The 142,749-nt window shown below is 45.2% G+C and overlaps 4 protein-coding genes across 8 annotated transcripts; 2 read left to right on the forward strand and 2 right to left on the reverse strand.

The window, feature by feature from the left end:
- Window positions 1-11,279: 11,279 nt before the first annotated feature.
- KRCC1 (lysine rich coiled-coil 1) lies at window positions 11,280-29,319 on the reverse strand. Of its 2 annotated transcripts, XM_080813034.1 has the most exons (4): window positions 29,166-29,319; window positions 17,157-17,262; window positions 16,621-16,733; window positions 11,280-12,677 (listed from the first exon to the last, which is right to left on the reverse strand). In XM_080813034.1, exon 4 carries the CDS (start codon window positions 12,653-12,655, stop codon window positions 11,879-11,881), a length of 777 nt encoding a protein of 258 aa, XP_080669160.1. In that variant the 5' UTR covers window positions 12,656-12,677; window positions 16,621-16,733; window positions 17,157-17,262; window positions 29,166-29,319; the 3' UTR covers window positions 11,280-11,878. The 2 variants fall into 2 exon arrangements, with proteins under 2 accessions (XP_080669160.1, XP_080669161.1); XM_080813035.1 differs by lacking the exons at window positions 17,157-17,262; window positions 29,166-29,319 and having other exon boundaries at window positions 11,280-12,752; window positions 16,621-16,729.
- An 8,379-nt stretch (window positions 29,320-37,698) lies between these two features.
- On the forward strand, window positions 37,699-80,278 carry SMYD1 (SET and MYND domain containing 1). 2 transcript variants are annotated; one of them, XM_080813255.1, is made up of 10 exons: window positions 37,724-37,919; window positions 55,497-55,676; window positions 59,639-59,852; window positions 60,803-60,933; window positions 62,970-63,008; window positions 64,878-65,067; window positions 71,740-71,832; window positions 74,131-74,294; window positions 75,329-75,497; window positions 76,806-80,278. In XM_080813255.1, exons 1-10 carry the CDS (start codon window positions 37,783-37,785, stop codon window positions 76,962-76,964), a joined length of 1,476 nt encoding a protein of 491 aa, XP_080669381.1. In that variant the 5' UTR covers window positions 37,724-37,782; the 3' UTR covers window positions 76,965-80,278. The 2 variants fall into 2 exon arrangements, with proteins under 2 accessions (XP_080669382.1, XP_080669381.1); XM_080813256.1 differs by lacking the exon at window positions 62,970-63,008 and having other exon boundaries at window positions 37,699-37,919.
- A 7,996-nt stretch (window positions 80,279-88,274) lies between these two features.
- Window positions 88,275-93,498, reverse strand: FABP1 (fatty acid binding protein 1). The gene is made up of 4 exons (XM_080814308.1): window positions 93,031-93,498; window positions 91,252-91,424; window positions 89,853-89,945; window positions 88,275-88,401 (listed from the first exon to the last, which is right to left on the reverse strand). Exons 1-4 carry the CDS (start codon window positions 93,095-93,097, stop codon window positions 88,351-88,353), a joined length of 384 nt encoding a protein of 127 aa, XP_080670434.1. The 5' UTR covers window positions 93,098-93,498; the 3' UTR covers window positions 88,275-88,350.
- A 28,784-nt stretch (window positions 93,499-122,282) lies between these two features.
- Window positions 122,283-136,297, forward strand: THNSL2 (threonine synthase like 2). 3 transcript variants are annotated; one of them, XM_080814233.1, is made up of 10 exons: window positions 122,300-122,499; window positions 124,413-124,647; window positions 125,956-126,150; window positions 126,574-126,726; window positions 129,574-129,804; window positions 132,649-132,797; window positions 132,900-133,025; window positions 133,852-133,905; window positions 135,402-135,553; window positions 135,958-136,297. In XM_080814233.1, the coding sequence occupies exons 2-10, from the start codon at window positions 124,425-124,427 to the stop codon at window positions 136,166-136,168; spliced, it is 1,494 nt and encodes a 497-aa protein (XP_080670359.1). In that variant the 5' UTR covers window positions 122,300-122,499; window positions 124,413-124,424; the 3' UTR covers window positions 136,169-136,297. The 3 variants fall into 3 exon arrangements, with proteins under 3 accessions (XP_080670361.1, XP_080670359.1, XP_080670360.1); XM_080814234.1 differs by lacking the exon at window positions 122,300-122,499 and adding an exon at window positions 123,206-123,287; XM_080814235.1 differs by lacking the exon at window positions 133,852-133,905 and having other exon boundaries at window positions 122,283-122,499.
- The last annotated feature ends 6,452 nt before the right edge of the window (window positions 136,298-142,749 follow it).

Raw genomic sequence — 142,749 nt, forward strand, 5'->3', positions numbered from 1 at the left:
AGCCTCCAGGCCTTGATTTCCTCATCTGATAAATGGGGTTAAGATACCAGCCTTTCCTGCATAACTGGGTTGTCATCAGGGACAAAGGAAATCAGGGCTCTGATTTTTAAACTGTCAGTTGAACTTCCAGAAGCTAAGTTAGGCTTTCTCTGAGTGAGTAGGAACCTCTGGGAGGGGGTACATTTTGTAAATTTATGGGAGCCTATGTTGATTGTCTCAACACGTAGGTGAGGCAAAACAGCTACTGGCATTTTGTAGGTGGGATTAGGGATGCCAGATGTTCAATAACTGTGGGATGGTACCAGTCAGCAGACAACGAATACTCCCACAACCTTCAAGATTCTCAAAGTCTTTCCAGACCTACATCAAGGTGAGTTACCTGCTCATCATGACTCAAGCCCAGAAATGAGCTCCATTTTATACATCAAAAAAGCCTTCCTTTCTTCTTTCTGTCTTTGTATCTTATTTGTATTTCACTCTCCATTTTATCCTTAGTACCTGGAACAATGACTGGAATTTAATATTTGTTAACTGAATGTATAGGTAAATGCCTATTTTCCTGTTAAGTTGTTTATATTTTCTTATTAATTGGTAGATACTATTTGTCTATTAGGGCTCTATCAGTTAGGGCTCAATCAGAACACAAACCATTCTAGTAATTTAAAGAGAGAAAATTAAATATAAATAAAATTAAACTAATAAAATGTTGTTAACTACTAAAACTGGTACAAGAAAAGTCTGAAACAGGGATTGACAAACTTTTTCTGTAAAAGGCCAGGTAGTAAATATCTTAGGCTTTGTGGAATATTTATGTATAACAATACAGAATATAAACCTCCATGACTTTTGTATTGATAAAATTTAAAATATAATAGTAGGGACGCCTGAGTGGCTCAGTCAGTTAAGCAACTGACTCTGGATTTCAGCTCAGGTCATGATCTCAGGATTGTGAGATAGAGCCCTGAGTGAGGTTCTGGGTTTGGGGTGGAGTCTGCTTAAGATTCTCTCCCTCAGCCCCTCGCCCATTTGCACTTGCACTCACACTTTTTCTCAAATAAATAAATAAAATCTTCAAAAAATAATAAAAAATATAATAGTACAAGCTTTGGAATAAAGTTCTTTAATGAGAAGAATGGGATCCATTCTATTCTAAGAATAGATCCATTAAGAACTATTCTTAGATGGGGGGCAGTATAAAAACAGGCAGGGGGCTGGCTTTGGACTGCAGGCTGCAGTTTGCCTTCCCTTGACCCTTGAGGGAGGTGAACATGGAAGAAAGAGAGAAACCTGGAAGAGAGGCTCCCCACATGACTGAGATCTGGACCGCTGTGGAGAGAATATGGAACACACAGATCACACAGGTCACCAGGGACAAAAAAAATTGTCACATGGCGTGGACTGCTGCTACGTCCCACATACAAAGGCAAGGACTTGCTGCTAGGGGAAACCAGCAACCTCAGGAAAAGGAAGAAAAGTCCCTCCTGCTTCCAGTTTACAATGTCCCTCTAGCGCCCTCTACTGGCAGAGAATAACCCCAAGCCAGCGTGCAAAGGAGACAAATTTCAATTGTCCAGTTTCACAAAGACTGGCAAAGAAGCTGTTTGGAGATAAGAAGCAATAATTTCATAACTGACAAAGGAGATATTAATACAGAGTGTTGCAAATATTTTTGCCAGTGTGTTGCTTGCCTGTAAAAAATATTTATTTAAAAGGTAATTATCTTGGGGTACTTGGTTGGCTCAGTGGGTAGAGTGGGCAACCCTGAGATCAAGGGCTGTGAGTTCAAGGTTGGATGTAGAGTTTACTTAAAATTTTTAAAAATCTTTTTTTTAAATACATAAAATACATTTTATTTTTCAAAATAGAAAAAAACGAACACTTCAAAAAGCTAGTCTACCCGCCACCTCTGTCCCCCACCTACTTGGTTTTTGCCCCCAAAGCCAAGAGTTCAGTGTATCTTCCTGGAGGTGTTCTATGCCTATATACAATACTTATCTTTTAATATGTTTTTAAAAAATTTACAAAAAGATGTTCTGTTATACAGATTTTAAATGTTTCTGCAATTACACTTATTATTTTTTCATCTTTATGGATTCTGAATAATGTATCTCGTTCAAGAAGGCCATTCACACTCCAAAACTAATTTTCCTATATTTTCTCCTAATAGTTTTATACTTTAGTTTTTACACTGACATCATTAAGCCAACTGTGTTTTATATTCGAATATAAATCTGAGGTGGGGGTCAAGTTTTATTTTCTTCCAAGTGGTGGTCACAGAATTGCTTTAGCCTTTCCAACATATCCAAATCATTTACTATCAGGGGCCCCAAATCCCCACCATCAGTAACAACTGCCGAGGATGGCTTCATCCCACAAGTCCCTCTCCTGCGTGCTTTCTTTGCGAGGTTGCTTCTTCTCTCTCTGGGACCTTTTCCCCTCCTTTGGGGTATCTTGGTGGCTCTTCTTTCTGTGTTTGGGCTTTTCCGCGCTGATTGGCTGCACCTTGGCCTTTTTCTTGTTCTCTTCATGGGAATCTCCATCCTCACAATGCTTTGTCTTCCCCTCTCCCTGCTCCTCCTTGTCGCATTCCCCTCTTCCCTCCTCCCTGAACCTTCTGCCCTGGCCTTGATCTTGATCTCCAGCCTGATGGGCTCTGGTGGGATCCTCCTCCCAGAGGCCGCTGATATCTTTCCTGCGTTGTGCAGCATGGAGGTCAGGGGTCTTTCCTTGCACGGGTGGGCTTGGAAGCCACAGATTCTTGGAGAAATGGTCCTGTGTTTTCTGACAGTGGTTTAGAGATTCCAGTCTTTGTCTGGAGTGATGAAGTTTGGACCACGGGGGTAACTGGTTTTCTGCGGTTCTCTGCCTTGGGTGGGAACTGGAGAATGTGTGGGTCCTCGTGAAGGAGGGTCCCTGCTCCAGCATTAGAGGTCTGGGTGCAGTGTGGCCTCTGTCTTTGTACTCAGAATCTTCTGTCACCTTTCTAAAGCAAACCTCTGGTTGTAATCCTCTGGCTTTCTGCTTTCTAACATAATCCTCAAGTTCATGTTGAAAAGAGTCATAAATCTTAGAATTTTCCATTATGTTGACTGTGGATGAACCTCTGCTACGGAAGATGGAGGAAGAAATTTCTGTTAAATATGTCATTTTGCTATAGATGTTTTCTTTGTCATTGAAAAGATAGGCTCTCATGCTGAGCAGTGTGAAGCAGGCCCTGCCTAGAAAGGTCTCAGGTGCTGGCAGAAAATGTCTGTATCGTGAGATCTGTCAAGTCAGGCCTATTTTACCTCCGAAAGGCCCCTGGAATTTACCCCCTGCCTTCCATCCTCGCTGCTCCCTCCCCAGTCTGAACCCCATCTTCTCTCACCTGTGCTACATGTGCTACACCTCAGCCTTCCTTGTCGCTTTAACACCCTTGAGTCACGCTCCAGGAAGCAGCCAGAGGAATTATGTATTTTTTTCAGAGTCAGTCTTCCTTCCTTCCTTCCTTCCTCTCTCTCTCCCTCTTTTTCTTTCTTTCTTTCTCTTTCTTTCTGTCAGTCTGATTCTTCTTCCTACAGCCAAACCCCTTGTGTTCCCTATTGTTTTAAAATAGTCCTTATTAAGTCCCTGAGGCCACCCCCGGCTGGCCTGGACCTATCCTCAGTCTCCAAGTACCAGCCACAACTGCTGTCCCCCATTTTTTCCAGCCCCTCTGTAACAGCCACGCTCCCTCAGGCCCTGAAACCTCTGCTCAGGCCCTTCCTGAGTCCTTACCTCAACTGCTACTTTTCTCCACAGTCTGCTAGCTTGTCATGGCCCTGCCTACTTCTGTGCCTCATCTCTGCTTTGTTTTTCCCTCTGGCTTTGTTTTCTTGGTTGGGGTGCTGTCTGTTAAGACAAACTGTTAAGACAGGCTGCGGCAGAACAAGCAGGTACACCCTGACCTCAGGGCCTTTGCCCTTCTCTGTCTGAAGCCTACAAAGCCCTTTATCTATTTAATCAGGAATGTCACCTCTCACAGTTTCAACTGACCCCCTCAACCCCTGGGGCAACCCCTAGGCCCCTTCCCTACTCTGTTTTTCTCCAGGGCACTTTCTATGACCTAATGCATAGCTTCGAGATAATTGTGAAAATGCTGATTCTGAACCTTGGTCTGGGATGGGGCCTGAGACGCTGCATTTCTACCAAACTCCCAGGTGATGCTGATGCTGATGCTGCTTGTACCCATGCTACATGTTGCGCAGCAAGCATCTAAACAGAATTTAACTTGGGAATTTGGTCTATCTCCAACCCTGGAATAGAAGTTCCTTACCATATCAAAGTGTGTTTGACATAAAGTCAAGGCTTAATGCATCCTGATGAGTATGAATCCATGAGTGACGAAAGGCCCTGACCTCTCCTGACACTTCATGTTCAATGCGCAGGCCCACTAGGAAGCCCAGATCCAGGAAGTCCCCCCTCGCCCCGCCACCCCCTCGGGTTCACACCTCAGCCACCGTCCCCCACAAGGAGTGCTAAACATGTTTGGTTCGCCTCTTACCTGGAACGTACTAGTTTACTGAGAGAAATTTCCACAAACAGATGCAACCCTCATCTCCTCAAGCTTGTAAGTCCTTGAGGTGGTGTAAGGAGAAGTCCTGTGGGCCCACAGAGAGCAGAGGCCACTGGGCTAGAATCTCAAGAGGAAGTGAGGAGCCTAGTGGAAGGTGCGTTTCACTCCGAGCTCCAGGAGAAGAATCCCAGCTTCCTCCTTGCTCGGATGTCTCAGCCAGGCCCCTGGGGGCCACGCCCTTTCCTTTGTCTTGGCTTTTGGGTTTTAGACCTCTTCATCCTATAGACCCAGGCTATCAGGAGAAACAAATCCTATCAAGTTTTCAAGGTGATTGAGGAACACCTAAGTCAATCTTATCACCTTGGAATGCACTCTGTCTCCCAAGCTAATCAACATTCTTGTCTCTTGTTTGAAGTTTATTGTGAGAAAAATTTTAAGTAAAATCCACCACCCTTAAATTGTAAAGTGTAGCACACATGCAGAAATATAAAGCACAATGATTCATCACAAAGGAAATGCCCACCAAAGCACATTCAGGTCAGTAAATAGACACTGCCCACAGCCCAGAAGTCCGTCTAGTTCCCTCCACATGTTAACTATGGGGCACTAACTTGACCTCTGTGGTAATCTTGTCCTTCTGTTTAGCTTATCACTTCAGACATCTCGAAATAAGGTAGTTTAGTTTTTTATTATTATTTTATTTATTTTTAAAAAAAGTTTTATTTGAGAGAGAGTGAACATGGAGGTGGGTGGGTAGAGGGCGAGGGAGAAGCAGGCTCTCCACTGAGTGGGGAGCCTGACACAGGGCTCAATCTCAGGACCCCAGGACCCCAGGATCATGACCTGAGCTGAAGGCAGATGCTTAGTGGACTGAGCCACCCAGGCGCCCCTTGTTTTTTTGTCTGAACTTTACATAGGTGGAATCAGACACCATGTACTTCTTTTGTTCAACATACTTTTGAATTTCACCACAATGTGTTCTTTTTCATGGTTGTATGGTATTCCATTCTGTTGCACTACATAATCACAGATCATGTATCCATTCATGGACTTACACATGTTTCTAATTCTAATCTAAGAGCAGAATCTCTGGGTGACATGGCATTGCTTATTCAGCATTATCAAACACAGTAACGCCAAATATTTTTTGAAAGAGGCTCTACCAGTTGAAATCCTCCCCCAGAAGTGTTTGATTGCTTCTCACCTTTCTAATGCTTAGAATGATCAGACCTTAAATTCTGTATCTAATTGTAATAGTTAAAGTAAAATTCAGAATAACCAAAAGCAAACCAAGCCAAAATCAAACACAGGCATTTCTTAGTTTCCAAGCATACCGAGTACCTTTTGTAATATCCACTGGCTTTTTGGATTTTTCTCTCTTGTGAAGTTCTGGCGGAGGTCTCCTGAACATTTTCCTGCTGCCTTTTTTGCATTTTCCCTATATTCTGCCAATGAGCCCTTTGCTGGTTCTACAGGTGTGAGATCTCCCACTCTTTGCCTTGCATTTTCATTCTCCTTGTGGCATCTTTTGATGGACAGCTAATGATAAAGGGTGAAATTTCATGGTGCTTGGCTCCATTCTCCCCATTTGGAGGGGGACCTTTGAGACCACCCAGTCCAATGCCCTCTTTTTCTGTCCGGAAACAGCCCATTACCCCTTTCCTATTAGACCAAGACTATGACCTCACTGTGCCCTCACGTTCTCTGCATATTCTCACATACACGCTGAGGTGACTCCCTCCTTCCATTCAAGGTCTATGGTAAACCTGTTTTCTGCACTCTTGGCCCCTCCAGAAAGCCCCTAGATCCCTCCAGGAAGCCCTTGGATCCCTCCAGGAAGCCCCTAGATCCTGTGAGGTCCAGCCGTACCCATCTGTCCGGTACCCCTACCCAACATACTTCCTCCTGATTCTATCCCAGCTCCCTAAATGGCTAGGGTTCAAACCTCAAACCTGGAAGGAGACAGGGCTGGGCTCCAGCGTAACCTTGGACAAATTACTTTGAGTGATTCTCAGTCTCAGCTTTCTTCCATGTGAAATGGTGGGAGCAATGGCAGTTCCTTCTTTGATAGCTTTGGGGATGAGATGCATACCAATGTCACATGCGCCCAGTCAGCATCCATTGTTATTAGGGGCTCTGGTCTCCAGGCAATCCAAGACACATTGGGATATCCATACTGCCTGTGAGGGTTGTCCTTTTCTTTGGTTTGTTTCCTGTCCATTGGAGGTCCATACTTTATGGTCCTGGAGGAGTCTCCCAAGATGCTGAGTGCCCTTGCAGCCATCGTTTCCAGGGCAGATGGCATGGGGGTGGGTGGCAGGGAAAAGCCTAGAGTGCAGCCCTTCTCCTCCATGATTAGTGTACCCTCATATCATGGCCTCTGCTGCCCCATCTTTCCAGTTCTTTCACATGCTTTCCTCCGGCATTCTAGGTATGAGGACTGCTTACAAAGTACTAGATCAGTGTGCTCCAGCCTGAGGACTGCCCTCATGCCAGCCTGGGGAAGTTGTTTTTAATTATGTTGAATGTTTATGTTGTGCCAAGCACTTTATATCCTCCTATTTAATCTTCAAAATAGCCCTGCATGGGTACTTGTCTTATTTCCAGATTAAGAAACTCACCTAAAATCATGAAGTGTGTAAGTTAGCTTTTGCTGCATCACAAACCACCCAACAACTTACGATTTAAAGCAGCAAGCATTTATTTTTCACCATTTTGTGAGCTGGCTGGCCTGGTTCAGTGGGGGTTGGAAGGCCAAGGGGCCTGGTATGTGGGGAAGAGGAGGAGTTAGTTCAAGGTCTGCTGGGTGACGGAAACATGGCCACAAGTCTCTCATGATTCAGCAGGGCCTGTACAAGGTGGCTGAGTAACAGAAGTAGCATGAAGGCAAGCAGGGGCACTTTCCAAATCTAGCTTGCGTCATATTTGCTATTTTCCCATTGGCCAAACCAAGTCCCATGGCCAAGCCCAGCAGTATGGGAAGGGACTACCTCAGGGGTGGCACAGGGAGGGAGAATTATTGCTGTCATTGGCCCGACAAGGAACGTACAATACATAGCTTGTAAGTGTCCAACTGGAGTTCAAAACCAAGTTCGTTAGATCTGAAAGTTCAAAACTGTTTAGGAGTTATTGCCCAGGGTCTGAGAATCCAGAATACTTCATGCGTTGCCTAAACAAGTCAACAGACTTTTGCATGCACACCTGCAACTGTTTTGCAAATGTACATACATAGCGCCATTAATAGACAAAAAATACACCTCAGTAAACATAGACTGTTTTTGTTCTGCTTCATTGCTTGTTTTCTTCTTTAGAGATTCCAAATATATTTGATTTTCCTTTGCTTACTTTTTATCACCTTCTTGCAAGTCTTTTGTATTATTTTCCTTACTTTTTTTTTTGCATTATCTTCATTATTCTCCTTTTTACACTTTATTTCCTTTTTCTATGTTGTCTATACTCTCTTGTTTCTTTTTATTTCCTAAATGCTTTTATTTCCTTGTTGCTAATTTTTTGCTGTGTCTGTCGGGGTCATTGTTTTGTAACCATGTCTAGCTGAAATTTGATGCTCCATGAATATTTCTGACTGAAAAATAGAATTACTTTTTTTTTTTTTTGCTGTATTACATTTTGTTTTCTCTGCAATCAATAATTATTTTTCTTTTTCAGTTACATACTTGTCTGGCCATTTTATTCCAGAGCCATTTTTCTAGTTGATGTGATTTTCTCAAAGCTTTCATTACTATCTTATTTCAGCCCTTTCTGAAGTGTTAGGGCAGAGTTTTAACCTGTTTTGTGTCTGCCTTTTCTCAGTGTCTTCCTGTCGAAATAGTTTACAGTTCATTTTTCTCTTATAATATCTTATGTGTGCAAGATCACATTCTCCTCCTCTTTTCCAAAATTTAGATGAAATGTGTTAACCCTGACCACTGGAAGGACATTTCTGAGGACAAGGGAATGGCCTGGGGTACCTTTCCCAGCTTCACAGCTCAGGGATCCCTCTTTATTATTGCGAAGGGTGCCAAACATGGTTACTTCTCTGCCTCTCAGGGCTAAGCCTGCTTCAGAAAATTCTGCTCTATTTCCTATTGGCCTCCGGGTCTTGCCTGTGAAAATACAAGATGTTGTGTTTTGCTGTTATAGTCATTTCTGGGTTTTGCTTCCTCTGGGACCTTTTCCTGCTCCCTATTTGAACCTTCTCTTCTCCTTACTCCTAGTGTTACTTCCCTGCTTGATTTGGTTTCTCAGCCTAGCAGGTTTTTTGTTTTGTTTTGAGGCAAGGTTTTTTCCTTCTGAAGGGAGTAGTTGCTGCGGTCTTGCTGAAAATCCTCAGGGTGTAGATGACCATAACAGTAGTTGATTGCCTGGTGCTTCTGTTTCAGTTTTGCACTCACCAACTCAGAACCTGTGATGAGTTCTTCCAGTCTTGCAGTTCTTTTTAGACTTTTCCTGTTTAGTGCAAGGATAAATGATGGTTTGGGACAGGATGGTGTCAATGAAGATGCAGAGAACTGGACAATAGGAGAGAGAATTCGATGATATAACCAGGAGGAATTACTGATAGGGTTGACGCAGGAGAGGAAGGGTTGAACACCTGATTTGGTGTTGTTAGTCACAGAGCTGGGGAAACTGGGTGGGGAGGAGGCGGGGAGGAATGACTGGTGATGAGGGAAGCAAGTACTCCTTTCCATTTCTAAGTGGAAATATCAACAAATGCAGTTGGATACGAGTCTAGAACTCACAGAGAAGATCTAGTCTAGAAATAGAAATTTAGAGGTTAACTGTCTTAGACACTTTGAACTGCTGTAACAAATTACCATACGCCAGGTGGCTGAGCTAGCTGTCTGGCCTCTTCTTACAAAGGCATTAATCCCATTCATGAAGGTTCAATCCTCATGACCTAATTACCTCCTAAAGACACCATCTCCATATACCATGACATTGGGGATTAGATTCCAACATATGAATTTGAAGGGTGGGGAACATGTAATCAACAACATACAGGTAAATTTAAAGCCATGGGCCTGGGTAAAATCACTTAGGATGTGTGACTGCAGAATAGTAGGCTAGGTCTGGTCCCCGATGCACCATCTGTGATGATGCACTTAGAGGTAGGTCGGGGAGGAGGAACCAGGAAAGGAGCCCATGGGAAGGAGGAGCTATAGAGGTAAAGAAAATTGGGAGAATGTGGTGCTATGAAGGCTGGGGGAAGAGCATTTCAAAGAGAGATTGATCAACCAGATGGGATGGCTGAGAGGCTGAACTGAATACAAATAAAAAATATCCATTCGATTTGACAACATGGAGGCCACTGGAGACCTTGACTGACAAGAACAGCTTCACAGAAGCAGTAGGGACAGGAAATTAGGTGGAATAGGAGAAGGAGAGAATGAGAGGTGACCAAGTATGTGGACAGCTGGTATAGACAAGTTTTGATGTGAGAGGGAAAAGGGGTAGCTGCAAGAGGATATGGCAGTGAAGGGAGTTGTTTTTTATTCTTTGTAGAGGGGAAACAGAAGCATGTTTGCATACTGATGGAATAATCCAGTAGGAAAGGAGAGATTTATGGTATAGGAGAGATGAAGACCTTGAGAAGGTGAGAGGGTATAGGATCCAGTGCATGAGGGAAGACTCGTTTTTAATAAGAGCAGGGACACCTTCGTTCTAACAGGAGGGAAGACTGAGAACAAAATTCTTGAGGGAAGTTCATAAATCTGGTGGTATGGCAAGGAGATAAGGCCCCTTCTGAAGGCTTCTATTTTCTCACTGGAGTGTGAGTTGAAGTCAGGAGCTGAGAAAGGAGGCCTATGGGAGGTGTGAGTAAGGGAAAGGTTTGAGGAGAGAGAATATAAAAGCGGTATCTTGGAGCAGGAAACTTACTAAGGAAACTTGATGGATTGGAGGTTTGTGGTTATTAGTTTAAAATAAAATGGGTCATCTACCTTCTCTCCGTCCCTCCTCCCCTTCTTTCCTTCTTTGCTATTTGGGGCCCAGGGCAGTAGGAGCCCAAGCAAGGTGGTGTGACCCAGAGATGGGCCAGGGCTGAGTAAGGCAACAGCTCAGCAAGGGTAGGGAGATTGGTTCATGCAGGAGGAAGGGTTGAGGGGGATAGATATATTGATATATTTTATTATATTATTTATTTATCTTTTAGTGTACAAACTAAAAATGCTTTTAGCAAAAATAATTCTGAAGTTAATATTAAAATAGGTATGTAAGCACAACATTGTGAATGCAGAGACTTTTCATACCACAGAATCTTGTTATCCAAAGCATTTGAGAGGTCAATCCTAGTCATATTTGATAATGAGGAAAATGAAGTTAAGTGACTCCCCCAAGTCACATAACAATTTGATGTCATAGCTGAGTCTAGAATTCTGGGATTCAGATTCCCAGGCCATAGTTCTTTCTACAAGATACTGATGCTCAAATATTTGATATACTTATCATAAAAAAGGGAATAATCAGAATGAAAGCATTGGTTAGGAAAGAATAATCTGCTAGCATTTTATTTCTTATGAATTCCTCTCTCTTCAATTTCAGCTTTTTGGAAAAATTGTCATCAATAATAGATTTCTGTCCTAAAAAGTGGGTTTAAATATGAATGAGCTAGTAAAAAATTTTTACAACTGTAAAGTGTGACCTACCCAAAAGATCTTGTCTCTTAAGTACAAACTGCTTAGTTATTTCTCTTCCAAAAGAAAATCATTGTTGAATGGGAACATATCATCAACACAGAACAACAAAATGCAGAAATTAGAATGCTTTATTATAAATATTTCCAGAATATAAACCGATTTTGCATAAAGACTCTTTGAAACTTTAAAAACTGTATGTAATCTTAGCTTATTATTATTATAATGAATTCCATTCTCCACTTTCCAATCTAGAAAATACACTCCAAGTTAAATCAAAAAGGAAAAAAAATCAGTCTAAATTGTATCATAGAGAAAACTAATGAATATAAATATACCTCATCCAAAACTAAAACAGACCCAATCAAGAAACAGATTTTCCAAAGCCTATTAATACTCCAATTTAAAATAAATGACCTCCCAAGGGAAAAATACTTCTACTATCATAGCAATCTGATGAGTAAAAGCAGAGCCACTCTCATTAAGGGATATTATACCTTATACACGAAAAATATAAGGATGCATTTAGAAAATGAGGAAAAGTAATTTCCATGATGGAGAGTAAGCATATTAAATACTTCCTATTCACTGCCTGTTGTTAGAAGTTAAAGTACCTGTTCACATGAAAAAATTGGTACGAACATGAACATCAGAAAACCAGGCCCCTCAGCTATTTTTTCAATTTAACCTCAGGCGAACCAACCCAAGAGCTTCAATATCCGAGGATAGACTGGTCCCAAAGCATCTCCTCCTCTGTCCTCTCTTTACCTTGTTCCTTTTTCTCTTTTCTACGCTTCCGTTCCTCTTTCTTAGAGGCTCCATCTCGGCTTTTTTTCTCCTTCCGATTCTTAAGCTTTCCTGTACTGATCCTGTTGTCTGCTTCCATCTGTGTTTTGTTGGTTTGGAAGTTCTTCTGTTTATCTAAACCAATTTCCTCGCAATCTTTTTTTCTCTTACGCTTGGGCCGCTCCTCCTCTGGTTTTTCTCTGCCTTCTTCCAGGTGCCTTTTCCCCTTCTGATGTAGCTGTTTATGATGGGCTGGATGGCCACTGGCACTGTTTTCTGAGGAGAGGCGATTGTGAACTCCAGATTCTACACTGTATGAGCTATAGTTATACTCTCGCTGACTAAGGTTCAGGGGTCCTGGTTTCTCTGAGAAATAGTCCCTTGTGAATTGACAGTAGCTCAGGGAGTCTAGTCTTAGCCTGCTGTCATGAGCTGGTAGCCACTGAGGTAAGCGGTTTTCCACTTTTTGTGAACTAGGGCATGATCTTGGGTAGGTCTGCCCAGTTTCAGAAGAGAGTCTTTGATCAAACATTCTATACCTTGGTCGATAATCAGCCTCTTCTCTGTATCCACAGGTTTCCAAACAGTTGCCTCTCATCTTCCTGAAACAAGTCTTTGGCTCTAAGCCTCTGGCTTTCTGCACTTTGATATAATCTTCAAGTTCATCTTGAAAAGAATCGTATGTCTTCTTTGAATGCTTCATTAGGTTGACAACAAGGGATCCTCTGTAGAGAAGATGGGAGAAAATTCTTCTTACTAGATTATTTTATTCTGAATATTTCCTTTGCTCTTGAAGAGAGCTTCAAAAAACAAAACAAAGAAGCCCAAACAAATTAAAACTGAATTCGGCATAAAAGTTAAATACCATGAAATTATATGTCAAAAAGGTGCATTAGGATAGTCAAATATTGGGTGCCTGGGTGGCTCGGTTGTTGGATGACTGCCTTTGGCTTGGATCATGATCCTGGAGTCCCAGGATCAAGTCCTGCTTCGGGCTCCCTGCTCAGCAGAGAGTCGGCTTCTCCCTTTGATCCTCCCCTTCTCGTGTTCTCTCTCTCTTTCTCTCTCAAATAAATAAATAAAATCTTAAAAAATAAAAGTGTAGTCAAATATCTCCTAGGCCACTCAGAAGTAGCTTTATCTTTCTCAGACGTGGGATGAAGGCAGAAAGGAGATGGAATATAGGGTTCTGTTGTATAGCTAAAAATTTAAGACAAATAGGGATGTGTAGATAAGGACTACACATTCCTGACAAGTGGCCTGATCAAGTGCTCATATATTTTCTAAAGTTCTGATTCAATAAGTTTCTTGTATATTGTTTTCTAAGAGAAGTAATAGAACCATAGAGAAGTAATTTAATTTCTAAACTCTTCCGTTTACTCTAAAATAAAATAAACATACATACTTACCTGACTAGAGTACTATAAGACTTAATGTTTATAAAATAGTTTGGGAATGCTGGAAACTAGAAGTTCAGCTATGAGAAGAAACTACTCTTTTGTATAGGGCATGAGAGAAGGTGAGGGAACAGAGTTCCGTACCTTCTGTATAGGGCTTGGATTTCATTCTGTTACTTCTGATTGGTGAAGAAAGCATTCTAGAATGTCTTCTGCTTTGTTCTCTAATATAAAGTACTAGTGGGAGGGTTAAGGGAGGAAATGGAGGTGAAAGCTGAGACGGTGTCAGACCGATACAGAGAAAAGTTTCAGAAGAAATATAAAGTAGATACACTAGTTTTTTGTTGGCACGTTTGATTCTTTTGGTGGGGGCAGCACTATTCCTGATTTCTTTCTTTCCCCACACTCATGAGTGCAAATATAGCAGAAAACACTTATTACAAGATGATAATGCCCTAGATACTTTTGGTGACTTACTCTGTCTCCAAAAATTAGGAGGCTGCATAACCCATGCAGAAGAGTGTATTTCTTCCCTTCAACAGAAATAAGCCTGACAATAGCACTCTAGAGTCATTAATGATCAGCTATCTTTTCTGGAAACTTTAGATTAAAAACAATGTTTAAATGAAGCCTCATTTGGTGAGTCAGAAAATGTAGCTCCTATTCAACTTAAATAGTGTAAAAATTCTAACTAGAAGAAAACAATTTAACAAATATTTGATTAAATATAGTCAAAAGAAATCGCTTCTCGGCCTTTTGGCTAAGATCAAGTGAAATATAGTCAAAAGATTTGAACAGACACCTCAGAAAAGAATATATACAAATAGCCAATGAGCACATGAAAAGATACCATAAGTCATCAAGTCAATGTCCATCAAAATCACAATGAGATACCAGTATGAGCACTCACTAGAAAGACTGAGATCAAAAGAATAACATTATCTGTGTTGGTGAGGATGTGGAACAGCTAGAATTCTCATACGTTGCTAGTTAGTGATGTAAAATGGTACAAACACTAACAAAAGTTTGGTAGTTTCTGAGGAATTTAAACATATACCTACTGTATGATCTAGTTAGTCCATTCCTAGATACTTCCCCGAAAAGAAAAGGAAATATACATCCATACAAAGACTGATACATGAATATTCATAGCAATTTTATTTGTAATATCCCCAGAAAGGAAAACACCAAAATGATGATCGACAGGTAAATAGAACTATCAAATAGTGGTATATCCATACAATGAAATATTATCAGTGATAAAAAGGAATGAACTAGTGATACAGTCAACAATATGGATGAATCTCAAAATAATTATGTTGTACATATTATATACATATGTACATATGTATATTATGTACATATGTGCATAATATGTACAACATAATATACATATGTATATTATGTACATATGTGCATAATATGTACAACATAATTATTTTGAGATTCATCCATATTGTTGTACATATATTGTACATAATATATGTACATAATATATGATTCCATTAAATAAAACTCTAGAAAATGTAAACTAATCTATAGTAAATGTAAACTAATCTATAGTAAGAGTGTTTGCCTGGGGATGAGGCAGGAAGGGGGGGGTGGAATGATTATAAATGGTATCTCTTGGGGTCTGGATGTCTGTTTACTATATTGATCATTTGATGGTATATACATCTGTCAAAACCCATCAAATTTTATATTTTATTTTATTTTTTTTAAAGGTTTTATTTATTTATTCGACAAAGATCACAAGTAGGCAGAGAGAGGAGGAAGCAGGCTCCCTGCGGAGCAGAGAGCCCGATGCGGGGCTCGATCCCAGGACCCTGGAATCATGACCCGAGCCGAAAGCAGAGGCTTTAACCCACTGAGCCACCCAGGCGCCCCTCAAATTTTATATTTTAAATATGTATGGTTTATTATACGTTAACTATACTTCAATAAAGCTGTTTTTACAAAGTCACTAACAAGATTAAAAAGATGTTGATAATTGTTGAAACTGGATGATGGGTATATGAAGGCTCACTATCCTATTTTCTCTACTTTTATGTTTAAAATTTTTGATGCTTCATACCCACAAAGATGGCTAAAATAAAAAAAGGCAGATGACAGTAAGTGTCGGCAAGGATGTGGAAAATTGGTAACTTCATTCATTGCTTGTGGGGATGTAAAGCACACGGTTATTTTGAAAAAATAATCTGGACTTCTGGCCCTGTGCACACAGGTCTGACCCTACCCGGAGCCAGGTAGATGGTCACCAGGAAGTTCAACCCCTTTGTGATGTCAGACAGCAGCAGAAACCCCAAATGCCACTTCAGTGCCCCCTTGCACATGTGCAGGAAGATCCCATCATCCCCACTCTCCAACTAGCTGTGGGGAAAGTACATCTGCTCCATGCCCAACCACAGGGATGATGAGGTCCAGGTGGTTTGAGGACACTATAAAGGTCAACAAATCAGCAAGGTTGTCCAGGTGTACAGAAAGAAATAGGTCATCTACATCAAGTGCATACAATGTGAGAAAGCTAATGGCACAACTGTCCATGTGGACATTCACCCAAGCAAGGTGGTTATCACCAGGCTAAAACTGGACAAAGGTCAGAAAAAAATTCTTAAACGAAAAGCCAAATTTTGACAAGCTGGAAAACAGAAAGGCAAATATAAGGAAGAACTTATTGAGAAAAATGCAGGAATGAGTATAACCTGTTGTGCAACCATAGTGTAACTGTAGATTTTTCAGCCTGGTATGTATTCCTTTGAAACTTCTCAAGATATCTCTATCTCTTGAATATTTCATTTCCTTCTTGTTTTGTTATTGATATATAGCTCTGTAAATCTACTTTTTCTGTTTTGATGAATAATTTTATGAATAACCACAGGAAATATTTCCTAATTAAAAAAAAAAAAAGAAAGAAAAACAATATGGCAATTCCTCAAACGTTAAACAGTGTTGCTGTATGACCCAGCAATTTCGTTCCTAGGTATACAATCAAGAGAACTGAAAACCTTTGTTCACACAAAAACTTAACACCAATGTTCACAGCAGCAATATTCATAAGAGCTAAAAAGTAGAAACAACTCAATGTCCACTAACTGCTGAATGAATAAGTAAGGCACGGTATCTTCATACAATGGAATATTATTCAGCAATAGAAAGGAATGGAGTGCTGATACATAACATGGATGAACCCTGAAGGCATGACAAGTGAGAAAAGTGTCCCCACAGTCCACAGATCATGCAGAGATCAATAAAGAGATGAATGGGAACTTACCCTTCTCAGGCTGAGAACTTGGTGAAGAAATCTGATCATAGTCACCCATTAATTGCTTCAGTTTTCTAGCATGAACTTTCCCCACATGGCGAGACTGCGCAACAACCAGGAAGCTAAAAAACACGATGCAGAGATCCCCAAATTGATTTTTGTCTAATACTCTACTCCCAGTCATCTGAAGCCAACTGCAATCTTGTTATAAAGATTAAATAGTTCAAAGTTTAGAATTATACCATCAACATAGATCCATCATCTGAAAATTCACACATCCATCTCCAATTTCTTATCATCTTACTTCCTATAAGTCTAAAAGTTAGGCTAACTCATTGAGCATGTATTTTACCCCAGAAAAATAAATATTTTGTTTTAGAATAAGGTAACCCCAAATTTCCACCTCCAAATTTGCAGATAGACATTCATGATTTTTAGTTTATTTAGTCTGAACTAAGAGTGTAAGAAGAGTTTTGCTCGCTTCCAAATAAGTCAGCTTCACAGAAATAGTCCTATGATCTAGAAGATCACTATTTTCAACCTACCTCATAATGTGAAATGCTTTGCAATTCAAATTATATCCCTACTCCCCATACTCCTTTTATAAGGGGGAACTGGAAAAGTTCAATATTTGTTCATTCAACGTGGTACCTATGAATAAAATAAAGGGGGGTAAGATAGAAATTACATTAAAGATATAATAAAGGTAATGTTTTCCATCTTTAAATAGACATCATTTCATATACCATCTCAAAATTAATTTCCTGGGTGCTTGCAAGGCTACATAGCTTTTTGCTAATTAGAAGGAACTTTCAGTATGGAAACATTTAGTAAGCCTCTCATCTTTAATATGATAATATATTTTTATTTAGTCCAGAAAATACCATTCTAAAAGACAAGTTACTGGGTCACCAGTCTGGATTTTATTGAAAGATTGGACTAAGGGGGGCACCTGGGTGGCTCAGTAGGTTAGGTGACTGCCTTCGGCTCAGGTTATGATCCTGAGTGCTGGGATCGAGTCCAACATCGGGCTCCCAGCTCCATGGGGAGTCTGCTTCTCCCTCTGACCTTCTCCCCTCTCATGCTCTTTCTCACACACTCTCTCTCTCAAATAAATAAAAAAATTTAAAAAAAAAAGATTAGATTAAGAAATCTGGCCTTGGCATTTTTGTGTTTTACAGCAGACAATTTCAAAGCATGCAGTTTATTTTAAGATAGTCTCTGATTCTAGCTATACCCCTAATGTCATTTGGGAATCACACAGAGGAACCACAAATCACTTTACCTGTGACGGGAAACAGTCCTCCACAGTTGGTACAAACATGATCACAAGCAAGGCTCACTAAACCAGGCTCAGATAAGCCACTCAAAACTATAGTCATGTTCACATATTAATTTCCAGAACTTTTGTTCGAAGTCTTTCTCACCAGAATAAATAATCTGTACCAAAATGACCACATTTATACTTGAGGTCTATATTACCATCTGAAAGTTCCTAACAGTTGAAATTTATTTTATGGAAATTTATTCATTTATTTTATTTATTTTTTTAAAAGATTTTATTTATTTATTTGACAGACAGAGACCACAAGTAGGCAGAGAGGCAGGCAGAGAGAGAGAGGGAGAAGCAGGCTCCCCACTGAGCAGAGAGCCCGATGCAGGGCTCGATCCCAGGACCCTGGGATCATGACCTGAGCCGAAGGCAGAGGCTTTAACCCACTGAGCCACCCAGGCGCCCCAAGGAAATTTATTCATTTATAAATATGATATCAAAAATTGGAACATCAAAATTGTACTTCCTATGCAACCATTTAAATGAATGAGTTGGAACTACATGTACGGTCATGGAGAAATGTCCATTATATACTAAGGGGGGAAAATGATGATACCTATTTACCTATCTATTAATTAATCTAAAATCTAATTTTAGTGTAAAAACAGTCAACATACAGAACCAAAAAACTAAACATATTCATATATGTTTATTGTAAGGAGGAGTTAAAAGAACTGCCCTGCAACCCATTTACTTCCTTTCCTGGGGCTGGGGGAGAGGGTAGAAGGTAGGTGACTTCTGGATCTCTGACTAAAGAGACCAATGATATTAGCTAGGAGAAAGGGAACTTATATTTGACATGTCCTTAGCAAGATGTCCCTGGCTAAGGATTATCTATAGTAAATAAATTCAGGATTTATGAGGCATAGCTTTCTGAAGAATATCATGTAAGCTAGGAGGTATAAAATGGAGATGATTCATAATTTAAATATTCCCACTGGGTGAGGTGACCCTCATTTAGAAATCTCATCTGTTATTTTGGGCCAGAGATGCATGACCTATGTAGGAAAACAGGGTTTGCAGAGCCATCTTTCAGGTCCTAGATATCTCCGCTTCTTTATAATAGAGTTGCGTGACCACTTGTATCCTTGAAATACTTAGTAAACGTTGATACTAGGTAATATTACTGATTTGTGTTAGTCTGATCTGACAGTCTGATCTTGTATATTGCAATATCCATAGGAAAAAAATCAGAAAAGATATACACTAAACTTAATGGGGTTTGGGAAATGGGTTTAGGAAAGAAGTAATAGACAATATTTAATATTTTGCTCTCTGAACATGTCTGTATTGTTTTAATTTCTGCAAAAGCATTACTTTGTAATTGAAAACTCTATAAAAATTTAATTTAAATGTTCTACAGAGTATCTTCATATTAAGCTTAATTTTTAGTACCAGCATATAGATTAAAAAGGTTTGCTTAAAAATATTACGAGTTTGGGATGCATGGGTGGTTCAGTTGGTTAAGCATCTGCCTTTGGCTCAGGTCATGATCCCAGTGTCCTGGGATCGAGCCCTGTGTCAGGTTCCCTGCTCAGAGGGGAACCTGCTTCTCCCTCTCCCTCTCCACTTCCCCAGTGCTCATGTGCTCTCTCTCAAATAAATAAATAAAATCTTTAAAAAAATATGAGTTTAAGAACTGTAAATCAGAAACACTTTAGAAACGATGATGAATATTTAAACATGTTTATTATATATAATATCTCTCTGAATTATTTCTGAGTTGTTTTAAGGTATATAACTTAATTACATAGGACTCCAAAGTTAAAATGAAAAGCAAGCTATAAACTAGGAGAAAATATTCCCATCTCACATATCAGACAAAGGACTTATATCTAGAATACATAAAGAACTCTTACGACTCAATAAGACAAATTCAAATTAAAATAGGCAAAAGATTTGAACAGACACTTCAAAAAATAATTTATATATATAAATATGACTTGAAACCCTACACCATCACTGGAAATCATTAAAATTAATAGGACTGAAAATACCTAATGTTGGTAAGGATGCTGAACAACCAGACTTCTCATATGTTACTAGCTAGAATTTAAAATGCTACAAGTTTACAAAGCAGTTTGATAATTTCTTTAAACATTAAACATCTACAATATGACCCAGCCATTTCGCCTGTATTAGTCCAAGAGAAATGAAAACATATATCGACACAAAGACCTGCACATGAATGTTCACAGCAGATGTATTTGTAATAGCCCCAAACTGAAACAATCCTAATGTCTGCCAATAGGCTAACTGATAAACAAAATACGGTTTATCTATACAATATAATTATTCTGCAACAAAAAGAAACAAAACAGCAATATATAGATAATATGGATGAATCTCAAAATCATGCTTAGTGTAATACACAAGAGTACCTACTGTATGATTCTATATTTGTAAAAAGTTCTAGACATATAAACTAATCTATAGTGAGAGAAAGCAGATTAGTGGTTGTTGGGAACAGGAGTAGAGGGTGGGATGGATTATAAAGAGGACTGAGAAAACTTCTGATGTTAACAGAGGTATTTGGTGTTTTGTTTACAATGGTTGCTTGGGAGTATACACCTGTCAAAAACTCATTGCCTTGTATACTTCAAATATGTGTATTTTTTAAGTAAAGTGTATCTCCCATCCAAGTACTAACCAGGCCCGACCCCGCTTAGTTTCCGAGATCAGACAAGATCAGGCGCGTTCAGGGTGGTATGGCTGTAGACAGTAAAGTGTATCTCAATAAAGTGTGCCAGAGGACCTTAAGGATCTTCAACAGATGTTTTGGAAAAAGGAATAATTTTGCCTTAATTTGTTCAACTGGATTTTTAAATGTTGAGTTTGTTTCCAGAAAAATCATTCACCTAACAAAGGCCAATTTACCTACACAGAACTACTGCCAGTCATATTATGTCACTTAATCTCATTGTTCCTAGGGCCAGACATAGGGACTCTGGAGTCAGTGCTGGCACTTCTGAGCTATGTAAGCTTGGTTAAATTCCCGACCTTTTTGTGCCTCAAGTTCCACATCTCTAACATAAGGATATAATATGCCTCAAAGAGCTGTTGTGAGCCTTAAGGAAATGAATACATATAAAATGCTTAGAAGAGTATATGGCACACGGTAGGTGCTGAATCAATGAGTTACTTTTATTATTACTCAGGATTTCATCTATTTAACTGACATAGAGAAATATTCTCCCAATCAATTATTCTCATAACTACAGAAAACCAAATAAAGATTATATGTAAACAGAGCAAGAGTGCCTATCAAGAATACCTAATTCTTTTTATTTCAAGCTAACTCATGTTTCAGAGGGACTTTTTAAAAATGAAAACTGAGGGGCTACCTGGTGCTCAATTGATTAAGCGTCTGACTTTTGATTTCAGCTCAGGTCATGATCTTGGGGTCTTGAGACTGAGCTCTGAGTCAGGCTCCCAGCTGCTTGGGATTCTCTCTCTCCTTCTGCCCCTTCCCCTGCTCTCTCCCTCTCAAATAAATAAATCTTTATTTTTTTAAAAGATTTTATCTATTTAAGAGAGAGAGAGAACATGAGAGAGCACAAGCAGGGAGAGGGGCAGAGGGAGAGGGGAAACAGATTCCCCATTGAGCAGGGAGGTTGTCCTCTCACTTGATCCCAGGACCCTGGGATCATGACCTGAGCCAAAGGCAGGTGCTTCACCAACTGAGCTACCCAGGCACCCCTGTAGTAAACACATCTTTTAAAAAATAATAATAGGGAACCTGGGTGGCTCAGTGGGTTAAAGCGTCTGCTTTCCGCTCAGGTCATGATCCCAGGGTCCTGGGATCGAGTCCCGCATCGGGCTCTCTGCTCAGCAGGGAGCCTGCTTCTTCCTCTCTCTCTGCCTGCCTCTCTGCCTACTTGTGATCTCTGTCTGTCAAATAAATAAATAAAATCTTTAAAAAAAATAATAATAATAAAAATGAAAACTGAAGGTTAGACTTGATCATTGTCCTTTGTGATTGTTCTAATTTTGAACCAATTCTTTGAAGATTTGTTTAAATTGTGTTAATGCGTGTCATGTATAATACTCAAAAGGGTATGAAGTATCAGGCAGAAACACCTAGGATACAAGCTAATTTTACTATTTATAGGCTGTATTAGGTCCCATCTCGAGTATTTTTTTAAGATGTACCTTCTAGTATTTTTGGAACAAATCTAGGAAAATTCTGAAATCTTGAGTTCCTATTTATACTGCACATACACCACAAGCCTACTTATAGATGAACACCCACAGAGTACTATTTACTTGTTCATTTAGTTCAAGGAAAGGTACCATAGTGAAAAGAGCAAAAATATGGAATCTTTTATTTTGAAGAAATGAAACTATGTAGGTTATTCAATAGCTGGAGGTTTGATCTTTTTTATTTCAGTAAAAATACGGAAAGTCATTGTGAAAGTTAAATAAAAACATCATATATCAATTATTGTGTTAAATATGAAACACATGAGTAATGTGAGTTACTCTTAATTTAAAATTGCCTAAAACAGCTTCATATCTTAATAAAAAAATTAAGAGCCACTCTAATTCTAGAACTGTCAGAGAGAATTTGCTACATTCCAACCACCCATTTAGAAATTGTAAAACTTGAACTTCTGCATTGTGTAAAATGTTTTTAATAAGTCTTGGGTTTGGTGAATAAATCAACTGAATTTAAGTTAAAAAAAAATCTAATAAAACGTTTATGCCCCACAAGCACATCATTTGTGTTGTGGCATGGCATTTAAACATCATACAGTATGAAGGTCTTAAAAAATGCTTATTAAATATCTCTGAAGAAAAAATGGGCAAAATTAGGATGTTAATCTGGTTAGTTTCAGCTCAATTCTTCCCCTTTAAAAAATACATCAAAGAGCATGGTCTTACACTTTTAAACCTAATTCACAAAGAAGCATTAAGAGATGTTTTGTATTTTTCCATTATTTGCATCTTTTTCTCAGAGATGTTATGTAGCATTCTCTGTATTCTGTTAAAGCTATCTAAAAATATTTTGGTTTTTTTTTTTTGATGCAGTAGTAAATACTATTTTTAAAAAAATCGAAACTTACTAAATGTTTGTTGCTAACATTTAAAATGTTATTGATTTTGTATATGGGCCTTAAATTTTACCCCCTTGCTAAACTTGTTCTAGTAGCCTTTTCCAAGATTCTTTGCTGTTTCCTACATGTATGATCATATCATCTGCAAATAGAGACAGTATTACTACTTTCTCTCCAATCTGAACACCTTTTTCTTTTCTTTTTTTAAATATATTTTTAAAGATTTTTATTTATTTGTCAGAGAGAAAGAGAGCACACAAGCAGGGGGAGCAGCAGACAGAGGGAGAAGCAAACTCCTCTGCAGAGCAGGGAGCCTGATGCAGGACTCAATCCCAGGACTCTGGGATGATGACCTGAGCTAAAGGCAGGCACTTAACCCACTGAGCCACTCAGGTATCCCACCCTTTGCTTTTCTTGTCTGACTGTACAGGCTAGGACCTCCAGTACAATACTGAATAGAAGTGGTAGGAATGGATATCCTTCCGTTGTTCCTGCTCTTGAGTTTTGCAATCTTTTAACATTACTACAATCTCCGGAAAGACTAAACAGAACATCCCATTAAGTTTAGACTAGGTAACTGATTCTATTACCTTAGCTATCTTTTATAACTATTTGTTGTCTTTGTATGTTTTTCTTTTTACCTATTTAAGTGTTCTTTAGAAATCTTAATTGTATTACAAATGCAGCCCTATGGGGAGCCTGGATGGCTCAGTTGATCTGCCTTTGGCTCAGGTCACAATCTCCGGATCCGGATCCGGGGATCAAGCCCTGGATCACTCCCTGCTCAGCAGGGAGTCTGCTTTTCCCTCTCCTCTCCCTCTTGCTTGTTCTAATAAATAAATAAAATCTTAAAAAAGAAAGAAAGAAAGAGAGAAAGAAAGAAAGAAATGCAGCCCTGTACCTGTCACCATCATACTCTTAGCTATGTTGGTTATTAACCTTGCCTTTTCAGGAAATGAGATTAGTATCTGATCTAGGAGTTTGCCAGGCTCTAGCTATTTTACACTAACACAACAATCACAAAAATAACTAAGGGTTTACTACTGTGGTATATTTCCAATGATGAAATACAAAAAAATTAACAAAATCCTTAACTGGGAGTACCTCACATTTAATAGTTACACATTTAATACAACATTTATGTCTTTATATCTAAACTAAGTCTTTGAACACCAATAATCATTAAGGACTCTATGGCTAGCAGGCTCGAGGATCATGCTTGTGCAGTTAATTTGACTTGGACCCAAGGCAGACATCCTTCATCAGAATGCCACCAAATGCATTCCATTCCTTTCAAAGGGCTGGTAAATGTGAATGGGTCTGTAAGAAGGGGGGAAAACCCCAATGCTCATGTCCTAACATATACTTAATGAATATAGTAGGGGAAATCTTGTTAGTTGTTTTAACATGCTTAGTCACCATTCTCACATATGGACAGCTAATAAAGGCAACAAATCTGAAACTCACAAATAATCATTAATGTCTCTCCAGACATCTTCCTCCCCAACCATTCTATCCAGCTGTCAGTATTAGATTTACAACATAACATGCTTTGGTGTGCATGTAGCAAATACATCTTGAGCAGAGCACAGATTCACATAAAACAATGAACAACTTCTGATTATTCCAGGAGTCCTGGCTGATCTACATTTTACCCGCAATTTCTTGAATGTGCTTTTCCTGCTATCTCTTACCCATTTTAGAGGCTGTCTGTTAACCTGTCTCCTCCCACCCACCAAAGAGAATTTGACTGCCTTATACTACTATCCTGTATTTCCTCTGCAGCCATTTCAGACTCACAGACGTAAGCTGTGTGTCAGAAATGGCAAAGCAGCCATGCCAGGTCTGGAGCACTTACCTTTACTGTAATTTGAGAGAGAAATAAACTTTTATTTATTTTATTATTATTATTTCTAAAGATTTTACTTATTTATTTGACAGAGATCACAAGTAGGCAGAGAGGCAGGCAGAGAGAGGGGGAGGGGGGAAGCAGGCTCCCTGATGAGCAGACAGCCCTACACGGGGCTAAATCGCAGGACCCAGGGACTATGACCTGAGCGGAAGGCAGAGGCTTTAACCCACTGAGCCACCCAGGTGTCCTGAGAGAGAAATGAACTTTCAGTGTGTTTAAAAGAAACACTGCGTTTTTCTCCATTTTTCTTTCTTTTTCTAATTTCACTAACAAACATTAGTACTACCAAGCTCTTTAAAAGGGCTGTACCTAATTATCTGTATATCCTTGTACTGAGCAGATAACTGGTACGTAGCAGGAGCTCAATAAATGTTTTCTGAATAAATGTCAACATGTTAGCTATTAGCTAAATTTTGTCATTTGATCCAGATCTCTGCTTAGTATCATGAAAACAGAGGAAAACACTTAAAGGCAATTGCTATGTAAATGGTTTAATGATTCAATAAGGAGTCAAAAATATCCTTTATTCTAAAACTGAGTCCATTTAATTTTTTTTCTTAAAGAGAAGCAAATAAGCAAGAATTGTTTGTTGCAGTGTTGTTTTTACTGATCCCTCAGGGATATCATTACCAGGTGAAAAATTTTCTGTCAAAAATATTTGAGAAACATCACTGAATGAATTACAGTGTCCTGGAAAATCTTATGACAACTTCACCATAAATTCTATGTACATTTCTTTTCATATAAGTCTGGTCATGTGGTATTATTCTTTGTTGACTGAGTTTAATTTCTTAATTTCCTATTTGTAATCTTATACCTTGTATATATTTCTGCTTGCCAATATTTAATCCTTACATCTGTTCATTATCAAGTCCAATACAGAAGAGCTCTTTTTAGGAGTGTTACAGCTATAGGTGAAAATGAATTAGATGTTCTTCAAATCAGTTTTAACTGTCCTATCAGGATTTTGAAAGTGACTGGAATTTTAGTAACTGGATGCATGATAATTCTTTCATACCTTTGGACGAATCAGAATTCTGTCTTTCAAGAAAAAAAAAAATACTGGATAAATAACAAGCAACAGATTTTTTCCCTACTTCTTGTTTATGTACTATCTTGACTGGCAATTATTTAGGGCTTTTACAAACATCTCAACTAAAAATACATTGCTTCAGGGTGCCTAGGTGGCTCCTTAAACATCTGCCTTAGGATCTAGCCCTAAGGCTTAAGCCTTTGAAGCCTTGGGCTCCCTGCTCAGCAGGGAGCCTGCTTTTCCCTCTTCCTGCTGCTCCCCCTACCTGTGCGCTCTGTCAAATAAACCAAATAAAATCTTTTTAAAAAAGTACTGATTCCTATCATTGTTTTAAATGGTATAATATACCAAATATTAGTCATTTGTTAGATAGCAGTTAACTGAACAGTTAATGAAGGATATTTACCCCAAATAAAGTAACAAGAGGTAATTTTTTAGGTGACGAATTGTATCTTTTCAAATCCTAGTGAATGGTCTTAGTCTTAACTCAGATTTCATCACTCTTTTGAATGTCATCTGATAACCATTATAGGTTGAAGTTTCATTTTTTATGAACTGCTGTTCTAGTACACAGCCGAATCAAGAATATCAATATAGAACTGTAAAGTCAGTTCATAATTTTAATGCTGTCAAGGACCTCAGAGTTCAGTTGGTGCACAGGTCCTCAACCTTGCCACTATTGACATCTTGGGTATAAGAATCCTTTGTTGGGGTGGAGGTGAGACGGTCCGTTTCAAGATGTTTGCAACATCTCTGCCCTATATCAAATAGATGGCAAGTACCTCCTATTCTCACTATGCCCTTTCTTCCCCAGTGGTGGAAATTAAAAATGTCTCCAGAAAGTGCCAAATGTCCTCTGGGGTGTGGGTGCAAAATAACCCCTGGCTGAGAACCACTCAATTGGGCTAATCCAATTCTCTCTCCCGACAGATGGCAAAACTCAAAAAAGAAATTTGGGACTTTGAGTTTGAGAGAAAAGTTTGGGACTTACTCAATTCATACAGCTAATGGACAAACTAACACTACAACCTATTACTTGTTAAGATTCCTATTCCAGTATTCTCATTATGCCACCTTTAAGTTGCATGGAAAGGTTACTGCTAGCACTGTGTGAACTGACGCTGTATAAAGTAACTGCACACATTCGAAGTCATCACACACACACAAAATGTCATCTGGCAAAAACTGTTTTTCCATGAGAAACTATTTCTAGGTCTTCCTGTGATCTGGATATGAGAGCCAAATTGAACTGTAGTCTTGACATCTATAAACTGCTCAGGCTTACTTGTTGGTAAGAGGCAGTAAGTTTGGTATGAAAACAAATAAACCCAGATTTTTAAAAATCTCAGATGTCATAACCTAGGCTGACTGAAGACACTAAATCTAGTCTTCCAAAGGTTGCCTTCACTAAGAGACCTTTAATAGAACAGCATTTGGTTGCAATGACAAATTCCATTTTTAGTGCATGGAATTTATATAAGGTGCTTACAAAAATGTTTTAAGAAGTGTATACTTTTTCTTCTTCTTTTTTTTTTACTTTGCCATTCCACCAAAGTGAAATATGTAAGATTATGGAATAGCACGGAAAAGTAGAATATATCATGAAAGAAGGTGAAAACGAAATTATTTTCATGAGGTTATTTACTGATGTCTCTCCAGAAAAAAGGAAACTAAATTATTCTATAATATTTTGGCTTTCACCATCTTTCATTCTGGAGACAAAAAGCAACATAAGGCAACCCAGCAAATACTAAAAATTATGAAAATGAAGATGGTTAAATGTTTCACTGAGATCTGCAATGTGATCAAGCTCCACCATCTAGAATCCTCTCCAAAACTGCCTTACAGCCTAACCACCTAGTTTGGAACAAGCAGGCTGTTCACAGGCATAAAGTACTTGTAAGAACTCAAAACATCTGTTAGGTTGAGATGATCAAGAAATAGCTTTTTGTGTTAGGGGAAACGTGTTGGTGAGAACTGTGAAAACTTGGGGCAGAAACACTCCTTCCAAACTCCTGCAGGAAGACTTGCCCAAAATTTATCATGGCCTCCAGCAGCTTAAGGCTGAACCCCTGGGATGACGCAGCCCCCTCAGGAGCTCCTGCTAGAAAAAGCTCAGGGCTGTCAAAATACACGTACTGTTTTTAGAGCCGACACCTGATGACAGGCCCCCAACCTCTCTTTTTGAGAGTGCTTAACCAAAAAGGGCTTTGGATTGTGAATCCTTTCGGTCTCTGAGACGGATGTGTACCTCCTGCAACTCAGAAGCGTCCTTCTCAAAGACCTGGAAGCCATTCTTTTCAAGTGTAATCATCAGGAAGGAGAAGCCTAAGTCGGGTCCCCCAGTGGCTGCGGGAGGACAGAATCCTAACTTCCTCGCTTGCCAGCCAACAGACGCTGCTGGCTTAACAGCATCCACAAGGAACAACCCTTTTAACTTCACTTCCCTGACTCCTCTTCCCACCTCTCCTCCAGTCCCTCATTTTCCCTTTAAACTCCCAGTCAGTTCTGAGCAAATACGAACGGCGCTCAGCTCTTTCCCCTACTGTGGGCAGTTTCTGATAAAATTTGTTTTTCAACGCTCTCACTAATGGCCGCTTTGCTGTCTTGGACACTGGTAGATACGTACTGCACTCAGGCCACTAACAAGAGAGGCCTATAAATCTAAGAAGCTGTTTTTCAGGGTGTTACCCTCAAAAAGCCTAGAAAAACTCTCCAAAGGGGCGTCTCACAATTCTTGCCCCTCTTCTCCTCCCTTAGGCCCCCCGCAGTTTTAACCTCTCGGGGTACTTCCTGCTTCTCGGCGAAGTCCTGACTCCACTTCTGCTTAAGTACCTACTTTCCCGGATGTTGAAGGGCACCCAGCCGAGGTCTCCACGCTCGCGCGTCTCCGGCTCTTTCTCTCCTTATCTCAGAACTTCCTCATCAATCCCGCTACCCTATCCCTGACAGTCCCAGGTCGGCTTCTACCTGGCCACCTCTCTGCCTCCTCAATCCTCAGCCTCCTGGGCGTGCTGAGGCGTCTCTCTCCCCTCCGCGCTCCACCTGAGGGCCGTGGCGCCCCTTTCCAGGAGCGGCGGGTGGTGAGGGGAGCGGACGGACTCCGGCCCTCGACCCGGTCGGCCATGGCGCACATTCGGGGTGCGCACAGCCGTCCCTGGGCAGCGGAGCTGAGGGGCTGAAGACGGGGCCGCCCCCGCCGCCGGGGCGGGAACTCACCTTCTCTGAGGCAGGGGCGGGCGTCTACAACTACTGTTCCCCCTCCCCGCCAACGCCGCCGGCCGGGGAATAGGCCGGGGTGGAGGTGGCGGAGAGGCAGGGACAGGCGCTGCCGCCACCGCCGCCTCCGCCGCCGAGCAGGCGGGGTTAGGGGAGGAGGCGGAGACCCGGCTTCCTGAGGGGAAGTCTCCGCCACCACCGGCGACTGACTGGACGGCGCCGACGCCATGGCGGCAAAGCGCGCTACTGCGGTTGCGCGGGTCGCCCCACTTCCAGAGAGGGCCTTTAGCCCCGCCCCCTTCTCTCGACTTTTCTGGGGCTAGCCCCCCTCGGTACCCGTGTTCTTCTGCCGGGTGCTTTCCCCTCCTCGTTCGAGGTCAGGGAGAACGGGTGCGGCGGGTAACCTGTGGTGAGTGAATCTAAAACCGACTGAGAAAGAAAAAACCTGGAAACCTCTGGATTCTTCCTTCAGAGTATCTGAGAAATACATAATCTCCTTTATCTGTCTTTCTCTTGTTAGGGTCTTTAATGTACAGAGTTAGAGTAAGCCGAAGCGTTGGTCATGATACGTTGTCGTCCGTAAATGACTTTTTGTCTCACCTCCTTCAGTATCTGCGTGTGTACAAACACACATATACACAAGCTCACCTCATCTCACTCCCCATCTCCCAAGGAAAAATCACTGCCCTGCCTTGTCTTCATTTCCTTTTGTATATAAATCTTTATCACATAAGTGTGTAGCTAAAAAACGTTTATTTTTGAATTTCCCAAGATTTAAATCTTTCTCTGTGCAGTATTCTGGAACTTGTTTCACTCAACACTTGGAGGATCATCCAAGCCGTTGCACGTAGGTATACAATATTCCACCCATTTTCCTGTTGATGGACTTGTCTCCTGGTAGCTGTGCAAGTTTCTCTTGAGTTGACTCTCCTTTCTTGTCACACTGCCACTGGTTAGTTTCAGGTGCTCATCGTCTCTTAATAGAATCATGGCAACAGATGCCCAACTTACCCTTCTGACTTCACCAGTCCAATCTACTCTTCATTACTGCTGCCAAAGCGTTCTATCCAGAAGTCATTCCTGGCTCTCCATAGTCTATTGGAGAAAGTCAAATTAGACAAGTACTCCTGGGGTTCTGTGCACCTTGATCTCATTATCTTCCTACTGCTGTCACCTCCCCACCCTGCTTTCACTTTATGATTTAGCAACATTAAATCTTTACTGATACCTATAAATACCAAACTGTTGCATAACTCAGTTTATTGTGTATGCTGCTCCTTCTTCTGGAATGTCTACTCCCTACTTCCTAATGAACTCCTCCCTCCACAAGTAAATTGTATCCTGAATTCAGCATTTCTCATTCATTCTTAATGCTTTTGTTACATATATATCTATCCCTAAGTAACCTGAAGTATTACTTTACATGATTTAAAACTTAACATAAATGTCATTATACATACTGTTTATTCCCCTGCAACTTACTTTTTTCACTTATTCTGTTTTGGTATGCAGATATGCTGAGATGTGAGGTTCTAATTAATTCACCTCCACAGCTCTGTAACATTTCATTGCATGACTACACTGTGAGCTATCCATTCTCCTATTGATAGACATTGAACTTGTTTTCCATTTTTGCTTTTATAGCTAGTGCGACTTTAATGTTCTTATGTAGTCTTGGGCACACATGTGAGAGTTTCTCTGGGATTTATACCTAAGAGATGTTGCTGCCTTTTAACTAGAAGCCTCAATAATACCCACTTCGAAGGGTATTATGAAAACCATGAGTAATGCTAATAAAGCACAGTTTCACACATTCAAACATTTATTGTTAAAAAAACCTTCAAATGTTTATGAAACACTGGGACATAAAGGCAATAGTCTGGTGCTTGAATGGTAAACAGAAAATGTGTGCTTCTGTAGCTCCTGCAATACCCAACTCATTGTAGTTGTCTGCACATCATGCTTTTTCTTTATCTCTACATCTCTGCATGCTGCTATGTCCGTGGGGCTGAAATAGTCACCTCCAGCTCTGGTTGTCTCCCTGCCTTCTTATCTTTGTCGACTATGTCTCTGAAGCCTTTCCTGACTTCTCAGGCTGTCCTGGATATCCTTTCCCCTTTGCGTCCTGTATCTCTCTCACCATTTTTACATGCTCTTCCATAATTATCTCTAAATGGTCAGTGTTCACAGGGCTTTAAAGACAGAGCTCACATTTATTCATCTTATTTTGGGGGCACTGAGCACAGTGCCTGATATATGTGCTGATAAATGCATGTGGAATGAGAAAATTTAGGGATTCTTGGGAAGAAAATGCAGCCAAGGATTTCTTGGGGCCAAAGGAAGAGGGATGGAAACAAGCATGCTATTTTATTAAGAACACAGAGCCCGGAGAGTTTGAAATTTTGCCAGTGATGTAATTATACAGGATATAATGGACTGTTAAAGAGGAAACCTGCTTCTGTCATTATGGAATGTGAGTGTTAGATGTGCACATCTAGCAGATTTTCTTTGATTCTGTCCCTCTTAGTGATTATGAAATAAATGAATCAGCCAGTGAATGCACTTGAAAGCAATGAGCAACCCCTGGTTTATTTAATGTTGCTAGACATTAAGTTATTATTAGTTTAAAGCAGGCATTGGCAAACATTGTCTGTAAAAGGCCAGATAGTAAATATTTTCAGCTTTGTGGAACATATGGTCCTTGTTGCAAGTATTCAACTTCGCTGTTACAGTGTGAAAACAGCCATAGAAAATATGTAAACAGATGAGTATGGCGTTTTTCTTTTCTTTTCTTTTCTTTTTAAGTAGGCTCCGTGCTCAGTGTGGAGCTCGAACTCACTACCCCAAGATCAGGAATGTCGTGCTCCACCGACTGAGCCAGGCAGGTGCTCCTAGTATGCCTGTTGTTTAATAAAATTTTATTTATGGTCACTGAAATTTACCTTTGATATAATGTCCAGGTGTCACAACATACTCTTCTTTTGACTTTTCCCCCCAACTATTAAAGACGGTACAAACCATTCTTAGTTCAAGGTCTCAAAGAAAACTTGTTGATCCCTGGCAGAAATGAACCTTATCCCCAGGTACAAAGGAGGTGGAATCCGGTGATGAAGGGCTGTTCTTTTACTAAAGAAATCTTGCAGTTCTCTTGATTTGCCACTAGATGGAGGTCCCTTGTAGGTGTGTGGCCTAGAGAGCTGGTCTTTCCAATACAAAGGATGATTGAAGTTTTTCCATAGTGTATGGTAAATGAGCCACTGCCATGTTAATGCAGGCTTACAAACTGTCCCGGTGTTTCAGAACCATTCCTCTGGGTTTCATTTATATCGCCACCTTCATACTTACTTATACGTATTCCTTCTTTGCAGCGTATCCAACTGAAGGGAACACAACCATTCTCAAGTCCTCTGAGATTATTTGCTCAGGAGGAAAATAATGTGAATACAGGCTGTGGCTAAAGATTTGCGGGCTGCAGCTTGGAATCTGGGAACAGCTGCTAACCAAGATCCAGGTTAATAAGTGGAGCTCATATTCAGAGGATGCTTGAAGCCCAAGTGTTGATATACTTAAAACTCCAAAATAGCTCCCATTCTTGGCCTCTTCATGTCACCTTCTTCTACTCTTAAGGTGCGTGACAGGACCCGGCATTACCCTGGTACTTGCATCTTCTGCAAGTTTCGTTATACCTTTTTTAGGGTGCGGGAGTACTTGGTAGCCATAGTGACATTCTAGGCACGTATGTGTGGCCTGAAGTGCAAGGGAAGTTCAGCTGCCATAGAGGTAAATAGAACCGTAGTGGTTATTCCTGTCATCCTCTTGTCTGAAATCTCCCAGCTCAAATCTCTGTCCCAGGCAAGGAGTCCTCTGGCTTGAGCTGCCCCATTTTTCTCCCTTTGTCAACACCCTTCTTCAGACACACCAAAGAAAGAGACTGGATGACTGTGAAAAGCATTACCAATGGAAAAAGTTTCCATCTTCTTGGAGCAGGAAAGGGCTTGACAGAAGCATAGCTTTTAAGGACTGTAAAGCTCAAATCTGTCACGTGGTTATGTCTGCTCTGGCCCTGAGTTTGCTCTCTGAGGAAACGTAGAATAAATCTGTTTTTTCCATCCCTCAGTATGTGATGTTGAAGAAAACTCATGTTCTTCCTGAATCTTGTCTGCTAAACATCTCCGGTCGGGCAATAAGGAATCCTTCCAAAACTCTAGATGGGTTTTTCCTGATAATGAAGACGAGCGGTTCTCATGAAGGCAGTCCCACCACTTATGGGGCATTTTGGAAATTGTGTGTGTCGGGGGGAACTTCTGGTTGTGCCATGCTACTGGCATATTGTGTCTAGGACTGGGTTCACAGAAGGGTTTGGATCCGAGTGGGAGAATCCAGAGGGGCGTAGGTGAGCAAAAATTTTTATATAGGATTTAGGTTGATGAGCAGTGCAGCAGGGCCACGTATCCCCTTCCATGTCACCAGCTAATAACTAGAGCCACCATCCTCTTGCTCGCTGATCCTGGCCAGAAATGCAGGATATCCTCAGAAGCAAGAAGCAGCCTTATGCATTGAAGATTCTTTGCCTGGCCCTCACAACCTCAAATATACAGATGTACATTTTAGGTGGGTGAAATTTTGATTATAATTATCAGAGTCTAGAATTCTGTTTTATATGTAATCATAGAATCTTTTTTTAAAAAAGATTTTATTTATTTATTTGAGACAGAGAGTGAGAGAGAGCATGAGAGGGGAGAAGGTCAGAGGGAGAAGCAGGTTCCCCATGAAGCTGGGAGCTGGATGCAGGACTGGATCCTGGGACTTCGGGATCATGACCTGAGCTGAAGGCAGTTGCTTAACCAACTGAGCCACCCAGGTCCTCCCAGAGTCATTTTAATATAAGCTAAATCTTCCAGGAAGGCAGCCCCTTGTTAACTGAAGGATTATGCTTGCTTTCATTCAGAACTTAACTAAGAATCACTCACTATTTCAGAAAAATCGTGTCACAGACAACTGTGCCCTTTGTGGTATTTGTGTCTCCAAAATCAATCTACACTTTTAGCTTGTTACTATCAGAGCGATTCTACGTGGAGGTGCAAACATCTGAACACGTTATCATGTGTTCTACTGTGGTTGTGCCTGAGTGTATACATAATAAACTCACTGACATATTTAATTTACCATGAACATATATTATTATAAACTGACTTTAATTTTATTTCTCCCTTATTAGGTTAGGGAAATGTTTTCATCCATTTGGGCTACAATAACAAAATACCACAGCCTGGGTAGCTTATGCAGAACAGAAATTTATTTTTTATAGTTCTGGAAGCTAGAAGTCCGAGACCAGGGCACGAGCACAGTTAGGTGAGGACTCTCTTCCAGGTCGTTCGTAGTCCTCATGTAACAGAAGGGCCTAGGGACCTCTCTGGAGCTTCTTATTCATGTGGGCTCCATGTTCATGATTTAAGCCCCTCCTAAAGGCCCCACTTACAAAGACAATTACCCTAGAGGATGAGGACTTCCAACATTTTGCAATATGGGATGGAGTGGAGGGGAGTAAGATACACAAACATTCAGACTACAGGATTAATAATTTATATTTTTTAGATATAAGAGCTAGTAAATTATATATGCCATTTCATTTCAGAGTAGCAAAAGGGTTGTTACATAATATTTATTAGAATGTGAAACGATAATACTTTATATGTTTGTTTCCTGTTGTTGCCATAACAAATTACTTAGTGGCTTAAAATAAAATAAATTTATTATCCTACAGGTTGGTGGTCGAACTCCAGAAATGGGGTTCCCTGGGTTTAAATCAAGGCGTGATAGGGCTGTTCTCCTTTTAGAGGTTCTAGGGAGAGAAGCCGTTCCCTTGCCTTTTCCAGTTTCTAGAGACCACCTGTATTTCTTGGCTCATGACACATCCCTCCATCTTCAAAGCCAGCAATATAGTATCTTCAAACATCTCACTGACTCTGTCCCTCTTGCTTCCATTGTTATATTTCCTTTTCTGACTCTGACCCCCTGCCATCCTCTTATAAGGATTCTTGTGATTCCTTTGGGCCCACCTGGATAATCCAGGATAATCTCCCTCTCTCAAAATCCTTATTCCCATTTGCAAAGTTCCTTTTATCATGTAAGGTAACATATTCCTGGGTCTGGGGTGTAGGACCTGGACATCTCTGGGGGCCTTTGTTCGGTCTACCACATTTTAATATAATACTTGCTCTGATAAGGTTGACATTCGCAGATATAAATAAAGCATTAGGTTTGATGCTCCCTCTCTTTCTGACTTGGGGTAGCTAGATTTCTTTCTTGACCTTGGCTGGGGCTGAACTTGTTCCAGGGGTATGGTGTCTAGAGAACAACCTAATCCCTCCCAGGCTGAGCCACTGGCTCCTGAATGAAGACCTGTTGCTGCAAGGCCCGAGTTGGCAGGCAGTGTGGGTCCAGGTATTCATTTGAAGCTAACCTGGATTGAAGAGTTCCTTTTTAATGGCCCCCCCCCCCATTGGGAACATGTGATGTTTACTCTCTGGGGAACCTAACTTTATTTAATTTAATTAATTAATTGTTTTTTTAAACAACGTTGGTTTTTTTTTTTAAGATCTTATTTATTTTTTTTAAAGATTTTATTTATTTATTTGACAGACACAGAACACAAGTAATCAGAGAGGCAGAGAGAAAGGGGGAAGTAGACTCCCTGCTGAGCAGAGAGCCCGATACGGGCTTGATCCCAGGACCCTGGGATCATGACCTGAGCCAAAGGCAACTGCTTAACTGACTGAGCCACCCAGGGACCCCTTGTTTTGTTTTTTTATTTTTAATTTTTATTTTTTTTTAAAGATTTTCTTTATTTATTTGAGAGAGAGAGTGAGAGAGAGAATGAGAGGGGAGAAGGTCAGAGGGAGAAGCAGACTCCCCGTGGAGCTGGGAGCCTGACGCGGGACTTGATCCCGGGACTCAAGGATCATGACCTGGGCCGAAGGCAGTCGCTTAACCAACTAAGCCACCCAGGCGCCCTTGTTTTGTTTTTTTAAATTGAAGTAGCATTGACTTGCAATGTTATATTCGTTTCAGGCATACAATGTAGAGATTTGACAACTCTGTATGTTACCCTATGCTCATAAGTGCAGTTACCATCAGTCTCCACACAACACTATTACAGTACCACTGACTATATTCCCTGTGCTGGACCTTTCATCCCTTTGACTTTTTCATCCCATAACCGGAACCCCACATGTCCCTTTCCCCTTTTGCCCAGCCCCCCAGCCCTCTCCCCTCTGGCAGCCACCAATGTGTTCTCTGTATCTGTGGGTCTGTTTCAGCTTTGTTTGGTTTTTTAGATTCCACATGTAGGTGAAATAATATGGTATTTGTCTTTTCAACTTTATTTTTTAAGATTTTATTTATTTATTTGATAGAGAGAGACACAGCGAGAGAAGGAACACAAGCAGGGGAGTGGGAGAGGGAGAAACAGGCCCCCCACTGAGCAGGAAGCCCTACGCAGGGCCAGATCCCAGGACCCTGGAACCATGACCCGAGCCAAAGTCAGACACCCAATGACTGAGCCACCCAGGTGCCCTGTCTTTTCAACTTTAATATCAGCTGTCTCACAATCAAGAAGAGTGGCAGTTAGGGGCACTTGGCTGGCTCAGTCGCTAGAGCATATGACTCTTGAGTTGTGAGTTTAAGCCCCACATCTGGTGCAGAGTTTACTTAAAAAAAAAAGAACAGTGGAATTTAAGTCAATGGACGTTTTAGAATTGGCCTTCCCATGTCCTCATTCCTAGGAAAGAAGAAAGAGGATGTTGGTGTTTTTGGGGGAGCAGATACATGTTTCAGGGAAATTTGATAAAAAAATAGAAATGAGCATTTTCTTTTTCAAAGTCTGCCTCCTCTCTCTAATACAGCCTCCACCAGCACACCTGCATCATCAGGGAGCTCCTAGACCTCCATGCCCTGGGTGAGGGTGCTGTGGGAGCACCAGATAGTACTGGAGAAGAGGGATGCCTCCAGGAGCATGTATGTATCTGCCAAAAGGGTCAGTTTGGCATCTGCTGTACTCTGCAAACAGTCTGCCTATGGGGGAGGAGGGAGGGGAACAAGGGGCCCATCACACTTGAGAAAGTATAAGCCTGACAGCTGAAAGTTCCCAGAGCAGCAAGCATCACCTCTTCTCTTGGACCATTTCAGCTGTCTGCTTTGGATTGACAGAGGCATCTGGCTGCTAAAAATACCCTACTGACCAAGTGCTCCCTATTCCAACTGAAGCTGAGCACAACTGCCATCCGGAACTGATCTGCTTCTTGCAAAGGAATTTTTCAAAGTTTTCAGTCCCCATTCGAGGGGCACACCAGCCCATGGTCATTTCTGCCTTGTCAGCTTTGCTGGGTGATGAATGAGACCCTTGTCAGATCACTGTCCTCTTGCCTGCCCCATTCCCACCTCCAGGAAACACGGCAGAGGGGGAGGCGAGGCCCCAGGGGCTGAGAGGGGGTGGGGAAGGGGAGGTGCTTGTCCATTTATAGGCTTGCTCTTTGGGATGCTGAAGGTGCTGAAATAGCAAGGACAAGGGAGTTGGCTGAGTGTGAAATAGCCACCGAGCTGCCTAAAGGACTCTGAGATGACAATAGGGAGCATGGAGAACGTGGAGGTCTTCACTTCTGAGGGCAAGGGCAGAGGTCTGAAGGCCACTAAGGAGTTCTGGGCTGCGGATGTCATCTTTGCTGAGCGGGCTTATTCCGCAGTGGTTTTCGACAGGTAGGAAATGTGGGGCCGTGTCGCCTTTTCTCTATTGGTGTGGGTCTAAAATCCTTTGCTCTCAAAATCATCAGGGAAAGGGATAGGATCCATGTGGTCATTTTTAACAAAATGGCACTTCTGACAGCTGTTTCCTGGCATCACTTTTTCTGCAAAGAGTCATTGCAAATGTGATTTACTCTGGTCCCTGGGAGGGTTGTAAAGGTGAACAAAGGCTTTGGGGCACTTTCTCACAGTCCCATTGAACTTGGCTGAGTGGGTGTGCTGTGTGTGGCAAGGGCAGAGAGAAGGGGAATGGGAAGGTGGGTGTGGTGCCGTAGGAAACATTTTCTTACAGAAGGCCCCATGTTTTTAGCTTTGAGTATAATCAATATGTTAGAGCATAAAGTAATTGCAGAGACTTTAAAAAATCAATTTTAAGTACACAACACTGGAATCCATTTACATTTGAAAAATTAGAGTATCACCAATGAAACTGAAAGCCCTTTTTACGACTCCCCACCCCTAACCCCAATTGTCTCTGTCTTTCCTCAAGGTAATACCTGTTATGATTTTAATGTGTTTCCTTCAAGAATGTTCTTGTACTATGATACACGTATATCTGCATTTATCAGAAATGTATAGCTGTAGTTTGTCTTTTTTTTTTTTTTTTAACAGAGGTGGTGTCATACTTCAAATGTCATTCTAGAACTTACTCTCTTCACTAAACAACATGTCTTTGATATGTATTCTATGGGAACTATAAGTCTTTATATAATTGTTTTAAATCCTTGAAGATCTGTTTTTTTTACCCATGTGTAGATCTCTCCATGTTGATCCATATGCTGTGTGGATTGCCAATTTTAACTGCTGTAGATATTCTACCCTATAAATACATGAAAACCTATCTATCCACTTCCTTTTTGAGAGACATTTGGTGGTTTCCAGTTTTTCATAAAAACAAACATTTCTGCACTTAAAATCCTTGTACACATATGTGGTTATTCTTCAGGATATATGGCTAGAAGAGGAATTGTGCCATAAAGTGTGCTATTTCTATTTTAACAGGCTCTCCATAGCAGCTGCATTAAATTTACATCCCCATTTTCCTACAACCATGCCTCTACTTGACTACCAAACTTTTAAATTAATATTAAATCTTTACTTAAAAAACAACAACAACAACAACAGGGGCGCCTGGGTGGCTCAGTGGGTTAAAGCCTCTGCCTTCGGCTCAGGTCATGATCCCAGGGTCCTGGGATCGAGCCCCGCATCGGGCTCTCTGCTTGGCAGGGAGCCTACTTCCTCCTCTCTCTCTGCCTGCTTCTCTGCCTACTTGTGGTCTCTGTCTGTCAAGTAAATAATAAAATAAAATCTTAAAAAACAACAACCAACAACAAACAACCAACGGCCAAGTGATTAAATTATAACAATATTCTCCAAGCCCAAAGTTGGGGTTACCTGTCTGACGTTGATATGGTCTGAATCAAGATGGCCTCTGACAATCTAGGCTTTGTGGTTGGCTCAGTGTACTTACCATCCTGAGAATGGGCACTGCTTTTCAGAGATAATTTGATTAGTATTCAGATTTTCATTTCTCCTGTGTACCAGGACCTTCAGGGAGAAGGCAGTGAATGGAATATATGGCTGACTGTCACCTAAAGACTATAAGGGGGGCTGAGGTGACAGTAATACCTCTTCAATGGGAGCTTATCTTACTTGATTAATTTACATATGTATGTTTCATGGCTGGAGATGAGTGCAGTTGAGGAGTCATTTGAATTTGGAATTAAGACTGAAAAGCTGGGAAACTCTCAATTCTGATCTTGGTGCTACCACTGAATGGCCACATTGCCTTATATAGGATACTTCCATTGGTGCCTCCAGTTCCCTAATAGCCAATTAGTATCCCTTTGAAGAGTGTTTGGAGTTGGGGCGCCTGGGTGGCTCAGTGGGTTAAGCCTCTGCCTTCAGCTCAGGTCATGATGTCAGGGTCCTGGGATTGAGCCCCAGGTTGGGCTCCCTGCTCAATGGGGAGCCTGCTTTTTCCTCTCCCTCTGCTGCTTCCCCTACTTGTGCTCTCTCTGTCGAATAAATAAATAAAATCTTTAAAAAGGAAAAGGAAAACTAAGGAAGAAAAAATACATATCTTCACACAAAGATACTAACCCTAAACATTGTTGTATATGTCCTTCCAGCTTATGTTAAAACATAGGTTTCATTTTTACTACACAGCTGGGATCTTATTATAGAAACGATGATGTTTTACACTTAATAATTTAGCTGCTTCTTTGATACTTAGTTCTCTTCATAATATAGTATTTAATGGCTGCCTACCACTTCTTTATGACTGAACATTTGGGATGTTTACATGTTTTTCTTACTGTAAATAGATCATCATTCATTTGAAGTTGTAACTACAAAACAACTTTAGTGTACATTGAGATAACATGCTAACAAAATGTTATATTACTATTATAATAATAAAAACTGAGATTATTAGGGTAAATGATCTTTAAAATGATTGAAAAAAATCTAGAAGAGATACTTTTATTTTTTTATTTTTTATTTTTTAAAGATTTTTTTATTTATCAGATAGAGATCACAAGTAGGCAGACAGGCAGGCAGAGAGAGAGAGAGGAAGGGAAGCAGGCTCGGTGCTGAGCAGAGAGCCCGATGCGGGGCTCGATCCCAGGACCCCGAGATCATGACCTGAGCCGAAAGGCAGAGGCTTTAACCCACTGAGCCACCCAGGCGCCCCTAGAAGAGATACTTTTAAAAAGTGATTTTTCCCAAATTTGTCCCTGCAAAGATGAAGGGGCTGCTATTTGGGTGTACCTGGGATATCCTGGAGAGGCAGCAAAGGAAACCTTTGCCCATCATGTCCTCCCATTTTAGCCTCCTGGTGAGATTCAGCCGCTGTAGAAGAGAAACCTGAGTGGGGAGGTAGAACTGAGTGACTCACAGAAGAGGCACATTCTAATCCATGTTATTGCAAGCCAGGCTTTCTACCCTACCCTCCAAACATAAACAGGAGGAAAGATTTTATTTTTAGTTGAGTGCTATATTAAATGAAATTCTTTCCAACAATACATGACATATATTGTATATATGAATGTTATGAAGCGTAACAATAAATGAACACCTAGGAAACATAATAAATGAGCACCCATGAAACCATCATCCTTCTTAACTAGAGCATGCCATTATATTGCATCTTTATCTTTCCCTATCCAATCCCCGCCTTGTCGCAAAGGTGACTAGTATCTTGAATTTTATATTATTATTCCCTTGGCTTTTGACTAATAGTTTTATCACATGTGTACCTATTCCTAAACAATTTATAATTTAGTTTTTGTGTTTTATTTTTGATCTTTGAAACAATGGTATAATATCACATATGACTTTATGCCACTTGCTTCTTTCACTCAATGTTAGTTTTCTTATTCATCCATATGGTTTTGTGTAACTAAAGTGTTGGTTTGTACCACAGTTTATTTTTCCATTCTTCTGCAAGTGGTTGCAATGGACATTTTTTATTTTAGTTCTTGGTAAACAGATACATAATGTATGTATCCTAGGGGTGAAAATTATCCAAACATAATGTATGTGATATTCAGCTTTAAAATTTAATGCCGTAGTGTGTGAGGCTGTCTTGCAAGTTTGCATTGTCTTCGTTAGGATGGACTTAGTTTAGCATTAACAGCAACAATCCAGGCCCTTATAATATAGTCCTTAGTCTGGTTAGGATCTCTTGAATTTTACTGGTTGGAAAAATAGGTGGTCTCCTTAAAGATAAAGGAGCAAGAATAAAGTAGAGACAATCTTTTCAGGGCTGGCAAATATGTAATACTTAGGCTACCGAGATCCCTTCCAGGAATAATCAACTGGGCAACTCCTTCCTGAACTCCAACTTAGCCTGAGTTTTTCTATCAGGGTGCTCCAAGAAGCCCTTACTAATCCATCAAAACTGGTATTTAAAAGAAGAGCTATTTGCCATCTCTCTTAGAGGTTTGGTTGGGTGTTGGAAAGGGATGAAGGTGAAGTAGGTGGGTAAGATCAATTTACCAAGGAGCTGTCTTTCATGGACACGGTCTTTTAAAGTGGATGAACCCCCAAGGGTGGTAGATGAATTGCTAGTTGCTCTCGACTCCTCGTGCTTTCTACTCTGAGTGTGCCCAGTTTTCGGGAGAACAGAGAATAGGAACCCATGATATCTTAGCTTGAGTGATCCTGCTTATTTCTACATGAGGTTGGACTAATCTGGGAATTCATGGTGTTGTCTTGTTCAGATTTTTAAGCTTTTTAAAAAAACAAAATATAGAAATTATAGGAAAAAGTAAGAAAATAATTCTCTGCAACCTTAACATTCAGAGAAAATTACTGTTAATATTCTGGCATATATCCTTATTATTATTTGTTTTGTGTTGTTTTTATGTGAAGTATAATTGACTCCTTACAAATGTTTTATGCAGATATAATCCATATCGAATATTTTCTTGATCCTAATGATTTGTAGGTGGGTGGTGATGGTGGGGGAAACACTACACTAAATGTATACCTTGATCGTAAAATGCTTCCCTAAAATTAACAGACTGTATTAAAATATGGGGGGGGCAGCTTATTTTTACAATGAAAGGAATATGACACAATATAGTATTTTATTAATTCTAGGATACATATTTAATTTTGACATCTCTGAAGTCATGATGTATCCTACAATCTATGGCTCATGGTTTAATTGGGAGCATTTGTTTGTTTGTTTCCTAATGGCAAAAAAATGATATATTTAATAATTGACAATATCTTAGATTCAATGTAATTAATATACACATTTCTTCCTTTCAAAAAAGTGGGTTATTATGTAACTTCTTTATCCTACAATAATTTGTGAGCAACTTTTCAAACCATTATTATCCTCCTAGAGCATATTTAATGACTACATTGTATTCCTTTTATTGACTGTTACATATCACTTTAGCAAGTGCCAAATTTTGGAGATCAAGGTTGTTTCCTTCTTTTCCTAATAGATCGTTCCATACATCTCTGATTATTTATTAAAGATAAACTCCTAGATGTGTTTTGGATCCAAAAGACAGTTTTAAGGTTCTTAATGTAGATTTCCAAATCACCCCCACCAAAGAGGATTATTATACCAGTTTTCTTCATGAGCAATATAGCATTTGCCTCCTTATCCCAGCACTGGCCAACAAAGAGAGCTAACTCTGACTTTTGTATTTTATATTTTATCTATAAAAACTTATTTTAGTATTATTTTGTTTTCAATCTCTGTATTACTAAGGAGAGGAAAGGTTTTTTAAAAATACATTTATTGGTCATCACCTTCCTTCTTTTGTGATTTGTCTATTTTCTTTTGATGCCCTCATTTGAAAACTGTATGTGTAGCTCATTTTGTTTATTACTCCTAATGTTCAGAACTTCTAAATTCGTTGACTCCTTTTGCATCATTTTGATTTATTAGCTCTTTTGATTTTACCTCTTTTGTAATTCTCAGTTATTTCTATTTTAATTAATTAAGCAATGTATTTATTTATTAAGTACACACCATGCCCAGTGTGGAGCCCAATGTGAGGTTTGAACTTAAAACCCTGAGGTCAAGACCTGAGCTGAGATGAAGAGTTGGATGCTTTGGGCAGCTGGGTGGCTCAGTCAGTTAAGCGACCACCTTTGGTTCAGGTCACGATCTCTGGGTCCTGGGATCAAGCCTCATGTCGGACTTCCTGCTCAGTAGGGAGTCTGCTTCTCACTCTCTCTCCCCTTCTGCCTTTCCCCACTGCTGGTTCTGTCTCTCAAATAAGTAAATAAATAATCTTAAAAAAAAAAAAAATAGTTGGAGGCTTAACTGAGGCACCACCCAGGCACCCCTTGTCCTCAGTTACTTTTGACTTTCTTTAATTTTTCATGTCTTTTATTTTTAAAAACTATTCATTTTTCTATATTATATATATCTTTTAAAGTGATAGCCAAGCTCTTTTTTTAAGTTTATTTTTATTTTAGTTACTTATTGTCATTGCATTCTTCCACTTTCCTTTTTATAGCTTATTTAGTTCATTTTAGGTCAAGGGGAATGAGAAGATAAATGGTTTTAGCCTTAAGAGTGACTCAGACGTCCAGCAAGATTAAGGCCTTATCTTTTTTGTTGCTTTGTCTTGGAAGGACTGTTCCAGTTCTCTAAAGTAAAACCTCCATCCTTTTCAAGCTATAAAATCAGTTGGTTAACCCAGTTGACCTACAGACCAAGGTCCATGGGGCATGCCTTACCACACTGTGAATGGAATTATATCATTGTCATCACCATCATCATCTTCAAACAAAACCCACAACCAAATAGATTCAGGGCCAATCTGACATAGAATCAGATTTGACCAGGATAGGAATTTGAAGCATGTTTTACAGTAATACTGGAGAGCTTCTTCTAATAGCCATCTACAAATAATGGACTGTTTGGAAGAAAGAGGGTTCTGAACTTTTTTTTTTTTTTTTTTAAATTGACAGAAGTGTGAGAACCGAGCGCCCTGAGCAAAAACTACAGAGTCATATTTCTGGTCAAAATGAAGTGTGGAAGGGGTAGTGCTGGTTAGAGCTCAAGCCATCTAAGAACTAAGTAGGCCCTGGAAACCTTTACCTTTAGAGGTACCTACCACCTCACAATATATCAAAATGTAGTTTTTGCTTACCACTTCTGAATGGAGTTTTACAACTCTGCTATTGGAATTGTTATTAATTTCCATTTGGCGTTTTTTGGTTTTGTTTGTTTGTTTGTTTTAAGAAAACTTTGGGACTATTCAAAAGTATTATAAGTCCTAAACCTTTTCCTAGGTCACCTATAAGCTTAACACTGAGGCCCTTGACACTGAGCCTCTATTGCCTAAACAAGACCAGGGCTGCCAGTGCTGTCTGGAGCTAGAAAGGCTATTTTCAAGGTTGTGTTGTTTCTGATGGCAACCTGGCAGAGATGATGTCCATGAGGAGTCAGGCAATAGAGGGGAATTGGGTCATTTGGCCCTGAAGATCCCCGCTAGCATGAGATTCTACGGGTTATATGTTTTCTTCAGTACATGTGAAGGACTCCAGTGCAACACCCAGAGGGGTGCTGGGCTAATATAGAAACGGAGCTTATTCTGATTATTATTTTATTTTAGCATTAAACACAAGAAAGGGCATGGAAATGGTGCTCATGAGCAGTTCTAGGAGCCAAAAATACTGTGTAATGGTTCCTTTTTTAACAATCCTAGACATCATGAATTTAGAGCGCATCTAGCTTTTGGGTTCATGGATCCTTAGCTTGGGAGAGACCTGTATTTAGAGGATCAAAGTTTATGTGGCTGTGCATCCATGCTTTTTACTTCCGGAGAGAAAGTCTATAGCTTGCATCACTTTTGAAATCACTTTCAACCCAGAAGAAGGTTGAGATCTATTAAGTATATTCAATCCTCTCTTACAGATTGGGAAACAGGCTTAGTGAGGTGACAGGCCATGCCCACGTTCATACACAGACGAGTCATAGGGCAGGACTGAGATTCCTGGGATCTTGTCCAGCCATCACTTTTCACTGTGTTGAAAAGTGGGGTCCAGCATTGCCTACTTAATTTCTTCTTTTCTTGTCGGTCCTGTTAATAATATTTAATTTTAATGCAAGAAATGGTACCCGTCCATCAGTTTCAAAACAATCAGTCTGGTTCTGGGACCTGAGAAGGTTTAGATCCAGAAACTAATAGGTAAAAAACAGGAATATACATGTGATTACCCAGGGAGAAAAGTGCTCGTAATAACGAACCAATGTATTCCCTTCCTACCATTGCTATAACAAATTATCACAAATTTTAGTGGCTTAAAAACAAATTTTTTAAAAGATTATTTATTTATTTATTTGACAGACAGAGATCACAAGTAGGCAGAAAGGCAGGCAGAGAGAGAGAGGGGAGGAAGCAAGTTCCCTGCGGAGCAGAGAGCCTGATGTGGGGCTTAATCCCGGGACCCTGGGATCATGACCTGAGCCGAAGGCAGAGACTTTAACCCACTGAGCCACCCAGGCACCCCCAAAACACTAATTTATTATCTTACACTTTTGAAGGTCAGAGATCTAAAATGGGTCCATAGGGCTATGTTTCCTAGACTTTTATAGTTTCTTCAGGCTGCCTGTCTTCCTGGGCTCTATCTTCAAAGCCAGTAGCATAGCGTCTTTTCCCCCTCTGACTTCCCGCCTCCTTCTTAAAAGGAATCTTGTAATTACATTAGACCCACCGGGATACTTCAGGATTGTGTCCCCTTCTCAAGTTCCTTATTCTTAATTACATCTGCAAAGTCCCTTCTGCCATGTAGTATAAAATATTCACAGGCTGGGGGGGTTGCTCTTGGGAATTTTAGGGGGCCCTTTGGGGATTTTGGAGGGCTATCATTCAGCTTATCACAACCAATAAGATGAATTGCATATTAATCCAACTCATTACAGATGATGTTAAGAAGGATCAAAGATAGGGGCACCCGGGATCGAGCCCCACATCGGGCTCTCTGCTCAGTGGGGAGCCTGCTTCCCCTTCTCTCTCTGCCTGCTTCTCTGCCTACTTGTGATCTCTGTCAAGTAAATAAATAAAATCCTTAAAAAAAGAAAAAAAGAAGGGTCAAGGATAGTGCATTCTTTTTTTTTTTTTTAAAGATTTTATTTATTTGACAGAGATCACAAGCAGGCAGAGAGGCAGGCAGAGAGGAAGGGAAGCACGCTCCCCACTGAGCAGAGAGCCCGATGTAGGGCTCGATCCCAGGACCCTGAGATCATGACCTGAGCCGAAGGCAGAGGCTTTAACCCACTGAGCCACCCAGGCGCCCCAAGGATGGTGCATTCTTTTAAAAGATTTTATTTATTTATTTGACACAGAGAGAGAGATCACAAGTAGGCAGAGAAAGATGAGGAAGCAGGCTCCCTGTTGAGCAGAGAGCCTGACATGGGGCTCATCCCAGGACCCTGCGATCATGACCAGAGCTGAAGACAGAGGCTTAACCCACTGAGCCACCCAGGCGCCCCAAGGATAGTGGATTTTTCCAAAAAAAATTTCTATAAATAGAAATTGAACTGGATCCTTATTCTGTTGCAAGAGTTGAAAGTGCCCAGGAGATCATGCATTCGTGTATAGGAAAAAACCAAAGGTAAGAACGTAAGAAAAAGTAGAGTACTTTAAAAGAAATTAATGCCAGTCAGGCTTTTTTGAAAATTGGAGCAGTTAGGAGCTTCAGGTTCACTGGAGACAGCTGGGCTTTTAGCCACTGTAATACTATGTGGGCCTGTGGGAACACCAGGATTAACGCGACTTAAACACCAACACACTGTGGCCTTGAATCTGGTAACAGCTGGTTGGGTGGGTAGTGAGGGCAACTGGTGCTATAAATGGAAATAATTTAATAAAGGGATCAGGGAAATTCCTGAACAGTTAGTTCAGAAAATGAATGAATCATTGTTTGTTATTCAACTTACAGTGTTAAACATTTACACTCAATGTTCAGAAAATAAATGAATCATTGTTTGTTATTCAATTTATAGTGGTTTAACATTTACACTCGTGTTGAGGATAACCATAGCAGATTTAGAAATATGTCTTTATTTTGTTTTATTTTTAACTAAGTTCTATACCCAACATGGGGCTTACACTCACAACCCTGAGATCAAGAGTCACATGCTCTACCGACTGAGCCAGGCAGGCACCCTCAGAAATATGTCTTTAGGGGCACCTGGGTGGCTCAGTGGGTTAAGCCTCTGCCTCCGGCTTGGGTCATGCATAGTCTCAGTGTCCTGGCAGGCGAGAATTCTACCACTGAACCACCCATGCACCAGTCTCAGTGTCCTGGGATCGATCCTCGCATTGGGCTCTCTGCTGAGCAGGGAGCCTGCTTCCCCCTCTCCCTCTGCCTGCCTCTCTGCCTACTTGTGATCTCTCTCTCTCTGTCAAATAAATAAATAAAATCTTGAAAAAAAAAAGAAATATGTCTTTAGTTTGGCATTTTTAGTTGCGGAGACAAGACACAGTGAAGTGTCACATGACCTGTTACAAGCTGTATTGCTAAATTTCATGAAATAACCCTTAGATGTGGAAGTTTGAGAATAATTGCTTTTTCATTATAATTAGATCCAGATTGTCCCCACGACAATGTCATCTTCACTCGTGCATCTGAAGACGTGTTTTGCGCATGGGGAGTGGGGCGCGATCACAGCCCCAGTGTGGGAAATGCAGACAGGTCCAAGAGGGGTGTGTGAACTTCATCATGTGAGTTGTGGCAGAGAAAATGTTGAGAATTGCTACTTTACTAAGGAAGAGATGTTAGAAAATAAATAGGCAATACCTAGATCTGACCTAAGGAAGTAGTATCACCTATCTTCTTATGCTGAGGTATGTAGAGTACAGACATTAATCCAGCGATGCCCCTATGGGCTGACATGGGCCATTTAAAAACAACATTAAGTAGATGGCATCAGGAAACGAAAAATGAATCTCCCAGCCCCAGGTGTGTGCCTCCACTCTGTAAAAGTCTTCAGCGGCTCCCCTTTGCCTGCAGAATCAGGACATACTACTGAGGGTAACATTCCAGCTCTCCTTGTGTCTGGTCATTGTTCCAGCATTGACCCAGCAAATTACTGGTCATTTCCAAGTGTGGTATAGCCCATGATCTTGTCAGATAGCTACTCCTGTCTCCTCCACATGCCTGTGTCCCCCACATGGATGCCTTGACTCAAGCCAGTGCCTCTCCATGGAAGAACTTGACATTCTCTGAGTACAAACTCAGCCCATGTTCAGTGGGTTAGAACAGTGCCTCCTTCCCTATAGATGTCCGGCTTCCCAGATTCCTCGCCTCCCCCACCTCAGTGTGAGTTCGGTCTCTCTCTCTTGAACCCTGCGGCAAGTTGCCTGCACTCCTGGATGGCATGCCTTAGGCATGCCCTACATGTGTTCATGCCTCAGCTCAGCCTGGGGACTGCTCAAAGGCAAGTTTGTGTCTTGTTTATCTTTTTTTTTTTTTTTTAAGATTTTATTTATTTATTTGACAGAGAGAGAGACAGTGAGAGAGGGAATACAAGCTGGGGGGAGTGGGAGAGGGAGAAGCAGGCTTCCCGCCAAGCAGGGAGGCCGGTGCGGGGCTCAATCCCTGGACCCCGGAATCATGACCTCAGCCGAAGGCAGACGCTTAACAACTGAGCCACCCAGGCGCCCTTGTGTCTTGTTTATCTTTAAGGCCCTCTGTTACCAAGCTCAAGGCACAACACACAGTAGATGCCCATAAATGCTTGTGAAAGGAAGGTAGAGTGGAAAGAACAAGGAAGGAAGGAAAGAAGGAATTGAAAATATTGTAAAATCCTCTGGGTACTTGAGGGATGGAGTATTCTTTAAGACATGCCCCTTCCCCTCCATTTTTGAGGGAAGAGCCCCTGGCAGGGTGAGAGTTTTTAGGAGTCCAAAAAGCCAGAGTTGTTGGTTCAGTCCTTTCTGGCTGTTTCTGGAAGGTTTGTCCACCTTGCAGGCACCTTCTCTTTGCATCTATCTGTCCAGTAACTGGTTGTTTCCATACAAGGAGCTGAGTAGCAGCGGCACGTCCAGCCTCTTGACTCTGACAGATGATATAACCCAGGACAGGACTCCAGAGCAAGGAGTGAGTGGGACCCGCCGGCCAGGGCAAAGCATGCTCAGGGCTGCAGGCAGACCCCGGAGGTGGGCTTTGGCGCCTTCCTTTGTCCTCTGTGCTGGGCGCGGTGGAGGCAGCTGGAACTCCTATAAGCATAATATCCCTGGAAAGACTGTGGTCACTATTCTAAAGGGTTGCTGTGAAGGTTTAACAGAGGAGAATTGCTTATAACATCTATTTGAAAATTGCAGAGTGCTGCGAAAATGGGAGTTACTATTCTCTACGAGCACTGGAAAAAGGGCCTCAGAAGAAAAATGGGACTTCCCGAAGGTCTCCTGGCTAAGGCTGGCTGGAGGAAGCATCTTTCTCTTGGAATTCAAAAGGCGGTTTTGGACTTCCTGTGTTCTGGATACTCTCTCTCTCTCTCTCTCACTGGGGAAAGTAAGTAGGAGGGGAGGTATTTCTGTTAGAGAATTACCTGCCCCTCCTACAGGGGTTCTCCTCTAGCTGGGAGGTCTTCCTTGCTGGCGGCTGCCTAAGAAGATGCTGGAGGAGAGCAGGAGCTCTGAGATCACCGCCTGACCTCCCCACATGGCAGATGGGCTGGTGGACCAGGCCGACAGCTCCTGAGCCCTCATCTTGTGCAAGGCTCACTGAGCTGGCTCTTTTACATTTCATTTCATCTTCAAAATCACTCTGAGAGTGGTGGGATTTGGGAACTTCTTTGTAATTTTCTTCTTGCTTGAATTTCTTAAAATAGTTAAGCATGTTTCATTAACAAGTAATATTCATCTGTCTAAAAGATTTCAAGATCTAGGTGTTGTTATTTCCATTTTCACATAAGGAGACAAAGACTCAGAGAGTTTAGGGTACCTGCTTAAGGTCACACAGCTGGTAGCTACTACAATCAGGAGTTGAACCCAGCTCTGACTGACTCCAGGTCTGACCTTCCATAATACCCATTCTGCCATCAGTCAAGGAGATGGAGACCAGAGGGACAGGATTTTTTTTTTTTTTTAATTAATCTTCCCCTTCCTGCCTTCCTGACACTTTTCGTGCATACCCTACGGGAAGGAGCAGGTTTTCTCCCATCTCTACACTCCTGTTACTTGAAGTTACAGCTCAGCATCACCCAGGAACTTGTTAGAAATGTAGCATCTCAGGCCCCACTCCAGATCTACTGAATTGGAACCTGAATTTTAACAAGGTCTCTGGTGGTATGTATGCACGCTGATGTTCAAGAAGCCCAGCTCTGCTTCACACCCACCCCCTCCTCCTTCCCAGTTCCAGCCTTAGGGCTAAGCCTTATTGGCAGGTGAGGTGATGGAGAGAAAGGTTGGCTTCATCCCAAGGAGATCTAAATTAGGAAATAACTCACAATGCTTTTCACCAGGATTTAAAACTTGACTTTAGGGGCGCCTGGGTGGCTCAGTGGGTTAAAGCCTCTGCCTTCGGCTCAGGTCATGATCCCAGGGTCCTGGCATCGAACCCTACATGGGGCTCTCTGCTCAGCAGGGAGCCTGCTTCCTCCTCTCTCTCTGCCTACTTATGATCTCTGTCTGTCAAATAAATAAAATCTTTTAAAAATAAATAAATAAAACTTGACTCTAGGCCCTAGAAAAGTTGTAGGATGGATTGTAAAACAAGTGTGTGAGCCTGTAGAAAATAGTTTGGATAGTTTGGTGGCTAACATCTAGAACCCACTATGAGTTCACTGTGAGAAAAAAAAAATCATTCCAAATTAATCACATTTTCTTTTTACGAGAAGTAATTAAAAAATTCATTGTAGCAAAGTGTAAAGACCGTCACGAGACAATATGATAGTTACATGATGTTGAACTGATAGTTGAATTTATTAAGGACCGATAATTGATTGTATAGTGTTTGCAGAGGTCTCTCTATCACCCAGTCTGGGGTGAAATCTTTATGCTGCAGCACAGGGCCTCTGTCTCTAGCCCTCTCCTGGTCAGAGTGGTTGTTAGTGACTTGGAAGGCACAAGGGGCTTTCCACTAGAATTTCATGTGGACATATTTTGGCTATCGTTCATGGCAGGTAGATTATTCTATAATTAGGTCCCATTAGAAGTGTAGTAAGTCAGTTCATTGGATCCTGGAGGCAGGTTCCAGGACAGATGTATTGCCTCCCTTCAAGCCAGGCTAAGAAAATTTGAGCTTTATAAGCAGCGTGGACCAAGGAGAGGGCAATGCCAGAGGTCCATCCCTGGGGCAGACCGTAAGGGGGTGTTGTCTAAATAGAATTTAAAAACAATAACAAAACTGACATTTAAAAACCTGACTAAGGGACGCCTGGGTGGCTCAGTGGGTTAAGCGGCTGCCTTCGGCTCAGGTCATGATCCCAGCGTCCTGGGATCGAGTCCCACATCGGGCTCCTTGCTCCGCAGGGAGCCTGCTTCTTCCTCTGCCACTCTGCCTGTGCTCACTCTCTCTCTCTGAGAAATAAATAAATAAAATCTTTAAAAATAAAAATAAAAATAAAAACCTGACTAAAAGACTTGGTTTTTATTATCACTGTGCACCAGTAATTCTAAACAATGTAAAGGATACAATACTCTTCTTTGATGGGGGTGGGTTTACCTTGGTCTCAGTTCAAAACAATTGTTTTTGCATAAACTTCAAAATAGCATGTTTTAAAATCACTTACCCTTCAGTAAATATTGTATCCTGCCCAGAGGTTAAGCTAGAGGACTCTCAGTCATCTGGTCGACCCCTAACACCAATGCCCTCCACCACGTGTTTGTTGCAAGAGCAAGTTCTTAAGGTTCTCCGTTGCTTGAGCTTGCCCAGGCCATGGTTCATGTCTCCAGCCCCTGTGCTACTACGTCTTCCTGAAGTTTAAATATATTAGAAATAAGTGGAGCCCACAAAGATGAAGCAGCAGAACTTCTGTTATTCTAGGTGACCACCTGGAGTTTGTGGTTCTGTTTAAAATGTGAAACAGGGAAATAGTGCAGGAACTGCAAAGCGTAATATTTGGTAGGTGCAAATTTCAGTTTCCACATGAAATATGTCTATGAATGTGAACATATCTGTATGAATAAAAATATGAGGATATTATGCTTGAGTAGTCTAAAAATCTCTAAAAATTGGGTGTAAAATGCTAGAGCAGTCCCAATGTGGGGTTGTTCCCTCATGGCACTCCTAGAGCAGATAGGCATGGAACTCCATGTGACAAGTCACAAGTGATAGCCAGCATGATCGTGCTTGCTTCTCTTTCCTCTCTCACTATTTCCCTATCTTTCCTGCCTTGGGTTTGTATTCCTGTTCTGGGTCCTGAGACCCCAGAAGTGGGCGTCTGCTCCTCCTTCCTTTTCCCAACCTAAGACTTGCTCTCAGCCCTGTAACATCTACCGGTAGAAGTGATGGCAGAATGAAAGTTCAAAGTGGTCTGGACCATTTGGAATACCATCAGCTAGGGATAAAGGGGAAGGTCCCCACTTCAGGTTAAAAAAGTTCAATGTCATGAAGAAATTTTGGGGAGTGTTGGATAGGTTCACTATCTTGGTCATGGTGATGGTTTCACAGGCATGTGCATATGTCTGAATCTATAAAGTTAAAGATTTTGGATAGGTATGTCAGTCATACCTCAAAGCTATTTAAAAAAACACAGCATTGTATGGACACATTGGGGGAAGCTTTGACTTGGCTGCAGCACCTTTAAGAAAACTTGGGAAGTTCTGGTGTCTAGATTTGTCATTTGATCTTAAATAACTGTGAATTTTTTTGCTTAAAGAGTTAACGGAATCACAATGTTCAGATCCAGGAAATGTGATACTGAACTCTGTTCTGGGTACCATAATTATAAAGCACTGTGACCCACCATCCACGTTTGAGTGGCCAGGAAACAGAATTTGGAGCCTCATTGGGATCCAAATTTCTTGGGTTCTTCAGCAGTTCAGTCTCTGCTGATGAACTTCACATTCCTGCCAGAGAATGCTATCTTGACTTGAGGTAGATGTGAGAAATTTATAGCTTCCCATCTCTAGGGCTTTGTTGACACCATTAAATGGTCAGGGTCCCTGCCCGTGTGTTCTGTTCTGCTGGAGCACTCATGGCAGATGACCTTCTCAAGCAGGGAATACCCTCTGTGGCATAGCTACGATGGGTACAGATTCTTTGTAATTCTAAATATGCCAGTGTAATTCTACCGTTCCTCTCTCACTGGGAAAGCTTAAGGGATTACAGAGGAGTGAGGAAGACATTATTATGGGGATAACCTTGAACCTGCTCTAAACTTAGAAATAACCACTAACCTTCCATGCCTGTGAGTACTTCATGGTTAATAACAAATTATTAGCAATGCACCTCATAGTAGTTGGGGACACAGTGGTGTGTTGAGTTGGCAACACAGAGACTGAAAACTGGACTTTAGGAACCCAGGACCTAGCTTAGAGTAATAGCCCATGCAGTGCCCTCAGCTTGGCTCTCTACCTGTCTGTCCATTTCTTGATGCTGTCCTGGGACCATGGGGCGTGGCCTTTGGGCTATTGCCCTGGCATTGGCCACCGGATCTTGCTTGATTACCCTGCTGTGTCCACCTTCCTTTGGCTGCAGAGACCTGCTGTGGGCACATTGAGACCAGAATGGGATTGTTGAAGGGACTGGGAATGTTTAACGTTGAGAGGGGAAGTGAAGGGGAGTCACACCAGTGGTCTTCAGATTCTTGAAACACTGACCTGCCGAGGCCTGTTCCATGGGACAAGGATCCAAAGAGCCCCATGAGATGACAAGATTATGTTTCTCGGGAAGGCAAATTTGAGCCTATCACGAAGAGGAAATCTGCCATAGTTAGGACTGGCCAACAATGGACTAACTCTTCTTGGAAGCAGTGCACTCTTTTTTACTATGGGAATTTCAAAAAGGCTCGGTCAGGGATGGACACAAGGGATTTCTGTACTTGTATGTTTTGTTGAAGTTTTTTTTTTCAGGCTCTAGAACGTATGATTCTAAAAACCCCTATTTTCCTATGCTTTTGAGATCCCTCTTTAGACTATAAACTCCAGCCTGAGTTTACATACCCATTTTCCCCGGGAAGCTATGTGCTTCTGTGCGTACTGCTGAACTTCTTTTCATCATTTCTCTGCTTCAGGGGCCAGGATTTCTTTTCCCCACATTGCGGAGATACTGAGATACTGTGCACCATACCAGATTTCCCTCGCTCTGGGTGTTAGGTTATGTCTTGAAGTACGTTTCCTTCATGCTAACTATACCCTTTTCTGCCTGAAAGACAGCTCCCACCTGGGAGACACACAGCTCTCTCTTAGGAACCCTGGGGGCTGGGAGCATGGGGTAAGGAAACTCATCTGCCTATGCCTCTCCCCCTCTCCTCCTGAGTGGGCAGGCACGAACTTCTCTTCACTGCCACTCACTCACTGAGCCAGGAGAATACAGTGGATGACCTCAGTGACATCAGTGACCTTGTAATTGTTACTCTTGCAAAACGCACAGAACTGTGACATGTATCACAATGTGCGGACCCCATTTTGTGTAAAATGTATCATGTTTCATGTTCCCTCATATTGTAGATATGAGTTTTATTCTTCAGGGAAAGGGTCACTGCATTTCAAGAATGAGAAGGTCATGTCACACAGAGCGCTTCCTCCCATGCCGTGGTGCCAGTGACCTGTGGCTTTTGGCAGGGGGACCATGAGGAATTTCCACCCAGTCCCTTGGCCTGGAAGACTTCCTGGGCTCCTCAAGTGTCTGTTCAAGTGTGTTCCAGGAACACCCCATGGGTCCACTATCCTAGCCTCCTCATGCAGGTTCACTCACTCTGACGGCTTATGTATTCCCAGTGCCAAACAAATAGAGGTCATGAATCTACACTCGCTGAGTTAAATTGAAAGGCTTATAAAGCAGGGTGCAATAGCATCTCCCACATGGGGCCCAATGTCTAGTGCATTCCTTTTCTGTTGCGCCCCCCCAGTCACCTGTTTCTCCCTCCGTTTCCAGCCTGGTTAACTTCGTGTGCCACACCTGCTTCAAGAGGCAGGATGCGAAGCTCCATCGCTGTGGACAGTGCAAGTTTGCCCACTACTGTGACCGCACCTGCCAGAAGGATGCTTGGCTGAACCACAAGAATGAGTGTTCGGCCATCAAGAGATATGGGAAGGTGCCCAATGAGAACATCAGGTCAGAGCTGGGCCTTGGGGGTGGTACTTAGGATTCCCAAATGTCAGGTGGGGAAAAGCCTTAGTAACAAGCATTCCCAGGCCCAAGGAAGCCAGGCTGTGTGCAAGTCAGGACAGAGTCTCAAAGAGACTGGAGAAGGGCATTTCTGCGTCTAGGAGTCCATCTAGAACTGGATGTCTGCAGCAGCCATTCCAGTCCACAGGCACTGGTTGGAGCTGGCGGCAGTCCCCTTCTCGATGGCTCTCTAGTGTTTAATTCTTTTTTAATTGACCTGCCAATGTTTAAAAAATTGGGAAAGGCCACATTAAAAAAAATAAGGATTTCTGGTTTCTTTCTTTCTTTTTCTTTTTTTTTTAAGGATTTCTGGTTTCTCTTGAAAAAAATAATCTGAAGATTTGGCCAAACGAGCTAGAACTCAATAGCAGCAGCTGTCTTTAAAAAATGAAGAGCTTTTTAAAAAAAGTTTTTATTTAAATTACAGTTAGTTAGCAGAGAGTGTAGTATGAGTTTCAAGTGTACAATGTAGTGATTCAACATTTCCACCCGTCACCCGGTGCTCATCACAACAGGTGCCCTTCTCAGTCCCCATCATCACCTACTTTTCCCCATTCCCCTCCCCACTGCCAGTAGCCATCAGTATGTTCTCCATGGCTATATAGCAGCATATCCTCAATCATCAGATTATGGAAGCAGCCCATATGTCCATCAACTGATGAATGGACCAGGAAGATGCGGTAGAGAGAGAAATATATATACATATACATATATATGTATATACATATACACATATATGTATATACACATACATATATATACACACATATACATATACATTATATGTATATGTATATATACATATATGTATGCGTATATACGTATATACACATACATATATGTGTGTATATACGTATATACGCATACATATATGTATATATGTATATGTATATACGTATATACATACGTATATACATATACAATATATGTACATATACATATACAATATATGTATATATGTATATGTATATACGTATATACACATACAATATATGTATATATTGTATTCCATTATATATATAATATATATTATATATAATATATTATATATATTCCATTATATATATGTATATATACATGTACATATATATACACAATGGAATACAATATATACATATATTGTATATGTATATACATATACACATATACATATATACACACACAATGGAACACATTGTATATTGTATATATGTATACATGTATATATATACATATATAAATATATATATACTATATATATATGTGTGTGTATATATATACACATATATATACAATGGCGGCTAAGGCCAGAAATCTCAGGGTCTACACTGCCAGGCAGGGCTGCGGGTTGGTGCTGGGAAGTGAGAGTGGAGAGCAGAGGAGAAGTGGAAGGTGAAACTGGGAGCATTTTCACCAGGTTTGTAGGGTGTGAAGTTAAAGTACAGAATGGAATGATCATATCCTAGAAATTTTTAAGAAACTACAAAATGAAATGGCTCAGTCAACCTTCGCATCCCCCTTAGTGTTGAACTCCTGCTTCTTTAAAAAAATTGTCCTTTTGGGGTGCCTGGGTGGCTTCTTCATTACGTATCTGCCTTTGGCTCGGGTCACGATCCCAGAGTCCTGGGATTGAGACGCACATCGGGCTCCCTGCTCGGTGGGAAGCCTGCTTCTCCCTCTGCCTCTGCCTGCTGCTCCCCCTGCTTGTGCTCACTCTCTCTCTCTCTCTCTGTCAAATAAATAAATAAAATCTTTAAAACAAACAAACAAAAAATGCTCTTTTGCAATTTTATTTTGCTTACTTTAATTTTTAAAAAAGCTTTACTGAGATATAATTGGCATATAAGATTATAAGATATTTTAGCTGTACATAATAGTGACTTGATATATGTATACATTGTGAAAGGACGCCACCCCCCATCTAGTTAATTAACATGTCTATCACCCAACATATCCATCCTTTTTTTTTTTTCAAGTGAGAACTTTTATGTTCTACTCTCTTAGCAGATTTCAATGATACAATACAGTGTTATCAACTATAGTCACTGTGTTTTATGACAGATCCTCAGACCTTATTCATCTTATAGCTGAAAGTTTGTGCTTTTACTAAGCCTCCCAGAGGCCTGGCAACCACTTTTCTGTTTCTGTGAATTTAACTTCTTTCTTTCTTTCTTTTTTCTCCTTCCTTCCTTCCTACCTTCCTTCCTTCCTTCTTTCTTTCTTTTCTCTCTTTTTCTCTTTCTTTCTTTCTAAGATACTATATATAGCAGATACCATGCAGTTTTTGTCTGTGTCTGGTTTGTTTCACTTAGCATAATGCCCTCAAGGTCCATCCATGCTGTCTTAAGTGGCAGGATTTTCTTCTTTCTCATGGCTGAATAATATTCCATTATATATGTTTACTGCATCTTCTTTATCCTTTCATCCACTGATGGACACCTAGGTTGTTTCCATATCTTGGCTCTTATGAATCATCCTGCAGTAAACATGGGAGTGCAAATAGTTCCTCACTATCCTACTTAGTCTTTCAAGCCCAAAATAAATGTTACCTTCCGTGATGGGGAGCTCACTCACTTTATCTGCACAGTCCCAGTTGGTAATATCTTCTGATACTGAGTTGAAATCTGTTTCCCATTTGTCTTTACTCTCTGAGCTCTGTGACCCTTTCCCTAATATTCGGAGGTAACAGACACCCTGCCTGAACCTTATTTTCTCCAGTGCTGTCCTGAGCTCCGTGTGGGGATACCTTGGTTCCCAAGCACCTGGGATGCCCAGCAGGGCATCTTTGCTGAAATAACTCTGTGATCCAAACAAGAGGAGAAGCAGGCCTGTTCTTTGCCAAGGGGGTCCCTCAGGGGACGGATCTGCCTTAGGCCACCAGACCCCTGAAGGTGCCTGGCCAGCATGCATTCAGTGAGTAGCTGAGAGTTGCCAAACGTCCCTCAGTCATAGGCTTCCCTTGTGGGCAGTTAACAAGGGGACCCTCACTGTACTCAAGGTGAAGTGCACCCCTGTCTCACTCAATGCCCGGTGCTCTCTAGAACTCCCTCCTGTCCCACCTTGCCTCCACTCCTCCTCCAGAACCCTATGTCCCAGCCAGGCCAGTCCCTCCCTGCTTCCTGCATATGCCCAGCCTCTGGCTGCCCCCTGAGCCTTTGCTTATACTGTTTCCCCACCTGGATTGTCTTCCCACTTCTCTCTCTAAGCACTAAGACTATAAGTTCACACACATGTGGACATCCAGTACGTTACTTTGTCTTCCAAATACCACATATTATCCCTCTTGTGGCTAAATTCAGGGAGGTTCAAATGAATTGCCCAAGGTCATACAGTAACTTGAAACAGACATGAACCCAGGCTGTTAGACTCCTTCTCCAGTACCCGTCTCAGTGAGCCATACTATCAGGAGAGACCAGGCTGCCGTAGCTCAGTGTCCCCAGACCCCTTTCATGGTCTCAAAGACCCCACGAGCCCTGGTTCCTGCCCACTTCTCTACCTTTATTTGCTCTGTACTCCTCACTCCCTAGGCTCCAACCACCTTGGCCTTCTTGTTGTTTTTCCATCATGTCAAGCTCATTCCGTCTTCAGGGTCTTTGTGCCCCCTGCTTCTTCTCCCTCTGCCCAGAGCCCGCGCCTTCTGTTCATTCCATTTTCAGCTCCAGGGCTCCTCCTCCATGTCACCTCTTCTGATCACCTTGGCTTCCCTTCCCCCAGGCACTCTCTATCATATGACCCTATTTTATTCTCTGCATAGCACTTAGCACTAGTTTCCATTTGTAACTTGGGTCTCCCCCTCTATGAAAAGCTCTGTGATTCAAGAAATTCCGTCTATACAGTTCAACACCGCCTGGCACGCAGTAGGTAGTCAGTAAATGCTTGTGGATCGAATGACTGCCTTGGGACATCCCTAACCCTGCCCCTGTCCACAGGCTGGCGGCCCGCATCATGTGGCGGGTGGAGAGAGAGGGCACCGGGCTCACCGAGGGCTGCCTGGTGGCTGTGGATGGCCTGCAGAACCACGTGGAGCACTTTGGGGAGGAGGAGCAGAAGGAGCTGCGGGTGGACGTGGACACCTTCTTGCAGTACTGGCCACCCCAGAGCCAGCAGTTCAGCATGCAGTACATTTCGCACATCTTCGGCGTGGTACGGTTCCTCATGATGTCGCAGGGGCTGGGGGCGGGGGCTGGGCAGTGGTGGTGACCGCTGGGATTGGTCTGCCAAGACCTATTCAGAGCCTGCAGGGCAGAGTGGGAGGGGAGGCCGAGAGAAGGACTGGAGGGGACAGAGGCCCAAAGTAAAGTAGTTTCACCCCCTTTCTTTCTTTCTGGATTTCCTTACTAGGAAGTCATTCCCTCCCTCTTGGAAGCTGGCATCCCGTGCACGAACTATTTGTTATCTCCAAACGGTAGATATGGATAGAAATTTACCTTCTTGGTTATCTGTACTTTCTACTTTTTCTCCTGTTTGTATTGAAAACAAAAACCCAATCACTATCCCTTGTTGCCCACCGGTCACATTGAAAATGAGATCATTCCTTTTCCCAGACACGGTGGACAGGGTAATGGTTAGCCTGGAGCTGGGGGCTGTGGACATCGGGGAGAGGAGAGGAAGGACTTCTGGAGAGTGCTGCCTTGGAGCAGCAAAGCCAGACCTCTTGTAGCCCTAAGAGTCCAAGAGGTGGTGGATCAGCAGGCTTAGGCCATACAACACCCCCATCCCTACACGCATAGACACACTAAGTCAGGCAGACCAGGGCAGAGAGAGAGAAACCAAGATAGAAACCAGAGAAGACTCATGTGAGACCCAGATACAGGAAAAGGAGGAGACTTCTCAGAACCAACATTTCTCTCTTTGGCCTTTGTATAGAATATAACTACCCAAAACTTCCAAGGTGGCCTTGCATTTTAGCAAGTACGGTACTCCCGCAGGGTGCTTATCTTGAGGGTCCTTTGGAGTGACCTAGAGAATAGGAGACTCTCTACGCATCTCCAGAATGTGACCGAGTCTTCTATTTTGTTGAACTCTCAGCAGCCGGGATGGTGTTCTGTCCCTGATCTATGTGTGTTAACTGACTCATCTTTTCCTCTGGGTAGATTAGCTGCAATGGCTTCACACTCAGTGACCAGAGGGGCCTGCAGGCAGTGGGTGTGGGCATCTTCCCCAACCTGGGTCTGGTGAACCACGACTGTTGGCCCAACTGCACCGTCATATTTAACAACGGCAAGTGAGTATGTCTTTAACTGGGGATGGTGTGATGGGGATGGGGAGACCTCACACTGTTTTCTCCACTTGACCTAAACCAAACCATGGAACCTGCACTAGTATGGATTTCGACTGGGCAGCAAATAGAAATTTCATTCTAGAATCATAGTGGATAGGAGAAAGGTAATGAGGAGGATAGCAAAGAATTCCACATGGGTAATTTCTGGGTCTTTCCGTGTTTCTTGAGGCTGCCTAGATGTGTTAGGTAAACCTCTGACTACTGCTTTAAAGCTTGAAGCCTGGGATTATCTATCTAGAGGTCACTCTAGAACAGCATCAGCTGAGAAGGGGCTGAGGCAGAGCATATATTAGTCAAGGTCCCAGCAGAAATCAGAAGGCACGCTCAGAGTTTACCCAAAGAGAATTTAGTAACAGGACAATCTATAGAAGTAAGGGTAAAGTTTAAGAAACTAACAAGGAATGGTGGGATGTCCGGAGTCTAGCAATAGTATGAAACCATTATTGCCTCTAGACCTAGGGGGCAGGTATACCATATTGTTCCTGCAGCTGGTGAGAGCTACGGCCATGGGAGAAGTTCCTTTCTCTACCCCCAACTCAGTAGCTTGGCTGTACTGGTAGAGAAAGCAGCTGCTGCTGGAACCATTGCAAGGCAGAGGGAGAGCCGTGTGACTAAATACCCCAACCTCTCTCTCCTCCCACTTTCTGATCTCCTCCCATTGGCCAAACTCCAACCAGAAGCCAGAGAGCAAAGGACCCTGAGTAATGAAGCCCTTTAGAAGCCCACACCCCTTGCCCCACACTCCAAAGGCATAGATCAAGGGACAGAGAACAAAGAATATGTCTTGGGGGTGGGCACAAGTGGAGAAGTCAGCAAACAGGAAGACTCTTGTTGTCCATGGCTCAGGGCTGGGGGGACTTGGGGGAACAAGACCTAAGCAGTATTACTTATTTTGCTCTTAGAGATGAGATAAGCTTTTATGACAGATACAAGTCAACTCTGAGCCATCAACAGTGAGCAGATTTCCTTTCCCAAAACTTCCTGGAAACCAGAGACAATGCTTTCTGGTTTTCAGCCAGGAATCAAGCCTAAACCCCAGTCTAGCAGGGACTCTGATTCCCCCATTCCTTCCTATTTCTGGAAACAAGGGCCTGCATGACACCAGGCTTTCGAGCAAGTGAGAAAGTCACTCAAGACAGAGAAATTTATTTGGGACCCAAATGATAATTTTCCCGTGGCACTTGCAGTTCCTTTCCTAAGCCTCTTGGGGTCACTGGCGTGGACCTCATGGAATCCTCCTCAGAGGAGCTGTTGTCCCAGGTTAGCCTGGTTGGATCAAATCCAGCCACATATAGGGCTGGCCTTTCAGGATGCTACTGCCCCAAGCCATGGTGACCCAGGGCTCCTCTTGTGACATGTGACAGCCACAGGAATCCAGGAGCCCTTTCTTCAGATCATTCCTGGTGTCTGTTCCGGCTTCTTTGCATCCACTAATTTTGAGCAGCCACATTGTACCTGGCTTCTTGGCTTTTGTGCAAGAGAAGGTGACTGCAGTCACTGCCCAGCTGCCTGCCATAGTGGAAAAAATCCAATTCTACTTTATACATGACCTGTGTGACCTAACCAGTCTCCATACACAGTTCACACAGTCCCCAAGACAGACATCAAAGAGGCAACACTTACTCGGCCACGATACTTGTGAGTGGGATAACAATGGCATCCCATTACAGTTTTTGGCACCTACTTTGAAATGTGCTGTCTCATGGCAACCCCATTACCAGATTACAGTGGAGCATACTGAGCCCAGGACCGACGGAGGACCTTTGAATCCAGAACTTCTCGTTCTAAACCCAGTGTGCTTTCCATTATACCAGGCTGCATCTGGTCAAGGGAGCCCTGCTAAAAGGGGCTGGGATATATAGCTGGTTGTCATGGCCAAAACTTTGATCATGCTAGCCGGGATGCTGTGCCCCCTTGCTAGCTGTGCTGGACTAGCCAATGGTAATGATTCGCATTCGGGTGTCTGTTTTGTCTTTCAGTCATGAGGCAGTGAAATCCATGTTTCACACCCAGATGAGGTGGGTCAGTCTTTGCAAGCATCCCTGCTCCTCTGACCCATCTCCCTCACTTTCCTGGTTTGCTGGGCCCGCCCCTTCCTGAGACTCTGTGGCTGCTTCTTGGCTGTAATGTTCTCCTGCGTTCCCAGAGCCTCATCCTTGCTGAATGCTGTATTTTAAATGCATATATATGAATCATCTTGTTCCTCACCCACCCACTCCCTGCTGTGCCTTTGCTTTCCTTTGCTTGTTTTCTTCCCCGTCTTTCACGCCTGACTTCTCTCACCCCCCCAGCCCCAAAGCATGATGGTCCCTTCTAGTCCACATCACCTTAGCAAAGCCCACACTGTCCCTCAAAGTCCTGCTTATCATAAAAGGAGGACTGCTGATGTTATTGACCTACTAAAGGAGTGTGTTTGTTTATAACCCCCGACTTCCCACCCACACCGGCTTCTGAAAATAGCCCCCGTAACTGTGATATTTTTGATAAATATTTATTCACACTATTCTGTTTACTGCTTCTGGGCAATTGTGAATTAGTGTTGTAGGTTAGGTTTTGCTCTGACTTTTCTTAATGACAAATAAATAACCCCAGATGGGTCTTTTTCTCAGGTTTGGTTTAAAAGGACTTGAAATGCTCTTTGGATTAAGAACCAAACTCTGCGTGGAAGTTTGGGCTCTGGGAAGGCAGGCGTAGGAGTGGTTGGTGCATTGGAGTCTGTGTTGGCCTGCATCACACGTGACTTTAGATGATTTCCGTCATTCCCTGGGCCTTTACTTCCCACATCTCTAGAGCCAAGGTCAAGATGAGAGCGTCTCTAGGGACCTTCCTGGTTCTAAGTCTCTGTGGCTGTGGACTGCATTTCTAATCTCCCCAAGAAATGCTTAAATAAATTGTCCATGTGTGGCTCAATTAGTTGACCTCTAGAATTGCTGGGTGTTAGAGATGGAAGAGGGAGAATGGAGTGGTGCTCACTGTTTATCCCCTGATCCCCCTTCCAAGTAAGGTAAAATGGGGCATGCATATTTTCATATTTAAGTGACATTAAATTAATTTGGTTTTGGAAATTCCCTTAACATGATTGAAATAATTTGAGATACTGTGAGACCTTGCAAGAATTGGCTGAGTCATGATGGGACACAGAGCTGCTGGAAATCCTAAGTTACCCGGCACTGGATCACTGTTGAACATCACGATGGAGCCGTGCCTGGAGAAGGGGTGGTTGGGGGCAGAACTGCTGACTTATGCCACCAGGACCAGATGCCAGAGATCCACACTCAATACTGGCCCAGGAGTTGCTCACATGAAACTCTTTAGAATATCGGCAGAGCCCTAAAATGAAGGGCTTTGGTGCATCTCCTTTCCTGCACATGGCAGACCCAGGAGGCAGACGGAGGGCAGTCCAGGGAGAGCAGTGTGATGAGGTGAAGCATGACTGGCACTTGATTTCTGATCTTGACTATTGCCAAGGTGCTGTGGGACCTCGGGGGGAAGTTCCTTCCCCTCTGCCTCCCCTCTGGGAGACAGTGCCCTCCCTTGTGAAATGGAGAGGTTGACCCCCTTTGTTGCAAGCAATCAGTAGCAAAATGTACAGGGATAATTGCAGCATGGAAGCAAGGTATGACTTTGTCACCTCTACCCAGGATCTATGTAATTGGATTTCTAACCAATTAAATAAATGGAGCAGACTTGATGGTTGATGAGTAGAGCAAAATTATCCAGAAAACTGTCCTTTAGGTCACATTTTCCCCTTTTGGGGGGAAAATGGGAGTTTTCTCGGAGTGATAGTGGAAGTTGTCTTTGAGACTCAACTCCTAGAGACCTTGAAGAACAGAAAGCCCACTCTGATGGCCCTGGATCTGACTTCCTCTTTCCTTTACCCTCTCCAGGATTGAGCTCCGCGCCCTGGGCAAGATCTCAGAAGGAGAGGAGCTGACAGTGTCATATATCGACTTCCTTAACGTCAGCGAAGAGCGCAAGAAGCAGCTGAAGAAGCAGTACTACTTTGACTGCACCTGTGAGCACTGCCAAAAAAAGCTGAAGGATGACCTGTTTCTAGGGGTGAAAGATGACCCAAAGGTACATGTGGCCCTGCCACTGCGGTGTTTGCGACCCTCTTCCCCAGGAGCCCACGAGGCTGGCGTTCACTGCTAACCAGCGCCCCCTGGTGGCTAGTTCGTAGAGAACCACCCTGTAACTGTCCGAAAGGTGTTAATGGGGGGTGGACGGAGCACTGATAACAGGTCCCAGCTAGTGTCCTGGGGCCACCCCTTGCCAGGAGTTTACACTGGGAAGTTGCTCGGTTTTCTCATCTATAAAATAGGAATGATAACACCCAGTAGACGGGGTTGTTAAGAGGAGCGAACAAAATAATATATGTAAAGGGAGTGGCATATAGGGTTGGCACTGAGTAAATTTTAGTTCCTCTCTTTACCCTTTTGCTGGTTAAGTAATGCTGAGAATTTCATATATTGAGACCAGATGGGCAAAGAGACTAGTTGCCTGGTTATCACAAAGGTATTCCTAGTCCCCTGGGAATGGGTAATGCGGACATGGGGCAATGTGGAGGCTGGCTAACATGCTTAACTCCTGAGTAGCCTGTTGTCTGGTTGATGGTGAGACCATTGTGCAGCTGAAGGATCATGGAGGGGACGTCAGGAGCTCAGCTAAGCTGGGGGAGAGCCCAGCAATGGTATCAACAAAAGGCTAAAACTGGCCACCTCCTGTTCTGTTTTCCCCCATGGAAGGGAGCACAGGTGGAGGTCAGGGCACAGATGTGGGGGTCTTCTCACTGCTGGGGTGCTCAGAACAAAGGGCTCCATCACTTTTATAGACCCTGAGGTGGGAGGGTGAGGGAGAGGGTTTGCGGGAAGGGCTAGGGGTGGAAAAGTGCTGGGTACGGGGTTGGAGTGAGAGAGAGAGTCTTCAAATTTCCCTCCTCCTCCCCTGTAAGGGGAGGCCCCTGGCTAGGAATGAAATTGTGCAAGGGGCTGGACTCCCTTGAGAGACTGTCCAGAGGGCACTTTCCCCCCAGGCATGCCAGGTAGAGCCTTTGTAATTGTGGTCAGGTCTGAAAAATTACACATAGGTTTTTAACCAGGACCTGGACTCCTGTGGGGAGGCTTTCTGAGCCCCTCTCTATAGCCCACAGGCCCCCAGTACACTTAAGATACAAATACACAAATGTGCTTCTTAGAGAGCTTAACTTCTGCATTGTATGTTTGAGCAGAAGTTTGCCTCTGATTAGAGCAAAGACTATGAGCAAAACTGAATTCTAGATAGAGACAGTGGGACTCTCAATTAATCCATTACTCAATGCTATCAGTGCTAATGTTCTGATAACACTATTTCCCCACTTGATTCATTTCTCTCATTCATCCTCTGGCCATTCTAGAGTTTTTTTTTGCCACTAACTTTTTTTTTTTTTTAAAGATTTTATTTATTTATTTGGTGGCAGAAGAGAGAGAGAGTACGAATAGAGGGAGGAGCAGAGGGAGAGGCAGACTCTGCACTGAGCAGGGAGCCGGACATGGGACTCCATCCCAGGACCTTGAGATTGTGACCTGAGCCAAAGGCAGATGCTTAACCCATGGAGCCACTCAGGTGCCCTGCCACTAAGTTATTTTTATTCTTAGGATGTAATATTTGTTACTCTTTGTCCAAACAGTTCTACTTTCAAGAATTTACCCAGCAGAGTTACTTACATATGTGCACAAAGGTATGTGTATAAAGAGATATGTTGCAGCATTGTTGAGAACAACTGAATAAAATCTAAATAATCACCATTTGGGAAAATTTAAATTAAATTACCTTGCAGTCACTCAAACCAATGAGGTAAATTTTTGTGTACAAATATGGAATGAGCTCTTTTAAAAAAAAAAGATTTTATTTATTTATTTGACAGAGAGAGATCATAAGTAGGCAGAGAGGCAGGCGGGGGGGTGGGGGAGCAGGCTCCCTGCTGAGCAGAGAGCCTGACGTGGGACTCGATCCCAGGACCCTGGGATCATGACCTGAGCTGAAGACAGAGGCTTAACCCACTGAGCCACCCAAGCGCCCCTGGAATGAGCTCTTTAAGGGAAAATAATTTAAGCTCTTTAAGGGAAAAGAATTAAGGGCCAAACACGGCCACTGCATTGGTTTGCTAGGGCTGCCATAACACAGTACCCAGAAGTGGGTGGCTGACAACAGAGATGTACTCTCTCCCAATTCTGGAGCCCGGCAATCTGAAATCAGGATGTAGGCCAGGCTGGTTCCCTCTGGGGACCGTGAGGGGAGGCTCTGCTCTAGCTTCTCTCCTTGGCTCTCAGATGGCCGTCTTCTCTCTGCGTTCTTCACATTGTGTGTTTCTCTGTCTTTACCTGATATTCTTTTTATAAGGACACCAGCCATATTGGATTAAGGACCCCTGCTACTCCATTATGACCTCATCTTAACTAATTAAGTCTGCAGTGACCTATTTCCAGTAAGGTGCATTCTGAGGTACTAGGGGTTAGGACTTGAATATATGAATTTGGGGAGGATGGAATTCAGCCCATTACACTGTTTATAAACTATCATTTATAAAAATGCTACCATTTATAAAAAATAAAAGGGGCTCTCTCTCTCTCTCTCTCTCTCTCTCACACACACACACACACACACACACACACACACACACAGATCCATGCACACATATGCCTGTGTAAGCATAGTCAGGCTTGATACAGGTGGCAGGAAGAGGAGAAGGCTGTAAACAATACATCAGTGTTGCTTGGTGTGGACAAGTTGAGAGTCACCTTTCCCGGACAGGATACAAAGGAATTGGGACCCATGAATTATTATGTGGGGTTTTTTTTTTAAGATTTTATTTATTTATTTGAGACAGAGAGAGAACAAGAGTGGGAGAGCCCGTGCACGAGCGGGGGTGGGGCAGAGGGAGAGAGAGAAGCAGACTCCCTGCTGAGCAGGGAGCCTGATGCAGAGGCTCCATCCCAGAACTCCAGGATCATGACCTGGGCTGAAGGCAGAGGCTTAACCAATGGAGCCACCCAGGCGCCCCAATACGGGATTTTTGTTTTTCACAAAATCAAACGTTCTATATTCTGGGAAATGTATGCTGGCACGTGTATGCAGAGCATGGAACACAGTACCATAGGAGCTACAGGAAAGAATAAGCTCCTGTGTCCACCCTCGTCCTGACATTCTAGAACCTGTGGGATAATGCGTTTTATCTGCAAGCCAGCCAGTCTTCCTTCCTGATGTGTGGCCCTGGGTATTTGTTTCATAACTTGCTCCCACCATTACTTAATTTTTTGTTAAGAAACCAGACTTTTTCCTCCCTTCCAAAGTTAAATGTATGTGGTAACCTGGATAAAAATAAAAACCAAATATTTAAAAAAATGAGAAAATAACACCACAATGTAGAACATTCCCCTCAACTGTAGCTTTGGAGCCTCCCTGTTTAGGTTGCTTGGGTTTTTCTGTTCTCTCTCCCCAGCCCTCACCACTGGTTTTCACAATAGGAACGTACTAGTTTTTCAAGGTTGGGGAACCAGCGTCCCTCTTTCCTCTTCTAGCTCTTCTCCCTTCAGTGACTCCTCCCCTTCTGCTGACTCCTCCCCCTCTACTGACTCCTCCCCTTCCTCCTCTCGTCTTCCTCTGGCTCCTGCTCCACTGGCATTTCCCCCTGCTCCAGTTCCTCACTCTTTTCCTCCTGGTTGTCTATTTATTTTGTGTTTCTAGGGAGGGGAGTCTCTGTAGGGTTCCTTAAATCCTAGCTGTGGATCATGCTTTCTTCTTGCCTTTACTCTGAAAAGTGGAGCCAAGTGGAACAGCCCCATTTCCTTTCTCAGAACAGCTTTATCACATGTTGCGCTTGTAATTAACAAGCTTCTAGCCAGGTTGTTTTGAGAATCTTGGCAGTTGCCTCCTTGAGAAAATTTGATTCACTTCCAGAGCTTGAAGTAACCCTCTTCTGTTTCAACATCAAATTGAACAAGACTTTTTATTAACATCTGACCACTTGGTATTCTCTGACTCTACCTTGCAAGCTATTGATTACTACACAAGTTTCACTGAGAATTTTGAGTTTTAAAGATGACGGAACTTAGATTAGAGACCAGTGGTCGTAAACTAGATTGATTCTATGAGCCACTGTTTGGGCAACAAGCTATGGATGTTACCAAAAATCTAGGTTTGGCAGAGTAGTGGTACACCTCTAGACTACCAGTTACAGAGCTCTGTACAACCAGGTGAGACGTGGACCCCCTTTTACTTATGTGCTTGATTGAAATGAGTTTAGGAAAGTGAATATGCACTAAAATGACTTGTCTATAACCAAGACAAGGTCCAAGTTCACAGAAGATTAAGTAGCACTCTGGGACTAGAAGATAGCCAGAAGCCAGAAATCTCGGCCATATTAAAGATCGAGACAAAGGTGAGGTCAGGAGTGAGGCCTGTGAACAGAAGTAACAGCAGCGGTGGCTACCTCAGTGGTTGGAATCAGGCCATGTGACAAGGGCAGGTAGATATGCAGGATTCCAAGGAGGCCAGGTACAGAAGGAAAAGAGGATAGTCAAAATTGTAGGGACAAGAATTTCAGAGAAGCCAGAGTAGGTGAGGTGAATAGAGGCCTAAGTAGAAAGTCCATTCCTTTAGGAAATCCTGACCCAGAAGCAAGCCATCCTGGCCAGGGCCTCTTGTACTATAAGGTGGACACTGCCGCACTGGCTCAGGACACCTGGGAAGCTGAGGGAAGATCCTGATCTCCATCTCGTAAGGGAGTGTGTTTTTAAGGGAACGAATGCCCATTCTCCTGTTACTTTTTGATAGTGTGGTGAAGGTGACCTCACAAAACAATGTAGGCAGAAAATCTAAATGGAGCCTCTGAACCCAATTCCTTATAGTGAGACATTTGGAAAACTGGAGAACTGGTTAAGTAAATTATTTTGGCTTTATACAGTGGAAAACTCTACAATTAATCGAAGTGGTAATGTGTTTTTATATTGGTATGGGAAAATATCCATACCTACTGAGTGAAAGAATAGACTATAGACAGAAATCTGGTACACTTCCAGTTGGAAGAACTATTTGTGCTGTTGGCATATACACACACGCCTGTGTACACCTATGGAACGCAGTTCAGCCAGTAGGTGCTGATAAGGCCGTAATCGACATGCCTCCTGTTTATGGTCAGTGTCTGTTCTGATTGGTCAGTGCCTTTCCTGGCCAGTTGTGAAATATTTTAAATATTATGCCTATATGTATGCATTGGAAAATGTTTCTCAAAATGGTGTGTTCATCGTGGAGTGGATTCTAGGAATTTCTATTTTTATTTCCTACTTTTTTTCATATGTTTTGATTTTTTTACAGTTTCCATCTATCAGTTTTGTGGGGCCCAAATGAATAATGAAGTTATTTTCATTTGGAAAGAAGTTTTATCAGATATGCCTAAGCAAAAAAGAAAAATAAATAAATAAAGGGGAAAAAAAAGAAAAAGAAAAAGTTAATTCCAGAAAGGAGTTTCTCATATGGACAAGCACAACAAGTAAACTTTTTCTTTGGAAATTGAGAAGTTTGGCACTTCTTTCTTCAAAATTGTGATGCCTCCATGGGCTTTTTAATTGAGATACCTCTTTCCCTGAAAAGCAAAACCTCATTCTTTAAAAATAAGATCATTGGAGGGGGGAGTACCTGGGTGGCTCAGTCAGTTAAGTGTCTGCCTTCGACTCAGGTCATGATCCCAGGGTCCTGGGATTGAGTCCCGCATCAGGCTCCCTGCTCAGTGGAAAGCCTGCTTCTCCCTCTGCCTCTTGCCCTGCTTGTGCGCTTGCTCTCGCTCTCTCTCTGAGACAAAAATAAATACATAAATAATCTTTTAAAAAAGTAAGATCACTAGAGGGGCACCTGGGTGGTACAGTTGATTAAGCATCTGACTCTTGGTTTCGGTTCATGTCAGGATCTCAGAGTCATGATATGGAGCCCTGCATCAGGCTCCTTGCTCAGCACAGAGTCGCTTAAGACTCATTCGCCCTCTCCCTCTGCCCCTTCCCACCTCAAATAAATGAGTAAATCTTAAAAAAAAAAAAAAAAATTCACTAGCCCACTCAGGTAAACGCTATAAGCCTAATGAGTCCAGATTTCACAGAGACAGCTGACAAACTCTCTTATGATACAACCTGGTCAAGACAAAGAACTAGGAACTGGATGCTAAGATACGTCAGAAGGATCTGAATGCCCACAGCCACAAATCCCCCTTTTAATGAATTCCAGTGGCAAACTGGAGTAACATTTTTTTTGGTCAAGCCTTAAGCTTCAGTCCTTAGCTCTGTGCTGGTCAGTATGTAAATCAGTGAGTTGAGCAAAGACTAAAATGCAAGGGCATATGTGGTTGACTTGAAGTAATGAGGAACAATGGGAAATATTCAGGTGATAGGCTAAAAATCCAAAATGCCAGAGAAAATACCACAGAATCAAGGTCAGATTTGGCCCTGGGGTCCAAAAACCCAGACGTGAGTGCAAGGTGGGGAACAACTGGCTGCCAACAAGGCTCTGGGGCTTGGTCAGTGGAAAGTGCCCCTGAGTCAGAAGCTGGATGAGGGAGCTGCAAAAGCTGTAGGGATCTGGAGCTTCCTGTATGGAAGTGAAGCATTCCGAATGAGGAAGGCATCCATCTTGCACGACACTGAATGTCAAAGATGGCAACTCTGCAGAGATGCAATGGGTTGCTTCGTGAAGGGGGGTCTAACTCATCGTCCTTCTCCTTCCCAGCCGTCTCAGGAGGTGGTAAAGGAGATGATACAATTCTCCAAGGATACCCTGGAAAAAATTGACAAGGCTCGCTCTGAGGGTCTGTACCATGAGGTAAGAATTCATTTTTATAGGGATGGGATGGGGAAGAGAGCAAAAAGGTTCTTTGGTAAGGTGGGGGGCAATGGGGTGGGGTGGAGATAGGGAGACTACCTAGCACGTTGTTTTTCTGGAGGATGTCCCTTGGTTCGGACTGTGACTCTTCTCGTCTTCAGAGCCTCTTAGAGGTATGTTGTCAGGGACTGTTCAGCCTACTGAAACTGGGTCTGGGAGAGCACAGGCAGCCTGACAAATGTCCCTGGGGATCTGTGCTAGCTCAGGTTGGCATCAGAGGTGGAGAAATGGAGATGGCAGTGGATTGCTTGCTTTTTTGTAATTGAATGCATGTCCTGGCTACAGTTTTCAGTCTCTACTGAGTATTCAGCCCTGCCTCTCAAAGAAGCAGAAGTTATTAACTGTCTATACACTAGAATCATGGAAAAATCCTGATACTCAGACACCGACCCAGGACAATTTTATCAAAATCTCTTGGGGTGGAACCCAGATGTCAGGATTTTTAAAGCTCTCAAGTGGTCTCAACAGGCACCCAAAGTTGAGACAAACCACCCCCCAACCCCCTTCCCAAGTAAACACTGACCTACAGAGCATTTCATCAAAGTCACCTGGGCAGCCTGCTGGAAATGCACAGTCCTGTGTCCCACCCCCTCTGATTCATCCAGTCTGCAACAGACTGCGAATCAGTATTTCGTTTCCAAGCTCTTTAAACATCTCAGGCATGTAGCTGGGTTTGGAAGCCACTAAGGCGTCGCAATGCGAGAGATTAATTTGTGTTCACTTCTGTCTGCTTGTCCTTTATCTTCGTCCTCCTCATTTACTCATTCATTGCACATTTTAAAAAATATTTTGCTTATTTATTTGACAGACAGAGATCCCAAGTAGGCAGAGAGGCAGGCAGAGAGAGAGGGGGAAGCAGGCTCCCCGCTGAGCAGAGAGCCTGATGCAGGGCTCGATCCCAGGACCCTGGGATCATGACCTGAGCTGAAGGCAGAGGCTTTAACCCACTGAGCCACCCAGGCGCCTCATCACTGCACATTTTTGAGCCCTTAATGGGGTGACCAACATAGACCTGCTCCTTGCTTCCCAGGAGTTCTGTCAGGTAGGGAGATGGTCATGTTGATAGGGTGTTATTGTACAATATGGAAAACCTGCGTCGGAGGCCTGACCTAGGGGCTGGAGCAACCAGGAGGACCGCGGTGGTTCCCTTCCTCTGATCTCTCCTCTTCCGTGCAAATTTAACAGGGCCAGGTGGAAGGCTGGCCCCATAGGTTGAAGAGGATTGTCTTCGAGATGAATGGATTGTGGGCCCACATTTTGTCACACCCCGAACCAGTTGCCTCCTGGGACTGGGAGAATCTCAGACCAAATTTAGCTTCTGCTCATTTGAAATGGAAGAAACTGTGTGGCATTTTTCCCATGACAGTGGCAAGGCAAGAAGAGAACAATGAGCAACTAAAATCCAGAGACCATCTGACTTTGTAGGGTCAGCCTAAGCCTATGTAGACACATGAGTCAGGCAGGAAAGCTTGACTCCAAGCTGACTGGTGTCAGGCCTGTCTTATTCCTCACCAGAACCAATGCAACACCCTCCTGGTGGGTCTCCTGGCCTCCTGGGAGCCTCTCTGCCAGCTCATCTTGTACACTTTCCTCGGAGAATGACTGTCCAACCTCACTGCGCATAAGGACCACCTGAGGGCTTGTACAAACTACGGATGCCAGGGACCCCCCCATCCCGGTCTCCGCACAGCCCCAGATATTTGGTTTCACTTGGTCTGGGGTAGGGCCCACACACCACGCCGTTTTTAAAAAGGTCTCCAGGTAATTCCAGAGCCCAACCAGGGTGGAGAATCACAGGAATGGTGGTTAAGACAAAGCATAACTGCTTAGTTTGAATTCTTGCTCCATGTTTTACTACCTGTGTGACTTTGGTCAAGTACTTACCCTCTGTGCTTTAGTTTCCTTATCTGGCAAAATGGGAATATTAGTAGTATCTATGTCATTGTTCTGTTGTGAGAATCAGTCAATCAGTCTATCAGTCTCTCCCTTTCATAACTCTCTACTGATCATGAGAACACCTCTCTTTGCTTGTTGCCATGTCAGCCACATCTCCCGCTGTTACCCTCTTCATCCCCACTCATAGCAAAATAGGACCGTTTTGTTATTCAGATCACAAACTTGGGCCTTTCCACCCCTGTCAGCAATGTCCTGAGCCTTAAAAGAAGGGGTGTCCAGGGTTGTGGTGACGCTCCCCTGCGTGAGGGCAGTGGTAATGGACGGGGCCTGTGTCTCCTCCAGGTTGTGAAATTATGCCGGGAGTGCCTGCAGAAGCAGGAGCCAGTGTTTGCCGACACCAACCTCTACACGCTGCGGATGCTGAGCACTGTTTCCGAGGTCCTCTCCTACCTCCAGGCCTTCGAGGAGGCCTCCTTCTATGCCAGGAGGATGGTGGATGGCTATATGTAGGTAGCAGTGCTGGGTCTCAGAAAGTACCCTGGAATGTGTCTATTTCAGGGATGGCAAATAGACAGCACACATGTTGCTACTTCCCCTTCCTGTAACTCACCCAGGCATCAGTAATCGATTGTGGTTCTCTTTATCTTACGACTGAGCATTTTTACCGCAGTACTTTGAGTAGTAATAACCAGATCTTCAGGGCTGGTACCTGCGATGAAACCTATCTGTCGTCTCTGGTCTTTCCCACATCCTCCAGCTCATCTATCACTTGGGCAGCGGCTTCTGCTTTTGATTTTCTTAAGGCTAAGTCCCACTTAATTTAAGTGCTTAGAAAGGTTTGTCTCTCCAGCAGTCAGCATAGGCAACCTTTCTTTTATTAATAAATGAATGAATGAATGAATGAATGAATGAATAGAAGAGGTGTTAGCCAAGCCTGCTTTCAAATTATAAAATGCAGAGCCCCTGCCTTCCCTCTGCCACTGTCTTCTCTTGCCTTCCATGTCCACATTGGCATGGGACTTTGTATCTTTGGCCAAATGAGTAAGTTGGCACAAGCAGGTTCCCTTTTTTTGTGAGAATGTTATTCATAAACAAAAGCCAGGAAAATGGTGCAATATGCTAAAAGGAAACTATTAGGAGGGTACCAAGGAGGTGAGAATACAGTTCTGTCCCAAGAAGGACATTCAAGTTCTTTTTACTCCCCTGAACTTCTGCTTTCCAAGAAGAGGGCTGGGGTGTCCCCGAGAGCTCCCCTCTTCCTGTTTTCCCGTGAGGAGTCCTGACTCTTCTGCCCATGAGGACTTGGCTTCATGGCCCAGGGCAGAGTCTCAGCATCCACAGCCTCACTGTACAGGGTGTCTGGTTACTTCTCCCCTTCTCTGTGGCTCAGTCCCTGCTCCACGGGCTGCAGATGCCTCACAGCGCTGGTGGGAGAGCAGATGGACCAAGTCAATGAGGGTACTTGCTAAGTTGTCAGATCCTGTACAGACATAAGGAAGGTTGGGATTATCTGTGACAATTATTTGCTGTGTCCCCACAGGAAGCTCTACCACCCCAATAACGCCCAACTGGGGATGGCTGTGATGCGGGCAGGACTGACCAACTGGCATGCTGGTAACATCGAGGTGGGGCACGGGATGATCTGCAAAGCCTACGCCATTCTCCTGGTGACGCACGGACCCTCCCACCCCATCACCAAGGACCTAGAGGCAAGTAGCATGTCAGGGCTGAGCCTCCTTTTCTGGTCTGAGCTCTCTCTACAGATGGGAGCTGGGTTCTGGACTCTGCTTTTTGGAAAGTCCATAGATTGCCCACTGGAGCAGAAGGAAATTCAGAAATGCTTTGGGCCACTCGCCTTCTTTTACATCTGAGCAAACTGAGGCCCCTGGAAGGGTCTAGCCTGGCCATAGTCCCATGGCAAGTGGATGGCAAAGTTGAGGTTCGAAGCCTGAGCTGCTCCAAGCGTGGATGGAGAAAGCCCACCCAGCAGTGTGCGTGCACCCACGTACGTTGCAAGACGTGCTGTGTAGAGTGGAGCTGGGGAGTGCAGGCTCTGGAATCAGACTGCTGGGATTAAATTCCAGCTTCACCCCTTTCCAGCTGTGTGAGCGCAAACGTGGAATGTGTGCACCTCAGTCTCCTCAGCAGTAAAATGGACAAAAGGGATAGGGTTGTGATAAGGGTTCTGTGTGTTAACGTGTGAAAAGCACTCAGAACAGTGCCTAGCAAGTGGCATGCTTGTAATAATTGCTGTTTTCTTTTGTGCTTTGAAGGGCTGGTTTATTTGAGGGGGACGGAGTTCAAAGGACTGTCCTCAGGCAGTACAGTACAGGGAAAGAGGACAGACTTTGGTGTCATAAAATGTGTGAGAAGACTAACTTTATGCCTAGTATACTAAGCTTGACTGCTGTTTCCTCAGCCCCTCAGTGATGCCTGAGAAATAGTGCTTGAATAGAAATGTGGGAGCCTGGGGGCTTTTCTGTATGTCACATACTATACTCTTCCTGGTCCATTGTGAAGTATGAAGGAATCTCATCTACTTTATGTATGAGGAAACTGAACCCTGAAGGGATTGTCACTTGCCTAAGGTCCCAGAATGTTAGTGGGGACCTGTGTGGAGGATCCAGGGTTCAAATCTAGATCCCCTCTGGTCTGTTCCTGCAAACAAGCATTCTTTGCCAAGAACATTCCCTCGAGCGACTCTCTCAGGGGTCTGACTCCTCTCCCTAACAAACCAAGCCCACTCCCAGGACATTAAGCCCCCAGAGGATGAGTGTGTGTGTGTGTGTGTGTGTGTCTGTGTCTGTGTCTGTGTCAGTGTGTATGACTGTATGTGTCTGTATGTGAGTATGTATGAGTGTGTGTGAGTGTGTCCTCTGAGTGCGTGCAGCTGAATCTCAGTGACTGGGAGTCATTTACTCTGTTGTCTGCCCTTTACAAAAGGACCAAGGTAGGTCGGAAGCCAGTATGTCCCTGTGGCCTGTTGTCACTGTATATGGCGTATCTGTGTCCCACAGGCCATGCGGGTACAGACGGAGATGGAGCTGCGCATGTTCCGCCAGAACGAGTTCATGTACCACAAGATGCGCGAGGCTGCCCTGAACAACCAGCCCATGCAGGTCATGGCCGAGCCAAGCAGTGAGCCAACCCCGGCTCTGTTCCATAAGAAGCAATGAGGCCCTGTCTGGTGGGGGCAGGCTCTGTGCCTGGGGAACTGGGGAGACCTTCTGGAGGTAGTGGGTTTCTGGGAAGACCCTTGATGAGGATGTTCACTCTTGTTGCTGTGCGAATGTACCGTCCTGTGTTCCTCAGGTCGTTTTGGTTCGTTTAAACCTAGTTCAGCTCAGCTGAACCCTATCCCAGCCCCTCCTAGTCCAGGTTATCCTACCAATATTTATTGGGTGGAAGGCTGTAGGGATAAAGAAGCTTCAAATGTCCTGGGGAGGCAAAATGTAAACAGCTAAAGCGCAGTGTAATAAATGCAGTGGTAAACCGTATGGGGGGTGCAGTGGAGGGCATATATCTGGTATGTGGGGGGGTTGTGCTTTGGGAAGGGTGTCATGGAGCAGGTGACATTTGAGCAGAGGATGGCAGGTGCCTGGAGCCTCAGGAGGCTTCTCACTGATCTGCGTTATCTCTGGGACTGCTGGTCTCACTCAGGGTCTGGAATACTCAGGTCTTATCTGACAAGGATGGGTGACGTCCGGTTTCCTCAGGTTAGCATGGAACTATGAAGAAGGTGCTCTGTTTGGACCATTTAGGTTCTACTCAGAGAACCAAAACCTCTTAGTAAATATGAGAATGAGGTGAATATGCAGAAAGAGGTGTGGCTTTGCCCTAGCCACTGGAGGCCTCAGTTTAAGGTCTGGATTCCAAGTATTATTCGGAAACTCTTTTCTAAAATACCCAGAAGGAGTGTCTCCTTCCCTCACCTTCACTGCCAAGCCTTGATTCCCTGTGATGTGGGTGCCACTTGGACAATATCTGAGATTTTCCTGGCCATCGGCCAACTAGGATTAACGTTGTAGCAGGATGAAGCTGAGGGAGAAACTTGGAGACGCACACATCTGATGGTCTTGGGTTCAGCAGAATTGGTTTTGGGGAATTTTATTTGCCTACATGTGCCTGGATGGTCTTTACCAGCTTAGACATCATCATAGACCCCCCAGTAAATTTCTGTTCTTAGTAAGGAATAATTATGATTTCCCTTGCTTAATTTCTTTCGCTGCCCATGCTCTGGGACCTCTGCTCTTCTCACCAGGAAGAATATCTAATCCAGGCTCCACATGCCTAGGTTAGGATCTCCTTGGGGATGTGACCCACTTGCCATCATGTCCTGGGAAGTTGCTGTGGTTTCCACCCAAGAGTGAGGGTCTTGGAATCAGCCAGTCTAGTTGTCCTGTTATCTTCTGGAGTTCTAGAATTCTCACCAATGTTTTAGGGGAATCCTGGAGCAAAGCTCTCCATTGGAGGGTATCACCAAGTCTTCCAAACCATGACCCCAGAGCTCTAGCTACCATCTTGAAGTGATCCCACCAAGCCCCATATTTGTCACCTCTGCCTCAAACGTTAGTTTCTCCATCCCCCACTTCATCCTCAGAACCATCTGCTGCCTCCCTCTTAACCTCTCCAGTGGCTCTGCAAATATGCCAAAAACTGGTCCAAAGCTCTGCGAGTATGCTACCTCTTTGCAGAATACTCATGCCTGGCATTTGACTGTTCTTCAAGGTTATCCCCTTCTCTAGAAGCTTTCACAGGAAGACTGACAGTCTTCCAAGCCTTCATTGTAATAGGCCTAGAGACGGCACCAGCATTCTCCGAGGAACCCAGAGCACATTCAAACGATCACTCCCTGGCCTTCCTGTAAAACCGCCCTCCAAGCCTCTTCCCTTCTTTGTCACCATCCTCTGTGTACCTCTCTGAACACAGGCACTTCTCCACACTCCTTGCCAACCTCAGCTGGCCTTTGAGTGCAGCCCGGAAGTGTTTCATGTGCCCCTCATTGGCTCTCTCTCCCTTTTGCCCAGTAACCATTTCAGACCTTCACCTCTGTCGTCCAGTCTTGTGCTTTGAGCAGAAGCTCATCTCCTGCTTCGTAGAGAAACAGAGGTCAGAAGATGGGAAGCCCTCCGTTCTCTTCCCACATTCATGCATGTCTTGTCTGTGCTTGACCTTCTTTCCCTCTTTCTCACGTCAGTGGAATGGGAGCCCCTCTCCTCCCACAAAACTAACTCTCCACCTGTGCCCTGGACTCCTCTGATGTCCGTGGGCCCTGCTTCACCTGTAATTCCCTCTCTGCCCTGGATCCTCGATGTTCCTCCATCCCCTGCCTTCTTCATCAACAAACATGCTGAGGATTCTTTGAGCATAATCTTCATAGCTGAGTATTTTTTTTAAAGGACTTGTCTCTCATAGTGATCATCTGCATTTCTTCACTTTCCATTTCTTCCTGAACCCACTTCAGGCTTCCTGAACTCTACTAATATGGATCATACAAGGTCACCTCTGGCGGGGTAGCTTCTTGTCCGTATTTGGCTTCCCTGCATCAGGTGACACTCCCAACCCTTGATTTCTGGGTATCATTTCCTTGTGATGATCCTCTGATGTCCGTGGTTTCTCCACCTTCTTCCCTAACCCCGTTTCTCTACCTGCCGCTGATACATTGGCGTTTCCTAGGGTTGGGTTTGTTCTTTCTGGTCACTCTTGGTTTGTTCTTATCTCACTCTGCACACACTCCCTGCATGAGCCCGGCTGGGCCCTTTGTTGAATCACCACCTTGAGGCTGATACTCTTAACTCTCTATTCCCAGACCTTGTTCCTGAGCTCCAGCCCCACATGCTCTCTCGAATGTTCTCCAGGCACATCACGCTTGGCACATCCAAACTGAAACTCTTTCTCTTTCCCTTGTCCCCTCTCCCACATCTGTCCCTCAACACCCCACCAGGAACACCCAACTTCTGTTCTAGTCTCTCACTTGCATTGCATCCTAGACACCAATCTGACCTGCTCACTCATGGGTCCCTGAGTGACTCATTTTCTCCTGGGCCTCTCTTTGAGTTTTGAAACATTCTATCTAAAATATCTCTAACCTGCCAACTCCAGTTCGTCTTTCAACATCCAGTTAGGAAATCACCCCTTCGGTGAAGCCTTTCGCCAAGGCCTTAGCTTCTGCTGGCTGCCTGTCTGAGTCTCTGATATCACCTTCAAACCCCCCACCAGAACACTCTCCTCATGGCATCACAGTTGCCTTTTTACTTATCTGCCTCCTCCATCAGATTGTGAACAGAAGCTGTGTCCCTTTAATTTTTTCTATCCCCAGAACCTAGCCTGGGTCCTGGAATATAGTAGGTGCTCAGTTAATGTGTGTTGAGTGAATGAATAAGTGAATGAACTTGCTTATCTCATAGCAGAAGAGACATAAAACTGCATATTTTGAGTTTTTATGTTGTAGCAGTCAACAAAGGCCATTAAATCATCTGTATTTCCAAGCAAATGTGTGTGGCTTCTTTCTTTGTGACAGCCTATTTAGAGCAGCGCTGTCTAATAGAACTTTCTGTGATGATGAAAATATATTGTGTCTGTGTCCTCAAATATAGTACCCACTCGCACCATGTGACTAAGCTCTTGAAATGTATCTAGTGTGAGTGAGGAACTGAATTTTAAATTATATTTAATTTCAGTTTAAATAGACAATGTGGCTACTGACTGCTGTATTAGTTTTAGGGAATAGTGTACTTTTAAGATTAGACACCGAGACCAATGACGTTCCTATGTCAGCTCTCTTAATGTCAGCTGGGTGACATAGGACTGGTGATTTCACCCGGGCCTGTTTCCTCATTTCTACCTACCACACGAATTTGCTGTTGTGAAAGCCCTTTGAACAATGCCTGGCCCATCCTAAGTGCTCTAGGGGCACTCCAGCCATGCTTCTGTCGAGGATCCGTCCCCCTGCAGAGAAGGTGAAGGTGGAGGGCAGACAGGAGCAGCAGTGGGCGGCCGCCTCTGGAGAGCTGACTGTGCCCTTCTCTTCCAGACTCTGCATTCAGCACCATCACGTCGAAAGCTCGATGTTGGCCATGGTGGGAATATTTATACTGGGGCAATTGGCTTAACTTTAGAAGAACACATGAATTTTGGGGTGTTGTCCATCTATAAAAATGGAGTTTGCTACATGGAAGTAACAGAACGAATAGTTAAAAACACCATTAAAGAAATCTTTCCTAACCCTGGGGTGAAGTCTGCATTCTGAAGCTTGTGCCCCAGGACCATGCCTAACCAATCTAGGACCTCTGATTCCTCCCCTTCCGACTAAGCCAGCGCTCACCGCACTACCAGTGTGTCGACAGACACCTGTATTTAGGGCCTGATACAGCCATGGCTTGGGCCAATTGCTCAGGGTTTTCTTCTGTAAGGATGCAGGAGGGAATCAGTAGAGTTGGGGCGCACAGCAGAGAGAATGGCGACATATGGGAGGGCAGTCAGAGGTGCGAGCTCCCGGCCCGAGGTGTGCACATGGTAACAGGTGATAACATCCAGGGCACGAGGATGACAGCACTTCTGGAAGCTCCCTCACCCACTCCTGGTCCCGCATTACATACAAATCACCCAATCCGTGCATAAGGCACCCGGGATTACGTCATCAGTCTCAGAGAAGCCCCACACACAGCACAACCGGGGGCTGCCACGTGTGGTCGATAATATGGCATGAACTCGTCCTCCTTGTCAGCACTCCAGCTCAGCTTAGTCTGAGAACAGTCTGGTCCAGGCACAGAGCTACGGGTTTCCCAGATGTCCTTAGGGGCCTGTGGCCTGTTGTTGCTGTAACAAATCACTACAACCTCAGTGGCTTAAAATAACACAGATTTATCATCTGAAAGTTCTGGAGGTCAGAAGTTCAAAATGGGTCTCACACGGCTAAAATGGAGGTGTCAGCAGAGCTGGGTTCCTTCTGGAGACTCTGGGGGAAGAATCTGTTTCTTGCCTGTTCCAGCTTCTAGAAACTTCTTCTAGAATGCCCATACTCCTTGGTCTATGGGCCCAGTCAGCAGCCTTATCACTCCTCCTCTGATCTTCCTGCCTTCCTCTTTTACCAGGATACCTTGGGCCCACTGGGATAAGCCAGGATAATCTCCCCACCTCAAGGTCATTACCTTAGTGAGTCTTCCCTCCCTTGCATCACAGTGCAGCCACGTGCAATTTGCCTGCTTTCTCTTCCTCAGTCACCAAGACAGGGGTTGTAGGTGCTCACTAAGTGAACCACAGCCCTCTCTCATCGCCTTCCTCTGCCTGCCTGTCCCAGGCAGGTGTGGTGTGTGGAATCCCGTTAGAGACCAGGCACCTTCCTGGGTATGGCAGAGAGCCGGGGGCAGTAGGGGGACCTGTAACTTGAAGCATCAGATAGCGTTCCAGGTGTGTGGTTTGTGTCCTTCAGCGGCATTCACATTTAGCCTCGTAGGCTGATTCTTTGTCCGTATGCACCATCTAGCTTGTCAGGGTGTGTTTCTTGTGGGAAATTTTGTCTCGCTCACAATGGTGGGTGTTCAGGCCCTTCATACTGCTCATAGCTGAACTCATCATTTCCCTCCAAGCCTCCACCAGCATCCACCTAGTTCCCCAAGATCTAGGCTATTATTATTATTATTTTTAGATTATTTATTTATTTCACAGACAGAGAGCACAGTAGGCAGAGAGGCAGGCAGAGAGATGGCGGTGGGGGGGGGGGGAAGCAGGCTCCCCGCCGAGCAGAGAGCCCGATTGTGGGGCTCGATCCCAGGACCCTGAGATCATGACCTGAGCCGAAGGCAGAGGCTTTAACCCACTGAGCCATTAGGGGCCTCCCTCTCCTTCATCCCCTGTAACGGGCTTCTGAGCCAGTCTCTTCAGCCCAGCATCTCTCCAATTCTGAAAACAGTACCGACTCACTCTCTAGAGACTCCGCTCTGCACCATGAGGGTCACAGGAGACTGCTCAGGACAGGCTGGCTGAGGCCCCAGCCTGGACCTATCGTGGGGCAGCGTTCCCCGACCCATAATGGGTGTGCTGGCAAATATTTAATAACAGTGTTGAGAAGAGCCCAGATATGTGACACATGTTGATTTTTATGGAATACATACATAGCCTCACCATGGCCAACACTGAAGCTACCGAGCTGTATGTTGAGTTGGGAGCTGGTTCTAGCGAATTCCCGCATACCACTGGATGCGACCCACGATAGGCAATTGGACTCTTGCCAGGGCCCTTCTGAATTGGAGGAGGAAGAGTCCCTGCTCTTCTCTGGGAACACAGCTCTCAGTGTGTGACCCGGGAGGCGCTGCTAGTGGTACTCACTGCTGTTTAGAAAGTTCTGGGAGAACATAGCTAGCGTCCAGGGAGAAAAAGGACAGGGTAAGAAGAGAGAACTATTGGTAACATTGTTGTAAGACTTTGGACCCACTTGTTCTTTCCACTTCTGAGTCGGTGAACCCCCACTTCACCCCACCCGACTTTAATTTTAGTCTAAGTAAGTTTTTTTTTTTTTTTTTTTCCATTCGGGAGTGAAGGAGCTCCCACTGTGCTAGTTTGTCTCTGTTTATCTTACATCTCATCTCCACCCATCTCCGCCCTGCTCTGTGCCCAGAAGGCTGATCTCTGCTTTCTTGTTCAGCCCATGGGAGGACCCAGTAGAAGAAGGGAAGACAGAAGGATGGAGAGGTGGCATGTTACTCCCCACAGCAACCCTCCTTTCCTGCCCCCTCTCTGCCTATCCAGGGTCCAGTGGCTCCAGTGCTCAGTGAATTCAAGTAATGCAGTCCCCCACGTTGTCCCTTCAGGCCTGTGGTTGGTAATGGCTTTCCGTGGATGCTCGTCCCTGGGTGCCTCACCTAACTTGTGGGCTCCCTTTACTCAAACCACACCTGTGTAAATAGTGCCTCCATTAAATTCTCATCAGGAGAACCCTTTTGAGTGAGGCTTATTTCCTGCTGATACATCCCTGACATATATCTGTCCAATGTGCTTCTTACCTCACAGGCAGTGCCTTGGTTCAACCCCCCACATCTCTCATCTGGGCCATTGCCACAGTCTCTTAATGGTGCCTCTGTGTTCAGCCTTGACCCTTCTCATTGGTCCTTGGCCCCATGGCCAGAATAATTCTCTACAATGCATTTAGTATTATGTTATTCTTGAAGCTAAAATCTCTTCAGTAATTGCCCACTGTCTCCAGGATTGAGTCCAGACTGCTTACCAGAGTGAAAAAATACTCACGAAAGAGACTCTGTGTCCTCTCTCTGCCTCATCTTTTGCCAAGTCTCCATTTATACCACGCCTCCCGGCCAGGCAAACATCCTTGAATGCTTTGAGAGTCAGCTGAAATGTCTGGAGCTTGTACCCACTAGGATCACTAGCAGGGATCATACTGTTGCCTTGATGGATTATGGGTTGATCTCCACCTCCCAGGACAGCAAGTCTCCAGGGGAATCATTGTCAGAGCTTAGCACTGCCCAGTCCTGATTTGACTGAATGAGGCCAGGTTGTGTGGAGAAGATACATTTAATTTGATTTCTCCATGTCTACCCCATATTGGCTCCATGAAATCCTAGAAAATCATGGGATGGCCAGTGCGCCTCTAGTATATATAGAAGAGGTACTCTGAAGATTGAATATTGATTAAGTTAGACACCCCACCCCCTCAAAATCACTTTCTTTACCCTAACGGGAATCATTTTTTTAAGAAGAAGATAATTGGAAAAGTCTACATTTGTATGAATATAGATGCTGATTCTGAAACTGGCTCTTTACAAATCAATCAGCACTTGTGGGTACAGAGTGTGCTCTGTTGTTGGGATGCCCACAGGACAGGTGGAGAGAAGGGGGCAGGGTCAGGAGGGGAGGGGGTCAAGGCAAAAATAACTGATACCATCAACAGCTGTTTATTCAATTTATTTAAAATTGACTTCAGGCCCAAAGTTCTCTGGGCACCTATACAAAATCCAAATGCAGCATGAAATTAAATTTCTTTTTCGGGCATAAACACAAACAATCCCCTCCAAAAGCAAGACTTGTTCCCAGGAGAAGATCTCAGTTAGGAGGAGGCTTCGGGAATGTTGTCAGATCCCAAGAGGCCTGGTTGAAGAGACCCTGTTTCTACTACATTGCTTCTCCTGTGTAGCTCCTCAGCTGCGTGGTCCTTGGAAACCTCTTTCCTCTCCATGCCTTTTCATCCACTCACAGATGCTTCTCTGGGCATAACACAGTGGCTGCTAATGGTCTGGAGGTCAGAGCCAGCTGCAGCTCTCTCAGGAATCCAAGGGGCAGTGATGACATGCCTTGTTGGGATGGCACACGCATCATTTTTTTAAGAAGATTTTATTTATTTAACAGTGAGAGCGCGCGCGCACACACACACCCAAGCAGGAAAGTGGCAGGCAGAGGGAGAGGGAGAAGCGGATTCCCTGATGAGCAGGGAGGCTGATCCGGGGCTCGATCCCAGGACCCTGGATCATGACCTGAGCTGAAGGCAGACACTTAACCGACTGAGCCACCCAGGTGCCCCCACATGCATCATTTCATCTGCTCTTTACCCAAGCCACAGGAGAGGTATTGTATTGCCCAGTTTACAGATGAGAAAACTATGGTCCAAAATCAGGGGTTAGTTAATTAGAACCTTGTCTTCCAGCCCGCTTTCTTTTTTTTTTTAGAGAGAGAGAGAGAGAGCACGCAAGTGCAGGAGCAGTGGGCGGGGAGGAGCAAAGGGAGAGAGAATCTTACTGCCCCGGACATGGAGCCCAAGGCAGGGGGTGAGGGTGGGGGTCTCAATCTCAGGACCCTGAGATCACAACCTGAGCCAAAACCAGGAATCCGACACTCAACCAATTGAGCCAACCAGGTGCCTCTACATCATATACTTCTAAAAAAAAAAAGTCATGGCTCATTAAAAAAAATAATTCCACATAATTAGTTCCTTGCAGAAAATTCAATATAAATAATGCAAAAAGTTCTCTTGACTTCCCACACCAAAGGCGATGGCTGTTATCTGGCGTTCCAATAATTTGTGGTCATATACATGCATGTATATCTATGTAAATAGATAATTTTGTTTCATATTTTAACAAAATTTACATGATATTGTACAGGTGATACTGTTGAGAAACTTGCTATTTTTTTTTAAAGCTTTGTCTGAGAGAGAGTTCTACAACGACACTTAGAGACCTACCTCGTACATTTACTCTACCACGTGTTATTTCCAAGTATGACTATACCACGATTTATCTAACCTTTGCTTACTCCTGAGCATTTTTTTCCAGGTTTTGGCTATTGTATCCTTTATATGCTTTTTTTTTTTCAGTATGTGTTTAAACATTTCTCTAGGGAGAGAGACATACAACAATGGTATTGCTAGGTGTTAGAGAATTCACATTAGTGGGGGGGGGGCACCTGGGTGGCTCAGTGGGTTAAAGCCTCTGCCTTCAGCTCAGGTCATGATCCCAGGGTTCTGGGATCGAGCCCCGCATCGGGCTCTCTGCTCAGCGGGAAGCCTGCTTTCCTTCCTCTCTCTCTGCCTGCCTCTCTGCCTACTTGTGATCTCTGTCTGTCAAATAAATAAATAAAATCTTTAAAAAAAAATATTAGTGGGTATTGTTAAATGGCACGCCACACAGGCTGTAACAATTTTCATCTGTACCACTGATGGGAGAGTCATTCCTCACATCCTTACAAACCCTTTCACTTTGTACTAGTTTGATTTGTAAAATGATATCTCATCTTACCTCCCTCCTCCCTGATTACTTTGAGACTCAGCCTACTTCACACTGTGAATTACCCATTAATATGCTCACCCCATGTTCCCACTGACTTGCTGGGCTTCTTACTGGTTTTGATATTCTATTAACCTCAGTTACGTGAGTTGCAAATATTTCTCCCACTTTTTTGCTTTTTTTGGCAACTATGTTTATAGTGTCTCTTTTCATGCAAAACTTTATGTTTTTGAGGTAGTAATATGAATCAATCTTTTCCTTCATGGTTTTTGCACCTTCTTTAAGAAGGTCTATATATACATTGATATTAATGTGTGTATATGTATATATACACATAATACACACATTGATATATACTTGTTTATCTACAGTATCTATTTTTAATATTTCCCATTTATTCACTTAGCTCTTTAGTTCATCTGGAATTTATTCTTGTGAATGGTATGTTGTAGTGTGCTATAGGATATCTTCCCCCTGTATCTTCCATCTCTGAATTCTCAATGAAGCTCTGAAACTCTTTCCTTAAGGGTGCCTTAGTTCCCCAAATTATGGTCCCCCTTTTTTCTCAAGACCCTGCTCCACACAGGAGAAGGAGGGAAAACTTATGGCAAATACATGAATAGTGCAGGCAGGAAGAATTTCATCCAATAGACCTGTGCTGATAAATGCCAGAGAGAGGGAAAGAGCACTTTCAGCAGTACAATTTAGGAAGCCTTCTTGAAGGAGGTGGCAGTTAAATTGCTGGGGGAATGAGAAGTTGTTTAGTTTGATTGGAATGCATATTACAGGAAAGGATTGCGGCTAGATAGGGTGGGACAGGCTATAATCAAGCAAGGGTCAGCAACCTACAGTGCGTGGGTCAAATCCGGCTGCCACCTGTTTCTACAAGGTGTGCGAGCTAAGAATGGTATCCAGTGTTTAAGTGGTTGAAAAAAAAAAAAAAGAAGAAACTGTTTTATGACATATGAAAATGACATGAAATTCAAATGTCAGTGTCCATAAATAAAGTTTTGTTGGAACACAGCCATGCCCATTGGTGTATTGCCTGTGGCTGCTTCGTGCTCTAAAAGCAGAACTGGGGAGTTGAGACAGAGACTGGATGGCCCACAACACTGAAAATATTTACTCTCTGGCTTTTTACAGCAGAAGTGTCCCAACCCTGTTAGACCTGAAGGTTTAGGAGTTTGACTGCTATGTGCTAGGCAATGTTGTAGAAAGCATTCTGATCAGTGCTGTTTTTACGGAAGATGGCTGTTCATGGAGATTGGTAGATGAGAGAGAGGGGGGCATCCAGCTCCTTGCCTGTACGGCTGACTGGGAAAGGTCATTCCAAAGAGGCTTTACAGATCCAGCCACATCTCATGTTTCTTGTAGGATCACCTGAGTGGGCAGCCTGGGGTCTGCTTTCAGGGTGAGGATCACCCTTCGGACCTGACCCAGCAGGATAGAACATACAGATCATCAAGATTTACAAAAATATAGGTGATCAGGGGGCACCTGGGTGGCTCAGACGGTTAAGTGTCTGCCTTTGGTTCAGGTCATGATCCCATGGTCCTTGGATAGAGCCCCGCATCGGGCTCCCTACTCAGCGGGGAGCCTGCTTCTCCCTCTCTGTCTGCCTGCTGCTCTGCCTACTTGTGCTCTCTATCTATCTCTCTGTCAAATAAATAATAAAAAATAAAATAATATACATATAGGTGATCAGGGCCCATTGATACCAATAGCACCATCATTGACAAGCCATCGAGAAGAAAAGATGTTTTTTTTTAAAACAAAGTTCGCTTTATTACATTAATTTTACACAGTAAAAGAATATGAAGTGCAGACTTGTTTAAATTCTCTTGCTGACTCTCTTGAAGACAATGTCACCCAATGTCATGGTCTGAAAGTTAAAAAAAAATCATAAAATGTTCATCTGATGTTCAGTTGTAAAAGGTAATGAAGGCTACAAAATCATCCCAAATATGCTAGCATGTGAAACAACCCAAAGATTTCTCTGTTTTCTGTTAGATCAGAGGAAGGGTGGGCCATCTTTTCTAAAATCCCATGCCAGGTCTTTTCCACGTCACTTCCTCATATGAAGAACTGTCCTGCCTTTTAGTGAATGCCTTTCTATATCGATGGCTATGAAAGCAAGACCGTCCAAATGAGTCCAGTTCAATCCAACTTCTCGAAGTTTCATCGAGTGCCTACTGTGTACCAAAGGAGCCCTTTAGCTTCAACAGCAATGGAGTGGAATGAAAATATCTAGGTTTGAACCCCGGTTCTATAGCTCATTAGCTGGATGACCTTGGACAGGTCAACTTATCTATTAAATTCCTCATCCTGCCTCCCTCACAGCTGAGGGGATGATTAGGGGAGGTATCAAAAGCATATCCAAACAGACAAAAAGCCTATCAAAGGACTTTGGCCGGGACTGAGACCAGGACAGGCTCATTTCCCTCCACCCTGCTGGTGCCTTCTTCCTGCTTTGAATGTGCCCGGCAGGGGTGGGGACAACATGTTTCCTTGCTCACCTTCATACTCTACCTAGCTGAGGGATTTTCCCACTTGAACAAGGAGTGGTGTGACAGACCCTTGGGTAGTGTTCTGCCTTCTGTTACTCCCCAAAGTACTTTCTGGGGGCAAAGAAGATCCAGAGAACCCTCCTCTTCTGCTAGAGAAACACTGTGCTATTCACCCCCAAATCAGGGACAGGACATGGCCGACTATCAGGCACCAAGGAGGACTGCCCATCTGGAGAGTGCCACTCATAAGCTGCCATAAAATTGCTCTGAATATGATTCTCCTTGTAAATGCCCATGAGCAAGTCTTAAGGCTACATCCCGGTGGAGACTGAGAAAGGTGAGTCATGCTGGTGGCTCTGAAGGACCCTGTCTATCCTTGTACCAAGCACCCACTTACCCATCCCATGTAGGTATAGGTGAGGAAAGGGGGATAGCAATGAGGGGAGAAGGAAGAGGGGGAGGCTAGCCCACATCCACTCCAAGATGGTCCTAAGTATACGAGCCCACACCATCTCTAATGGGTGTGGCTCCCTGTAGGATTGCGCAGTGCACAGCTGTGGATGACAGCCGCGGGTGACAGGCCCCGCTCAGAGGAGCCCTCGTTCTGCCATTCCCTGGCTCTTTGTTGCCTCAGTTTCCCCACTTAGAAAAGTCAGGGTGGTGGGAAGATAGAGATCATGTGTGTAAACTGCCTAGTACATCATGGATCCTCAGTAAGTGGTAGCCAAGGTCGAGCACAGGAAAGGTGGTGGGGGAGCTGCACCTCACCCTGACTTCTCCCTTCCCCTCAAGCATGGGGAGCCACCAGCTCAGAGTGCCAACTCACGTTGGTGATCACGTCGCCATTGAGTTCGGACACGGACTTGATGCCTTTGAAAGTTGTCACCAGTTTGTTGTCACCTTCCATCTGGACCACCGCCTGCAAGGGAGAGAAGAGATGAGCTGTTAGGAAAGTCTGGGGAGGGAGCAGGACTCTCGCCAGTAACACGGGCTCCCCCCTGCCCCGCCCCCGGGTCCTGGCTGACAACAGCTAAGCCACTTATGTCCCCCAGTCCTCTGGATTAAACACAGGAGGTGCATTTAGAAGCTAAAGAAAATGCCAGGGCTCCTTTGATCAAACTTTTAATTTATGGTACGTGAACTAGAAATGAGCGTAGGACACCTAAGTGGTCTCAAATGCAGGCACTAAGATAAAACTGGAAAAATCCCAATTCTCCAAACTGATGGACAGAGGGAATAGCAAAATTCTAGCCGGTTGGGAGAACACCTATGTAACTGTGGTATGTATTCCTTCCAGCACATTTCATCGCGCATTGTGCTCTCTTTTTCGAGCTTTATGCATCCAGGAAGAGAAAGCAGAAACCCAGCAGGAAACAGAAGAACCTGGCCAAGGTTAAGAATGTGCCTCCAAGATGGACAACTGGAAAAGGCCTCTGGTGAAACCCACAATGGCCTGCCCCTTCCTACAGGCATAACAAGAGAATTTCCCTCCTAAAGTTAATCACACATTTCCTGACTTGTAATGTCATATCTGGGGAAGCAGAAATAAAATTCTGTCAGAAGAGGTAAAAAGACCAACACGCTGAGGCCAAGGCACAAAGTTGTCGAGAGTGGGAGGGGTGAAGACAACTGCTCTGTGGTGTTGGCTGTGCTAGGCGTGTGGAGTTTCCTAGGGAGGAAAAGAAGTCTCTAGTGGGCACCCCATTTCCTCTGATCTCTCTGCCATCATCTTGGGCCATTTCCACAGTGCCCCCACCCCAGCTCTCAGTGCACACCCTGAGCCACAGCCCAGCAGAGTGATGTCGCCTTGTCCACTGCCTTCTCTCAGGGAGGGGAGGCCATGCCCATTTTACAGATGAGGTACTTGAGGCCAGGGGCTCAGTGACCTCTGAAGTCTTGGTCTAGGGCCTACCCGGGGCCTTGGTATTCTGGTGTTCTTGGTGTTGCCAGCACCTCCTCCAGGAAATCTGCCCATGACCAGAAGCTGTAGGCTCAGCAAAGCTGGTTTACTTTGGGCTCAAGGATGACATCGCAATAAGAAGGGCATCCCTGGAGCTTCGTCCCTGAAGCTATTTGGTCTCTCTGGCTCCCACCGCAGAAGTGGAGCCATAGATAAGGTATCCGTGGTGGGAACTCTGAGGTGGGAGCCTGGCAGGATGAAGCCCTGGGACCAGGTTCAGGGAAAGTTCCAGAAGCAGAGGGTGGTGTGAGGGGGCACCTCCTACCTTGACCTTCTCCCCAGTCATGGTCTCCAGCTCACACTCTTCCCCCAAGGTGAACTCATTTTGGATCACTTTGGACCCCGTGGTGATGGTGAGCTTGAAGTGCTTCCCGTTCTGCACAATTTCCGACACCCCCTTGATGTCCTTCCCCTTCTGGATGAGTTCGTCAGGCAGACCTGGTGGAAACCATTTGAGGTTCAGAGATGAGCAGAGGTGGGAGCTGCAGGGCGGCGGTCACAGAGAAACTCTGTGGCGTGGAGTCAGACAGGGAGGGGCTGTGTCTCCCCAGAGGCCAGAGGCCCGGACTGAGTCCTGTGAGCAACACGGGCTTGGGCCTCTGAAAGGAAAGGTCAGTGTCCTGACTCGGCCTGACTTGGCGGTCCACGAGTTCACCGTTGGGGGTTATAAAAGAAGACACTCCTGTGTCCTGAGGAACCTTTACTCTAGCGAGCGCCCTGGTTCCCGCTCGCTCTCCTATCTCACGCCAGACTTTGCTCCGAGTGTCAGTGTTTCATTCCACACCCAGAATGACCACACAGTTTGTGTTCTGGCCAGGTCCCTCCTGAGAGTGAGAGGGGGAGCTATGAATAATATGCCAGGACAACACGGGCCAGCCAGGATAGCGCCCGGTGATCCTGTGGGCACGGGTCCCCCCCTCGACCTCTGCTGTTGAGGCTCTTGAGGAAGGTGCAGGGGGACTCCCTTGCCCTGGGGCAGACCTTTACACATTTCAGGGCACAGGTACGCTGTTCTACGAAGTGAGGCCCTGTGTGTTGGCAGCGGGGGTAGAGGGTCCTGTGGCCTGAGTAAGGGACTCACAACAGAGGTGGCGTGGCACCCTATAGGAGAAGAGCCTAGCTCTCGGCTAGCCCTGGAGGTCCTCCTCCCTCTGCCTCTGCAGTCTTCCCCACACACTTCCCCGTTGGCACCCTTCTTTGTCACACTGCCCCTTTCCTCATAGGATTCCCTCTACCTGGAGCACGCTCCCCTCACCCCATCTCCTAGGGACCACTAGCTCACCTGCCAAGGCCCAGCCGAAGCTCACCTTCACGGTGAGCAAGCCCCCCTTCATGCCCTCCCGTGAGCCTCTCATCCTTCTGCACAGGACTCCGGGGGGGCACAGAGGAGTAAAGCGGAGTCTCTGGAACCAGCATCCACTTCGTATCCCAGTGCAAATGCTTCCTACCTGTGTGACCTTGGTCTGTATTACTTAACCTTTCTAGGCCTCAGCTGTCTTGACTGTGAAATGGGAATGATATTACTACCCAACTCAGAGATTTTTGGTGACGATTCAATGGGATATTGTATATTAAGGGCTTCGCACAGTGCCTGGCAGTGAGTCAGGTTCGGAGATGCTTTACTGTACTTATCTCTTCTTTTTTTCCATCTCTACACTGTGACTTGGAAATGGGGCTCATTTCCAAGTTATCTGTCTCCCTGGTATCCATCCAGCACAGTGAGCAGCATGTGGTTGGCCCGAGTCAATGTTTGTTAGAAGAAGGAATGAATGAATGAAAGAACGAATGAATGGATGAATGAATGGGGGAGGGAGGTCACATAGTGAGGGACCAGCAGAGATTGCCTATAGAATGGCCTTGTCCAGTGAGTAACAGCACAAGATGCAAATGACTACAAAAATCCTATGCATCACATGGCCTCTGGTCTGTGCAAAGCCTGGAACCTTCCTCCCATCCCCGAATCGAGACTCTGATGAGCCACCGCCAACAGGGCCAGACCCTTGCCTCCATGATCCCCACCCTTGGTGCCCAGCCCAGCACTCACCAACAGCCTTCATGAAGGCCTCGAAGTTTTCCTGGCTCTGCAGTTGGTACTTGCCGGAGAAGTTCATGGTGGCGACAAGGCTGGCTCCAAGCTGATTGGCAGCTCTGCTGGCTGGGCTGCCCGGTGTGGGCTGATTTATAGGGGGCTCCTTCCGCTTCGGATGTCGGACATAGGTCAGCCGCTGTCGACTCCTTTACGGCCAGGTTCAAACATTAACTGCTAAGAGCAATGGTCAATGATAAAAAAACAGGATGGGCACAGCAGAGGTTTGCTCTAATTCAGCAAACATTAGTGGCTGTCCATTAAGTGCAAAACCCTAAGTTCCTATAGCCTTTAATGTGCCAATCCTCCGTTAAATGTGCATGTGTGTATGTATATGTGTGCATATCTGTACACTTATGCACGTGCCTGTGTGCCCAGAGATGTGTGCTTATAAACATATGTGTGCGCCCATATCCATGTGTGTACTTAGATCTAGACACGAAGAAAAATGCTGAAGAATCCTTTTAAACTCAAAACTCCTCCTTATTTACATAACCTTATGATCTCTTCCATCTTTTTTTTTTTAAAGATTTTATTTATTTATTTGACAGAGAGAGACACAGCGAGAGAGGGAACATAGCAGAGGGAGTGGGAGAGGGAGAAGCAGGCTTTCCACGGAGCAGGGAGCCTGATGGGGGACTCGATCCCAGGACTCTGGGATCATGACCTGAGCCGAAGGCAGACACTTAACGACTGAGCCACCCCGGCGCCCCATCTCTTCCATCTTTATCACTACACAAACTTAATATTTACAAAGCTGTCATAAGCCCCTAGCGCTCTTTCATATTCTGGGATTCCTCTTGATAATTCCAAGCTCTGCGCCGTGAACATCAGTCTCCATTTAAGGGTGTCAAACAAAGCACTGCTTCCTGAAGGGCAGGTGGGAACCACGGAAACTGGGTGTACAGAAAGTGAGATGTATTTTATGAGGCAGAGATGGGGTAGGAGAGAGGAAGCAGGGAGTACCGGCTGGGCCAATGAAACACATCAAGGGGGTGCCATGCCTCATGTTTGCTTTCTCGCTGCACCCTCTGCCCTTCCTTCACCTTCTCCACCTGCTCACCTCCTCTAGAAATCCTCTGGGCTCATAGAGCACTTTGTAAATACCCATGTTCCAGATCCTACTGGGATTATTTCTATGTTTTCTTCATTTCTTCCTTGGTATTCCCAATACGTAGCACCTCGTAGGTGTCCGTGATAGGTCAGTAAACAAAAAACCATCAAAAGATAATGAGGCCATGGATCTCCTTGTTGAAGGAAAATGAGAAATATGGAAAATTAGGTTGGCACAGCCCCTCTCATCACTGCATCATTGGGGCAGGGCAGCCAGGATCAGTGCGTGTGTGTGTTTAACCAGGCAAGTGCATAGATGAGACTCCAGAGAACAGGGCTGGCGATGGGTAAAACTGGACTGAGAGCTGGCTACTTTCTTCCCACCTCTGTCCATTCTTCTTCCTTCCTCTGCGGTCCCATTCTACCACTCCAGCCTGCACTGGGGTAGACGGTGGCAGATCGGTTCTGTCACCTGGACAGTGCTCTCCGCTGCCAGGGGACCCTGTCTGTGCTTAACTGGCAGCACTATCACGATCACCAGGATGACTGCACACTCACTCACTCAGCTGCCAACATTCTGGGCTGCCAGAGTGTCTGCTCTGGAAGCCCAGCAACCCTCAGGTTCTGGCTGTATAGGAGTCAGGGGACACGTGAATGTATGAGGGCTCATCCCAGGGACACTGACCACAGGAAGACAAGCTGGGGGAGCACAGCACTAACACGAGTGTGTCAGTCCTCAGGAGAGCCATGCTCTTTATCTCCAACTCCCTCTCACGTACTCTCTCAAATTTCCAGAATGTGGACCTGCGGCTCTAGCACAGCACTTGAGAAGTCCTGTCATCCCCCCATGTGCTCAATGTCAAAGCCCTCTTCCGGTGTCCCTGCCGGGTGGTGTCAGCATACAACCTGCTACGGAAAGATCGCTCTCTTCTGAGCAGCATGGGCAGAGGGCACTGGTTGATGGCCATCACACAGATCCCAGCACCAGTAAGCCTGTCCCTCAGGGGCAGAGGGGTGCTCCCGTCTGCCCTCTCTGCTCGGTCCCCCTCTGGCAGTGCCCAGGACACAGAGTGCTTTCCAGGCCACGGGTCAGGATGGCTCCTGGAGAGCGCTAAGCAGCCTTGGAAGCCCAGAACACACAACCATTTTTAGGCACTGCAAATGCCCCAGCACCCAGCTGGCAGTGGGAGAGCGGACTCAAGGGATGACAGGCACATCTTGTCCTAAGCCTTAATTATGCACCTCATCATATCGAGGTACTCATAGTAGATCCTAATCTCCTCCAAGTGGGACAATGATTTTTTTAAGATTTATTTATTTATTTGAGAGAGAGAGAGAGAGAAGGGGCAGATGGCAAGAATCCCAAGAAGAGCTGTGAGCCAGATGTGGGGCTCGATCCCATGTCCCCGAGATCATGATCCAAGCCGAAATCAGGAGTTGGATGCTCAGGGGCCCCAGGAACAATGATTTTTTATCTTTTTTTTTTTAAAGATTTTATTTATTTATTTGAGAGAGAGAGATCACAAGTAGGCAGAGCAGCAGGCAGAGAGAGAGGGGAAGCAGGCTCCCTGCTGAGCAGAGAACCCAATGTGGGGCTTGATCCCAGGACCCTGAGATCATGACCTGAGCCAAAGGCAGAGGCTTAACCCACTGAGCCACCCAGGCACCCGAGATTTTATTTTTGATATGTATATATAAGGCAGTGAAAAATCCATTATCTTAAAAATTGGCATTGGAATTCTTCTCAGAGAGGAAACTCTGTGTGTGTGTGTGTGTGTGTGTGTGTGTAAATGGTTGAAGAAGCCTCTTGGGAGGGAGAGTGAGTGAAACCCAAGATCTGTGATCAGCGAGGGCTCGGGTGGTAATGTGGAAGTCCTGCTGGGCTGTGCAGCACGCCAGAGAGGCCACCTTTTTCCCCCGCTGGAGGTCAGGAAAGGGAAGAGAGCAGTGCTGCGGGCAGAAAGGAGGGGAACCACTGAGTGGGTATGGGGTGACGGGCACGAAGACACCCCCAGTGGCAGTAAGGCACAGAGCGTTTCAGGAAACTCTGGTTGCATTTGAAGCTGCTCATTTGCTGTCATGTGAATCCCCAACCATCTTTCCTTAATTTCCTCCCCAACCACCTCAGATGCTTTCGTAAAACGTAATTCATAAGTGTGTAAATCTTGTGATTCACAGACCTGTATCCCTGGAGCTAATAATACATTATATGTTTATTTAAAAAAACGTAATTCATAAATCAGGACAGGTGCAAAAGGAAGATGATGAAGGGCTGAGTTTCCTTTCTGGATGGATGTCATGGAGATGAGATAGCACACCTGAAACCGTACAGATCTTCCTTGACTTACGATGGCGTTATGTCTCAATAAACCCATCATGAGCTGAAAACACCATGAGTGGAAAATGTGTCTACCACACTTAACCTACAGATCATAGCTTAGCCCAGCTTCAATTGCACGCGCTCAGGACACTTACGTTAGCCTGCATTGGGAGGAATCATCTAGCGCCAAGTCTATTGTATAACAAAGTATTGAATATCTCATGTAATTTATTGACTACTATACTGGAAGTGAAAGACAAAGTTTACATGGGTACAGAATGGCTGTAAGTGTAATGATTGTTGACTCTTGTGATCATGTGGTTGATGGAGCCAAGGCTCACAGTGGCTGCCCAGTATCTCGAGAGATGATCATGCTGTGGATCATTAGCCTGGGAAAAAGATCAAAAGTCTCATTGTATGGGTTCTACTGAATGAGTATCATATTCACACCAGGGTAAACTCAAAAAATCCTAAGCTGAACGTAAATCAGGGACTGTCTGTATCAGGAAGCAGGGTGTTTACAGGAGCACGGTACCCCTCAAGGATCCCCAAAAATCTTAGCGAGGTCTTTGGAGGAATTCAAACTAATTTTACCCAAATCCCAGAGTGCCATGTGATCCCAGATGGTACTGGGTGGCGCCGACTAATAGCCACAGGCTGTTAGCTGGTGTGTGTCTGTGTAATGACCGCCATGGCCAGACTAAATTCAAGTCCCACCTGAGACCCACCCACCCCCACCTCACCTACCACCTCGCCAAAGAACTTTCCAAACACCTATCAGGGAGCAAATCAGTAGGAACTTGCCTTAATGAGGAGTTTGGGAGTTTTTAAAGGCAGTGAAATAATCACTAAGGAAATGGTGATGATGAGGCTATTAACCCTCTCCCTTGCGGCTGTGAAGGGCTCAAGTTGAGAGACTCTACGGGTAGTGCCACGGGCACACCACGCTGTCCCTCGTGGCCGCTGCTGCCCAGCATCTCCTCGGATAAAGGGATACCCGGGTCCACATCCAGACACTCTCCCCTTGACCACAGTGTCACCGGACACACCCCACGGCACTGCTCTCTGGGCTTTAAGGAGGAGGGTGGGAAGGAAGGCCATGAATTTTTCTCCTCAGGGCAAGCGAGCACCCATCCCAGAACCCTTTCAGGAAGGCTGGGGGGGTTCCTCCTTTTCTGGTGTCTGACTCCCTCCAGACCTTCTCCCTGACCCTTCACTCCCTCCCTACCCAGTCCAGGCAACACCTGGGCAGGAGTCACTCAGAGGCTGCTCAAGAGGCGGGCACAGTGGTAAGACCTGCCACTCTCTGCAAACGGATAGGCTGACAGACACCAGGCAAGGACCTCTTCCTCTTCCTCTTCCTCTTCTCAGGCAATCTGCAATGGCCTCCTTCGGGCCAGATTTTTGTGTGTGAGGCTGGAGGCCAAGGAGGTTAGTGGCCATTTCAAAACTTAACCCTTGCTAAGTAGTTTTCCGTAAAATTAGGAGAGGGTAATGACATCTGCTGCCCACAAGCCAAGTAAACACTAGAGGAGATAAGCTTAATTGCAATGACAAAGTTCAAATGCCTTTCAAGAAAAAAAAAAAAAAAAAAAAAAAAAGACTCTCCCTTCATGGGAACAGTTTTTAGTTCCAAAAGTGTAATGCCTCCCCGGTTCCCATTAGACGTCCTCTCTCCTCATGCTCCCTACCCAGATGAGCAAGGGGTGGGGGGAAGGGTGGGAGAAGAGGTGACTCATGCCTCTTGGTGAGCAGAATATGCCTGGCATTCTTTGAGGTCAGGCCACTCTCCGGTTGTGTCTGACCCTACCACGTCGACTCACTTGCCTGCCTCCCCGGTGTTGCTGGAGGTGCCCTGAGCTGCCCATTCTCCTGCTAGAGAAAGGGCTCTGGAGAGCAAGGCCTTTGTGGTTTGGGCCCAGATTTCTCTACCTGACCTGAGATCCTGGACGAATCACTCAGCCTTCCTGAGCCTCCAAGTCCTTATCTGGGAAGTGGTCATGACATTCTCTGCCCTGTGAATGCCCTGTGTAAACTGTCAAGTCCTTCAGAAAAGTGAAGCCCCTATCAGAGGGGATCAGGGCACTTTGCACTGGCTTTTGCTAGGTGTCTCAGAGCTCTCTCTAGCTCACAACCGATTTTTATGTTTATCTCTTGGCTTGGGATCAAGCTTCTTTCTGTCTCCCTGGGCTGGTGGGTAGCGTCTTCCATCCCTGGTATGCTAAGGTGCAGTGGCCTACCAGGGATCTTAGTGCCCACTTCGTGTCTTTTGGGGGCCCCGAGTCCTCATCGCCTGCTCCAGGGGGTATGGAAATCCACACTCCCTGCTCCCCGGATCTATTTCTAGATCCAGCGATCACCCCAGGTGTCCCAGCCTCGTTGCACTGTTTGCTGCCCTTTCAGATCCATCTGTGCTTCTGACAGTTGGGGATTTTTCTTTCTTTCCTTCTTGTGACCTCACCTATGTTTCTGAAAAACTGTTATGGTTCAACCTGCATCTTTTAGCCATGCTGAAAGAGCTTGCCTTTGTTCCTTTGACCATGTTGTGGGGCCTGGAAGCCTTGTGTTTTTATTATGTGCTGTTTTAAATCCTTTTTGTGGAATTTCAGGATGTACGTACTTCAACAAAAAATTTTATTTTATGATTTTATGATTTTTTATTTTATTGGTTTTTTTAAGATTTTATTTATTTATTTATTGGACAGAGAGATAGAGAGAGCACAAGTAGACAGAGCAGCAGGCAGAGGGAGAGGAAGACACAGGCTCTCCATGGAACAGGGAGCCTGATGTGGGGCTCCATCCCAAGATACTGGGATCATGACCTGAGCAGAGAGCAGATGCTTAACCGGCTGAACCACCCAGGTGCCCCAACAGAAAATTTAAGAAGACAGTTGTTTTTTTTTTTTTTTTTAAGATTTTATTTATTTATTTGACAGACAGAGATCACAAGTAGGCAGAGAGAGAGAGAGGAGGAAGCAGGCTCTCTGCCCAGCAGAGAGCCCGATGTGGGGCTCGATCCCAGGACTCTGGGATCATGACCCAAGCTGAAGGCAGAGGCTTTAACCCACTGAGCCACCCAGGCACCCCTAAGAAGACATTCTTAAGCATTGCTTTTCATATGTGTATTCTATGTCTTTGATCATTGAATTTCCTTAAAGAAACCCCTGTTGTTGAGGGACGCCTGGGTGGCTCAGTTGGCTAAGCCGCTGCCTTCAGCTCATGTCATGATCCCAGAGTCCTCGGATCGAGTCCCGGATCGGACTCATTGCTTGGCAGGGAGTCTGCTTCTTTCGCTGCCTCTGCCTGCCACTCTGTCTGCTTGTGTGTACTCTCTCTCCCTGACAAATAAATAAAATCTTAAAAAAAAAAAAAAAAAAAGAAACCCCTGTTGTTTACAGCCCCTTCTAGGGCCAGTACCTAGAACGGAATCTGCCTTAAAACCATCCAATATCCTTGGCATTTTTTGAGGTCTGCCTGCTTGAAGAAACCAATGGCGGGCGGGGGGGGGGGGCGAGGGGCGGAATGCAAATATGGTAAACAAACATTGTAGGTGGTGGTTTGCACTATATTTAAAAAAAAAAAAAAATCATACCACACAGATTTCCCTGAATAGTGTACTCAACTGAATGTCCTTTTACAAATAACTCTTAGGAATATCCTCGTTGTGGAAAGTAAGACCTTCCTATGAGTTGCATTAAGGACCCCGGTGAGTTCTGCTTTACCGTGACGCAGTAGAGGGGAAAATTCTGTGGATTCCATGGCAGGCAGTGGGGAGGATTTACAGGCTGATGTAATCAAAACAGAACTCAGAACTTATCTCTAAGGCTGTTTATAAGGCTCTTATTTTGGCTGTAAAGCTAATAGTGTTTGCTTGTCCTGTATCCCTGTGTCCTCGTGTCCCTTGCCCTCTGAGGGTTGAAAGCTAGCCCAGTTGGCCTCAAAGTCAGCCTGAGGCTTCAAAAAAAAATCTCTTCCAAGAGATCTTTGGCCGCCCTGTCACCCTCACCTTCCAACCTTGCATTGTCTCTGCTTTAGAGCTGTGAGTCAGCCCTTTGGATCCGGGAAGGCCACTCCACTGACATCCCAAAGGCTCAGTCCACACTCCCTCCCCATACAACCCTCCTGAGGTCTCTGCTTTCTCTGCTCTCCTAGACCAATGACCCCAGTGCTAATTTCTATTCTCCTCCATCGGTTCTATTACAGTCATAGAGATAAAACAATGGCTTCTATTAACTGAACACTAAGTAGGTGCTTTTTCTGAACAATCTCATCACATTCTCCAAATAATATATAAGGTGTCATTATTGCCATTTTTCAAATCACAGAACTAAAGTATGAAAAGGTTAATAATCACTTCCACTTATGCAAATAGGAATTTGCCAAAGAGGAGCACAAGCCCAGTCTGTTGGACTCCAAAGCTTATGTTTTTCGAGCTTTATTATTTCTGTATTGGAATTTTTAAAGGAATATCTTGGTTACTTTCCTGAAAATTCTTCTAAACCAGAGCTTAGTGTTGCACCTTTTATGGAGTACGTGTCTAGAAAATGTTGGTAGGACAATAGTCCAGATGTTGTAGACCTCTTGAGTCATTCGTGGTTGTCTAACTATTGGCTCAGAAGTGACCTCTTACTCTAGACCAAATATCCTCACTGAGCAGGTGCATGAAGAGAGAACTCAAAAAAATAAAAGATCCCGAGGTGGCTGCTGGGCCCTTGTGTTTGGTGGAGATGCAGGGCAGAGCATATGTCACTAAATTCTAATTCCTTAAAGCTAGCATCTACAATTCTTCCTGTATTCGATTTCCTAGGCTATCCTAGGCACACACCTTGTGCTCAGTGGTGATCATGCTCATCATTCTGTCCCCTCCTCCAGGGTAGCCTTTCCCCAACTTCCATCCCAACAAAGCCACAGGCATCAGATAATTCATCTGTTTCCTGGGTATTTGCTCAACAAGCATACTCTGACCTCCTCTGTGAAATTTGTGGGGTGGGGGGTTATGTGTTGAATCTACTAAGGAATTCACTGTAGTCGGGAGCATGATGAGAGTTAAATGCCTTTTGTGTGGGATGAAGTTTGAATAAAACTTCAAAATGGAGGGAATGATTGAATTAAGAGTAAGAAGGAATTTTCTGGTCAGGGAAGGAGTCAAGATTCACGAAAGATTGGCTTCCATGAATTCCGAACAAAGCATGCAAAGGCAGAGACAAAAAGGCTGTTGCTGAACAAAGCATGAGATTCAAGGAGGAAGAGTAGAGAAGAAAAGGGAAGAGTCTCTGTAGGGGACCTGGGGATGGGAGCCAGAGAGGCTACAGTTGGATGGTGAAGGGGAGGCTGTAATGTATTCCCGGATGAGAGTGTGTATATACCCAGAACGGGGTCTATATCAGCACAGAACATGAATTTAGATGGGACATGAAAGACCACTTTCATATTAATATTAACAGTTATGCATTGAGTCTAATATAGATTAGAAAAACATGCACCAGCTTAGGACCTTGTAGATGTTACTGCTTAGGACAAGGGCCAGTTGTTTTTGTTTTAGGAGTAACTTAGAGAAAAATCGTACATAACTCATAGGACAGGAGTCCGGGACAGAAAGCAGATACTGCCCTGGGCGTTTCAAATGAGGAAATTTAAGACAGGGGACTGGTCACCAAGCTGTTGGGAGAGCTGGAACAGCAAAAGAAAGGGAAATCAAGGCTGTGAATATGCTGGGGCTGGGTTCCAGAGATCTGCACTTGCTTCTGCAGGGTTGGAGGTAGCTGGTGTCTACAGTTCTGGATCCGGTAAAGTGTTTCCTTGGCTCAGGCTTGAACTCCTGAGAGGGGCCAACCCCCAGACAGGCTGCTGGAACCTAGAGCCAGTGCATTCCTGCTGCCCAGCAAGTCTGCCTCTTTCTCTCCCCTTCCACGCTGCTGCTGCTTGGCTCATTGGCATGCCTGAGGTCCGGACAGGAGGCACCTGGCAAAGGAGTTCGGAAAATGTAGCTTGTAGACTCCGAGTCCCTAAAATACAGAGCCGAGTGGTAATTGAGGGCGAGGGGCTGAGAGACAGAGGCAAAACCCTAGCACGAGGGACATCTGCAGATAGGACCACAAAAAAAAATTAAATTAAAAAAAAATGGAAAAAAAAAAACCCGTGAGGCTAGTACATTAGTGACAGCATTTTGGATATTGCTATGCTAGGGGATGGACGGTCCACAAAAATTTTTAAGCAGAAGAGAGGTGTGATTGTGGTTTTGGACGATTATTCTGAAGAAGGCAGGAAACACTGGCTGGATGGGGAGAGGTCTGGAGGTGGAGAAATGTAGGGAACGCCTGCAAAAATTGTGGGAAGAGACGAGGAGGACCTGACCTCAGGAGGAGGGGGGTGGGTGGGAAGCGGAATGCTGTTGTGCAACTGTAACTGAGAGCGTTTGGGGGTCCACTGTAGGCACAGGGATGGGGGGAGGAGCTACAGATGCCTCCCCATGGCACCGCTGTAGACCCACGTGTTCCTCCCACATATCCTCATGGTTCCATCTAAGACCTCCTGAACACTCACTGTTACCAGGCACACGGGTAGGAATTACCCATTTTCGCAACACATGAAAACCCATTTTTAGAGATGAGAACTCTGAGCCATAGAGAAGCTAGGGAACTTAAGCTCTTCCCAGGTGAGAAACACAGGAAGGAGCCAGGATTCAAATGCACAGAGTCTGGCTGCACAGCCCAGACGAGTGTCATCTACGAAAGATAAGGAGTCGCACTCCAGCCTATTTCCCAGGTGCATCCCGATTCATAGGGACCCACCTACCCTCACCGACTTCCCAGGAAACTTGGGCAGAAGTCAGGGTCAAAGGATTTATTAGTGTCAAAATCGTTCGGATCTTCTTGTTAATACTGGACCTGGGTGTGAGTCCACAGTGGAGAAACCATGCTAAATCTTTCATCAGGATGTTTCCCACAAACGTTCTCCAGACATTTGGGACTGCCCCACCATGAGGGATGCCTCCCCAAATGCTCTGTGGAGTTTTGGAGCCTGCCTAGGTAGGTCTCCAAGAGTGGTGGGTTTCGAGCCTGAGGTATTCTGCAGCACTGTCCATAAGCACAGGGATGCCCAAGGCTCCATTTGGTCTGAGGCTAAAGGGAAAATCTCGGGGCTCCCTGAGTTATTCTCTCTTCTCTTGGACTTCAAACTCTGGTGGAATTATTAAATTTTAAATTTTGTGGAAATCTGATTAAGAAGTAAAGTTTTCACAAAACACCAAAACCAAAAAAAATTTCAATTGGTTATTTTCAGTGTATTGATCTCTGACTACGAGGATTTCAACTTTGAGGAAATGATAATCATAATATTAACCCAGGAGTACAATGATACAAATGGAGGGTTTAGGTTTGTAGTGACATTTCTATTTCTGTGTTCTTTTGTTTATTATGTGTAACTTTCTTGAGGGCAGGGACTGTGTTTTGATGTGTATCTTTAAAACTTAGCAAAGCCCCTGAGGGAGAGTAGAGAGCTCTCAGGACCAGCCTGTGGGATGACCAAGTGAACGGATAAGAATAAAATAAGTGTAGGGCACCTGGGATGGGGGCCTCAGTTGGTTGGGCGCCCCACTCTTGATTTCGGCTCAGGTCATGATCCCAGCGTCGTGAGATTCAGCCCTAGGTCGGGCTCTGCACTGGGCACGGACCCTGCTTGGGATTCTCTGTTTCCCCCTTCCTCTGCCCTTCCCCCTGCTCGTGCTCTAAACAAATAAATAAACAAACAAAATCTTTTTTAAAAAAAGGAATAAAATGCCACAAACCTTGCCTACAGGTGACAAGTCTTCTGGCATTTGCCTTCTGGCAGGATCTTCAATTACACAGGGAACAAATGCCTTGCACAGAGCGGAGATGTGATTAGAGATCTATGTGGAAGGGCATCAGGTCTGTTTGAGCAATATCTTTATCAACATTTCATAGAAATGCTACAGCCCACAGCCCTTGAAAAATAGTATGGGGAAGTTATAGGATTCCATGATGTGGGCAGAGCTCATGACATGCTGACTGTCCACTGAAAGGAGGGATCGCCCCATCTGCTGACAGGGGTGTGTGTGTGTGTGTGTGTGTGTGTGTGTGTGTTTCAGGGGTAGGTACATTTTTAATCACATGTCCAGCTCTGGCCCAAGTTTCTCCTTTGACCAAAGCTTTTGACAATTTGGTTAAATTTCAACTAAATATTATTTAACTAAACTACCCCCTTTGTAAGTCAGGGCCCTGGAGTTTGTCAGCTTTCTTTGGCTGTCTTTGCTGAAAATAGCTCTGCTAGGAGTTGTTTTCCAAGATCAGGGCAAAGTATTCCAAGGAAACCCTGGTGTCTTGAGAAAGGGCAGCACTGGCCGTGTTATGCAGGAATCAAACCTTTATGAGAAGGACGTGTGGGCCTGAATGCGACCAGTCTGATGCCTCAAACTGACTCCTTTACTTGACTCTTTTTCTAAATAGGCCCAAGTGGACCAACTCTTGACCCTGGGTTTGGTTGATATTTTTCATTGTAGTTGGGGAGAATGATTCAAAGAGAATCCCGATGGCCAAAGGTTAGGATAAAATGCCAGACACTAATCTGTACAGCATAGCTCAGCTGGACGTACACATCTCCAAGCACCCCTTGGGTAGGCAAGATGTGTACTACTGCTCCCGTTTCACCCAGAGAAAACTGAGATCCAGAGAGGGAAAGTGTCTTGTCCGAGGCTGCACAGCTAGGAAACTGCAGAGAAGGCAGCCCTTCTGGGAGTAATGCTAGAACTGTCTCCTCTGTGCCAGAGATGCCTCTCTTTGCATTTTCATTCTAAAATGCGTTTTAATGAAGTATGCATACTCAGAGTTTGGAAATTTCTCTTTTAGTCCATCAGCAACAAGTTTGGTTACCAGACCAAAGACCCAGAGAAATCAGTGTGTGCCACACTACGAGTGCTAAAGAAATATTTATTGAATGAGTGAGTGAGTGAATGAATGAATGAACAAATGAGGTTTTACTACCGTTTCAGAAGTCTCCATGCTGCTGCAACAACACCCCCCAGCCTTTCCTGTGAGCTCAGCTCAGGCCCAGGCTGAGCCCAGGCAGGAGCTGCCCAGGGAGGAGCAGACTTCTTGGCTCCCAGGGCCCGGTCTGTGCCAGGCACCATTACTTCTGGGCCACCTTGGCTGCTGCTCACAGAGCCATGCTAAGTGCCTAGCCCCGCCCACTGCCCCCCCGCCAGCCACCCTGCACCAGGCCTCTATGGCAGCAAGTGGTTTTGCTTTTCAACCTTGACCTCTGCTTCCACACACAAGTGACACATACTGCCCTGCCCGGTTTCTAGTGTGAGCCATTTCTCCCTCAGCCTCAGGGGTGCAGATCAGGACCAAGTGATGGGTGTCCCATAATCATAGAAATAAACTTGAATCTACATTATCAGAGAAAAGAAAAAAAAACAAGGAAACTTCCGTACTTCATTATTAAAGCGTGACTTGACTTGACTCTTGACTCTACTGATAAGGCTGAACGTGTTGCTGGAGGCCTGTCTGAAGCATCCTGGATCACCCCAGGGGGCCCCTTTCCTACCTTCTCCATCCCCTTTGGAAAGCCCCCATTAGCCCTGCAAATTAACTACCATCCTCGCCATTCAAATCTCCAGCAGAGATCGCTATATCCTGGCTTCGGGAGACCACTCCAGTGGTCCCCTGAAGTGAGCATAACCAGTCTGCCTTGAATTGTACCTTGAACCATTCACAGAGCCAAACTGCAGCCTTTACCCCTTGGGGAGGGTCCCAGCTTCTTACTCTCACCTCTGCTCCCAGTCTTTAACGGACATGAGAACTAGGCATTGCCACCCATGGAAAAAATGGAAGGATTTGTGGGTCATGCATCATGGTTCGCTGGCTACATCAGCCTGAGGGTGCGTCAGCTTCTCTGACCTCAGTTTTCCCATTTGTAGAATAAGAAGCAATTTACTTTTTCACTCATTCAACAAATATCTATTAAGCATTTACCTCGTGCCAGGACTTTGCTCATCTGCGATATTAACACGTTGCAGCCATTGTGTCCCAGGACTTTGCAGAGCTTTGATCCTCACATGACTCAGCAGGTCTGTCCCTTGGCTTGGCTGAAGGGATTTTTTTTAAAGGTTTTATTTATTTATTTTAGAGAGTATGAGAGAGCATGAGAACAGGGAGTTGGGGAGGCAGAGGGAGAAGCCAACTCCCCACTGCTCGGGAAGCCCCATATGGGGCTCGATCTCAGGATCCTGAAATCATTACCAAAGCCAAAGGCAGACACTTTAACTCAGGTGCTTAACTGACTGAGCCGCCCAGGCGCCCCTGCTGGGAGGATTAATGGAGATCAACCCTGTGGATATCTTTGTAAAGGATCTCTGTGGGGTTGCTATGCAAAAGCTGAAGGTGTAGGGACAGGGAGCTGGGGAATAAGCAACTCACTCAACCTTCCCGAAGCCTGTTGTTTTCAATGGTAAAATGTGGGGCTAAGTATACTATAGAGATCAAATGGTCTAGACTCTGCTTTTATGCATGATGGTAAAAGGCCAAAAATGTTGAGAGATTGACCCAAAGTTCCAGGGCTCTTGTGTGGGAGCTGGTATTCGAACCCTAGGCTCTTGATTCCGAATCAGAAATGTCTCCCTACACCATGCTTAATAATGCAGCAGACACTTTGATTGTATCCTAACATCTCCTTTGCTAATAAAACCCAGCCTTGTTCAAATGGTACTGTACTTTCTTTTACGTGGAGCTCTGTGCATTTCTGATAAATCGAGTATTTTCTATACTTAATGTCTGTGGCTACATCAATCTACAGAGACTGGTCATCCTTACAATATTGTGTGATCCTATCGGACGCACATCTTAAATTCTTTAATAGAGTTCAAAAAATTTAAAAATTTCCCCATGGAGGTATCCTATGTTTTATAAAGTCAATTGCTAGATGCTTTGTGATTTTTGCTGATATTATAGATGCACTTATATTTTCTAATGGATTATTGCTCATATAGGTAAATGCTTTTTTGTTGTTGTTCTTGTTGGCAGAAATCTTGCAACTTTGTCAAACTATTTTATGTTAAAAGGCTAATTTTTAACAGCTCTATTGACGTCTAGCTGACATGTAATAAACTGCACATATTTAAAACATATAATTTGATAAGTCTGACATATGTATGAACCCTTAAAACCATTACAACCATCAAGTTAAGGAAATATTCGCCACAGTCTAGTTTTTCCTGATGGCCCACTGCAAATCCTCTCCTCACTCCTTGCCACCCAACTGCCCCCATTCCTAAGCAACCACTGATCTGCTTTCTGTCACTGGGTTAGTTTGAATTTTCTAGAATTTTGTATAAATGCAGTCATACCAGATATATGCTTTGTTTTTGTCTGACATCTAATTAAGTGTAATCAAGTCATACCATAAATAACAAAAACCCAAAAACAAACACAAAGAAGGCATAATTTCAGACGGAACCGTTGATAACCTTATTCTGCTACATTATATAACCTGTCACCATTTAACAGTGGGATACTGAGCCTGGGAGCGAGAAGAGGGGGACAGCAGGCTGATGCAGGAGGACGAAGGGATCTTGAGCAGGCAAGTCACACCAGCCTTGCACGTATGGCCTCTCCTCCAGGTGGGGAGGATGATGCATGGTGGTCAGGAGTCCCTTGCCAGCTCACATGTCCCTGTGAGTGGCTCAAAGCTTCAGTGGCCCTGAGTTTGCTCTTCCTATCTAAGAACTTGGCCTTGTGACCTTTGACCAGCTGGCCATGTGCCACCGATTCAATTAATCTCATTGAGATTAGGGAAGCATCAGGAGCCAATGGCTCCTTTGATTAGGCCCGAAATGGTCTGAACTCAGCACTCATGCACTCATGCTAGAGGCCTCTGATGGCCTCTAGATAATAGGCAGAACTGTACCCTGGCTCTGGTCTGGATGAAAGGTCTTCTCAGGTTTGACAAAGATGACTGAAGACTTCTGGGCCTCACAACTGCTCGGGTTGTCCTTCCCCTTCCCAGAGCATCTGAGTCCATGAACTGGATGAGGAATGAGCACCGTGGCCATTATCAAAGTCATTACTTATCTGGAAAGACCTTTTTTCTCAGATCTGAAGGAGAAGGGTAGAGCTGGTGCCCCTTCCCCAAGCCAACTTATCTTTTCTTAGAGTCAGCTTTTGATTAAATGCAGCTCTTCTGAGATGTTCTGCTTTCTTATAGTCCTGGATGTCCTTGGTCCCTCATCACTCCCAGGAGACTAGGCCATCGGTGTCTTGGTCAAGGTGGGAGAGGTTTGTATCTGCCAAGTTAGTGACCAGCTCTTTGATCCCATAAAATGTAGTGTGAGGTGCCCATGCAATGCTGGAGACCACCCTCAGGCAAGGACTAGAAAGTTGCTGTCCAGGTGGGAGTCCTGCCCTCTCTCCCCAGCTAGCCTGCCCACAGCCTCCAGAATCCAGATCAGCCTCAAATACTGGAACTAAAAGGGACATGTTCTTGGAGAACATTCTTTCCAAAAGACTAACCAAAAATTTAAGGGACCCCAAACAGTCTAGGAACACCCTAAAATTGTGTGCAACATATACTGAGTTTTTCTGATAATGCTTTAATTAGATTCTCAACCTTCATCTCTCAAAAAATTCAAGAAGCTCAGAACTAATTCGGTCCCTCGCTAAGATAGGGAGACAGAAAAGTGGAGTGGTTGACTCAAACTCCCACAGTGGGCCTGGAAGAGAATTTGGGGCTTGGCTCTATCCCGCTTTCTATCCCTGCTCAGAGTCTAGAGCAGAAGTGCTCAAAGTGGTCCTCTGAGCTCCGGTATCAGGTTAAGCATTTGGATATCTGGGCTTGCTACAGGCCTGCTCAGAGTCAGAGAGTGGGGCTGGGGGGTTCCCTCAGGATTTTAGGGCACACTAAATTTTGAGAATCGAGGACCATCCCTGGGGTGCCTGGGTAGCTCAGTCAGTTAAGCACCTGACTCTTGATCTCAGCTCAGGTCTTGATGTTGGGGTCGTGAGTTCAAGCCCCACAGGGAGCTCCACACTGGGCATGGAAGCTACCTTAAAAACAATAACAACAACACAAAAACCACACTTAAATGGTAAGATAATGAGACTATTGCAACCACTTTCAACTCTTTAGGCTTTCTTTTCTGGGCACTTTTTTTCACATTTCTAAATAACACTGTTTTATGATCTTTCCCTCTCTCATCCTCCTTCTCTCCTTCTTTTCAGCCATAGATATCACCGGTTAAGTTATTATCGTGGGCGATGAGGATCGTGAGAACTGTTTGGTAGTTTCCGGCTGTCCATTTGGGCTCACCCGTGCCATTTCTCTGGTTGATGAATGTTCTAGATGCAGAATTGACAGACCTTTCACCGGCCACAGCAAGTCTATCCTCCTCTCCCCTGGTGGATGCTGGAGAGGGGCCGTGCTCCTTGCTCTGTCTTCCCTGCCGCCTTCCACTGCTGCTCTGAACCCTCAAGAAACCTGGAAATCCCCCTCAAAATTCTTGTGCCTTCTCTCTAGGCACATGTGGGTAAGAAAAGGGATCCTTGCTTCTCCTGGGCTTCAATGCCAATAGGCTGCCCCTATGCCACCGGCCCTAAACCCCAGTGTAGGCTTCATTCTTCTGCCTGCACCCTTTTTCCTCTCTATCATCTCCTCAATTCATGTGAAGTTGATAGAACTTCATAATTTTTTAATGTGTTGTTCTTCCCTTTGTGTTCATTTTTTTAAAGGTCATTCCATAAAGGCACTGGGTCATGGAATAGCTTCTGCTTCCCCCATTTTGATGATAAGCATCTGCAAGACTGAGACTGTCAGTGGGCTGCGACTCTCCAGCCCTCGTGCCGTGCTTTGCATCGAGCAAATGTCTAATGCATGTTTGTTGAATGAATAAAATCGTCCTGCAAAATATCTGCTGGTATTCTTTAAAATATAGTTTCCCTAAAGCTATGAAACACAAGAGACAATACTGGCTTAGTTAATAAGAAATGAGAATTTGAATCCCATCAAAAGGGGATTACTGGACATAAACCAGGTGACTTTGGAGATGAGGCTCCCAACTCCAGTTTTACATCTGTAAATTATCAGGGAAGTCCAACCTATCTTCTGATTCTAACGTATCATAAACATTTCAGACAATAGCCGCTTTCCAATCATCATCTACTAAGAGAAGCTGGAGGAACATGAGAAAGTGATAGAAGATTGTGTCAAATGGAGGTCACCAAGAAAATTAAGTATAGCATCACCAATGTGTACACCTGGTACCTGGCCAGGAAGTAGGAAGGACATAGTAAGAAAAGCTCGTTCCCATGAATATTCCAGTTTACCCATTTTCTCAAAAACCTGGAAGAGTAATTTCAGTCTACAGTGGAGAGCAATACTCTTGCTATTTGCTTGATTTTTCAATCCTTTTGGGCACATGAATATATATGCCATATGCAATTTGATAAATTAAAGTTAAATAAACAAGAAAGAAAAACCAGGAAAATCCTACTGCCAGTCCCAGGAACGCACCACCACTCCCAACTAGCTCACCCGGAGGATAAACCACAGCGGGCTCTGGGGCTGACTTAGCAATAAAGCCGCATCTCTGTGACAGCACTTTTGACCCAATACTGCCATCTAGTGGCACCGAATGAGACACTATGGTTTATGATGGAACTAGCAAAGGGAGGTGGTGTTCTGGGTGTTGGTACCAGGTAAGAGAGGAGGGAGCCAAACGCTCTGTATCAGCCAACTTCCTGCCTGGTGTGAATGGGTAAAAAGAAGACCTCTTCTGTTCTACCTATAGCTGCAGACTGAGTCACAGCGCTGGACCAGGGGTCACCTCCTCCAGGAAGCCTTCGGTGTGACTCCTGAGCCCCAACTCTTTGTTGGGGCTGAGTCAGGCCTGCACTTTCTTTCCTTAGAGCCTTGCTCAATTGAGCTGTGAGTGTCCCTCTCCCGCTGCTCCCCAGAGTATGGGGTCCTGAAGGGCAGAGGCCTTGTTACATGTCTATAGCCTGGCTCAGAGCCTGCTACTCTGTAGGTGCGCAATACATATGGACCATAATTATACACCAGACATCATAGGTACAATTATATATAACTAGCAAAATAAAAATGGATGAATGACAGAGTAAATGTTTGTCACCTTCCTAATGTCAGCTCCAAGAGAATGAGACATCACTCCTCTTAAATCATTTTCTAAATGCCATGGCTGTTGTAATGCTCCACCCATATCCTCCTTCAGGAAGAAAGAGCTTCTTCCCAAGCTGCTGGGAACCCTGGGGAGAAGGCATTCCACCCCCAGCCTTCTTCAGGGATTGTATCAGCTGAAGACACAACACTAGACACTGGTTGTACCAGCCTTGCCCAAGGTCACACCTCCTTCCGGGGCAGCCCTATCCAATGACTAACCAACATGGGAGGGCAAAGGCCCACATTTACAGAATCACATCTAAGTCCTGAGGATGCCCGGGTGCCTCTGAGGTCTGCCCCCGTGGCCTCTGTCTCTTTCAAGCCCCGAGCAACAAGTCCCATTTCTACACCTGAGGAAACGTGCTGCACTCTCATCCCCTCCCACGGCTTGGGGGATGGATGCACTGTTGAGGGTCCCCACTCCTTTTCCTACTCCTGTCAGGCAAGATCAGCTCAGTATCACCTATTTTTAAATGGAGCCTGGGGTGCCTGGGTGGCTCAGTGGTTTGAGCCTCTGTCTTCCGCTCAGGTCGTGATCTCAGGGTCCTGGGATCGAGCCCCGCATCGGGCTCTCTGCTCAGCGGGGAACCTGCTTCCCTCTCTCTCTCTACAACTTGTGATTTCTCTCTCTGTGTCAAATAAGTAAATAAAATATTTAAATGGAGCCTGTGTGGTAAACCGTTCCCCTTGCCTCTGAGTCCCTGTGTGACTCTCATTGTCTCCTGGTCCCCGTGCCTGCCTTCCTTACCCTGAGCCGGTGTTTTCCCGACTCTTCTCTTGAAGTCCTGTCGGGAAACAGAGTCCTCCCAAGTGTTCAGATAAGTACTGCCCACCTTTGCCTCCCTGACTGTAATTCTACTTAGGAAAAATCTTCTAACCCAAGGTGGGTAAACTTTTTCTGTAAAGGGCCCGCTTTTAGGCTGTGTCAGCCATGTGGTCCCCATCGTGGTCTCCCCACTCTGCTGTTTTCAGTGCAAAGACAGTCCCTACAGGACTCAGGTGGGTGGGCACAGCTGGCTTCCAGGAAAAAGTCATCTCCAAAAACATGCAATGGACCAGATTTGGCCCGGGGGCCCTAGTTTGCTGACCCCTGTCCTAGGCAGTCAACATTTGCTCCCAACCTGGGCTCAATCTACAGCTAGCCTGCCTGACTCGTGTTTTCTTAACTTCCCATGACCCCTGTCCTATGTTATTTTGGGCTTGTTCTGTGTGACCCAGACCCATGCTGTCCAAATGGCCTGTCCAATACCTGTGCCAGCTTGAAGCTCACCTGTAGTTGTCTCTTCACCTGAAGTAATAAATTCCATGCTGACCTTAACCTATTGGGCCTCTCCCAAATTTGTGGAAAACCACGTGTAACCACACGCAAAGTAGCATGAGTCATTAAGGAGAGTTGACTGCTTTTCCTCATCCAATGGCAGGGTGGTGGTAAGAACTCTGGGGCCTGGAGGCATGGGGAGGAAGGAAAGGTATCAGGGTGCAGAGAGGGCCGGGCATCTCTGTCACCAGGGTCATGGCTTCTTCCTCCTTAAGCGAATATTTTACTGTATCACATGACAGGCACTATTCTAAGCCCTGGGGATAAATCAGGAGAATGGAACACAGCTAGTCCCTGCTTTTCTGGGAGCTTCCATTATGGTGAAGAGAAACCAATGGCCCTCCACAGTGTCTGGGGGTGATAAGTTTATGCAGAAGAATAACGCAAGGTAGGGGGATAACGAGCGTCGCTTTAGACCGAGGGATTATGGAAGCCCTTTCTAATTAGAAGACCATGGAGCAGAAACCTGCCTGCCTCTCTGGAAAGAGCATTCTGGGCAGAGGGAAAAGCCAGTGTAAAGACACAAGACGGTGCTATGTGTTACTTGGAGGAACTGCCATTGTGGTTGGAGCAGAGAGAGCAAAAGGGAGCGTGTAGTGGATGGAGTTAGACTAGTTACTCCCCTATTTCGCTCTGCCCCGGAAAAGGAACTGGTGCTTAGTTTTTCCCTAAATATGAACGCAAGCCCACTGTCATGAATGATGCCATGCTCTGTATTAAGATTTCAGTGGCCTGTGCCTGAGCTTCTGGGCTAGACATGTTCAGGTGTCTGAACAAGGGCGATTTGCAACATTGCTTGGCTAGCTTTATGTTGTGTCGTTCTTCCTCACCACCCATGAGAAGGTATCCGGAAAGATCTCCCTCTCTACCACGGCCCAAACCCTTCTGCTATTTCCCCAGCTGCCATTTGCTACCTTTCTTCAAGGCAGCTTGTTAGTGCCTCACTCTCCTTGAGTTTTTTTACTACCATGGTCAAAGGCAAAACGTCTCTAGATGTGTCAGCAGACCATTTGAATCAGAATCACCTGGGCCACTGGTTAAAAACAGAGATCCCTGAAACCCGCCTACTGACCTTCTGGAGCAGGAGTTTGGAGATTGAGCCCAGGAATCTGCATTTTAAATAAACTCTCTAAGTACTTGCTACTCAAAGTGTGGTCCTCAGACCAGCAACATTGGTCTCATTGGGAAATTGTTACAATGCAGACTCTCCGCCATATCCCAGATCTACTGAATTAAAATCTACATTTAAGAAATGTCCTCAGGGGAAGCTTTTGGGTGTTAAAGCTTGAGAAGCATAGGGCTAGGTGATATTTCTATGTCCTGGAGTGTAAGAACTATGGATCTAACGCTATCAACAGGTGAGAGTAAGTATTCTCAGAATAGGGTCTATGCTCAGATTGAAGCCCCAGGAAAGGGTTGGTTGGCTCCCCCAGAGGAAGAAAGTTATGCAGCTAGCTGCCGGTTCCTTTTCCACAGTCGAGACCACTTCAGTCCATGCAGATTCTCTCGTTCTCAATGTATTCATCTGCCAAACGTGTGTTCTCACCCTGTCCTTGCTAACCATTGTGTCCCAGGGATGGTTAGCTTGGCCACCAGCTATGGAATTTCTTATCGGGCTCCAACCAACTTTGGCAGGCTGGCCTTTGCTAAATGAGTAACCCATGACATTTAGATGGCTGACAACTGAAGCAAGTCAGTTTTGCTTTCTATGCATCGTACTCATTCGTTCAGTAGGCACACATCGAAGGAGGCTAGGAATTGTCTCGGTGCCGGGGAGAGAGGGTGGAGCCAACCATAATGTCTGTGTCCTCAGAGAGCTTCTGTTAGAATAGAGAGAAGAAAACAGCCAGTGAGCTCAAGAATGTGATGCAGGAAGTGCCGTGAAGACAATGAGGTAGTGATGGGCGTTAAGGAGGGCATGTGTGGTGATGAGCATTGGGTGTTACAACGCAACTGATGAGTGGTTGAACACTACATCAAAAACTAATGATGGATCATAGGTTGTCTAATTGAACGTAAAAAAAGAAAAGACAATGGAATGGGGCCCTGTGGTGGTGGCTGGGGAAGGGTGAGCTCTGAGAGGGTTGCTCGAAGGCCATCTACTCTCTCACGCCTAGAAAATAGATGTGGCTGTCACACGTACCTGGTGCTGGGCCCAGGATCTGTAGACACAGTGGTGAGTGGGACAAGGGTAGATGGACAGGAAATTGAACAGCAACAAGCAAGAGAACTTCAGAATCTGGTCAGTGCTATAAAGAAAATAAGGATAGTGGGAAAGGGAGAGAGGTCAGGGAGGGTTCTCGGAGAAGAGGACTTGAGTGCAAATACCTCAGGTGTGAGAAAAAGCCAGTTGTGGAAGAGACTGGGAACAGTATTTTGTCAGAGGGAATGGCAATGCCTAGAGATAGGAAAACGCTTGGCTTGTTCTTAAAGGGGAGAAAGCTGAGTGCTGCCCCGTCATCACAGTAGGTGAAGGTTGGAATACTTCAAGGTGAGGTTGGAGAATTCTCTCAGGCCACGTGGGCTCAGAACTAAATTCTAATAGTGACAAGAACTACTGAGGATTTAATGACTAGTGTACTGGGAGCGGTCCTGCTGCCAAGAGAGGGGATGGTGGGTTGGGAGGGTAGAGGTACCAGTGGGCTGGTGGGGAGAAGGTGGAGACGGTGGCACGTGGACCAAGGAGGTCAATTCTGTGGGCACAGCCTAGGGTCTGCTGATGGATTGGATCTGGGGGATAAGGGAAAAGGAAAAATGAAGTATTCCTACTTGAGAGTTTTTGGCAACTGAGCCCATAAGGGGCCATCCATGGAGTGAGGGAAGGGTGGGTGGTGGATGAAGGGTCTGTGTACAGCATGTTGTATTGAAGATGAAACGGCCATCTTTCCATACTCTAGTTTTGTAATGATTCTTTGTCTCACTTGTCCATCCACTCCCCTCTTTTTGGGCTTCTCTTTCATTCTATCAGTTTGTGATAGAAGATACTAGCAGTTGGGATGTTGTTTGGCTTCTAGCTTCTAGAAACCCTGAGAAACCAAGGTTTAAACAAGTTGAGTCCAGGTCTGGGTCAGCTGCTCAAGGATGCCACCAGGGTCGTCCTCTATGGTGCAAAGTGGCTGCTGAGCCTCGAGGTGTTAGGGAAAAATTCTCAAGGGATATTTCATAGTTTTGCCTGGTCCAGGCTTTCTGTACCAAGGGTATGTTTGACTAGCAGAGGACTGGGAACCTGGAGATAGTGTCTCCCTAAATATAGGGACCTCCAGAGAAATTTAGAAAGTTAAAGCCCTCTCCTTCTGCATCTTGGAGACATTTCTTACATTCCAAGGTAATAAACCTAGCCATATCTTCCCTCTTGCCCAGAGGCTTCATTAATGAGTCATCCCAGGGGACAGATGTGCCAATGGCCTAGGAAACTCCGAATTTCAGGGTTCCTCTACTATGATGCCAACCCCACTGTATGTACAGGTTTAACCCAGTTCTCACCATGTCCTCTCCCGGAAGTTGGGGGTTGGGGAACTGGTTTAAGATGTGCTCCAGCTGCTTTTGCCAGGAATGATCAGCTGTTTGATCCAGAAAACCTCATCTCCTATCAGTAGATATACATCAAGTGTGGCAGGCTAACATTAGCTTCCAAGTAGGGTAACATCTCAGACCCTTCACGGTTTCCAACTTCACATCAGGCAACCCATCTAAGTTCCAGGTGCCCTCGCTGGTTGGGTCTATTCCTTACAAAAGCTGTCCTGGAACCCTTCCCAGAATTTCCATCTTATATATCATTGGCCAGAACTTGGTCACTTGGCCACTTCTCAAGGCAGAGAAGTTTGAGGACACATGTGAGTTTTCTAGCTGCCCATCTTGCCACATCAGAGGAGAAGGTGAGCGTGGATGTTGGTCAAGCCTCTCACAGCCGTCTGTCCTGGGATGTTTGTAAGCCTGCTCTTACACTGCCATCTTTCCAAGGTTTTCATCATTTCTCATTAATGGAAAAACTCATTTCCAAGTTCCAAGCAACTCATAATTGTGCCAGGTTGAGAAGGAAATTGGATGTGGAATGGGGAGACCTAGCAGGAGTCCCAGCTGCATTGCTTTCTAACGGTATGCCCTTCGGTAAGCTACGGTCTTGCTGAGTCTCAGCCCCTGAAAATTGGAAATAAAGTGGTGGGGACTGGGAGAATCTATGGGATGATATATGTGAAGATTCTTAGGGCACGTGAGTCCTGGCTAAGAGAGTGGAAGAGCAAAGGGCAGGTCCTGCACGCGTCGAGCAGCATGTAGCCAAGTCCCCTCCCAGAACAAAGCAGGAGCCTGCTGCAGTGACGTGATGTATCCAAGTCCACAGAAAACTGGCACAGGACCTCACATCCTGACAGCCACAATACCCACGACCGCTGAACTGTACAGGCCATTTACAATTATTACCATTCTACGGAAATAGGCAGAGCACACAGTGTCAGTCTGGACAATGGTCTTGAGATAAGGGAACACGAGTCTAGGCTTTTACTTAATTCTGCTTCAGTGGAGATAATTGGGTAGGCAGGATTTCCTATTTGCCTGAGCAAAAGTACCTTTGAACTTGGCATAGATGCCTTCATGCCCGTGGAGCGTGAAATGCTTAGCACGGGCCAGGGGAAGGAAGAAGACACACATCCATGAGAAACCAGCATCCAGCCCTTAGGACAGACATCTGTTGTGAATACCCACTCAGCTCCAATGGCCGGAGAGCAGCACGTGAAGGGACAGCAGCTAGGGAACTGTGTGTACTCTTTCCCAGTGGATTCTGCAGGTTTCTCAATCCTGGGTAGTAAAGCCAGATATCAGGCTGTTAAAAGGCATCTCTGACCTGCCTCAGTTATGCACCATTGACTGCTCTTCCAAACAAATTCAGCAATGGAAGAAATTTATTTAGAACAGTAGCAAAGAATACGTAATGAATACACAGAAGGAACTTCTAGCACTGAAAAAGGCTTGGTTGTCCTTTCCTGAAATGATTTCTACAGCTGTTTACAGATGAATTAGATCATGTCTGAATCAGCACCACTCTCCTCTTGTTTTGTACTCTCATCGGGAGCAACGGGCCGCTTCTCAGGACTCAGTCTGTCCCTTCTGGCCTTCAAAGTTTTTCTCTCTGGGTAGCTATTTTGGTTAATGTGCCCTGATTCCTAGCCAATCAGTTTTTATGGTTTGGGGTTTTTTTTGCAATTTTTTAATGTAATTCACAGAGTATTAATTTCACCCTCTCAAGTGTAGAATTCAGTATTTTTAGTATATTACAAATTTGTGCAACCATCACCACTGTCTAATTCCAGAACAAGTAAATCATCCCCCAAAGAAACCCTGTCCTCATCTGCAGTCATTCCTTATTTCCCTCTCACACAGCTCCTTACAGCCACTCATCTCCTTTCTGTCTCTGAGGATTTGCCTGTTCTGGACATGTCATATAAAGAGAATCATACAAGACGTGGAGTTTTGTGTGTGGTTCCTTTCACTTAGCAGAATGTTTCCAAGTTTCATCCATGCCATAGTATGCTCATCCACACTATAGTATTTCTTTTACGGCCAAGTAACATTCCACTGCATGGATATACCACATTTTGTTTATCCATTCATTTGTTGGTGAACTTTTGGGTTGTTCCTGTTTGGGGGCTGTTATGAATAAGGCTGCTGTGTACATCCGTGTTCAAGATTTTGTAGGAAGATGTTTTCGATCCTCTTGGGCATGCCCCGAGGAGTGCACATCCTGGGTCATCTGGAAACTCTTTAACATCCCAAGGGAGGGCCAAATTGTTTTCCCAAGCAGCTGTTGCAAGTTACCTCCCCCACCCCCAGCAACGGGTCTCAGTATGTGTATAATGGTTCCAATTATTCCACACCTCCACCAGCACTATCTTTCTGATGCAAGCCATCCTTGTCGCCATGACGTGGTATCTCATACAGGTTTTTGTGTTTTTTTTAAAGATTTTATTTATTTATTTGACAGAGAGACAGAGATCACAAGTAGGCAGAGAGGCAGGCGGGGGGGTTGGGAGCAGGCTCCCTGCGGAGCAGAGAGCCCGACGCGGGGCTTGATCCCAGGACCCTGAGATCATGACCCGAGCCACCCAGGCGCCCCTCATATAGGTTTTGATGTGCCTTTCCCTAATGACGGATGATGTTGAGCATCTTTTTATGGGCTTGCTAGCCATTCGTAGCTCTTCTCTGGAGAGAAGTCTATTTAAGTCCTTTGCCCGTTTTAAAATTATGTTGTCTTTTTATTTTTGAGTGGTAGGAGGTTCTTACATGTTCTGGATACTTGACTCTGATCAGATTTATGATTTACAAATCTGTTCTATTCTTTTTTTTTAAAGGTTTTATTTATTTGTTTATTTACGTTAGAGAGAGAGAATATGCATGCAGCATGAGCAGGGGGAGAAGCAGAGGGGGAGGAAGAGGAGGAGGGAAGGAATCTCAAGCAAACTCCACGCTGAGCCCATGTGGGCCTCGATCCCACAACCCTGAGCTCAAGACCTGAGCCAAAACTGAGTTAGATGCTTACCCAACTGAACCACCAAGGTTCCCCAATGTTCTCTTATTCTATAGATTCTTTTCACTTGCTTAATAGTTTCCCCTGATGCACAAAAGCTTTAATTTTTTTCTAAAGATTTTTATTTATTTATTTGACAGAGAGAGAGACACAGTGAGAGAGGGAACACAAGCAGGGGGAGGGTGGGAGAGGGAGAAACAGGCTTCTTGCTGAGCAGGGACCCCAATGTGGGGTTCGATCCCAGGACCCTGGGGTCATGACCTGAGCCAAGGGCAGACACTTAACCGACTGAGCCACCCAGGTGCCCCAAAGCTTTAATTTTTTATGAAGCCCAATTTCTCTCTTTTTTTCTTTTGTTGCATTTGATTTTGGGGCCATGTCTAAGAAACCATTGCCTAATCCAAGGTCATGAAGATTTGCATTGTTTTCTTCTAAGATTTTTATAGTTTTAGTTCTTACACTTACATCTTTGTCCATTTTGATAAATTTTGCATATGGTATGAGGTAGGGGTCCAAAGTCACTCATTTGCATGTAGATGCCTAATTATCCCATCATCATTTGCTTAGGGTCTAATCTTTCTCCATGGAAGAGTCTTGGTACCTTTGTAAAAATCAATTGACAGTACATGCATGGGTTTACTTCTAGACTATCAATTCTCTTCCATGGATCTGTATGTCTATTCTGATGTCAGTTCTACACTGTCGTGACTATTACAGCCTTGAGCTAGGTTTTAAACTCAGGAAGTGTAAGTCTTTCTCTTCGTAATTTCTTGTCAAGACTGTTTTGGTTATTCTGAGTCCCTTGCATTTCCATGTAAATTTTAGGATCCACTTGTCTGTTTCTGGATGAAAAAAAAAAAAAAGATAGTTGGGATGATACTAGTCAAGTTTTTCCTTGATAATTTGAGACTATTTATTTGAACCCCTTGTTCCAGAGTCAGGGATTCGGAGTAATGAAAGTAACTGAGAGTATGTGAGCATAAATCCTAACTACCCCATCTCCTCAACCACCAGACACATTAAGTAAAACAATTATCAGTTTAGGAAGTCAAAATGCTCTGAGAGACCAGGCGTGTCCTGTTTCTGAATGCCGTCTTTTCTCCCCTTTGCCTTGCTGCCCTTGCCCCACCAGAACTTCAGAAAAAGACCGAGCGCTGGCCTGTGGCGGGCACAAATGGCTGGCGGGCTTCCGGCAGGTCACGTGCTCCTCTAGCAGCCTGGGTCCTGTGTGCTCTCTAACCTTTAAAGAGGGTTCTGGCCCCTAGCTCCTACATCCCACCGCAGGGAGACCATAGTAAACCGTCTGTGCGCACAGTCTTGTAGAAGCCTCTCTCAGCTGGCTCTGTAGGGACGCATGGAAGAAAATAGCACCTCAAGGGGCCCTGGGGCTCTGCTTTGAAGCTGTTGGCTTCAAAGCCGCAGACAGCTAAGCACTCTAATCCATAAGGTCAAAAAGCAAAATAAGTACATAAAAGCAATTTTTAATCTTATAAAAACTCAACGTCGGTCCTGTGTAAAAGTCTCAGGGAATTCCACATTGCTACTATCCTGTTCGGCACTCCGAATTCTGTCCTCCTTCTCGTAGGCCATGCAGAAGTTTTTCTTTTCCAGAGCTGCGTTGTTCTGAATGTCCTGGGCAGGGATTCCTAGTAAATGAAACCTCTTCTGCCCCAAGCCTTTTGCTCCTCTCCTTTCTGAGGGAGTCAGACGGTTTACAAAAACTTCTGGCCTTCCCTTCTGCTTACAGAATAATGAACTCCTGAGAACTCTGTAAGTCTGGCGAGGGGCCTGAGGGGAGAACTCTGTGGAAGGTACTTTTGTCCTTCTGGGGTTTTTGAGACTCCATCCTGGTTGGTAATGAGCATTGGAACATATACAGCTGCGTCTTAGGGCATTTTTCCCAGGTGCCTTAGCTTCCCTGGCCTTTGAGTGATAAAGTTTACCTGATACAAGGAACAGATACCCTTTGGGAGGTCCTGCCTGGCCTGGACCCCTCTCTAAGAATGGCTCCCTGGCTTCTGGGTGAACTCCAAGACAAAAATCCATTAGCTGAATAGTCAGACTCTCTTTCTGGAATCTGAGGGCCATCCAGACTGGAATCAGTCAGTAGCAGGTATGTGGGCTTGGGTGCCTATGTCCAATGAGCACATGTGGGCTGAGGTCTGGAGAGAGGTGACTTGAATAAGCAGAGACCACAGGTTTAGGAGAATGTCATAAACGGGGGGAAGAGAGGGCAGTCATCTGCGTCCTCTGCCCCCATGAGTTCCAGTTGGGTCTGCTATGGGTACCAGGCCCAGTAGAGAGGCACGAACCAAACCTTAGCTGACACCAGTTTAGCTCCTCAAATTTTGCCTCCTAAGGGAGTTGGGACCCAGGAGGATGAATGTAAATCCAGAGGCATTTGCCGTGTCCAGAGAACATTTTTCCCAAGTATCTTGCTTCTTTATAAATAAATAAATAAATAAATAAATAAATAAATAAAAATGGAGAGGATTTTTACTCTAGAATAGATCTGTACTTCGTAAAAAGTGTTTTCCTAGAAGAACTGTCAAGGCTTAAACAATGCCCGGTATCCCCGTCGATTCTGAATTCAGGATGTACCAGCCCTAGGGTCTGAGGAACAAGGAGTTTGTCCAGAAATCTGATTTTACAGGTGAGAAGCATGAAGCCCAAAGAAGGGGTTCTTCCCTCCATCTTGTCCTGTTTTCTAATCGGAAAAATAAGGTTCCAGGACGGCAGTGAAGGTGAAGAGACCGAATGTCAGTGATTAGCGAGGTGCCTTAAACACGTGCCAACTTAAAATACACACACCCGTGCCGAGTGAGGAGTGAAGGGCTGCGCTCCCGCCGGCGCTCCCTCGGGCGCCCCCCTGCACCTCTTCCCGCGCCGCCGCCTCCCGCGCTCGGCCTCACCGCCCCGCGGTCCTTGCCCCTCTCCCGGCGGAAGCCCGACCCCGCCGCCAAGGCCAGCGCGCTCCGCCCCGCCCCGGCCCCGCCAGCCGCCTCCGGGGCCGCCCGCGCCGCGGACCCGGTAATCGCCCCCCCACCCCAACCCCCGGCCCGGGCAGCTCCTCCAGCTCCTTGGGCCCCGGCCGGCCGATCCCCGGACTTGGGGGAGGGGAAGGGAGGGGAACGGAGGGGAGGGGCCCGGGAGGGGAGGGGAGGAGCCCCAAGGAGCCTGCGTCTCGGCGGCCGAGCTCCCCGCACACTGGCCGGCGGCGGGGCCCCTGCCCGCGTTCGCTTCCGGCGATCGCGGCGCCCTCCCCGGGAGGGGGGGGGCGGTCCTCCGTGGCGGCTTATGTGCGCTCTTGAACTCGCGGTTGACTTTACCTCGTGGCTTGTCCGCCTCGCCACCCCTTCCGTAACCTCTTAGCGGCGGCGCTCTGCCCGCGCTCGGAGGAACCTGGGCAGGTCCAGGGTTTCCGAGGCTTTGCGCGGTCTGTAGGGTTTCTGCAGTACCCGGGAGCCCGAAACTGAGAAGTCCAACGTGTTTGCAGAGGCTGGGAGCGTGCCTTATCCTGCGGGCCTTATCAAAACCTCCTTCCCTGGCCCAGGGCCTGGTTCCCCGGAGGACCTGGTTCCCCGGGGACCTGAAGCCCGGGCCTTCTTGAGACCGCTGGGGGCCTCCGCCCCTGAAGGGATCTGTGTGAGATCAGTGGCCAGTTGCTCAGGCCCTCAGCTCCAGGCCCTCAGGCCCTCTTGCCCTGCCCCACTTTTTGTCAGAAATTTTATTTACCTGCTGGCCCTTCCTGAAATGTTTCCTGGCCTTGGGTCTTTAAAACCAGAGCTCCTGGAATCACCTCCAGGGGCCAGAGAAAGGTATTCAGAGCTCAAGCTCAGCTCCTGGACCTGGCACCTGGCTCCTGGAAACCTAACTGAGGGGCGCTGGGACCAGAGTTAGGCCTTGGGAGTCCTGAGCCCACACAGGACCAGTTAGCCTTGGCTAGACTGTCTTAAGGGTAGCTTGCCTGCGCTTCTAACGATTCTAGGATTAGGCTGAGAGGTAGGGCACTGGTTCTCAACTAGCATGACCAAACCGTTCTAGTCTGTCTGGCATTGATGGGTTTTCTTGGGACATGGGACTTTCAGTTCTGAAACTGGGAAAGTCCCGAGCAGAGTGGGACAAGTTGGTTACTGTCTTCTTAATCCTCACTGCACAGTAACATCACCCATGGAGCCTCTCATATAGAGGTTCTAATCTCATTGATCCTGGGAGGATCCCAGATAGGAATACTTTCTTTAAAGCACCCAAGCTGGGGCACCTGGGTGGCTCAGTGGGTTAAAGTACCTGCCTTTGGCTCAGGTCATGGTCCCGGGGTCCTGGGATCGAGTCAGGCATCAGGCTCTCTGCTCAGCAGGGAGCTTGCTTCCCTCTCTCTCTGCCAGTCTCTGCCTACTTGTGATCTCTGTCTGTCAAATAAATAAAATCTTAAAAAAAAAAAAAAGCTCCCAAGTTAATTCTAACAAACAACCAGAGTGAGGACCACTAGGTTATAGGCAACATTGCTGTATAACTGTCAAAAGTAGTTACTTTTTGAACAGAAGTGGACCCAGTTATCTCTCAAAAGGGTGCCTGACCAACTGCGGTGGTCCTCTCTTTATGAAGAGGGCTGTCAAAATGGCGGTTGCCTTATTGCTATGATCTTTTCCCAGTTCCCTTATTCCTTCACAGTGAGGACCAGACTTTCTCCTTTCCTGACATAACTTGGCAACCCCTTTCCCAAGGTCAGTGAATTGGCCTCATTTTGACTGGAGAGGTCACGATTTGGACTGTCCCAGAGGAAGCTGGCTTGAGACTCGACAGGGCTCCAGTCTCTCAGGCTGGGATGCTTACCCCATGAGTGGTGGTCCAAGGGCTAGCTGAGGGTGCGTGTACACTTCAGCTTTTTCCTGTGGGGTACTGAGCTTGGAGATCAGGTGCCTCTGGGACTGTTCCCTCTGCAGGCCACCAGGATCATGTGGTACGTCAGCACTAGGGGGATGGCCCCACGGGTCGACTTTGAGGGGGCCCTCTTCTCTGGCTATGCTCCCGATGGAGGTCTTTTCATGCCTGAGGAGCTCCCACAGTTGGACATAGAGACCCTGCGTCAGTGGAGCTCGCTCTCCTACCCCAGTCTGGTAAAGGAGCTGTGCACCCTCTTCATTGGTCCTGAGCTCATTCCACGAGATGTCTTAAACGGTGAGCATCCCCAGCCTCCCTACTCTCTCACCTCATTCCCCTGCCAGTCCAGCCCCCACCAGAGCTGTGAATCCATCCCTTAACCCCTAGGAAGTTTCTAATGCTATTTCCCAAATGTTGGAGTTTTTTCCCCCAGATTCTAGAATCCCAGAAATGGCGATATTCCCAGAAAGTTTATCCATTCCACTATCCATCTCCAATGAGATGAATGCCATGGTGATCTGCAGAGAATGTTTTCCTTTAGTTTATTTTTCAAAAACCTCTTTAAGGCTAGAGACTTCACCAACATCCTGAGATGCTTGAATGTTGGGCTGTTTCCTACCTGTGTATAAAACATGTGGACCCTCAGATGACTGTTTCCTTGAATGGTAATTCCAGAAGGGACTTGGAGAGTGTCCTGGACCAACTCCTCTCAAGCTGGAATATGCCCATCGATTTCCCTGGGGATCCTGTTAAAAATGCAGATTCTGATTCAGTAGGTCTGGGGTGGGCCTGAGACTCTACATTCTGACCAGTAATACTATAATACTAGTGCTGCTGGTGATAGTGCTGCTAGTATATCACTGGTGTTATCACTGCTAGTGATAATACTAGTGCTGCTGGTCCATGGGCCAGACATGGGAACGAATCCACAATGTGGTAGTAAGAGTTCAGGGCTGGAAGAAGAGGACCACTCAGGAATGTGGTCTGATGGCACTGTTGGCATTGCCCGAGCTCTTATTAGAGTTCTCTGCCTTCCTCAGACCTTCTGAACCAAGATCTGCATTTTAAGGTCCCAGGTAATTGGTTTGTCAGTTAAAGTTTGAGAAGCACTACCCAAGATGGACCTGCCTTAGGCAGGATTATATGTAAACCAACCCCAGGCTTTGGTATCACAGGTGTGAAATTTAGTGCAGCAAAAACGAACATCTGGCTTTAGGAAGGAACATTAGAAGAGATGAGACATGGATCCGTTTGTTGCACAGTTGTTGAATTGAACCTCAGCTGGCGTGCATGCCCACAAGACATCCAAATGATGACGTTTATAAAGTGAAAGATGGAAGTCTTAGACTATTTCTCTTCTCTGGGGGTCATCACTCAGGAATCTACGAACAGTGTGGTTCATGTTTTCAGACTTTTGCCTAGGATTCAGTAATTCTATTCATCTATAGTCTCCTTTGGGGTAAACGTTTCCGGTCTCGTATTGGGTAGCAGGAGAAACTTGACCTTCAAAAGCGTAAAGAGACGGGGTGGGGTTGGAGGGAGAACCGGAGAACCTGAGGCCAAGCTCGGGCCTTCCCCCGCTGTCCCACCCCTCTCCCCGCACAGATCTGATCAACAGAGCCTTCCACAGATTCCGCCACAGAGAGGTGGTCCATCTGTCCAGACTGAGGAATGGGCTGAACGTGTTGGAGCTGTGGCACGGGGCCACATACGCATTTAAGGACTTGTCCCTGGGCTGCACAGCGCAGTTCCTGCAGTACTTTCTGGAGAAGAAGGAGAAGCACGTCACCGTGGTTGTAGGTGTGTGTCGTGGGCACGAGGGCCGAGCCCCATAGGCACCCTGACATGCCAGTGTCTACCACAGGGTGCTCCGCATGGATGGCTCGAGGAGCATGTGTGACTGGTTCTTCTAGAGCAGGGTTTGTCACCCTCTCCTGTGCCGTGGACCCCTTTGTCAGTCTGGTGGAGGCTACGGAACCTTCTCAGAATAATATTTTAAGTACCCAAGATATGTAAGATTATATGGTACCCAGTTCACAGATGCCTTGGTGTCTGTCCCCTGGTCTCTAGGAGGTGAGTGGACCCCAGATTAAGTACGAGGTTTCAGCTCTCCAGATATCTGAAGTAGACATTGCCTCTTGTGGCAGGGCTGCTTTAGGGACCCTTCTTTCCTTTTCCATCGCCCCTGTTGTACAGGGAGGGTTATTTTTTCTTCCTATCCAGGAACATCTGGGGACACAGGGAGTGCTGCCATTGAGAGTGTTCAAGGAGCAAAGAACGTGGACATCATCGTTCTGCTGCCCCAGGGCCACTGCACGAAGATCCAAGAGCTCCAGATGACCACGGTGCTGAGGGAGAACGTCCACGTGTTCGGAGGTGAGAGCTGGGATGGAGGCTCCAGGGAAAGCGTGGCTGCCTCGAGGGCGTCTGTTTTGGGAGAGGGGCTGGAGTACAACTGGCCAGTTGATGAGTTGACCATCCTTCCTCCTGCCTTTTCTCTGTCCCTCCCTTCCTTCATCAGTCATGAGGTTGGCCTTGGTTTAGCTCTGGGTAAGCTCTTGGCAACACAGTTTCAGAAGCTATTGAAGGTGACAAATGCACAAACTGTTACTGACGGTATAACCCAAGAAGTGGTGGTTGAACACCAAACCCCAAAGAAGGCCACTTCTGTGTGGGTTCACCCTACTGGTGCCATATATTCAGGCCACCGCCAGACCCACCGCCCGAGCCACGTGACTGGGGTTTTGTTCCAGGGCCCTGAACTTCAGCGGACACAGACATTCAATAATAATTTTAAAAGAACATGCCCTTACATGGTAACAGCTCATGTCCTCCCTTATGGTCGAGAAACTACTCAGTCAGGCATTTGGTTAGCAGGTGTAGGAAACTACTCAGTAGTACCTACTGGGCATCTGTTCTGTAGAAATTGAGACTCTAGAAGGACAGAGGGAGCTTGAGGGGAGCCGTACATGCTTATTTCCACTTTTCACACCTAGCTAGAACCCAGGTAATCCCAATGTAGGGGTGGGGGTATGAGGAGTAGGGGGTCTTGGTGAGGTTTTGTACACTGTGGTCCTGGAAAAGCTGTCCAGGAGACCTGGCCTGGCTCAGTCACTCACTTAGCAGGAGAGCAGTTGGTGGCAGGAGACATTCCTCCTACACCTCGCCCAGGCTCCTGGTATGACCCCTCAGAGGGTGCTTTTCATAGAACACGGGTTTCGTCAAGGAGCAAAAGCATAGGGCAAACAGACCTTACTCATGGGGGTAGCATGAAGGTCTTTTGTCCATGAGTTCAAAAGTAAGCCCAAAGCCCCTTCTACTCCTTTCTTTAATAAGCACCTACACGTTCCAGTGAAAAGTTCTGGGTTTAGCTAATGCAGGTGTTGGAAAATCTCACATGTCCCTTAGCATTGATTGTTGCCCATATTTGGCTGCATTTTCCTGCACTCATTGCAAAATTTGGATGTGTGATATCTGGGCTCCCAAGGGTCCCTATTATGCCCTAAGCACTACGATTGCTAGTTATAGATCTAGGACTATTTTTGCCTAGAATCGAAGCAGAGAATAACATTTTGTACATCTGTCCTGCCACCTACTCCCTTCTCGCCTTATACCAGGTATTGGAAGGCTTTTACGTGAGGACTTGTGTGTAAGCTCCGTTCCTGACCATGGAGCAGAGAACAGTGCCCATTTGCAAAATAGTAGGAGAAATGTAGATGGTGATGGGTGCCCTATGTCATAAATGTTTTCTTGCTGGAGCCCAAGGGACATTTCTGTTTTATCCATGTTCTGAGCTTCAAGAAAATAAGACAACGGACTTTACATAAATTAATTTTTGTTCCTAAATAGACCTGTTCAGGTCATTCCTTTCCTTTCTGGAATCTTCTGACCTGGTTTCTAGGAGGATGGGGGTTTGTTCCGGAGCTAAGAGTGGACATGTCTTTTCCCTTAGGCCAGGGAGCTCAGGGAGTAGGGATGGGTCACCTGGATGGTTGTATGTTGGACACTGAGGTTTTTAAAAGACATTAATTTCCATATATATTTTATACTTGGTTCTTCTTAAGCACAGAATAATGAGCAAGTGCTAGTTATACATTATTTAGGATATTTTTGGCTGGAAGTAACAGAAAATCTAACTCTGACCAGCTTGAACAAGAGTATTTTCCAGCTTATGTAACTGGAATAGTTACATAAGTCCCCGAATGGGTTCCCGAAGAGTCGGTTCAGTGACTCAGCCGTCCCTCAGCAGAGACCCAGGTTATTTGCGTTCTCTGCTCTGCCTTCCCAATCCTACGGCTCATCTCCCTCATGGCTTATGATGCTTACTTCAGGTAACTAAGTCTCTCTTCCTGGGGCTCCGTCTTAAGAGCAGTGAATCTTTTCCTAGAACCCCAGCAAACGTCCCGCTGGTGTGTGGATCTGGGGTCAGCCCCATGGCCGCATTGCTGCTCAACAGTGCGAAGTGGAATGAGTAACAACCTTGGGGCTTACTCTGGCACTTCCTGCAGTAAATCTTACCCCTGTCTTTCGAGTTGGGATCAAGTTTGGTGGAGAAATAGACCCAGATGTCAGATAAGAGATCAATATTGGCTTGGTGGCTAGTTGGACTGGACTGAGGAGGGCAAGTTGGACTAGTAGCAAACTCACCCGGAAGTTGATCCAGTAATTCATCCATAAATTAAACTGTGCCCACACCCAGCTCAGGGAGGAAAGGTCAATGCCAGCTTACCTACCACGTGGGAGCAGAGAGCAGAATGCTTCTCTTTGATCTAACTGAGAGAAGGGCAGAGCATATGAGAACAGAGAGTCTGTACCCCCAAGTCCTGGTAGAGGACTGAGGAGTAAAGAAAAGGTTGGCCTCTTGCCCCATCATAGCCTCAGAAACCATCTCTCCTTGTTTCTGGATAGTGGGGCTAGCGGGCACAGACTCCAGGGAGGAGGCCTTTTCCCAACATCCCAGAAGGTTGACAGTTTATGTCTAATACTATGTAATGGTAGAAATGTTGGAAGTAGGACCTCAAGAATATGAGACATGGTTTCTTTCCTTGAGTTGCTTAATTTCATGTCTAGAAAGCCAGGCCATGACATGGGAGAGCAGAAACCAAGGCTGAGTGAAGGTCCCGGCTGGGTGGGCCCAATGTGGGGAGGGCCTGCTGGCAGACAAGTGCTGACTGGGGGTTCTCCGTGCTCCTGATAGCTCCCCTCCCCTCTCTCTCCTGACAGTGGAGGGCAACAGCGATGAGCTGGATGAGCCAATCAAGGCTGTGTTTGCTGACGTGGCTTTTGTCAAGAAGCACAATCTGATGAGTCTGAATTCCATCAACTGGTCCCGGGTCCTCGTGCAAATTGCCCACCACTTCTTCGCTTATTTCCAGTGCGCGCCATCCTTGGACACCCACCCCCTGCCCCCCGTAGAGGTGGTTGTGCCAACAGGGGCTGCCGGTAATCTAGCAGGTAAGGAGGCCCCTGGGCAGAGATGGGCTTTCCAGAAAAATACCCGTAGCCCTCGTCCTCCCAGCTGCCCTTCGGCTGCAACTGTGAGGAGAAAGTTTGAGTCCTCGCTCTGAAGGTGACAGGCAACCACACAGGAGAAGCCCCCAGCAAACCTCCCCATCACTCCCTGGGAAGACAGCTCGGCCGCTTGCTGCAGGAGGGAAGGACGGGCTAACCCCCCTCAGGAGAGTGTGGAGAGATGTGGTCAAGGTTCAGCTGCTCTGCTGGCCTGCCAGGGCCTGCTTCCAGAGAGGTGGACTTTGCTCCCGGCCTCAGCCAGCGGCCTGCTGTGAGAGCAGCCAGCACAACATGTTCCCACCCCAGAGTCCCTACCCAGAGACCTCGTGAGGTGGAAGGAGGTCTGGCCCCAGCAGAATGGCCCTGGGGGCAGTCCCTTAGACCCAGCCGCTCAGCTGTAAAAGCAATACTGGATAGCTTATCGTATCTCTCAGGGCTCCCGTGAAGTGCAAGTAGGATCCTTCACGTGTGGGCATGAACTTTGCAAGGGTGCTGCGCTGTGCTTCTGCGTGGCCATGAAACCACCTTCTAGAATAAGAATAAACATGTCTCCAGCACTTCCTATGCATCAGGCAGCCCTCCACGTGCTTTCCACCGATCAGGATCAGCTTACTTAATGCTCACACGCATCTGTGAGGACGGTACTGCTGTCTCCACTTAATGAAGAGGAAGTGGAGGCACAGGGAAGTTAGCCAGCCGGCCCCTGCCTACACTCCGGTCGGGGAAACAGCCAGGATGACCACTCCTCCAGAGCCTGCGTCCTCGTGAGCTTCTGAGGCTGCCTCCTCCCCGGCATGACCATTTCGGAGGGTTCTGTAGGGGGCATTGCTTCTGATGGGTGCCAAGGAGGGCTTCAGTGAGACCGCAGAAGCAGCTCAGTGGTCCGGGGCTTCCTGACTTCTTGCACTCCCACGGAATTGGGACCGTCTTCACCACCCACGGTGGTGAGGCCCACTGAGCTCCCCATTTGCATCAGCCTCCCGTGGATAGTGCCACCTGCACGCATCCCAGGGCCTGCCACAGTGGCTGGCACGAAACAGACGTTTGCAGAGAGTGCTCCCGTCCCTCTCTCCTCCATCAGAAACCGGCTGTCGAAATTTAAGTCCCGGGTCCTGGGGAGCGTCCCTTTCTCCTCCGCCATACACAGAGAGCGTGATGTGTACAGGCGGATGAAGGGGAAAAAAAGAATGTGAAAGTGCTTTTTGCAAAAGGCAGAGTGACATTGGGGTGGGGGCTGGTGATCCCCAACTCAACGACCCACCAGAGAGGAACCATTCATGGAAGTAGGTAAAACCTTCCTAAGTGACTACCTTTACGGACTCTCCCTCTCCCAGGGTGAGGAATTCCTTGTTTGTTCCATGCAAACAGGAGCTGCTGGCTGGGTGGGCCGAGGGCGCTGGAGGAACAGGGTGTCCAGAGGGGCCTCTGCTAGGAGGCTGAGTCGGGGGCTAGAGCATGTGCCACCCAGCAGTCTTGGGGTGGGTCATTTCAACTTCCCAGAACCTTCATTTTCTCTTCTGCAAGTGATAGCAAGCAGGTGTGCCTGGTGTGTATGTATGTAAGGAGCGGGGGAGACATATGGAGGTGGAGAAGAGTATCAGGATGGTAGCATCTCCTCTTCTTTCCTGGTTCTGTGTGTGTGTGTGTGAGCTTTATTGTTATATAGTATAACTCATAATTTTATATATACATGCATATATATACACATACTATACAATTCACCTGTTTAAAGTATACAACTGAATAGTTTTTAGTATGTCAGATTTGTGCAACCGTCCCCACAGTCAGTTTCAGAACATTTCCATCACATTGGAAAGAAACCGTGTTCCCTCTAGCAGTGACTCCCCATTTCCCCGCATCTCCCCAGCTCTAGGCAACCACCGATCTATTTTGTCTCTATCAATTTGGCTATTCTGGACATTTTGTAGAAATAGAATCATACAATAAGTGACCTTTTTTAGCTTCTTTCACTTACTGTTTTCAAGTTTCATCGACATTGTAATCAGTACTTGGTTCCTTTCTGTGGCTGAAAATAGTCCATTGTACGCAAACACCACCTCTGTTTATCCATTTATTGTTATTGGACATTTGGATTGCTTCAGTTTCGTAACTATTATAAACAATGCTGCTGTAAATGTTGGTGTCTAAGTTTTCATGTGGACCTGTATTTTCATTTCTCTTGAGTATGTATACCTGGGAGTAGAATTTCTGGGTCACAGAAAAAAAAAGTCATAACTTTTTGAGGAACGGTCAGACATTTCCAAAGCAGCTGCACCATTTTGTATTCCCATCATTTGATATTCCCATCCCAACGCAACATATGAGGGTTTTAATTTCTCCATAGCCCCACCAACGCTTTGATTCTAGCCATCCGAATGGACACGCGATGGTATGTCCCTGTGACTTCGGTTTCTAGTTCCCTGATGTTGAGTATCTTTTATGTTCTCACTGGCCATGTGTATCTCTTCTGGAGAAATGTTTGTCTCAGTCTTTTGCTCATTTTTAAATGGGGATATTCATGTTTTTATTGTTGAGCTGTAAGAGTTATTTACATGTTCTGTATGCCAGTCCTTTATCAGATACAAGATCTGCAAATATTCTTTCCCATTCCGTGAGCTGCCTTTTCATTTTCTTGATAGTATCCTTTGAAGCACAAATCAAAATCTTCAAGGAACACCAAAGTTTCTTAATTTTGATGAAATCCAATTTATCTAAATTTCCTTTTATTTCTTGTATTTCGGGCATCATGTCTGAGAAAGCTTTGGTCCTCTCCTCTCTCGTCTTAAGCTGGGTGCCTTGCTCAGAAGATGGGCCTGCCCCTCCACCTGGTCGTGGCTGTGAACCGCAATGACATCATCCACAGGACCGTGCAGCGGGGAGACTTCTCTCTGTCCAAGGCCGTCGAACTGACCTTGGCTTCAGCTATGGACATTCAGGTAGGACCTGTGGGAAAGTGTGTTCTTGGCCCAGGTGTTGACTGGGTGGGATGGACAAGGGCTGAGGTCCGTGTGGTCCTGGCACCCTGCCTTCCTGCCCAGGTGCCCTACAACATGGAGAGGATCTTCTGGCTGCTGTCGGGCTCTGACAGCCAGGGGACAAGAGCCCTCATGGAGCAGTTTGAAAGGACCCAAAGCACGAGTCTACCCAAGGAACTGCATGACAAGGTCAGTCACCACCCAGGCACCACAGAGAAAGCTAAGGGTGCAGCCATGAAACCCAACTTGGGTTTGGAGATCTGGTTAAGGGAAGAGGGCACCTGTTTCTTAAGCACCTGTGATGAGGCAGGCACCTCTGCAGTCACTTTCTATGGATTAATTTATTAATGAGGAGACGCAGTAGAGAGCATTGGTTTAGAGACAGGGCCCGTTTCTTAAACTCTGTGCCTCAGTTTCCTCATACGTAAAGTGGGGCTTATGAGAATGCCTACCACTGTTGAAGACTGAAGTCAAATAATGCCCATGAAGCACTTTGTATACTGCCTGGAAATATAGGGCTTGGTACATTAGCTATTATTATTTCTATTTATTGTTGTTGATTTTCACCAGTAGCAACAATTGGCAACATTATTCTCTTGAGCTGTCTTTTTAAAAGGAAAAGGAGAAATGTTATTTCTTCAGAGTGATAGGAATCTAGTTGGGAAGGGTTGCTTTTATCTTATCTTATTTTATTTTATTTTATTTTATTTATCTTTGAGAGATAGAGTGTGCGTGTGAGTGGACAGGGGTTGGGGGAAAACAGAGGCAGAAGGAGAGAAAGAATCTTAAACAGGCTCCATACTCAGCACGAAGCCTGAAGCAGGGCTTGATCTCACGACCCTGAGATAATGACATGAGCCAAAGTTAAGAGTTGGACCCTTAACTGACTGAGCCACCCAGGTGCCCTCGTTGCTTTTATTTTAATGCAACCTGGTGATGACCCACTTATTTTGCTTAAGAAGAAGGATTTTGTATGTTAACATTGCTTTTAATTTTCTCTACCACATCCCACCAGGTCCAGGGATCAGGATCTCATAACTCACACCAGCTCTCATCGTTACGAAGTTCTGTATGTTGAGCTGGGATCTCCTCCTTTCAACTGAACTATGCATGGGGGAGCCGTGTGATTCCCATATTTGAAGAGAATTTTCATTTCTCTGCTGAGTCTTCCCTATTCCTTTAGCCGTCCCTTATGTGACCTAATTTCACCTAGTTACCTAGCCAATGACTGTCTTAAAGGTTGTTTCCAGAACTGAATATAGTTCTCTGGGCTTAGCTACCCATGCACACCAGAGTAGAATTTGGATGTTTCCTGTGACGCACCTTGCCTTCGTTGGGGCTGCTATAACAAAGTAGAGACTGAGTTGGCTATAACCAATAGACATCTATCACTCACAGTTCCGGACGCCGGAAGTCTGAGATCAGGGTGCCAGCATGGTTGGGTTCTGGTGGAAGCAACTTCCATGGAAATGGTGGACAGTCAGTGTGTTGTCATAGCCTCACATGGTGGAAGGGCATGCAGCTGGCTCTCCGGCCTCTTCTTATAAAGACACTAATTCCATTCATGAGGGCGCCCCCCCCCCACCAATGACCTCCCCAAAGTCCCACCTTCTGACACCATCACACTGGGATTCAGTTTTTCACATATGAATTTGGGTGGGGTGGGGGGACACAAACATTCAGACCATAACACAAAGATCAACTAACTCGGTTAATGGTTCATTCTCCTCATGTAAATGAGGAGCTCCAGGAGCATAGTCACCAGATCCCACCTTGCTTCATTCTCTCCCTGGCTGTACAAGACTGTCCATCTGCTGGAACAGCTGTCACTCACTCCTTCCTTCCTTCCTTCCTTCTTTCCTTCCTTCCTTCCTTCATTCAACATGTCTCCTGTAACCAGGAACCATGCTACGTGCTAGAGATAAACAAAAATAGAGAAAACACATTCTCTGTCCACCATAAACCCTAATGGGACAGGTAGCTGTACAAATGATTTATGACACTTGTGGTCTCTGCTGTAGGCATATATAGGCGGGGTGATGGGCACATCGATAGCACACAATAAATTTTCAGAGAATGATCCAATCAACCCTCCCCACTGAAGGGGCAGTGGGAAGGGAGTCTTCCCCTATCTGCAGGTTGCAAGGAGGCTTCCTGGAGGAGGTGTGACCTGGGCTGGGTGGGAGCTCACTGGGAGGTGTTTTTGCACCCACTGGAAGGGTGTGTACCAATGACAGGGCACCAGGAATGTTTGAATGCCCTTAACCTTCTGTGTTTTGTCCGTTTGTTGAACAAGACTATATAGAAACTTGCTAATTCATGAGCTAATCTGAGCTAAATTTATGGACCTGAAACTCAAAGAATCCTTCCCCCAAGCTGAGGGAAGCAACTTAAAACTGGGAAACACGGGAACCAGATTTTTCTCTGAGCTGAAGTTGAGCAACTTAGTCTGGAGATTCTTTCTGAGTGGTGTTGGCTGCCTGTGTTATGTAGTGCCTTTTGGGTCGCTTTTCTGGGTACCTCCTGGACCCTGATTCCCACCCCTCTGACCCTGGGACCTGTCAGCTTTCAGAGGCCATGACGTCAGAGTCAGTGTCGGATGAGGCCATCACCCGGACCATGAGTCGCTGTTGGGAGGAGAACCAGTACCTGCTGTGCCCTCACTCGGCTGTGGCCGTGAGTTACCATTACCAGCAGACCAACCGGCAGCAGCCCAGGTACGGGCCGTGGATGCCTGGGTCACCGGGGTACTCTGGCTTTTGGGGGGCCCTCTTCTTCCCTAAGCAGGGGAGGCAGGAATCTGCACAATAGCTTTCATGAGCAGGAGCTGTGCCCTGAGAACTGTGGTCCCGGAGGAGGGTGTGTGACAGCCCTCTGGGGGGCAGCCATGGAGAGGTGGTGGTTGAGCTGGGTCTCCCACAAAGAGGAACAGTTTCCCTGGCAGTGTCTGCAGAGATGAGTTCAAGGTACCCAACATCTGCCTCTTTCTCTCTCTTCCTTTCTTCTCTGTGCACCCTACGCCCCCTGTTCCTTCTCCTCTCCCCTCCTTGCCCCGTCCTTTCCACATGTCTCTGTCTGGTCTCTGGCCTGCCCTCCTGTTCCCACCTGCCCCACCCCACAGCCTTCCCCGGTGCTGTCTGGCCCCCGCCTCTGCAGCCAAGTTCCCAGAAGCTGTCCTGGCTGCCGGGCTGACCCCAGAGACCCCCGCGGAGATCCTGGCCCTGGAGTTCAAGGAGACGCGCTGCACCCCGATGCGGAAGGGTGACGACTGGACGCTGATGCTTCGGAACACCATTGAGGGCCTGAGCTGGCAGCAGAGGGCTCATTCCTGAGTGCTCTGGAATAGCCTGGCTGGATTTGACTTGAGTCAAGTTGCTCTGTTGCTCTTGTATCAGGGTCCCCTGTTCTGTGAACCCAGGGCGGGTGTCCCAGCACCACTAAATAAAGTCGAAGTGCCTCCATTTCCGTGGGTATCTCCATAACTACGCCGCCCCAGAGAAGTCACACTGTCCGTTCCTCTGAGACTAGGACTCCCCCTCTCCCCTCTCCGTGCCTTCCACCTTGCCTCTGGGACACTGTCCTTTGACGAGTCGTGGTTCCTGCACATTGTTGACTGTGGAGTTGTCCCTCATCAGCCCGGATGGACATAAGGGCTCCTGATTCTGGCAAAATCATCAACAGTAGCTTTCCTAAGACTTTTATTCCCTTCTACCCTGTTTTATGGTTTTCCACATTAAACATTACCTCCTCATCTTGAAGCTTCTTGAAGACAAGAACCCCTGTTTAACACAATGGGCTGAAACATTTTGGGTTGGCCCCTATTGATCAAAACATTTTTAAAATTTGTTCTCCCAACATATGTATACTAAAGTATATATAAGCCACACAAACCATATGCTAAAATAGGAATAGGAATAAAGGACAAATGATAAAAACCTACATGGATCTTTCCTATGTATACTCGAGTGGCTTGTCTTGTGGACCCGTCTTTGACAGTCCTAACTGAGCTTGGTGCCTGGCACATTCTGTAACCGGCAGGAACTGGGGGTGCAGCATCCCTGTGATTGTCCATCTGCCCAAAAACTGTGTGATGGTTCTCAAAGTATGGTCCTTGGTTCTCCTCAAAAATGCACACTTCTGGCCACCTTCATGTGCAAATCTCTGGGAATGGGGTGGACATCTGCAGTTTTTTGTTTTTTTTTTTTAAGATTTTATTTATTTGACAGAGATCACAAATAGGCAGAGAGGCAGGCAGGAGGAGGCGGGGAGCAGGCTCCCTGCTGAGCAGAGAGTCGGACATGGGACTCGATCCTAGGACCCCGAGATCATGACCTGAGCTGAAGGCAGAGGCTTAACCCACTGAGCCACACAGGTTCCCTGACACCGGCAGTTCTTACAAATTCCTTGAGTAATGGGCGCCTGGGTGGCTCAGTTGGTTAGGCGACTGCCTTCGGCTCAGGTCATGATCCTGGAGTCCCGGGGTCGAGTCCCACATTGGGCAACCTGTTTGACAGAGAGTCTGCTTCTTTCCCTGACCTCTGTCCTCTTATGCTTTCTTTCTCATTCTCTCTCTCTCTCAAATAATAGACAAATAAAATCTTTAAAAAATAAAAACAAAAACAAATTCCCTGAATAAGTCTTCTGTGCACTCTAATTTGGGAAACCCTGGCTGGGGAGTTTAAATTGATAAGTCATTTCTTATTTATCAATTATGAGGTGCACTTTATTTGCACAAGGGCATGCCTTAGTGTTCCTGCTGTTTCCATGATCTAGCCTTGCACTGTTGAATTCAGTAGCTACTAGCCACAAGTGACTCTGAGCACTTGAAATGGGAATAGTATAGCTAAAGAACTGAATTTCTAATTTAAAAAAATTTTAATTAATTTACATTTAAATTTCAAAACTATTATTTCATTTAGTTATTTTTAAAAAATCTTCTAAGTATGGTTGGAAAAATGCAGGTATTCCCATCTGCTTTTTCAACAGTAAGTCTTAGGAAGTCTAAATACAGATAAGTATTTCCAAGGAAAATTGAGTGTTCTAATTGAAATATACCATAAGTGTAAAATGCGTATTGGATTCCAAAGACTTTGAGTAAAAGAAATCTGAAATAGCCCAGTAATAATTTTATATTGCTCACATGTTGAAAGGACAATATGTGGATGTATTGGGTTAAATAAAATATGTCATCAAAATTAATTCCATGGTTTCTTTTCCTTTTACTAGGATGTTTAAAGTCATATACATGGCACACCTTTGCGGCTCACATTGCATTTCCATGGACAGCAGTGATCTAGAGTTTAGCATTGGCTTTGGGTACACATGGCAGATAGCTGTGGTTTGTTTGAGTTATATAACCAGATTAAAATCCGGTATGAATGGAGGGGGTGGGTTTAGACCAACACAAACGTGAAGGTGAACTCAAGCCTGGGTGGCTCAGTGGGTTAAGCCTCTGCCTTCGGCTCAGGTTACGATCTTAGGGTCCTGGGATTGAGTTCCACATCGGGCTCTCTGCTAGGCGGGGAGCCTGCTTCCCCCTCTTTCTGCCTGCCTCTCTGCCTACTTGTGATCTCTCTCTCTGTCAAATAAATAGTCTTTAAAAAAAAATCCTTATGTTCTCAGTGGGGGGCGTGGGGACACCTTCATAACACCGGTGAGAGGTGAGGCAGGCACAGCATGGAGGGAGTTTGGGGGCCACTAGAGGACGCTGTTGCTACCATTCTGAGGGCTGCCCGGAGAAGGCATCCTGCCTCCAGAGCCCTCTTCCTGAGCCCTGAGGTCTAAAGGAGTCTGTCACCCACGTTGATCCTGCCTGTCATTCCCAGAGCAGAGCATGCCGCCCCACAGCTCTGTGATGCCCGGGGAGAGAGAGAAGGAAGAGGCCGGAAGACTCCCTCCTGCTGGGAAATTTGTCATTGAAGCATGGCATTCAGTACAAAGAGAGAAGGGCAGGAATGTTGGACCCACAGGAGGATGGACAGAGCATTCCTAAAGGAATGACAATGGCTCTTACAGGCCAAAGCACCGGGCAATTTCAGAGACACTGTAATATCTACATAAGCAAACAGGATGGAGACCCAGGACCCCTTTTATCCACTAGGCACGATAGGTCTGATGCTCAGGAGTCACAATACATCTAGAGGCCTATGAAAGTGTTTTTGTTTCTTTTAAAATCAAAAACAATGACTACAATCCAGCTTTATACCAGCATACTTGTACGAGAGAATTTTTAACATTTGTGATGGAGAAAGAAGGCCATGGAAGCAAAAGTGCCTGGAAGTCATCACATGGCCTGATCAAACCTACTCTGTGCCAGGCAATGTTTTACAAAGTGGCTGACTGAAACCCGCCCCCTGTGACAGAGGTATGGCTATTATCTGCATTTTGCCAATGAAGAAACCGAGGCACTCCAAGGTGAGTATTTGGCTGGGGTGGCACTGCTAGGGGGCAGAGAGGCGGGGACTTGAGCCCAGGTACTGTGGTTCAATGAATAGTTTCCATGACACTGTGTCATCCGCAGCTGGTCTGGGGTCCGCCGCTTCCCATCCTTCCCCAGGCTGTGGTCCTGCTTCTGGGTCCTCCTCCACTTTCCCTTTCACATGGATTTGGGAGCATGGCTTTGCCTCTCTGAGAGGCCCCGGGGGCCTGCTGCAGCCCTGCTTGGCGGGTCTATCTAACGGGCACTGGCCCCGGCCCCCAGACACACCTTGGGCTGGCCTGAGCCCCTAGTTCCTTACCTTTGGCTGCTGTATTTCTGAGGGCCTCGGGGCTGTGCTGGGGTCATAGGGCCCCCCAAATCTCTGCCCTCTGGATGGTTCAGAGACCTCCAACTCTGAGAGGTCACCACACTTGGAAGAAGGGACCCAGAATAATGCCACTGAACACAGCGCGCTAACAGAGGCAAAACATGAACTACAGGATGTCCTGGCCACCGGAGATCTGGGGGGCCGATGGAGGAGCAGGGCAACTCCGAACGGAAAATCCAAAGAAGCACCCCCCCCATAAACATTCAGCCCGGCTATTCCAACACACAATTACACACACACACACACACACACTCACACGCATCCCACAGGAACCAGGTGAAGTTAGAACAAGCCAAAGTGGTCCTTCCCGAGTCCACCACTTACTGGCCCCACAATTACAAGCCATTTCACCTTTGTGAGCCTCCGGTTCCTCGTCGACTAATTCCAGTACTTACCTGGCTGGTTTGTTTTGAGGATTACTTGAGATAATGTATTTCCAAGTGCTAGGTAAATGCTAAAATGCTACACAAATGGTTCTTCTTATTAAGACAATTATAGCCTGCGCCGAACAATTTAGTACTTTTAAGCTATCTTGTATTTTTTACTAATTGCTTTGTGAATTAGTCTTATCTTGCCGCAAGACTGCCTCTTCCTGGAGGACTGTGTTTGTCTGCGGCCCTGTGGGGCTGGCTAGCTCTGGGCGCTGGGTTGGAGATGCCCTCGATAGCCTATGTGCCTGGCAGCAGGCTCTGCGAGCCTCATTCTTGGGGCTCAAGGGCATGGATTGGTCAGTCGTAGCTCTGCTCACTCCTTAACAAGGATTGCTAATTTGCAAAGATGATGGTGATGGAAGGAGGCCCTCTCTTGAGCACCAATGACCAGCAGAGCCCTTTTTGAAGCACTTCCCAGACATTGACTCTTTTGATGCTCACGAATACTGTATGAGAAAGTACTATTAGGATCTCTGTTGTAGAGATGAGGAAATGAAACTCAGAAAGGTTAAGTCACTTGCTGAAGGTCACCCCAGCTAGTGAGTGGTGGAGGAGAGATGTGAGGCTGGGTGTAGGGTCTGTCAGCTCAAACATCGTGGGAGCCAGGGAGAGGCATTTTGGGCAGGAAGCCCTCCGTGTTCTTTTGAAATCAGAGTCTGCAGTCATCTGAAGGTTAGATGGGGAGATGGCTGACTCTGAAGATGGCCAGGGCTCTGGGGAGGAAGCAGGGAGACAGAACCTTCGCTGGAGGCTTGCCCCTGGCTCTGGTTCCCATGTGGAGTGGGTTCCTCACTGGGGAAGGCTGGGAGCAAGTGGTCTGCTGAGTGGGGTGGGTGTTGTCCCGGGAGGAAAGTGGGTGACAGAGGTTCTGAGGGATTTTTCAGCTGTCGTCAGGAGGCCCTCCGCCTGGCGGGCCCCACTGGGAAGACCCAGAGGGATGGAGTTGGGAAGACTTTGTTGAGTTTTCTGGGTCCCCAAATGAACAAACGGTGAGCGACACAAGGAAGGCTGGGCCATTAGCCTCCTGAAAGAGGAAAAGGATGACGTCTCTCTGTCCTGCTCAAGAAAGCTTCTGCCCAGAGCCACCCTTCAACCTACCAGGAGTTAGGTCCTATGTTGGGTTCCAAGGGAGAGAGAAGGAGGAGGAAAAGATGGGGCTGGGGTTGACCTACATAGGATAAAGATTTGTGACCACCCCTATACCCCAGGGCTGTGAGTGACTGGATCTTGAATGCAGGAGCCCGACAGCCCTCCTGGGCCCCCTCTACCAGGTCTTACTCCAGCGGTGAGCCACAGCGTTGCAATGATGGGTTTAGGGATCTGCTTGCTAGAGACATAAACATTTCTGCAAGACTGCTGTCCAATACTCCATCAAACAGACCTAGACCCCAAACCTAGCCTTCCTGAGTATGGCCTCAGTGAGAGGCTGAAGGGAACAGAACTGGCTGGAGGCTGCAGGACCCAGAAGAGGAAAGACGACAGGAGGAGAGGGAGGGCTGGGGGAGAAGAGGTCTGCTAGGTGCCAAGGCGGTCCTCCTTGATTCAGAACTGTTTCCTTCTCCTCCTCAATAGTTTGGTCATCACAAAGACCTTTTATAAGAAGGTGGAGGAACCTCCTTGCTTCTGAATGAATGCTTAGGATCTAAGTAACCAAGGCAAAGGTCCCATAACAGGTACAAAACTAAGAACCCAGGCAAGGCTCTGGGTCCTTCAGGCCAGGGTGAAACAAATAGAGACTTCTCCTGGTGTGGCCACTAAGGAGCCCCACAGAGTGTCACCTCTCCCGCTTCCCCTTCAACTCCTGGGGTCACTTGAATCACTGTCTTCCATCCACCATTCCTTACCCAAACCTGGTCCCCAAGCAGAGACAGTGTTTGCTTGTGGAATGGATTCAGTTTAGGTCTTGAGGGATCAGAAGGGTTGGGGCTCAGCTCTGTGCCATGTTCCTGCAAATAAAGGTCACTTTTGCCCCCTTTCACGCCAACCTCGGGCCAAAAAAAATCCCTTCCAATTCTCCAAGCCCAGGGTGAGCCCCCAGCCAGGGATTCACGTGGCCAGCAGAGGGCAGCAGAACACCCCCCAGGACCTCTCCCTCCAAAGGTGATGACCCCAGCCCCAGGCCCAGCCCCACCCCCTAAGGGCATGCAGGTCCGACTTTGTTCTCTAGGAATCAGAAACCCTGAAGGTCAGGTGGGGGTGGGGGCAGAGGTGTTTTTTTTTTTTTAGTTTGTTCTCAGATTTAATATTGGGACCTCTCTCCTGTAAAAAAAAAAAAAAAAAAAAAAAAAAAAAGATCGCAGATGCTTCCAATGTTTTAAGTAGTTTTTGTTTTGTAATAATGCTACTCAAACATGTACAAACATAAAACTACCTGTGAACTCCTTATACTGATAACTCCCATACAAAGATAAACAGAAATAAAAATTCAAATTAAAGGAGAACAAATCTACAAACGAAATCCAAGTTCAAAGTAATCTGCGGAATGTATGTGAGGCATCGCATGTCCTGCTCAAGCCTCCCGAGCCATGGGACTGGGGCCCTGAAGTCCGCGCGTAGGATTTATCTTCTGTGATAGAATAACTTCCTTCTCCCACCCTTCCTCATTTCCAACCAGCTGGAAACATCCCAAGCACAGCACATTGTGATGTCATACAGCCTTTGCTTGGCACCAACTCT

Source organism: Martes martes (assembly GCF_963455335.1).
Source record: "Martes martes genome assembly, chromosome: 9".
NCBI lineage: Eukaryota > Metazoa > Chordata > Mammalia > Carnivora > Mustelidae > Martes > Martes martes.

Excerpts from the sequence above, each read along its gene's own strand:
- KRCC1 (XM_080813034.1), bottom strand. The coding sequence starts at position 12,655 with ATGAAGCATTCAAAGAAGACATACGATTCTTTTCAAGATGAACTTGAA.
- SMYD1 (XM_080813255.1), top strand. The coding sequence starts at position 37,783 with ATGACAATAGGGAGCATGGAGAACGTGGAGGTCTTCACTTCTGAGGGC. Across the intron at positions 65,068-71,739 it reads GGGTGAAAGATGACCCAAAG|CCGTCTCAGGAGGTGGTAAA; the intron begins GTACATGTGGCC and ends TCTCCTTCCCAG. Across the intron at positions 75,498-76,805 it reads CCATCACCAAGGACCTAGAG|GCCATGCGGGTACAGACGGA; the intron begins GCAAGTAGCATG and ends TGTGTCCCACAG.
- FABP1 (XM_080814308.1), bottom strand. The coding sequence starts at position 93,097 with ATGAACTTCTCCGGCAAGTACCAACTGCAGAGCCAGGAAAACTTCGAG. Across the intron at positions 91,425-93,030 it reads GGCCTTCATGAAGGCTGTTG|GTCTGCCTGACGAACTCATC; the intron begins GTGAGTGCTGGG and ends GGTTTCCACCAG. Across the intron at positions 89,946-91,251 it reads TGACTGGGGAGAAGGTCAAG|GCGGTGGTCCAGATGGAAGG; the intron begins GTAGGAGGTGCC and ends TCTCCCTTGCAG.
- THNSL2 (XM_080814233.1), top strand. The coding sequence starts at position 124,425 with ATGTGGTACGTCAGCACTAGGGGGATGGCCCCACGGGTCGACTTTGAG. Across the intron at positions 126,727-129,573 it reads GAACGTCCACGTGTTCGGAG|TGGAGGGCAACAGCGATGAG; the intron begins GTGAGAGCTGGG and ends CTCTCCTGACAG. Across the intron at positions 133,026-133,851 it reads CCAAGGAACTGCATGACAAG|GTCCAGGGATCAGGATCTCA; the intron begins GTCAGTCACCAC and ends ACATCCCACCAG.